We start from the raw sequence: 130143 nt of genomic DNA, 5'->3' as shown, positions 1-130143 counted from the left end.
TATCATCTGGAAACACATTTTGTCGTTTCTGTGCAATAACTATAATTCGGGGGGAAAGAAAAGAAATGGAAAACGCAGCGCAATCAAATGAAAATTCACTGAAACAGAAGAAGATGAGAAAACTGCAAAAAAAAAAAAGACAAGAAAGAACGATACATTACTAAGTTTTTGAGAACTTTTCTGTAGGTCTCGTGCAAAAAGGAGTGATTAAACTTAACGGCCGTCGTTCCCTTTAATTGTCCTCGTTTATTCCCTTTCAGTAAAAATCCTCGTATCGGCTGATGCACACTTACAGTACGCTTTCCCCTGAACACAGAAGCAAAGTGTGAGCGACGCGACGGAGCCAAATCTCCCCGGAATAGACGCGACACACCTGTGAAGCTGTCGGAGCAGATCAGGTGTGATGAGTGTCAAATCACCCGATGCATTGTGAACACGGTCTAAAAATAGCAACAACAGCCCCCGATGTTGGTGGGTAGACCCTGCAAATGATTTTACTGCTCTTAGTTTGAAGAGAGTAATAACAAAAGGGGGGATAATAGTCTATGTTAGACTGAGACTGAGACTTTCACAGTTCACAGACACATTCTTTAACACTGCTTGTATGTGTGAGTAGTGTGTTTAATCCATACAACTACACTCTTAGATATAAGGGTTCCAAAAGGGTCCTTCTACAAGGGCTGAGGTTCTACCTGGAAATAGTTTTTCAAGGGTTCTCTGGTAACACTAATGGTTCCAGTAAGATCCATTTTGATCCAGAGAACATTTTAAAACCCCTTTCCTGAATAAAGGGTTTTAAAAGGGTTCTTGGTGGAACCCTCCAAAAGGGTTCCAGGTGGAACCTTTTATAAAAAACTTCTACCTGGAGCCAAAAGGGTTCTCCTATGAGGACAAGCCGAATAACCTTATATGGTTCTACTTAGCACATTTCTAAGAGTGTAACATCTGAGTGTGTCGACTTAAACACCTGAAAATCTTTAAGTTTTACCCATTTTTTGTTGTTTAATTCACATTCTATGACAAAGTCAGATTAAATTTGACCCGTTTTTATTTATCGGACTATGAACCACATTATCCAGGTATGTTTGTCCGACTAAGACTACCTCGATACGAGTTGGACTTATTTGTTTACGTGACATTAAGAAAACCGAATGATTGGCTTAGTCTGACTAAAATCAGACTTTTAACACACCTGTAAAAGTACCGATTGTTCCGTAAGCTGAAGACTGAGGCCATTGTATTCTTAATGACTGCCTAGCCTGCTAAATGTTTGGATTTTTTAAACTTCTCGTCTTCTCTGCATCCGAGTTATCCGAGTTATGTCCCCCACGGGTGAGATAGCTGTGCTGGATGCTCGCGAATGCAAGTGTGAAGAAAGTCATCAAGACTAGAAAACAGGCCGTTTATTGTAGAAACTACATTTTCCCCACAGAGACATCGCAACTTCTGTCCGTGTTTGTTTTGGTTCTTTGGCATTTTTGGGCAGAACGATGTGAATGAGCGTCTCCAGAGCTCATTCATGGTGTTGTGTGTGTGTGTGTGTGTGAGGGAGGGAGTATAAGCAGACGACAAGGAAGAAGACAAATGGGTGAAAAGCAGACTTCACACATGATGTGTTGGAGTTGGAAGTGGAGGAAGAGAGTGTGTGAGTATGTGGGCTGTGACGAGGTGAAACGCTACGAAATCTTGAACTGTCACCAAACTGGGTTTGTAACTGACGTGTGGGATCACAGCACGGTGTTTTACTGTTATGACTCCATGTGTAAATCCTGGTTTAGTGATTAAACCACCTGGGAGTGAGTGTGTTTATCGATGACAGGATGAGGAGCACAAACCCGCTGAGTCATTCAAATCGGCAACACTTCTTTAGCGGGGCTTTATTTTACACAAAGACCCTGAAACTAAACCAGATTAACACCAGAAAGCTTTTCACAACAAGATCCTGCTACCACTGCTCTTATTAATAACACATTTGTTATCAGAGATGGGAAAAAGTCACACATACCAGTATGCAAATCTTAACCTTCACACCTCACGTGAAGAACCGAGCACATCAAGTCGAGTCTCTGCTTTAAATTAAAGTTACAAGTCAAGTCTTATAAATAAAGAAGATGATTTCCCAGATAATCCACATTTAAATATGCCTGAAAAACACAAAATGTATAATAAATGACTTAAAATGTAAAGAATACTGACATTAGGCCGTGGAGATGAATTTGATATTAGTCTAAAAAACATGTTTGTGCACTAATCATAACCAGCTTCTGACCCACCAACACGTTAACTAATGTTTAGATTAACATAGAAACCTTTATGGGATTAAATTTCACGTGGTGGTCGTGTTGGTGTCGCTCGGTTGCCAGGTTTGTACGCAAGGCTAAATATAGATATTCCATAGGTCATTTTGAGTAATTTTACACAAGTCAAGTCTTTTGCCAACGTTGGTCAAGCATAAGTCTGCTGACCGGTTCAGGAAACGATAAATAAGAGTGTGAAGTGCAAAAATGCAAAGCATGTAATAAAATGCAGAAATATGAAAACATACAATTTAAAGTATTCTCTGTTAAAGTCATAAACGAGACACGGTATCATCCTTTATCACCTAAACGTAGCTGGAAAAAGCTATAAATAATATAACCTACCTGGAAATAAGAATATACCCAATGGCCCCAAGTGGGCGACTCCTTAAATGTTTAAATGGAAGTCTATGGGAAAATGACTCTTCTTCTCGCTTGACATCATCTTCTATTGACAAAGACCTAAAACAAGGGATTTGGGCCATTAATTCACCAGGAAAATGTTGATTTCCATTCAAAAATAGACTTGTCCCCCCCTCCCCCTCCCGATGTCAATTCCGTGTATTGTTGCCTCCAGATGGCTGGAGGGAGAAAACTGAAATACTATACACACAAAAGGCGACAAAAACAGTTTTATTTTGAAGCACATAATCGGGTAAATAAACATATTTACTGTTTCACACTGGACTATTAATAAGATTGCTCATGTATTCCAAAAGTTATCTGGCTTATTATATACGATACAATTACCTGTTGCACAGAAATGTGTTTCAGCAGCTGAACACAGATCTAACCTCACCGTGCACGTGTCTATTATGTCTATATTTTGCTCCTTTTTCAAATAACTTGCCCTCGAGCGAGTGAAGTGTGCAGCACACACCGGACTGAAAATAATTCACCTCAGTCTGTGAGAACACGATGTTCGAAATGCACAGAAAACCTCAGTCTCAACTCTTTACTGCGGCACATTCTAACCTGATGAGATGAACAACACGCGCGTGTCCAGCTTTTATTTTGAAAAGCCCATCATCGCAGGTCTCCTCGCTGCATGTGGTTTCTATCTGATGTGAAATCAGCTCGTTAATTCTTCAAAAGGAGCGGCCTCCGTCACAGTTTGTGGGATTTATGTGATGAAATGAGTGACATCAAAGAGTTGTCTTTAAAAAAAAAAAAAAAGACTTTTAGATTAAGACAAAAGAGCGTCTAATTAACCTTTCTGAAAACGCTCCTGACATCCTGTGGGAGATGATGATGAGGTCTATTGAAGGGATTGCAGTCTTCACGCCGACATCCCCTCCTCTCTTTCATTCCACAAAAGAAGACGCTTTGCTTTGCCGTGCACGTCAACAGCGTTCATGACGTAACAGTCAACTAATGGTTGGAAAAAAAAAAGAGGATTTGTTCCATATTTGAAAGATAAAAGACTTGTTTCGTATTGAGCAGATATGGAATGCACTCTGTTCCTTATTATTGGTTATTGACGGAAGGCAGTGCAAAAGCGTGACAGGAAAATGACAGATTAGTCCACTAATGAAGATCTCCCCATCTGTCGTTCATTACTATCCAACGAATCATGGACACACACTGTGAGACCCGTGTGTCATTGCAATGGAGAAACTCTCTTTTGTTCATACATAGAAATACTATTGTAAAAACGGCAAAACTGCATCATTTACCATTGTCCAATGTGTGTAAAGCGCATTATTCCTTATTTTCTTAACAGGAAGTTGGCAACCCTACACTCTTAGAAATAAAAGTGCTAAGTAGAACCATATAAGGTTCTTTGGCTTGTCATCATAGGAGAACCCTTTTGGCTCCAGGTAGAACCTTTTAATAAAGGTTGGAACCATTAGTGTTACCAAGAACCCTTGAAAAACCCTTTCTTTGGGAAAGGGTTTTTCAGAAGCAAATGGTTCCAGGTAGAACCTCAGCCCTTGTAGAGGAACCCTTTTGGAACCCTTATTTGTATGGTGAACACATGACCATGATCCTTACGTTATTAAGCAGGTCTGGGATTTTTTTTTCTCGGATGATTTTGCTCCAAGATAAGTCCTTAAAACTACGTCTTATTGTGCGCACACAAACGGTAGCAACACGTCTACGGTTAAAAAGTAAACATTTGTGTATGACTGATTTACCAAATATCACGGAAGTTGGAAATCCAGGTTCTCCGGGTTTCCTCCCACAGTCCAAAAACATGCAGACTTGAGGATTATGTAAATTGGACACTCTAAAGTGGACACCCTAGTACACCTATACCCTACCCTACAAGTGTACCCCACCTTTTGCCCTATATACAAATGGATATATACGTTTTTAGATCCATTTATATCTGTACTCCCTTTTTAGCTCCAGCTCCAAACCAATCTGCAATATCACCGCACAGACTGACTGATGCACATCCCCCCCCGTCATAAAACCCAGCTCTTATCTCTCCTTCTGTTGTTGCATCTTAGAATAAATCCACACGGTTGACATGACGGCTGAAGTGTGGCAGAGTTGCAGATCTCACTCACATTCATTCTTTTCTTCTACGGCTTTGAAGCGCTTATGGATTATTGAAGAATAATATTTTACGCATCCAATTGGATTTTTCCTCATTATCTGATCCTGTGGATTTGGTCACAATGGCATTAATATATTTTTATTTCATGTGGCATAGAGGCTAAAGGGCAAACTTAACCACTTATCTACTCGCCCTGCATAGTTTTTGCTTGTGCTGCTGAATTGTGTTGACCTTTCTCAGCGATTTGTGTTTGTTCGTCGTTTCCTTACAGCCCAATAAAGTTCCGGTCCCTCGTCCAAACACTCTGACATTGAGGGATAACATGGTTCAAAGGGATGAGATTAAAAAAAAAAAAGGGACTTTTCAGTGTGGTGTAAAAAGCCAACAGAGATAAAATCACAATATAGTGGCACTGTGTGGTGATAAAAACTGTTCTGCGGTGACATCTTCTTTGGAGGCGAACTGTTTCCATGCGACGCGGTGGACTGAGATCAGCCAAATAAAGTTTCGTCTGAATGAATGATGTCACTGTCCCAGACATGTTGGCTATTAGATCAATGAGGCTGTTATAGATGATCGCTCACGCGGATCTGAATCCATAAGTGACTCTCATGTGTCCGCCTGAGGAGTTGGAAGTGCGTCTGCGGCATGATGAACGTTTTTCAGATGCACACTGGGCGAAATGATAACCGTCCTGTAATTGCCCCGGGGTGTGTCGTTTAGAGCACGTTTGTAAGGTCACTGGAGTTTCTGGAGGAGGAAGAGCGCTCATTAGCGGTCGCCTGTCACACTGATGACCATTAGTACCCTTGTACTCGCCGGGTGTCGCCTCTGCGAGGCCGAGAGGGCCGTTCTCTGGAGCATGAGGGGCCCCCGAAAGGTCTTGACAAAATATGAAGCCGGTGGTTGACATTGAATAATATAGTCCTTCACGCCCTGAATTATTGAACCTTGCTGTGTCTGCTTGACAGAAATAATAAGAATTCGTATCACGACAAATCGATAAACAACGAGTCGTTCAAGGGAGCAAAAACTCTGTGGTTTAATACATATGAATGCATTTAAAGATCCAGTCACTGAGGCATGCGTGCGTGAGAAGAATATTAGCATAATTATTGATGTTTTTTAATTTTTTTTTTCTCACTGACAAGACACTTGTCTATCTGTCTGGTTCTGACAGCATTCTAGATGAATTTTCTGCACAATTATTGTTTTTTTTTTTTCAAACAGCAGGTGATTTGCATGGGTTCCTGCCTGAAATTGATGTTAACAAGTCGATATCCTTTCAAGCGTCAGTCATCTGCATCCTCTGTTTGTGTCCGAAGATCACATCTCACCCAGGAATCGTGGTGTGTTTATTTAACGTGTGGCTGTTGTAGTAGGAAGTAGGAAGAAGAACTGACTATATGCACAGTCTCCTCCTGGTTTTCCATAAGCCTGAGTATTTGTGGTAGGCTGAACAAGAAAAGGCAATAATAACGTTCAACTGAAATGCTATAACAGTGTTTTTATTTACAGTGCATGTGTGCAAACGAACATAGGTTACATCAACGAGCAAATGACACACAATGACCAGCTATTTGTCTAAGGGCTTTCCTCAAAATCCACACGGGACTGAGGCAGAGAACAGTTTCAGACAGTTCCTGCAATCAAGCCCAGCAATGCTCTCGATTTGCTATTTAATTTTAGGCCATGAATCCCTCAGGGCCAACTAATATAACAACAACCGAAAGACAATGCAGACGTAGCATTACTTTAATGACAGCTGTATGGGGAGATATTGTAAGGGACGCTCCATGCATAAAGTCAATTGAAATGTCCTCTCGGGTCCGATTTACAACTCAAAGTTGGAGCAAACAAAGTCAAAAGTTACAGGTCATCCAGGACTTGAATAGACATGTGTGTCATCTGCATAACAATGGAAGTGCAAAATATTGTGCTTTCTAATAATGTTCCCAATATAAAAGCACGTACAGGGTAAAAAATTAGTGGCCCAAGCACGGAGCCCTGTGGAACTCCATAATTAACTTTCTCATTAAAGGTGACATATGTAAGAATGTGGCCAAAAACGGTTACTACACTCAAATTCAAAATACCGAGGTTTAGTTTTCTGACGTAACTGGCAACCCGTGGTTGCTCGGCAGGTGAGACTCTACTGACTGCAATGATTGGTAGACGGCGGTAGGTGGCGCCACATGCCAAAACATGATTTCAAAACATGAACATGATTTGCAGTCTGCAAAATATTTTTTTTAATGCAAATATTTTGGCTGTACTGTTGTTGTTGGTGAGTTCAGTTTGTTATATGAACATTATTCCTGAGTCTCTGTGACATATTAGGAGGATTTTATGGCCAGTTGCTTTAGATTTATTACATAAAGCACCTTTAACATGAACAAACCAAAGTCAGTCGCACACAAATTGCTGTTTAATTTATGTTGGTAGACGTGTCACTATGTTGTGTAGATCATTGTTATCAACGAGGTATTGCTAACAGCGGCTAGCCCGAGATACGATCCACCATGACACCCGCTCCCAGTTCTGACACCTGGCTTTTGATGAAAAATGGAATGCGCCGTCAGTGCAAACACAGTTGGCTCTCTCCACTCCGTCTCTCGGAGCGAGAGACAGAGTGCACAGCAGCTTTTTATTTTTGTTATAATGAAAAGAATATAAAACTGTCATAACATGAAATGATGCACAGAAATATGGAAAACATTTTCACATAAAAATGCATAGTCCAAAAAAAGTAAATTGAGGCACATTCCATTTCCACAAACACTGTTAGGGATTCAAAGTTGCCATGGTAATGACTCACATCAGGCTACAGAGTGATGTGGAGCTCAGGCCCGTTTGTGAATGTGAATGAGTTTGAAAAAGTCAGCTCAGTGTTCAGATTGAAGTCAAGTGAAGTTCAAGTGATGCAACAGTTTAAGTATCACAGGATCCTCAGTCCACCGCTCTTCCCTCCGGCGCTAATTAAGAGACACTTCCTTTCTTGAAGGACCATTCATTTTACCTCAGTGTTGGCGATAAAACCGGGCATCAGCCAGCGTGTTGACGCTCAAGGTAGACAGTTGTGTTGTTGTGTGATGGATGCACAGTGTTCCACGTCTTTGACAGGGCTTATTAGTAAGAGTAATGCCTGCTGTGTGGACGCCACCTCTGCTTGTGTGTGTGTGTCGCTGTATCGGTGCTGATTTGGTTTGTTTTTCCAAAGTGTGTGACGCCTGCTGGTAGATGTGTGAAGACCATCTGTTGCCCTCAATATAACAACTTTATTATTATCTTTTAATAATTACAGAGAAAGTATAGTAGTAGCATATTTTAAACTGAAGTTTTAAACAAAAGCAGCGTTTTTATTTTAGGCTCGAAAACACATTTGCTTTTTCCTTGCTGAAAAATAGCGATAAAATGTTTTATTGGCCGGGATATAAACCCCAACAAAATCACCTGAGATCTTTGAATAAGCCAGCCCATCTGGGCTTCTCTCTCTGTAATGAACTTGTGCTTAATTTCTCCCCCAAGGCAATACTATTTCCCCTGTTTTAAATCAACATTATAGAGTTGGGTCACATCCAAACTCATGTGACCTTGACTTGTAGCTGAATGTGCATAAATCCACCACTACTGAAACCTTATTAAACAGCTTTGGGTTTCATATTTACATAATATAAAGAAATTGGTTGAGTGTCAAAAGAACAAAGCAGTTCAAAAATGAGTGAAAATGCTTATAAAAAGCCAGAGAATAACATTTTATTGGATTAATAATTGTATTTCTGTATTCCCTGTAATAAAAGGAGTCCATAATAGCTATAGGAATAGGAAAATTCACAACCTGTAAAGAAGTATCCCATATTTTTTATTATATCTTTATTTCAAATATAAGAAGCACGAAAAATCCAGTCAATATTTTGATGTATTTTTTCACATTATAAGGTAATTGTGAGTGACATTTCATGTTGCTGTACAAATATGCGAGGACAAATGCATTAACGTTGATGTAAATTTGCCACCGCACGGTGAAATGCCCTGGAAAAAATATGACACCAAACTGACTTAAAAGCCACTTTTATGCAAATACGTTTTCGTCAGGTTGAAAGCTTCGGTACGAACCAATAATTTGACTTAACACGACTCCATCAAAGCTGAATAAAGATGAATTCCCACCTTTTATAACCCTGTCACGTATCAAGTGTACTTTTTTTTTATTTATTTTTTTACCTTAACTTTTAAACCAGGAAATAGTTTTGAAACATCTTCTTACAGGCTTTGCACCTGGTGGCTCTTCAGCTCAACACAAACACATTAATTGACAAAATAGATCACATTTTGATGCTTTCAGGTGTGATATCAGCGCTGAGGCGAACTCCAGGTGTGGCTTGTTGTTCTAATGAGCCACATCTGGAGTTTTGCTCAGCCTGATTCACTCTCACATCTACGCCCCGATGCTCAGAATCAACAAGTATAGGTGCAAATGTCCTTTTGTAACTGCTGTAATTCATTTTTCACAGACTTGCCATTTTAGTGCACTTTTGAGAGCCTTGTTATACAGGAAAACTAACATATTGTGTGCATCAGGAAAATCTGACAGCGCTAGTGCAAACTAATGACTTTTGCCAGAATTCTAGTAAAAATCCCAAAACACTTTTTATATACCATCACCACCCTCATGTTCCTTTGATCTCTATGTCGGTTACTGTGGATCATGGTAGTAAGTGTCCAAAAGCAAGCCCCGTCTACGCTCTTTTTTTCGTTTTCTTTTTGGTCCTCGACGATGACCTGATAAGGGGACCGTACCTATGTTCCCCGGGTCCTATGTTCCCCGGGTCCTATGTTCCTCGGGTGCTATGTTCCCCAGGTCCTATGTTCCCCGGGTCCTATGTTCCCCACTTTGTATGTGACCGGGGAACATAGGACCCTTTCTCTAACCCTAATCCTAACCCTACCCTTTTTCAAAATAAGGGTCCTATGTTCCCCTGTCACATACAAAGTGAACCTTTTTTGGGAAAAATGGGGAACATAGGACCCGGGGAACATAGGTACGACCCCCCTGATAAGCCAGTCGTTGTCGCTACCTACTGGAACACAGGAAGTACGCGTGTCCGCGTCGTCGTTGGCGCACAATGACGGAAATCAACGCAAAGTATGGCTCCGTCTTTTGCATAGAGCATAAACAGGCCTGAAAATAAAACATATATAAATATTTTGTTACTATAATTCTGACAAACGCCGTCAGATTGCACTAGGACAGTCAGATACAAAAAGTTAGGGGCGTTTTCGTGCATAACGAGCCATACCACCAGAAATCGGGGGGGCGGCGCTCGGCTTCACTCTCTTGGACACTTTTATTCGAGGGGCTATCCGCCAAAGCAAAATGTGAAAAATGTAAAATATCAAAAATACCCGCTCGCCATCGATCGCCTTGACTTATCCACTTCCACTTCCATTTCAGTCTATTTCGGATCAAGTAATACAATTCAGTGTTACGTGCTGCCTTAGTATTCATATTGTTCTATCTCCACTGAAAGTACATTCGTATAGGTACAGTAGAAGCAGAATATCCTCCTATAGATTTGAGATGGTAGCATTGGTAGTGTCGGTCATATTTTATTCAACAGCCTTCTCACTGCTTTAAGGGTAAAACTTTAAGCAGGATGGAATGTATATTTTTATGTAGATTTGAAGAAATGTGAGCATTGATGATTAAATAATGTGAAAGACTGGAGTTTCTATAATGGACAGAAACTGCATCACGGCGGTTTCCGTGTTTACGGATGTTCTCTCTCACGAGTCGGGAACATTTTTAACGGCGTTGATAAAGTCAACTGTTAAACCATTTTTGTTGATGACTAATGACAAAATGAGCACGAATCATTTTGTCCTCGCAGTTCCAGCGTTACTCGGATAATTGCCCAGACTCTCTCGCGGTCAAGTCAACGTGATCCTTTTGGATTGAAAAACAGAATAAAAGGCTTTTTACATTTACAGAATACGTAGAAAAACAACATGTTGATGTGTTGCTGTCATTTTTAATGTCAATCTGAGATAATATTTGTGATATTTTAAGGTTGACTCAAACCAAACTATTTGATTGTACACTTACACAAACATACTTTAAGGTAGGATATTCTGAACTATTACACTCTGGACCTTTAATTGACCTTTTCTCATATAAACACTGGTTAATTTATAGCACTGATAATTGGTCTCAATAATGAGGCTGTTTTACATAAGTCAAGCAGGAATTGATCCCTCAGAGGTGACCATTTAACACCACTTCATTGTGTTCAATCAATGTGTGTTCAATATTTGGTAATTCAGTGGTTGTTTATTTTTTTCTTAACAGCTTAATGATGATGAGGTTTTTTTTATCAGTGCAATCAAGCTCAGCAGGAGCGAGCGGGTCGATCTTTGGTGAGGTTTTCAACTGTGGCCTTAATTAGAAGTCACCAGCAGAGAGGCACGTGGAAGGGGTTGAAGGTCAAGTGTGTCCGAATTTGTAGGGGTGAGCTGGCAAAGTGGACCGGTCTGCTCACTTCTCTGTTTCCCTCAGTGCATCAGGGAAACTAGAGTGGCCTTCATGGTCAGGAGAAGATGCTGTTGCAAGGCGTCCAACCCTAAGGTTAGGGTTAGGGTATGCAAATAACTTTAGGCTACGGAAACCAAACCATTTTTATTTTAAAGTGATTCTATGATGAATCAGTGGTGTATTAAAGTTCTACCATTTAACCCTCCCTTAAATTTAATTAGAGACATTTTAGCCCCCCCCCCCCATCAGTGATTCCAGTCTTCTCATTATACCAAAATGGCTGAGAGGGAAGTGTTATTTCTGTCAGTGTGTGCCACGTTCAATGACCATGAAGTGTATTTTTAGTTGTTCGTGTAATCAGTCACATCGAGGCAGTTAATTAGTCAAGTTTTATGGAGCTTCGTCGCGGCGTTATCTCGAGGAACTTCACGAGATAACCTGTCAAAAAGCGTTTGTGAGCGTACAGCTGCGATATTGGGCTTGTAAAAACACAAACAGCAGGAGCCGGAGAGAAACTCGATACTGATTCACATCCAAGTCCTTCTGATGGATTTCATGCCTTGAAGTCTCGCAGTCCTTCAGCCGCACGCAGTGTGTTTGTGCGCCGCAGCGGCACAAAGTAAACCTGGCAAAATAAATAGAAACGGATTCCTTCACCTGCTGCTTCATTACAGTACAGGGGACACCTATACAGAATGTACCATCTGCTTCAAGGTTTGATGTGTTTGTGCAGTCACAGACCTCTGTAAACCTGGGTTGCATCGAGTGGTTATTTTAATATTTACTCAGTACATTTGTATGACGTTGGGAAAAAATATAGAATGCTAAAACAGACTTGTTCTTTCTCATAGTCAGACTAACATATCCACAGATGCTTAGTCTGAATCAACTGATCTGGGCCGTCTTTCCATCCCCACGGCTGTGACCCATAGGGGAAGTCAGTACATGAAAAAAAGCGTGGTCAAATCCAAAATTGTGCCTTTTTGCACAGATGGGTAAAACCACATTTTTGCTCCATCCCTTTAACACCGAGTGTATAACATACGATGTGTTTGCGCAAGTGCATTTTGCATTACCACAGTTCCGCGGCGGTTTGTGCTATCGGAAACATTCCAGCGGTTTCTGAAAGCTGAGAAGTTGCCCGTCAAAGCCATCGTGTGGTTATTACGGTAACTTCACTCGCGCTGTTGTAGGAAGCCAGCGAATCAGCGTCTTTGTCGCCAATTTTGTCAAATTTAACATGCAAAATCTGGTGATTCATGTCTGATGTACAACTATACAGTTTTTTTTTTCTTCATTTTAAATTGTTAATACACTATTTAGCATAAAGTAAATAGATATTGATAGTTATCTGGAAAAAATGGGCAAAAGCACTTAGTCACAGGACATTTTCTGGACACTTTATGGTTAAAATAAGTCTAAATAAGTCAATTTAAAGTTAATAGATGGTTGAATGACTTGAGAGAGACTTTTTTAGTCACCATGTAAAGTGCCTGGAAAACCAACTGTCCGAAAGGGGGCACGTCGCCACCTAGTGTAGCGGAGGTGGACGCACTTCAGTCGCCAAACTAATTTCCTGCTAATCCAATGACACACCTGTAGCTCGACTAAACTCTTTTTGTGAGTTTCTGTTGCTTTTCTCTGCCGCTCGATCGGTCCAATTCCATGTTTGCGTTGACGAGCGGTGAAAACATGGCGGGGGCATAAATGCCACAAATGGGTTTATAAATAACTGCCACAGCCACAAGACCAGCCTTTTAGACTTTGAACATTTTATCTCACATTTAGTTTTAAGGTCAAGTTTTAATGTCACGTTTGTCACATATACACCCCCCCTCCCCCCTTCACACACACACACACACACTAATGCATCAAGTCTTTTCTGCTCACACTCGCTCTGTATCCTGTCATTATTCCTCCTGAAGCACTCTGAGGCCATTTACAGCTCCCAGCAGCATTTTCAGACCAGCGCCAGGACTGTCGGAGCCAGAGTCCTCACTGCCGCGTGTCCGATGCAGCTGATGTGTCAAATCCGTGTTCAGATTTAATTGTCGGAGCAGCTGGGCTCTCAGAGAGACACATTGTGCAGGAAAATGACTCCAAATATTCCAGACTTGATTGCAAATGAGCGCCGCGCTGCCTCCAAATAGCCATTATGCCTGGAAGCGACGCGCACACAAAGGGGGGGGGGCCATGATGATCCCTCTGTTGGCCTTCACAGTGTGATTTATCATATCATGTGATCCATTATGATCTGATTTCATCTGTCAGGACCCAAAACGACACTTTAACTTCAAATCCTCGAGGCAACGCCGGGGTAAAAATAAGCATCATTGTGTAAAACTCTCACATCGCCCACTCTCTCTGACGAAATCCATGTGTAGGACAGTGTTGTGGAGGATCCCACGAGGCCTGTGCTTCATCCTTCTGTGGAAAGATCAAAGATTATTTTACAAGGCGATGATCATTTTCTTTTTTCTCCTCGTCGTCTCCCGACACCTGTCAGTTGACGAGGTTAATGCGCCACAGCCTTTAAATAATTCTGCACCTGTTTCCATATTTGAGCTGTTAAACAGGTGATGGAAAACAGATCATATAAGAATGTGTAAGAGTATGAGAATTATATATACTGTGTATATATATATGTGTATATATATTATATGTGTGTGTGTATATGTTTGTGTGTATATATGTATATATATGTATGTGTGTATATATGTATAAATATGTATGTGTATATATGTATATATATATTTATGTGTGTATATATGTATATGTGTATATATGTATGTGTGTATATATGTATGTGTGTATATATGTGTATATGTATGTGTGTATATATGTATATATGTATGTGTATATATATATATATATATATGTATGTGTGTATATATGTGTATATATGTATGTGTGTATATATGTGTATATATGTATGTGTGTATATATGTGTATATATATATGTGTGTATATATGTATATATATATATTTATGTGTGTATATATGTGTATGTGTGTATATATATATATATGTACTGTATATGTAGATTATATACCTATATGTATATATACACCCAACGCCTCTAAATGAACAGCTCATGTTTCTGTACCCCAATTATGTAGAAGTTTTCAAATTTACTGTATCACAAAACCCCCAGAAAAAACGGTTAGTAAAGCTTATTGATTGATTATTATTGATTAAAATGTCAAATAATAGTTATTTAGTTGAATTTTATGCTTGATTATTTCTGACCTGTGGGTCGGCTCAAATTTGAATATAAAAATGTTTTAGTTTTAAACACGTTTTTTAAAAGATTTCTAAAATATACGTTTAGGCTGCCTTTGTTTAGCCTCTAAGCGAGGCAATACTATCAGACCTGACTGAGTTTGTGTGTATACAGTGGCAGCGCAGGGACGGGTGGGGACATTTCGTCGACACATCTTTATGTTTTCAGTCAAACTCGAACTCTGCTTGCAGCTGCTTTGTTGCTGTTGCCTCCATGTCTGTCTCGACATACAGTAAATCACTTCCTGTGTGCAGCGCGGGAATGTCACCAGGCAACAGGAGATCTGACATTTGACGACAGTTTGAATGCAACACTGTTAAATCTCTCTATTGTGTTTCACTGTATGTGGTTCAAAACAGTTGAAATAAAGTGAGTAATTTTCCTCTGAAAACACTGATTTCATCCCTTGTGCGTAAACTGAACAAGCGTGGTAGGAAAAACACCGGATCTCTCTCCATCCTGACCCCGGGAAACCTGTTGTATGTCTTGTTGTATTTGCACAGTGGTGTGGTGTGAATAATTTAAGAGAAAAGTGCCCTGATGTTGTTTGTGCTGCACACTGTGCATCCTGCAGGTCATCAGTCATCTCGAAACCTTTGCCACGACAGTAATATTCGCTCTCTAATACATGACTTATGATCTAATCTTCTAAGTTTTGCTATATAAAAAGGAAAAAACACCTGTAGGGAATGTAAGATATGGCGAGCTGCACAAAGGGTATAATGAAGACAGATATTCACCTAATTTCACTGCTTGTAATTGAAGTGCTGGTGTCCTTGTCGGACTTTAGGTTAAGTGGCTGATCAGGTTGATCCACAGCGCTGAGGTCAGAGCATGTGATGACACCGTCGCCTTAATTTGTCTCTCTGTGACAGGAGCAGTTCACGTTGAGCTATCCGTTTCATATACGGAGCTCAGACGGAGGATTATGAGAATGTGAAGGGGGTTAAAAAAAAAAGAAAAAGAAAAAGGGCAGAAAAGGGCCTCAAATTGGGTTTTGGCTGGAACAGCCCCGCGGCGGAGGATTTGAAACGGCGCCGTGTTGAATCTTCTCTGTTCAGCTGTGATTCAAGTGCAGTTGATGTGAGACGTAAAACGGCCCAAAGGTCCTAGTGATGTTTTTTCTTCTACTGAGAACAAAACCAGCGTGTACATGATTTTCCCTTTTGTTGGCCTATATTTAAAGGTGCATTATGTAATAAATCTAAAGCAACTGGCCATAAAATCCTCCTAATATGTCACAGAGACTCAGAAATAATGCATTAAAAAAGAATCTTTTGCAGACTGCAAATCATGTTTATGTTTTGAAATCATGTTTTGGCATGTGGCGCCACCTACCGCCGTCTACCAATCATTGCAGTCAGTAGAGTCTCAGCTGCCGTCAGAAAACGAAACCTTAAAGGCCTCAGTATTTTGAATTTGAATGTAGTAACCGTTTTTGGCCACATTCTTACATATGGCACCTTTAATATATATATATATATATATATATATGTATATATATATATATATATATATATATATATATATATATATATTTGCACATTTTGTGTATGTATATTTAAATCTCCTCTGATCTAGATGTTTTTGAGAGGGGAAGTGGGGCTTTTTAGGTTTGGTAACATTTAGCACTGTTAAATTCAGAAAGAGGGATCCAAAACAAGAACATATTGCTCTATTTAAAAATATATATATATATATATTATTATTATAATAATGAAATTTAAAACAGCTTGTACCTAGTTTCTCCTGGTTAGTATTTTCTGGCCTTCATGTGCTGTGTTTTAATAATTAAAATAACCATTTGCAGACTTTTCAGGATCAAAGCTTTCAGGTCCTGGGGTGAGAAGTTTGTTCTCGTTCAAACTTAATATGACAACTCCACATTTACCAGCCTGTTTGTACTGTAAGTTACACTTTAATTGGTGAGAGTGATGTAAGCGCTTTATCCCACTTGCAGTTCTGTATATGGCTGTTACTGGCCATTCTTTTTCATTCATGTCACAATTTACATCTAATACAGTGCTTCCTCTCCTGCTGTGCCTCTTTCCATATGGAAAATCATTGAAGTCGTACTCCTGTGCTCTGATTTTAAATGACGCCTGGCTCTTTAGCTACATGATGCCAAACCGGCACTCACAGTTCTCCCCTGCCCAGTTTATGCTCTGGTAATTTGGATGCGACTGACGGGACTTAATAGAAATGCATTTCCTTTCTCTGAGCTGATAAATTTATCATCACGTGCCTGTTTATCAGTTTTTTCCTCAAATGCAGCTATAAGGATAATATTCAAAAATAACAGTTTGTCGTCCTATAGGAATGTAAAAAAAAAAGCCTGAAAAAAACTGAGTTGAGTTGAATCATTAGTGCTGAACATGAGGACGCGCGTCATTAGTTGTGCGTCATTATGTGTTTTAACTCGGAACGTTGATGGCGGTAAAAGCCAAGAGATCATTAACGTATGTTTGTGTCTGGAAAAAGAAACACAATTACATTTAAAGTTGGCTTTTAAACTTTGCAGTTTTACTACAAACTAAAACTTCTGCCCTGGATGGGAATCGGTATCAGTCAGTATTGGTCCGATACTGATCAAAATCACTGGATTGGATATTGGACAGATACAGATTTGCACAGACTGTAAACTTGCAATTAAAATCAGCAAAAGCAGTTTTGCTGAGTCATGTTTGAGCTGTTTATTTCTTCTTTTTTTGGGAGAACGATATTCGTGACACAGGTAGAGAATTATGTCTTTGCAGTGACTCGGCACAAATGTGTAGTTCAGAGCAAAGTTTTGTCTCAGTTAAGGGGCTGTGAGGTGATGTGTGATGTGGTTTGACGCGACATAAATAAATCCAGACTTGTTTTGGATCATTACAAACTGGAAAGTGCAATCAAATCGATGAAGTTCATTATTTTGTGTCTCTGCAAACTCCACTTGACACCTGATTTGTTGTATGCATGTGCAAAAGTGCGGCTACTTCTTGTTACCGCTATTGTTTTATGACAAAGAAAGAACCCTAACCCTCAATGTGTATTAAAATAAAGATCTTCTTATTTTGTCTTCTCCCTTTAGGGGTCGCCTTAGTTTTTAGTGTTTTTGTTGTTGTGGTGTTTGTCCTTTTTTTTTTTTTTTTTTTTTTTTTTAGTGGCAACCAGATACAGGACCGGCACGTTTCCATGGGAACGGCCTAACCATTATTAACCATACGTGACAACGCTATGCTAATTCTCTCCCTTGGAGCAACATATTAATAAAACATGCAAACTTCACCTGTTAATTGTCAAACGAGATAAAGCAATCATTCTTGTGCCTCAACTGTTGAGGGAGGACGACCTGAGAGAGAGAGAGAGAGAGAGAGAGAGAGAGAGAGAGAGAGAGAGAGAGAGGCCTCAGGTGGTGAGGACACCATGTGAATGTGTGTGTGCGTGTGTGTGTGTGGGGTGGGGGGGGGGGGGTTTACCTGTCTTCTCGCAGAAAGTCTTCCACGGTAAACTTCTCCACCACCGTCATATTGGTGATTTGACCAGAGGACTTTCACGTTGACCAAGCTGTTTTACATTTAAATTGCTTTATTAGCAGAAATTGGAACTATATTTGTAAAAGTGTGTGATTTCTTTAAAGTCGTTTTTTTTTGTTGTTTTTTTATGTGCATTTTCATGTGTTTCAGACAAGTCTTGCTTGAGTTGAGGTTTTCATCTCTCGTCCAAGAGGCTTCTTCATTTCTAACTAACGGGTGAGAAAAACCTTGTTTTTTCAGTAAAATACCGTTTCCTGTGCCCTAAAACATCCGTGTGGACGACCTCAGTGTCTGCTGTTGTCTCTGTGTTGGACTTGTTCTGTGGATTCTTGCAGGACAGGATTGTAGGCGGCTGATATTTGGCGTCTTATTAGTCCACGTCCTCCTGTTGAGTGATGGTTCCTCCAGGTTCACCTAGATGCTTCCTTCACTCCTCTTTCAATCCATCCAATCTGTCTTCTCTGGCCAAAATGCTAACATTCTCCTCCCCTTGTCCTTTTTTTAGATATCGGTGGACAGCGTCCAGAGTCCTGTCCAATGCTCTAAGTCAAGTCCAGTCGCCTACAGCAAACTACAGAAGAAGACTGAGAACCTTCACAGACACACAGAAGAGTCCATCACATGCCACCGTGTTTCTACAGCAGCCCAAACAGACGGACTTACGCAGACAAAGGAAAGCGGCGTCCATTCTGGTGTGTGAAGGCCACTGATGTGCTTGAGAAAGAGAAAGGTGAGTGAAGGATTTTTGTTGCCGTCTCAACATTCGATGTCACTAATTAGGTTAGAAATAGGGGAAAAGGTCAAACTTGGCATTGAAACCTGCTGACATTGTCAATATCTGCACCAAACGTCGTCCTTGGGTTCTGGAATGTGTCTGGACAGGTATTTAAATCACATAAATTAATTTGAAGGTAACTGACATTAAAACATTTTTTTAAAAATGCGAACATTAACATATTATGCTACACTCTCATTAATATGCGTCTTGAATAGCCCCCGGGGCGTCGGCGCATCAGCAGCGGTGTTGATTAAGCCACGTTAATAACGTTGCAGCACAAAAAGCTTTTCAGGCTAATCACGTATTCCCTTTGGCCTAATGCAGCGGCATTAGCCTCCGCGCCTCTATTATAAAATATAAAGTCGAATGAAATGAGTGTTACTCCAACCGTGTGTTATTATGTGCAGATTGGAGAAAACTTGGCCCGCAGCCTTTATAAAGCTCTGCATCGGAGGGTGATTTGTCACATTAACTCCACTGACGGGGGAATTTGTTTCGCGAGGGAACGACGACAGCAAACACGCAGTCACATTTAAAGCATGTGATCGAATGTTAATTATTCATAAAATGATAACTATGGCACAGCCTATGTAAACAAGGCGAGTCTCGTATTTCAGTCGCACTTGTTAAGGCCTGACCTGTTATTTTTGAGGGGGTTAACGTGCATAAAAACTCTTGAAATTTGGCACGGAGGTCAGGTCGGTGGCAAATGCGATAGTGGAATAGGGCATGAACCAGTTTGTAGCCCCAGGGCTCTATAGCGCCCCCAGAAGTCAGGTCATGGTCAGAAAAATTTCATCGAATCGGGAAATTTGGTTTCTTGAGGAATTTTTGGGGGGTTTTTTTGAAGCAAGAGGCCAAAATTGCATTAAATGCAACATTTTTTAATTTTTTCATTCATGTCTTAGTCGCACACAGATGTTCCGATTTTGACCAAACTTGGTACTTTTGTTGTTCTCATGATTCCAAACAAATTTCCAATATACTTCCATTAGCTCCGCCCACCCAGAAGTCAGCCATTTTGGAAAAACAATAATGGCTAGTCTACACAATTGAACCAACTTGTCCTAGCACGTTTGAGCTAGCCACGTCAAACTCAGTCCATATGTTCTAGACAAGTTAATGAGTAAAAGTCGTCAAAGGCTTTTCTCTTTGTCAAAAGCCGTGGCCTCAGCGCTCCGACAAAGTTGACGTTAAAATGGCAGGAACACTTTTTGAAATGAAATTTCTGTTTGCGTGGGGTGAGGGCCCTATCATGACTGAGTCCTACGAGCGGTCCTATCTCAGATTTGTTTTTGATTCATGAGGCTTGTTTTTGCTCCGCCCGTGTCTTTTACTTCTGCTCCTCTCCTTCACACATTCACACACGCTTCATTTACTCACATTCTCCCCCCCAAAATTTCGCTGCAACGAATGCGACGCACAAGTCCCACCGCGTAAAGGTCACCGCTCGCTCCAGTGTGACTTGCAGCCTGCGCGGTTGCTGTGGAGACGTGGGGACGCAACTGAGCGGCGGGTGATTCACTCCACGCTCGGCGGACCACATCACTGCCTCCATCTGTCTGCCGTGTCAGCGACTGAGTGCCCTTCGTCTGCAGACGAGGGAGGCCGCTGATCTGATGCAGACAGGCGTTCTGTAAAAAAGACATTGCCGTCTGACTGATAAACAAATTGGAAGGGTGGGGTGTGCACGAGTCCCTTCACTCCTAATCTGTCCATCCGTCCATCCATGTGGGACTTCGGCGTCCATACAAATGAGGGTGTCCACGATGAGTCGTCTTTTAAAAGACAATATAATCAACAGTTGTTGTTTTTTCTTTGTCTCTTTCTTTCTAATGTATTATATGGTCTATAGGTGTGTGTTGTCATACTGTCTGACTCCATCCACTCATCTCCTACCGCTTGATCCTCCACATGAGGGTAAATGGTGCCAATCCCAGGTAACATAGGGTTAGATGTTAGGTTTAGGTTGCAGACCATCCAGGACGGGTCACCAAACATTAATCCACTCACACCTACGGTCAATTTAGAGTGTCCAATTTTGTCTAATCTGGATGTTTTTGGACTGTGGGAGGAAACCGGAGAATCCGCAGAAAAAACACACACATGGGGAGAACATGCATAAAAGTTCCTAAAATGAGGATTTCTTGTCATGTGAAGTACTTTACAGCCCATGTTTGTTATGATCAGACTATCGATTAATGAGTTCATACCGATGCCGACAAACCACTCTTCCTGTGTCTCTCACTACAGTTTTGTCGTCTCACGGAAACATTCAGAAGCGACTTGAGTCCAGGTGGAGAAAGCACAGCAAACGTAGAGACGCGCCCCTGGTTGTTTCAGGCAGGTTCAAGATCACCACAGGCATACGGTAAGTAGACGCTCCGGCAGGGGGACAGATGTTTCCACACTGGAGCTTTGAAAATAAAAGATGTGATGGTTTGAAAAGCAGATGGTTGTCTTCAGCAACAACATGTGTTTGTTTCATCATTTCGTCGTCTAAATTATCGCTCGTTTTCAGCTGTTTTTAATTTAATCGCTATATAAAATGAAAGTGCCTTTTAATTTGATTCATAATCCTAGAGGCCACAACTCACTCCTGTCTTTTTTTAGTGCAGCAGTGTCTAATGATGTGTAATCGTATTAAAGCAATCACCGAAACAATTAACAGTCGCCAGTTGTGATTCGTGTCGAAATGATAGCAAAACTACTTCAGATTTAGCGACGGAAAGTTTCAGACGTGTGTTTGTCCAAGCGCACTGTCCTCGCTTTGATGTTCGTCCAAAACAATTACCCGACAAACAGGATTAATGCAAAAGAGGGTGAGTTCATTTCATTTCTCTGCAGAGTGGAGCCGGAAAACATCGTAACAAAACATGAAATAGAGGGTTTTTTTCTCTTGGTTCCACCATCTGCTCCTGTCAATGAGCTCTCAAACAAACATAACATATGCACGTGATGCAACATGGAAACTTCACATCATGCTTAACGGTTCATCACATCCTCCCACACACGTGTATATATATATATATTTATATATACATAAAATATAATTACATGTTTTTCTCTGCAGTGACATGATATGATTTTTGTGTTTGGTTATATATTACACTCTTAGAAATAAAAGTGCTAAGTAGAACCATATAAGGTTCTTCGGCTTGTCCTCATAGGAGAACCCTTTTTGGCTCCAGGTAGAACCTTTTTATAAAGGTTCCACCAAGAACCCTTTTAAAACTTTTTATTCAGAAAAGGGGTTTTAAAGGGTTCTGTGGATCAAAATGGAACCATTAGTGTTACCAAGAACCCATTTGCTTGGTTCCAGGTAGAACCTCAGCCCTTGTAGAAGGACCCTTTTGGAACCATTATTTCTAAGAGTGTAGAAACGACACACCATAATAATAATTCACACATTTTAATCCAACAAAATCACTAATTAAAAAAGAAAAAAGAAAAATGGCTGAACTCTATAGTTTATCACACAGAAAGACAATAATATATCCTTGTCATTATGAGAAACTGAAACGTGAACAGGGTGATGTTTAGAAAAGTCAATTTCTATATATTCCTTTGGTAACACTTTAGATTAGGGAACACATATTCACCAGTAACTCAGTGCTTACTAATGTCGCATACTAGTCCTTTATTAGTAATCATTAAGCATGCATTAACACCTTATTCTACCTCTATTACGACATGAATTAAGATTTTTCCTACGTACGGTGTTAATACGTGCTTAATATTTACTAATAAAGAGCTAGTATGCTACTTATATATTCCCTAATCTAAAGTGTTACCCTTCCTTTTATAAAACTCAGTCCTAACATGCAAGTAGCAGTTGAAACACCTGCTGGCAAACGTAGTTGCTTACATACTGTGTACGTCTGCCGCTGTGTTCTGTTTTGCAGTGGTCGAGGTCAGGACTCGTACATGTTAATGCGTGCATGCATGTGCACGTGGGCCGGCTTTGCTTCACAAGTCTGAATCTACTATAAAAAAAAATGCTTGCTTATTGATTCGGTCTATCGACGGCTCTCGGTTTGCAGGCGTCCGTCAAGAAAGTAAGCGGTTCCCCTGACGATGACTCTTGTGTGAGGAGCTTGTACTGCGTGTGTATTTATACTTATACCCATGGGGCGACATGCAGATGCAGGTGGGACACGTTGCACTTTATCAAACACAGAAACAATCTTTCACTCGCAGAACGGAATCAGACTTTAATCCGCGTGTGTGGATCTGTGATCTGCAGGGAGCTTCTGCTCAGGCCCGCTGACGCCTCGACGAGCTCAGAGCAGAAAGTACGTCTGACGCGCATGAGATGGAGAGAGATTTTCCACAGCGCCGGTGTTTGACTGCTGCGTCTAACATCGAGCTCCAGTGGCTCCGTGAGCTGCGTCTTGATTGGATTTTTATATAACGGCGTACCATATTGATATTACTTCTCGTTCGGCTTGATGAAAAGTCTATTTAAGTATTTCGAGGCGGCGAAAAAAACAAGAAAAGGTTGATTTTTGTGTCAGAAATGTTCTGGGTGCTTTGCATCTGAGAAAGCTGCTGCCCTCATTGTTTTAGCCTGCAGAGGTAAAAAAAAAAAAAGTACCTGAATGTAATGTATTTGAAATGTCTGACATGTTGAACTTCAAATCATATTCAACCCTTTAATACTGAATGTATTGCAGGACAGGTCCTTGACAGGTCACCGCCGGTCCTTTTCAGCCAATCACTCAGAAATATATACTGCTTATGGACTTTGAGGTCCTTGAAGGCCACCGTAGTTCCCTGGTGTGCTTGGGAAAGGGGGATCGACTGGATTTCACCAGTAGATGACACTAATCCTTATACACACTGGAATCTTTTAAGCCCGTTTTAGCTACTTATTCGTTGTGTGATGCAACGATGGAGTATACGTCTTCAAATCACAAGCCAAATATGAGCATTTTTCTTCTGTATTTGTATTTATTTGTCATTTATTTAACCAGGAAGTGTCCCACTGAGATACAAGATCTCTTCTTCCAGGGAGTCTCGCTCAAGATGGCAGCATAGATGATACAGATAGTTACAGAAATGAGACAAAACAGCATTATTATAATATGAAAGTTAAAAGGAGGTTCATTAAAAGAGAATAAACAAGATACCAACAACATCCTTTTAGCCGAAACCTCGAAAAGGCTAAACGTTGCTTTCATGCCGTCCATACAGCAACTTTGAATGTGTTTGAAGAAGGCAGCTTCTGCAGTGGAATATAAGGAGAAAGCAGTTTTACCAAATTCTGACTTTCTTGGAATATTTAGTTCATTCTGGGAATATTTTCCATTGGTTATATGTGTGCGAAATGTGGTAAAAGTCAATTAAAGTGTCAAATGTCTGATGTGAGGATATATATGTTATTAGTAAATGTGTATTTGGTTGTGTAGTAGTAGTTGTCGGCCTGCTCTGTAACTTATGTGTGTTCCAAACAAAGCCAAAGCCTTGTCCATGCGGGAAAAAAACAGAACTTTCCTATTAAAACCGTAGAAATATTGTAGTACAAAGTCCTGTATGTGGCGCTATAATTCCTGCCAAAAATGGAGGAGGAGATGTGGAGCATGCACATAAAATCATGAACGTTGTGTCAAAAATGTTTTTAATGAAGCTTTATTCTAATAAGTGTAGAAACAGAGATGTGTTAGGGGAAATAAGGAGTAGATTTTTACATAATAAAGATAGATAGATGTTGTAATGTGATGTTGTTATGCTGTAAGTGCAATCACAACAACTTAAATGTTGGCTCTTCTGGAAAAAACAGCCACATACTTTAATAGATAAGGACACATCTGTCAGGGAAAGACTTTTGTCCTCACCTGCCTCATCATTCCTGGCCTCTGTCCACATCGTCCATTACTTCTTGCCTCCTTCTCCCAACTTTTTCACAACACCGGCCCCATAAATTCCTATAAAACTTTCTCCATCTCCCGCTTTGATATAGCGGGTCCGTCGGTGCGCAGCCCCCATCCCCTCCACCATTGATTGTAAATGTCCCCGCTGTCTCGCTGTCCACATTCAGCATTTTCTGAGATGATCAGCTGTTCCTCTCGGGTCATAGATCAGAAAACGGGCTCCTCGCCTCAGGGAGGATCACATTATAGTAAACAACTGCGGTACGGATGAGTATCATGGGGGATCTTTCTTTTTTTTTCTATGTATGATTAGAAAAACGCCAAAATAATACAATTATAATGTATTAATATATACATATATATGTATATATTATATACATCATCAATATCCATTGAGAAATAATAATAAGTCACATTTTAGAGGTTGTGCCCCCACTCACTCCAGACTCCTATAATACGCTGAATTGTTTTCAGTTGACTTTATTTACTGAAAACTGTCTGCAAAGAGTACAAGAATACGTGTCTTTCAGATACAAATCTATCGGACTCGAGCGTTAGAAATAAAAGCGTCACATTATCTCCTCATGACCTGATCGTCACGGGTCTGTTTTTATTGATTCGTTTGAAAAGCTCTTTCTGCTTGAACGACAACGGACATGATTCGTCAATTATGAAAACACATTTTTGATTGATCTGTGTGTCGCCGCTTTTTCTTCTTCTTCTTAACAGAGCTTCAGTTACTTTGCCTCCTACGGTGGCCCAGAAGTGCAAAGTAGTATTGTCGAACGTGATCTTAAAGGATAAGAAATAGGTTTGTTTTGGGTTTTGTGTGAGTGTTCATGTTTTGTTAAATTGGTTTTCAAAAATGTCACATTTTTGTAATAATGGTCTGCACTTCCAGGGTTATTGCAAACCATAATATTGGCCACTGCTGTTAATATCGCTCCAAAAATGACCTTATATGTAGTTTTTAATTGTTTTTACATGTATAATTTGTGGGGTAAATGCACAATCCTATTGTGAGGATGATAATTGATCAGATTTCTTAGTGGTAACCAGGTGAAATCTCACTTTGAGGCCTCGAAATTCGCACGTTGACCTGCCTCTTGGATGAGAGCAGCTGTCAATCAAACTGGTGTCTACTCACATACTTTATCATCTATTTTCATATTTGCAAAATCGACACCAGGTTCGATAAGAGAAGATCTGAGAAGAGGAACTCCTCGGGAAAAGTGTTCACTGACTATTGTTCTAAATCAAGTGAGAAGCAGAAGCTCGTTTTCTCATCGAAATGACCACAGTGGCCCCCTGGTGGCTGTTTTGTGCTCCGTGGTTCTGCCTTAACGAGCAGACGCCGCCACGTTTTTATATGCGATGTATAGTTCAGACTTGGGAATGACGACAACACACATTTCCCATGGCGCTTCAGTCCACTTAATGACAAAACAGTGTCTTACATCCCCATAAAGATTCTCCCTGGTTCGTTTTATTTCAGCCTCAGTTACCATGTATTACTTTTTTTTTTTTTTTTTTTTAAACACAACAATGCATTACTTCTTTCTCCTCCGTTGTAGGAGAACAAGAAAAGGCAGAACAACAGTCAATATCCCACATAACAGTGAGTGTATCCAACAGGGAGCGCCTGCAGCTGCTCTCTCTGCTCTGAACCTACACATTTTCCTCATCTCCACCTTTCTACCTCCTGTTACACAGAGAGGTACTTACTCACACAGCACAGTACGTACGCCGCACAGCCATGTACACACAGAAAACTGATTTAGTGGTGCGTTACAGTCATGACCTCTGCTATGCTGCTCCTGGTCAGAAGACAAAATCAGCGTCTGCAGGTGCTGGCGCCCAAGGAGTTGTGTTCCCTTTATTTCAGCTGCTTCATCTATTATCTGCACTGTTTCCGTTGGGGGTTCCCCAGCAGCCAATCCCAACTGACTTTGGGGACTACACTGAGATCTCAGGGCCAAATACTTACATTCACATTCCGGCTAATCTAATCTCACAAGGAAGAGATGCATGCTGGACACAAAACTGCAGTTCAACAGGGAGGATTCAAAGCAGGCGAAAATACATCACAAATTCTGGTTAATTAAGGTGAAGTAGTTGTTTTTGCACACACACCAATTTGCTATAGTGAATTTGACATCTGCGTTTAACCCACAGGGGCAGAGGACAGCACTTGGCCCTTCCCAGGATTTGAATAGACGGGTCCAATTCCTTTCCTCTTGTCTGTGGGCTACCCCAGGTGTAGTTGGATGAGGTGGTTACATCGTCAGAGCCTGAGATATGTGCGACGGAGATTAAACTCAAAACATGACGAGATTAAACAAAAGAAAAATTGAGAATAATCATGTCTACGCTCTTAGATATAAGGGTTCCAAAAGGGTTCTTCTACAAGGGCTGAGGTTCTACCTGGAACCATTTGCTTCTGAAAAACCCTTTACCAAAGAAAGGGTTTTTCAAGGGTTCTTGGTAACACTAATGGTTCCAGTAAGAACCATTTTGATCCAGAGAACCCTTTAAAATCCCTTTCCTGAATAAAGGGTTTTAAAAGGGTTCTTGGTGGAATCCAATAGGGTTCTCCTGAGGACAAGCCGAAGAACCTTATATGGTTCAACAAAAGTTTGCACTTTTATTTCTAAGAGTGTAGATTTAAGTTGACATAGAGAGAGCAACCTTTTTAATAATGTATTCCCCTCCTCGCCTGAGGCGGCGCTGCGTCAATAATTACTGAAGGAGAAGACAAACGACGATCAAAAAAAATCTTGCTCATTTATTGGTTCTGTGGTGTACAGCAGAGTTCGGTTGTGCATTCACACCTAACCCTAAACGAACCAGACTTTCCAAGCAGGAGCTGGCGTGAATGCACCCTGAATCTGGACAGTCGGTCTCAGACGTGGTTGGAATGTGAATGTGAGTTTTTGACACAGGAAGCGCTAAAATATCAATAACGTAAAAGTCTCTCTCTCTCTCTTAAGTGACGTTACCGACCGCGCAGAAGGTTGTGCGGTTCCTCAGACTTAAAACTGGAGTCAGTATCTCAAACAACCTGAACTCTGTCTCTTTGTGGTCGTTGAGTTAGAGTTTGTGCTTCCATGTTTTTTTAACTCCAGTCTGACTCAGAAACGACGAGAAAGTCATCGCTCTGAAGAACTTGAATTAGATCAGACGTTCCTCTCTGACCAACTCGCAGGTGGTGAGTTGAACACGTGATGTCGTCCATCTGTCCTCTTCAGTTCAGACAAAGCCGGGGAAAGATATATATTCCATTCTGGGCCCTCCCACACATCTTTCAGAAAAGCTGCAAAGTATGAGCAAACCCGTGAATGTCATCATCGGTGCTGCGCGTTCGCGAACAAACAACATCAACCGAGCCCTTCTGTCAAAGGCCACTGCGTTTGTGATCACGTTAGAAAGACATTAGTAAAGGATCAATAATCCCGTTTTTATTCAGATATGACCTGTTGTTGTGTAGGATGCAGGCGCAGACACAGATTTTCAAAGTAAACTCTCTGGATATCTACACTGGAAACTCTTAGAGAAACACAGTGTGTGTCCACACGTTCTTAAAGCTCAGCAGAGTCGACATCAGTGGTCAGCAAGTGGTGGCAAAAATCCGATTTTGTTCAAATAATTTGCTTATCCAGAAATGACACAAAGTCTTGCAGAATTCAGTGCATTTTTATGATGAACCAACGCATACATTTGCCATTTATACATTTGGTTAGTAGTAAAAAATAAGATTTGCCCGATGAAATTTTTATTTATTTGTATAGTACGATGGCCCTCGTTGTTTTTTCAGCTTTTGGGGGTGTGTGTTTCAGTTAAAGGTGCATTATGTAATAAATCAAAAGCAACTGGCCGTAAAATCCTCCTAATATGTCACAGAGACTCAGGAATAATGTTCATATAACAAACTGAACTCACCAACAACAACAGTACAGACAAAATATTTGCATTAAAAAAAATATTTTGCAGACTGCAAATCATGTTTATGTTTTGAAATCATGTTTTGGCATGTGGCGCCACCTACCGCCATCTACCAATCATTGCAGTCAGTAGAGTCTCATCTGCAGAGCAACCACGGGTTGCCAGTTTTTTTAAAAAAAACTAAACCTAAAAGACCTTGGTATTTTGAATTTGAATGTAGTAACTGTTTTTGGCCACTTTCTTACATATAGCACCTTTAATGTCAGTTGCACTTCAGGGCCACCGTAGTACAGCACCAATTCTTAACATAAATTATGAAAATGCACCTTACAATTATTGTAGAGAAACCCGGTCAGGAACACAATAAGAAAGAACTCCCCTTTAACAGGAAGAAATCTCTGACAGAACTGTACAAACATCTGACTCGACTGATTGGCGTAAACGAGAGGAGGGGAAAGTTATCATGTTTTGGTCCAGCATTCAACCGCTTAGAATGGAAATTGGCCAAATTGACTTGCTGGCCCCTGGTCTACATGGTGTTTAAGAGGGGACATGATTACAATAGAAATTTGCCGTTGTATAGACGCCTGAAAAGAAGAGGTTTGCTCGTGTACATTAGAGGTCAGAGGTCAGGGCCAGTTTCCAGCTTGTAGAGGTGGTGGTGATTTAATGATGCGTTCAAGGACACTGTAGCGGGATGGTTTGGTCGCACTGGATTTTCTTTCTTGTCACCATCGCTTTGGTAAGTGGACAGATGTGCACAGAGGATTAGAGCAGATCTGAAGGAAAGACCTTTTTCCACAGCAACATTGAATCAATATCTTACATAAATGCACATGAATTTCTAGATAGATAGATAGATAATCAAAGGAGACACTCATTGGCCACTTTTTTAGTTGTACCAGCAGTTTCTGAAACACTCAGACCAGCACCAATAGCCAGATTCAAAGCCACTCAAATCTCCTTTCTTGTATTTTCTGCAGTAACTCAGCCAAAAATGTGCACACGAATGAAATGAGAAAATAAATAAATATGTATTTTGCATTTATTTCCCGTCTGTTATCGCACAGGTGCACAGTGCCTATTTCCAGCCCAGGCTGCCACAACAAACATGGAGTGCATCCATTTTGAGCCACAGGAGGAGTGATTTCAAGCCCACAGCTCATTCGTCTCTCTCACTGTGGTGATCGGGGACATTTTCAAACTTACACTTTCAGTGGATCTGAGGTGTGAAAGGCTCTGTGAAAGAGTGTGAAGTCTTCTGAGTCAGCACGAGTGACGAGATATTTATGCAACAGAGGGAAACTCGATGAAGGGAGCAGGAGGCTGAAAAAGCCTTTTGGGATGATTTCCAGGGCGACCGACTTTCTAGAGCTTTTAAATACCAAACCTCATACTGTCTTCAGGGTAATTTACTTAGCACTCTGAAAGTAACAAACCCCACCGCTGGATCAGGGAGGCCACTGAGATCTGGAAATGTGCCCCGAGAACCATCAACTGGGATGGCCAAGTCTGTGAGAGACATAGCGTGGCAACGACATTGAACGCAACACAATGGACAACAAAGGAGGTCATCCAGCAGCTCGATTTGTGTCCGTTTGTCCCGACAAGACGTCAGGTTTTGTATGAGAGTAAACTGCAGGCGTTGAAGAAACGCCGGTCGCAAGAGAGTGATGCTTTTCTGTCACCCAAATCAGCTGACTGTCATGGGGTCTGACTCCACCTATACCGTACCGTAGAGGAGGGTGCAAACAAATAGTTATTTTGGTTTTATTCCTAATGGAAACGCAAAAACAAGGCATAATACAATACCGGACAGTTCCACTTGGTAGAAACCTGCTACTACATCCTATCACACACCTGGGATGGTATCAGACAGCAGGGGGCGCAGTCACCCCCTGACAAACCTGTATAAAACAGGAAGCATGGCACGACACATGTAACGCCACGTGACCGTTCTGAGGAAGACCCCCCGGAAGTGGTCGACACATGTCGAGGTAATTAAAAAAACAACTTGCTTTTCTGTGTGACGGAGCGAAACTTAAGTATTTTGTATACAAAAGAACGTATTCGTTATTTTAATTCCCCGTCATGAAATTTCAAGGGTAATTTTAAACAATTTAAGGGCGTTTAGCCCTGAGCAGCAGCTATTTTCTAGTCAAACTACAGTGTGAGTAAATTTAGATGAAACATTCCTCTATAATAACATTTACTGCACAGTGACTTTTGGGATGTTTCCGTCCTTTTGACAGAAGCTTTTTTCATATGACCAGATCTCTGATTAGATTTTCTCTCTGCTTTCAGCCTGTCTGTCACTCTGTTTTTCATTCTTTCTTGTAGGAGGTTTTTTTTTTAGTTTGTTGTTGTCAGGAAAGATTGCATCTTCGCCTTAAGACAGTGCGGAGCGGTGCAGCGGGTGAACTTGTTACCCGAGGGCTAGAAATCACAGAGAAAGTCAGCGAGTTTGATAGAAAGCCAGTCGCTTTGTGGAGGACAAATGAAGTTTTGACTTATGGAGCCACGAGGGGGCAAATTCTGAACTGTCCCTTCTTTTAAAATGAAGTGCTGTCATAAAACATTCAGCACATTCTAGTGTAATCTCACAAGTTTGTAGCTCTGTGGATTTTTTTTTTTTCAATCCATATCTGCACACTTACCTGCTCAAAAACTTGATTTATCGTGGAGGAAATTATAGAATATATCCGCGAGCTCTTTTTCATATCTGAAATAACTTGACCTGAATGTTACCCAGAGAAACCCCCAACTGTGAAGACACTGGAGCACCAGAAATGAGCTCATTTAGTGTTTTAATACCTTTTTCCCCCTTTGTTTCGCTCTCTCTGCCATAATGAGTTATGATTTTTCATTTCTTTTCATCCTGATATTCGCCGTAATTACTGACGGAAAGCGCACAGATCCGTAGTTTCTCCGCTGCCTCCAGGACTCGACAAAAGGAGACCTTTTAATATCCTCAGACATTCGCCGCACTTAAGCAACATCGACTTGGTCGAATGATGACATGCTGGCTATGACTCACATCGTGACCCGCTGTAAATCACTGCTGCTTTATTATAACACTAAAAAAAAGCATTGCTTTAATTCTTCCCATGTAAAAATCTGTATGTATGTAGTAAAATGTATTGTTTCCATCCACTGGCAGAGATAAGCACAGTCGGTGATGCAGGAGTACAGGTCACCACAGAAGAGGGATAAGGAAGCGCTTGTTGATGAGGTAAATAAAAAGCACCAAGAAAGATCAAAAAGTACCTCAGGAAAAAACCTTTTTCATTGTTGTTTCTTTCACTTCTTGCAAAGTCGGAGTTATGTTTTCCTGTTCCTCTAACCTTAACCAGAGCCTCAGAAATGATGTTTCTGCCTCATTAGGATCAGGCTTTGATCTACATTTGGATTATTTGTGTATTTATACTCGAAAAAAACACACAGGCTTGTGCAAAAATGTTTTTATTAGGACTCTGCATTGACTTCAGTTTGTTTAGACAGTGTAAAAGCATGATAACTCACCTTAACCAGTTCCTCAGAAATGAGGTCCTGCCTCATTGGGACCAGGTTTCGAGTCCTGATGAGAGGTAACAAGAACACGCAAACCCTGCGACTCAATCGATCAATTTGTCAGCATTATGATGAAGAAATACTTTTCATTCAAATCACGGTAGCTCAGTGGTAGAGCGAGTCGTCTTTTTGTGGGTTCGATTCCCGCAACCTCCAACCTAGGGGCGAGACACTGAACCCCCACGTTGCTCCTTGATGGCTGTGCTGGCAGCTATGAATGACGTACTATAGATGGATGGGTGAATGCAGTGTAAAGCAGCCTTGAGTGGTCAAAAACACTATATAAATATAGACCATGTACATTAAAAAACATGATGAAGGCATGATGAGTATGGTTAAGGTTATATTTAGAGGGCCAGATCTGAATCATTCATTCGTTTTCAACTTCATAGCCCTTTAATGCAGTTTGTTCAAGACACATTTAATCTGCCTCTCGTGTATGCACTGTTTGGATCTAATTTACGCCTCATTATATTTCACTGTTATCTTTTCCACGCTGATCTGAGGTGGTTTGATTGTTCACGTTTGCTGTTCTCTCACCTCGCATTGGTCCTTTAACACACTCCCTGAGCTACTATAACACTTTAGTTCACAGGATCAAAACAGGGCTATTTGCATATTAATTACCCAGTAAAATCTTGTGTCAACTTTTGTGTTTTGTAGTGACTGAAAAATGGCTGTGTGTGTGTGTTGGACCTTGATATCGCCTCTCTCTCTCTTCTGTCCCTGAACTGCTTTTACTGTGTCTGCTGAGAAAATGAAATTCCCTCGAATGTGCGCTGCTGAGTTGGTTATGACCCTGTCACAGGGGGGGAAAAAACACCCGGGGCTGAATATCACCAGGATTATCTCTCCTATCTGTCATATCCCGCTCTGTCGAATATAAAATGGCAAAAAACGAGTACATTTTCTACAAATTCTCTTTTAAAAAAAGAAAAACAGCCATAAAAACAACAGCGGAGAGCTGCTGTGATGTGGACATACCATGTTTGTTTGGGGGGTGGACACGTTATTATTATACATGTCTCCGTCAATGATGCTGAACAATTTTTACTACAAAGTGACAAGAGACTGTGGGAAGCTCTGTGTCCGCCTGCAGGTAATTGTCATTGCTCTGTCGTCTCATATTCTGGCTGAGGCTTGGCAGGTGGGTGTGTGTATGTGTGTGTGTGTGTGTGTGTGTTCATGTATGTGTGGCTTTATGAGGACCAGCAATCAATATTTTGGCAAAGTGAGGCGATTTTGTTCACTTCTTTAAAGGGCTTTTAGGGGGTTAAAATCTTTTAGTGTTAGGGTAACGGTTATGTTGTGATGGTTAAGGTTAAGGTAAGAGGCTAGGGCATGCATTATGTCTATGATGGTCCTTGCTATGAATGCAGCACAGACGTGTGTGTGCGTGTGTGTGTGTGTGTGTGTGTGTGTGTGTGTGTGTGTGTGTGTGTGTGTGTGTGTGTGTGTGTGTGTGTGTGTGTGTGTGTGTGTGTGTGTGTGTGTGTGTGTGTGTGTGTGTGTGTGTCCTAAATGTCCTCAAATAGATAGGTTTATTTGGCTATTCATCCCTAGAACTTTAACAGGTTTTTAAAGATTAAGACCTGGTTTTAGGGTTAGAATCCTGTGTCCACATAAAGAATGCAAAACCAGAGTGTGTGTGTTTGTGTGTGTTAAAGGGCTTTTTCAGGGTTAAGACTTGGGTTTTAGGACTAGGATTAGAGCTGGGTTTTGAGTCCTCGTTAAGGGTTAAGTTTAGGCATTTATTTGTGATGGTTAAGGTTAAGGTAAAGGATCTTGCGAATGTATTGTGTCAATGAGGGTCCTCACTGAGATGCTGAAGAATGAATTTGTGTGAGTCTTTGTTCCTGTATGGGTATCTTTGTGAGGACCAACACATAAACCACAGGGACTGAGGACATTCTGTCACCCCTTAAAGTCGTTTTTTCAGGGTTTTAGTTTTGAGTGTTAAGGAATGCATTATGTCTGTGTGTGTCCTCACCAAGAATGCTGCGCAAAGTGTGTGTGCGTCTTATCTTTTCTTGCATAATCACATTTCTAGAGCAGAGACGTGGAGTGGTTGGGTTCAGGTTCGGGGGTCAAACAGTACATTTTCGGTCCAAATGAATGGAAATCAATGCAATAATAACAGCTGCGCAGGCGTGTGTGTGTGTGTGTGGCAGGCACCAGCCTGTTTGCGCGCCACCTCTCCATCAGTGCGGGTGCACGAGTGTCCGCAAAGCTGTTGACTTGACTGCTCTCCTCTCCAGGCGCGCAGCACCGTCCACGAACTTTGATGAGCTGAAATCTGAACACCGACAAAACAAAGCTGAAAATCGGCTCAACAAAAAACCAGGAGCGCACGGCGGGTTTATTTTCCTCTCCATCTGGAAACAAATACATCTTAAAGGGCGCGCTGACAAAGGTGAGTAACATGCGAGCGCGTGCTTTTCCATGTGAACTTTGTCTATTTTTACTCACACAAAATCATGATTATTCTTTTTTTTTTCTCCCCTGATTTTTACGCGCGCCACTGTGACTCCGACGCACCAGTGCCATCCATCCTGATCCTGTCCACGTTGTTGTCACCGCTGAATATCAAGTCATTTCACATTCTCCCCTTCTCCTCTTTTTTTTCATCCCACTTCCACGCAGCCCTGCACGGACACACGTGTGAAGATGGAGAACACCCCGGTTGAGATTTTCAAAGCAGATAATAAGTGCCTCTCTGCGCCGCCGCTGGAGGACTGTGCGTCCAATGCTTCAGCTTGGATGTCCGGATACTCCGAGAGCCGCAATGTGAGCCAGGACGTCAGCTGGGAGACGGAGGGCATGTCTCCCATCATCCCCATCATCACCGCCGTCTACTCTGTGGTGTTTGTGGTCGGTTTGCTGGGCAACTGCCTCGTCATGTATGTCATCATCAGGTGAGGTCGACATTTAAGTCAATGCCAATATTTTTTGGGGTGTTTTTTTCTGTGCGTAAACATGCAGATTCATTCATATCCTTGCTGTGGTTTTCAAGTAGAAAAGGCATTTAAAAAAACAGCTTGAGAGGAAATGCAAAATATATCAGTAGAGACATGCAAGGGGGGGCAGGGACTCACATCATAATTATTCATTGAAAAAATAAACAAATAAATAACGTTACAGTGACAACTTTAATTTGTCTTCATTTCAATAAACATAGACTTCACCAAAGGCAACGAAATCACCAGATTGAATTTATGAATAAAAATGGTCTTAATGGTCTTAATGTCCAAATGGGCCTCTACTGGGTCAGAGGGCAAAAGGGCAAGAGCTTGAGCACCGACTGGGCTCTACACTGTACTTGCAAATGCAAAAATATTGTAATATAATGCTGTTGCCTGTGGAGAAATTCATGAATGCACTTCCTTCACAGAAACGGGAGCTGCTGCTCTGATATCATCCTCTCCCGGGGAAAAACACTTAAAAGAACATCTGAAGTAAATAAACCTTGCCATTCTGACTCGAGGAAGGCTCCAGATTAATGCCACCATTCGTCATCCGACATTGAACTCGTCAAACGTCGCAGGATAGAATCGATTTCTGCCTCCTTTTGGTGGCTTAAAAAAAAGTGCCTGGAATCATCCAAGTTGCCAAATTTCCCTCAAGACCTCACAAATATTACGACAATACAGAGTAAATCAAGCTCACTCTCTGGCGGGAACGTGGTAGCCTATTTATTATGGTTAAAACCAGTAGTGTGTTTATCAAGCCAAAAGCCTGCTGCTCATTGGGTGTTATTTATGGTGCGTGAGAGCAACAAATCTCTGATGTGAGGTGAAATGCAGCAGTGCCAATGCACGACGCAGCGATCCACGGACAACAATTACCTCAAATCAGACAGATTGCGTCGTCTGTCGGCAGAAGCCAATTCTATTACTTAACTTCCAGGAATTACTGTAGGTTTGGCTGTCGAGTTGCTCCGCCGAGAGTCATTTAACTCGAGGAAGAAGATGGTTTCGTGTTGATTAAAGTGAAATTACTCTCAGCGACTATCACACTTACTCAAAACAGGCCGCGGAGTTCGCGCTGAAACGTCGAGCCATTACGGCCTGTCGTTATATTTTACCGGAAATGACACCAATTACCCTGCAATCGTTATGTAAAAATTGCTCCGAGCAATTTTATTGTCACCTGTAACAATAGAAATGACTTAGTGTATGGTAATAAATCTGTCCGCAGAGCATTTTAGCAACTTTCAGCTGCTAGTTTTGATTTAAGGACGGACTCTGATGCAAATGCTGTACCCACTGCAGCAGATTAACCCTTTAAGGTACAACTCAACCATTTGGTCGACCACACTTTAAGTCACTATATCGCATTGAAAAATGCATCAAGCTGAACTCTAACTCTAACACTAAATTAATGTGACTTTATGTGCTTTATGAATTATGCAAACCAGGTTCATTATCAACAGACGTCTCAACCGTTTGGTAGCGGCCTATATCTGAAATATTGTAGGGTCTAATAAAAAAAAAAAAAAAAATTGATTGTCATTATTGTTATCGTAAGTAAATAAAATGAAATAATAAAAAATGCAAAGAAATAATTTTTGCTTTGCTTTATTCTTAGTGCGTACCTTAAAGAGTTAACATATATATACCTGATGTAAAGAGTGGTGGAGACCCAAACAGACTTAACACTTTCAGTACTTTTACATAAACGTAAGAAAAACTGCAATTACTGATTATTTTCATAATCAATTCATTATCAGTCAATTCTTTTCTCAAAGAATCGAGTACTCCATCAGGAAATCTTGAAAGATATTGATTGGTGTTTACCAAACTTTGAAATTATGAAGTCAAACTTAAATGTCTTGTTTTGTCCACAATCCAATCCCCTAAAAACAACAACACAGTTGCCCAAAGTGCTGTTCAGTAACATTAAACATTAAAATAACATTAAATACTCAGTAAAACACAACATCTCACATTCACAAGGTTATTAAAAACAGACAAAACAGCAGTTTCTGCAAATAGCCAACAGCTCACACTGCATCAAAGGCCAAGGAAGTGACCGAAGAAACCAAAAGTGTTCCGTTTTAATGATTTATCTTTGGAGCAAAGAAAATATTCACATTAAAGGAGCTGTTGTTTTAATTATCTGGAAAAAAAGAGAACAAAACCGATGAATCGATGATCGAAATAGTTGACGATTCAGTTGGACTCGCCTCAGTCCCCGCCCCTGGCTAATACCTGGAAATGATAGAAAAGGCAACAAAAACATGGCTAAATTCAGGTCAATACATCTTTTTCTGGATTGATGAGGAGACCACTTTTATGCTCTATCAATTTTATGCTCTATTACGCTCTTTTTTTATCGCCCTCGACGTGCTAACAACTCCAGCTAAATGGGGGTGGAGGTGGAGGTGGACACACTTCATTCAGTAAAAACGATTCCCCGCTCGTGCTTGTATACTGGGACAAGAGGGAGTTGTCCAAATGAATTGACAACATAAAAATAACATCGTTCCATGTCTGTTGTTGTGGTTCCTCCAAGTGGCTAAATCAAAAGTTATTGACAAACTGCATCAGGAACAACAGAGCAACTTCTTTCCACATATTAAACATGTGAGATATTAGATTTTTATTAAAACAAACATTAGATGTGTCACATTTTGAAGTTTCTACTTTTATGTGCACTATGTTGTTTTTTATTGGAACCAGAAGAAACCATATTGGAAAAAGGTGCATCCATAGGCTCATTTTCTCATAGACTTAACATACAAATGGATTTTTGCAGCCAGTAGAGCGGCTTTCATGATGACCATTTAAGATAATGCAGGTTTCAGGCACTCCATTCTCGGAGACCAAGTCCATTTTTTTTTTTATACAGTTACTGCTTTTTTTCCCCTCCATTATGATAATTTAAGCTAATGGGCCGCTCGCTCGCTCGCTGCAGCTTCTATTTCAATGATTGAAAAGTTATTGTCAGCCTTCTGGAATTTTAGAAAAACGTGGAATCTGTAATGGAATAACTTCTCGCACAGAATTAAAGGTTTGGTGTGTGAGAATTAGTGACATCTAGTGGTGAGAAATGGAGGAATCCGACAGTCCCCGCTGCCTCATAACAAGAAACTGTGGAGGCCTTTGCGTACCAGAAAAGATGAAAACACTCGTACAACTTTTATAATCCCTCTGCCACTTCCTCATTCTTCTTTGATTAATATGGACATGGCCAAAACAACATCATTTCATCGTCCTCAATGCTATAAGCTGAACCTTTTCAGGGTTTTATCCGCGATTCTGTTCATACTAAAATAAAAGACATCACTTCCCGTGAGCCGTGACAGTTTTGTGTTCTTCTGTGAATCAGAACTACACATTTCTTTTAATACCCAATTCTATCTCGGCTGCTACAGATATCCCCCTCAAATTGCAACAATTAAAACTTCAAATTAAAACCTAAGACTCTGTGCAACTCATCTCTTGGAGCTTTAATGCTCCCTTAATGTAATGGAGTGAAAACAAGTTGATTACACATGGCCGGCAATCAGCAGCATACTGGCAAAAATTACATTACTTATTCAAGGAGGCAGTGATGGACAATGTTTAATTCATAACTAGTCAGGCAGAAAGTCTTTCTACAGCCAGTCAAGTAATGTGCGGCTGCCATGGCAGCAGCTGGGATGGATGGGCCGGCTCTGAACATTGTTCGATTTAAGGTGAACGACCGCGTGTTGTGCATGTTGAACAGGTACACCAAGATGAAGACGGCCACCAACATTTACATCTTCAACCTGGCGCTCGCCGACGCCCTCGTCACCACCACCATGCCCTTCCAGAGCACCGACTACCTGCTCAACACCTGGCCCTTCGGCGAGGTGGTCTGCAAGGTCTTCATCTCCATCGACTACTACAACATGTTCACCAGCATCTTCACGCTCACCATGATGAGCGTGGACCGCTACGTGGCCGTGTGCCACCCGGTAAAAGCCCTGGACTTCCGCACGCCGATCAAGGCCAAGATGATCAACGTGTGCATCTGGATCCTGTCGTCGGCCGCGGGGATTCCCGCTTTCGTCCTGGGCGGCACGCAGACAAACAGCGGTGAGGAAGCGGTGCTTTCACCGCCCCGGCCTTTAACGCTTAAATGATTCTGCCAATATTCATCACATTCAAGCATGTATTAATAGTAATAGGTTAAAAGCAGAGACGTATTCTGTCAAGTCCATCCATCAGTTTTCCATTAGTCACACTGCCATGCAAGAAAAATGTACTTTAGAGCACAATGTTCCCTCTGGAGCAGATTAGCTGCTCCATAACAGCTTGTTAAACAGATAACAAAAAAAGGCACAGAGTGGCGTTTCATTTATAATAAAGTACAAGTGCACTTCATCACTTTGTTCGCATTTTAATTTGTCTCTCTTTTTTCCTCCTGCAGGCATTACGGAGTGTGCCTTACAGTTCCCAGAGCCGTACGTGTACTGGGACACGCTGATGAAGGTATGTGTGTTTGTCTTTGCCTTCGTCGTGCCCGTGCTCATCATCACCGTGTGCTACTCCCTCATGGTCCTGAGGCTGAAGAGCGTCCGCATTTTGTCCGGCTCGCGCGAGAAGGACCGCAACCTGCGGCGGATCACCAGGCTGGTGGTGGTGGTGGTGGCCGTGTTCGTGGTCTGCTGGACGCCCATACACATCTTCATCCTGATCAAGGCGCTGGCGAGCGTGCCCGAGACCACCGCCATCATGGCCGCGTACTTCTTCTGCGTGGCCCTGGGCTACACCAACAGCAGCCTCAACCCCGTGCTCTACGCCTTTCTGGACGAGAACTTCAAACGGTGTTTCAAAGACTTCTGCCTCTCGGCCAAACTGAAAGGGGAGAAGGCGTCGGGGAGCAAAAAGGCCCCCAGCGCCGCGCGGGAGGCTGCTGTTCCACTGGAGAACCCAGACGGGACTAGTAAACCCACATGACTAGCAGTGGAACTGTCTTCAATCTCCCATATCGGAAAAGAAGACTCACACGACCTGGGCTTAACTCACGTCACATCGACAATGTAGACTCTACTGCAGAGGTTGACTGCAGAGGATTTATTGTTATCCTTTCAAGTTCTGGCAGTTTCATTTCAGAGATCAGATAAAAAAAATGACTCACCATAAATTGTATTCTTTATCGTAAATCCACACCGAATCAAAAACACCAGTGAGAATAATGTCATCCTCCGACTATCTGCTGTGGCTTCTGCTTCTCTGATCAACTGATTTTCCCCTGTGGAAGTTAAACGATTGTGTTGTTATCAGTTAAAGACCAAACGTGATTAAAGATATTTTCTTTCCCAAGTCCAAGTATATGGAGTGTAGAACTACCACACCGAGATGATTAATCAATTATTCAGTCAGTGGATCCGGTCTCTCAAACATTTTTAACCTTATCTTTATTAAGTCAGGCGGTCTCGTTGAGAACAGGATCTCTTTTTCGAGGGAACAATTATAAAGCTCAAGTAACTGAGACAGAGTTTAGAGAGTAAAACTTTAAAATAGTCCGTCACGTCATAGAATCAGTAGAAGCTGGATGAAAACCTGGATGAATGAGAGTCCGTACGTCTATATGTGAAGAGTTCACTACTGGAAACCAGTTCTACCAATATTTTTTTACACACATCCAGAACATCCATCCATCTTCTACCACTTTATCCTCCGCTGCTGGTGCCAGCCGGGGTCACGCCCTGAAAAGGTCATCAGACCAGAGACGAACATTCACTCACACTCACACCTACGGGGGCAACTGAGAGTGTCCACTTAACACGTGGGATGTGAGCCAGCAACCTTCTTGCTGTGAGGCAACAATGATAGCCATCCAGAACATATAACCCATACACTACCGTTCAAAAGTTTGGGGTCACCACCACAAATTTTTTGTGTTTTCCATTAAAAGTCACCCTTTTATTCATCAGAAGAGTTACAAAATGAATAGAAAATATAGTCAAGACATTGACAAGGTTAGAAATAATGATTTTTTATTCAAAATAAAGAACCAGCCGTTGCACACATCAGGGTTTTCAAGGGTTTTCTAATCATCCAATAGCCTTTTAACGCCATTAGCAAACACAATGTACCATTAGAACACTGGAAATGGGCCTCTATACACCTATGTACATATTCCATTAAAAACCAGACTTTGCAGCTAGAATAGTGGTTTACCACATTAACAATGTATAGAGTATATTTCTGATTCATTTAATGTTATATTCATTGAAAAAAAGTGAGTTTCCTTCAAAAATAAGGACATTTCTAAGTGACCCCAAACTTTTGAAAGGTATTGTAAATATATGAATTCTATGTCTTTATTAGTTTTGGACTGAGGGTTTAAAAAAAAGAAGAAAAAAATACTTATTTGAAGGCACACTTTTGTTTTGTTTTTCCTGAGAACAATAAACCAAGAATATTATCAAACCCACGTATGAGTGGTAAATTAACAACAACAAAAAAATTGATCCAAATGTCCAAAACTTATTACATAGAGTTTACTGAAATAGGAAATTGAAGGAGTCAATACTGTCTTCTTTTAACTGTGCTCTCTTTCATTTCCCAAGTCATTTCCCCTCTTGATTTCTCTTCCATTGCCACGTGTGCCTTTAATAGTCCAGGATGACACATGTTTGCAGCGGAGATGAAGAATACTTTGTTTGTTTTTTTTGTATCTGAGTGGTTGCTATATAAACCCCAGACGGCAAACGTGTGCTGAAAAGCATTTCCTTTCGGGTGATGAGTTTTGATTGTGCTTGATTGTGACATTTGCATCATTTTAGGTTTGAAAAAAAGCAACACTAATTTGCATCAAATTCAGTGTCATTGCGAGAAGTTAAAGTGTGAATCCTGGACTTGAATGTGCATTTAAAAATTGACAGAGGGCTCTTTATCAGCTTTGACTCTGGAGTTGTGTCCAGATTCGTAAGTTGTTAAATATATTGTATATAATGTATGCATCACGTGTGCTGTGTATAGCTTTGCATATTGTTCTATTGAAAAGCTCATGCTATTGTTGTATAGAAATACTCTGTCAGCGCAATCTGAAAAACATCGATTAAGCAGCTCATGGCATTGTGCACACGGTTAAATACGGTATATTCTGTCAAATGTACAGTGTTATATATGATGTATACGATACATTAAAAAGAACATATTTGCACATGTAGCATGTCGGTAACCATTGCTATGATAGTGAAACATCAGCAGTCGTTATGCTCGATGGACTGTGCTGTTATTTTTGAATGTACTACAAATAGATTATGTATTATATTAACATGATATTTAATCATGGAATAAACACATCTACATCATTAGAGGAGAAACTCATCCGAGCTTTGTGGTTTTAAAGCACAGAAGAGCAGGGCGTCATTATGAGGTTTTATTTTGATTAACTGGTTCAACCTGCTAATGTATAATAGTCTTTGCTGTCATCAACCAAGCAGAAAATGTATTGATCAAATCATCTTGTGTGTGAAGTGTTCCATATTAAAGCCAGTTCAGCGAATCCATGTCGGTTCTCTTCTCTGACGGTGACAAGCTCATCTTGATGTCGGTTTGAATTTCTAAACGTTCTGTAGCTGCTGCCACGTTTGCATTTCTTTTTTTCTTTTTTTTACACCTCTCATTTCAAAAAGAGCTTCTGTCTTTGTTTTGTTACATCATTTTCTGATATGTATTTGGAGAATGAGTTCTTCTGCAGGATTACATTTCAAACTGTTGGTCAGCAGCTCCCTCCAGTGGACAAAAAATGACATTACTACAAACATGTGAGATAATGTGATTAAGGCTGCATACCTTAACTTGCCACTTACATAAATATAATGTTAACTTGCTTACCATTATTTTATTTTTTTAATCACTAGGAAGGGAGTTTGGATTAAGTAGGAGTTTTTATTACACAATTACACAATATTGCTAATATTAATAATATTACGAAAATATTTCAAATCTCAAAAAATACAAATTACAAAATAATATTTTATATTTTAAATATGTATTTGAAATATTTATATTAAAACAGCCAATATAAATATGTTAGAAGTATTGCCCATCCCACTAAAATGTCACTTTTGTGACATAGTATAATCCTTTACACTGTGGTGTGTGTGTGTGATGTTTCCATTTTTAGTAAAATGTCAAAATGTCAAAACTTTTCTTTGTTTTGTTTGTCAGTAAGAGTTTAGAGGTAAAACATGTGGACCAAGATTTTTGAAAGACTCAGAGAACTGAAAACCGGAGGAACTCCAGCATAGTGCAGTCCGCGTACTCCCCTCTCTATAAATCTAATTGGAATCATCCACTTCCTGTTTGCCAGTGGGACCTCACACAAGGAGCCAGCAGCAGCAGCAGGAGGAGGACGTGGAGCAGCGGGGACAAACATGTGGTAACTGCTGCTTAAAAATGAGCCACACATTTCTTAGATGTTCTGTTGACGCTCTGTTCACATCTGTTGTTAACAACATCCGACCTGAGTGATCTGATCACAGGTGTTCAGATTAAACCTACTGCTAATGTGACTGCTCCACAGTAAACACACACCTTTCATTTAATTTGTCTTCACAAACAACACATTGTTGTTTTCTCTTTGTTACACAAAGACAAAGAATCCAGGAAATGTTAATGTTATTTATTATTTTCTTTGTTTGGTCCAAAAAAAATGTTGATCAGTGTTTCTCAAACCTGGAAATGATGATTCTCAATTGTCTTTTTTTATTTTTTTATTATTATTATTTATTTATTATAAGGAACAAAGAAACAAGAAAATGTTCAACATTAGTAATCATAAAAAATAAAAAACAACAAAAAACAATTAATAGATTATTTAAGTATTTGACAATTAATTTAGTAATGGTTTAATAATGCGGTAATTGTTGTATCCCTACTTGTTTTATATTTTTTAAAGAAAAATTATCATACGATTTATCACGATATTTGCAAAATCATATATTGCGATATATTGACAGCGCTAGTGAAAGTGAGCACTTGGCACCATCTAGTGGACTGAAATGTTCATTCATTTAGTTATTTTTTAATGCCAATTCATGTTTATTTGTAACAATAATTTATTAGTTAATTTAGTATTTGTACTTCACTAATGTTTCAGCCACTCCCACATTTGCACGAAACACAGACTAACAGCTGCAGTTAAAGGGATTGTTTGGGCTTCACAAAACCCAAAACTATCTCTTTAACTGCAGCTGTTAGTGGGTCTTTATTATAAATGTGGAAGTGGCTGAAACATTAGTGAAGTTGTGAAAAATATTTAGAAGGTGTAGTGACCTAGAAAGTTATAGTATAGTATGTCGTCCAAAAACGGTCCAAATTGGCCGAAAAAGTGATAGTTTAGTATGTCGTCCAAATATGGTCAAAAAAGACATTATAATATGTTGTTCAAATTTGTCAAAAAAGTCATAGTATAGTATGTCGACCAAAAATGGTAAAAAAAAGACATAATAGTATGTTGTCCAAATTGGTCAAAAAAATCATAGTATAGTATGTCGTCCAAAAATGGTCAATAAAGTCATACTATACTATGTCGTCCAAAATGTGACCATTTTTTGAAAAAAAAATTTGGTCCAAAATTTGACAAAAACGACATACTATACTATGTCGTCCAAAATCTGACCATTTTTTTGAAAAACCTTTTTTTGGTCCAAAACTTGACAAAATCGTCATACTATACTATGTAGTACGTCATACTATACTATGTCGTCCAAAATCTGACCATTTTTTTGAAAAACCTTTTTTTGGTCCAAAACTTGAAAAAATCGTCATACTATACTATGTAGTACGTCATACTATACTATGTCGTCCAAAATCTGACCATTTTTTTGAAAGACCTTTTTTTGGTCCAAAACTTGACAAAAACGCCATACTATACTATGTTGTACGTCATACTATACTATGTCGTCCAAAATGTGACAATTTTTTGAAAAAAACATTTGGTCCAAAATTTGAAAAAAACGACATACTATACTATGTCGTCCAAAATCTGACCATTTTTTTGAAAGACCTTTTTTTGGTCCAAAACTTGATTAAAACGTCATACTATACTATGTAGTACGTCATACTATACTATGTCGTCCAAAATGTGACCTTTTTTTGAAAAAATAATTTGGTCCAAAATTTGACAAAAATGACATACTATACTATGTCGTCCAAAATCTGACCATTTTTTTGAAAGACCTTTTTTTGGTCCAACACTTGACAAAAACGTCATACTATACTATGTAGTACGTCATGCAATACTATGTCGTCCAAATTTTGACCATTTTTTGAAAAAATAATTTAGTCCAAAATTTGCCAAAAACGACATACTATACTATGTCGTCCAAAATCTGACCATTTTATTGAAAGACCTTTTTTTGGTCCAAAACTTGACAAAAACGTCATACTATACGATGTAGTACGTCACGCTATACTATGTCGTCCAAAATGTGACAATTTTTTGAAAAAAACATTTGGTCCAAAATTTGACAAAAACGACATACTATACTATGTCGTCCAAAATCTGACCATTTTTTTTGAAAGACCTTTTTTTGGTCCAAAACTTGATAAAAACGTCATACTATACTATGTAGTACGTCATACTATACTATGTCGTCCAAATTTTGACCATTTTTGGAAAAAATAATTTATTCCAAAATTTGCCAAAAACGACATACTATACTATGTCGTCCAAAATCTGACCATTTTATTGAAAAACCTTTTTTTGGTCCAAAACTTGACAAAAACGTCATACTATACTATGTAGTACGTCATGCTATACTATGTCGTCCAAAATGTGACAATTTTTTGAAAAAAAATTTGGTCCAAAATTTGACAAAAACGACATACTATACTATGTCGTCCAAAATCTGACCATTTTTTTGAAAGACCTTTTTTTGGTCCAAAACTTGATAAAAACGTCATACTATACTATGTAGTACGTCATACTATACTATGTCGTCCAAAATGTGACCTTTTTTTGAAAAAATAATTTAGTCCAAAATTTGCCAAAAACGACATACTATACTATGTCGTCCAAAATCTGACCATTTTTTTGAAAGACCTTTTTTTGGTCCAAAACTTGACAAAAACGTCATACTATACTATGTAGTACGTCATACTATACTTTGTCGTCCAAAATGTGACAATTTTTTGAAAAAAACATTTGGTCCAAAATTTGACAAAAACGACAAACTATACTATGTCGTCCAAAATCTGACCATTTTTTTGAAAGACCTTTTTTTGTTCCAAAACTTGATAAAAACGTCATACTATACTATGTAGTACGTCATACTATACTATGTCGTCCAAAATGTGACCTTTTTTTGAAAAAATAATTTGGTCCAAAATTTGACAAAAATGGCATACTATACTATGTCGTCCAAAATCTGACCATTTTTTTGAAAGACCTTTTTTTGGTCCAAAACTTGATAAAAACGTCATACTATACTATGTAGTACGTCATACTATACTATGTCGTCCAAATTTTGACCATTTTTGGAAAAAATAATTTATTCCAAAATTTGCCAAAAACGACATACTATACTATGTCGTCCAAAATCTGACCATTTTATTGAAATACCTTTTTTTGGTCCAAAACTTGACAAAAACGTCATACTATACTATGTAGTACGTCATGCTATACTATGTCGTCCAAAATGTGACAATTTTTTGAAAAAAAATTTGGTCCAAAATTTGACAAAAACGACATACTATACTATGTCGTCCAAAATCTGACCATTTTTTTGAAAGACCTTTTTTTGGTCCAAAACTTGACAAAAACGTCATACTATACTATGTAGTACGTCATACTATACTATGTCGTCCAAAATGTGACCTTTTTTTGAAAAAATAATTTAGTCCAAAATTTGCCAAAAACGACATACTATACTATGTCGTCCAAAATCTGACCATTTTTTTGAAAGACCTTTTTTTGGTCCAAAACTTGACAAAAACGTCATACTATACTATGTAGTACGTCATACTATACTTTGTCGTCCAAAATGTGACAATTTTTTGAAAAAAACATTTGGTCCAAAATTTGACAAAAACGACATACTATACTATGTCGTCCAAAATCTGACCATTTTTTTGAAAGACCTTTTTTTGGTCCAAAACTTGATAAAAACGTCATACTATACTATGTAGTACGTCATACTATACTATGTCGTCCAAAATGTGACCTTTTTTTGAAAAAATAATTTGGTCCAAAATTTGACAAAAATGGCATACTATACTATGTCGTCCAAAATCTGACCATTTTTTTGAAAGACCTTTTTTTGGTCCAAAACTTGACAAAAACGTCATACTATACTATGTAGTACGTCATGCTATACTATGTCGTCCAAAATGTGACAATTTTTTGGAAAAAAAATTTGGTCCAAAATTTGACGAAAACGACATACTATACTTTGTCGTCCAAAATCTGACCATTTTTTTGAAAGACCTTTTTTTGGTCCAAAACTTGACAAAAACGTCATACTATACTATGTAGTACGTCATGCTATACTATGTCGTCCAAAATGTGACAATTTTTTGAAAAAAACATTTGGTCCAAAATTTGACAAAAACGACATACTATACTATGTCGTCCAAAATCTGACCATTTTTGGAAAAAATAATTTATTCCAAAATTTGCCAAAAACGACATACTATACTATGTCGTCCAAAATCTGACCATTTTATTGAAATACCTTTTTTTGGTCCAAAACTTGACAAAAACGTCATACTATACTATGTAGTACGTCATGCTATACTATGTCGTCCAAAATGTGACAATTTTTTGAAAAAAAATTTGGTCCAAAATTTGACAAAAACGACATACTATACTATGTCGTCCAAAATCTGACCATTTTTTTGAAAGACCTTTTTTGGTCCAAAACTTGACAAAAACGTCATACTATACTATGTAGTACGTCATACTATACTATGTCGTCCAAAATGTGACCTTTTTTTGAAAAAATAATTTAGTCCAAAATTTGCCAAAAACGACATACTATACTATGTCGTCCAAAATCTGACCATTTTTTTGAAAGACCTTTTTTTGGTCCAAAACTTGACAAAAACGTCATACTATACTATGTAGTACGTCATACTATACTTTGTCGTCCAAAATGTGACAATTTTTTGAAAAAAACATTTGGTCCAAAATTTGACAAAAACGACATACTATACTATGTCGTCCAAAATCTGACCATTTTTTTGAAAGACCTTTTTTTGGTCCAAAACTTGATAAAAACGTCATACTATACTATGTAGTACGTCATACTATACTATGTCGTCCAAAATGTGACCTTTTTTTGAAAAAATAATTTGGTCCAAAATTTGACAAAAATGGCATACTATACTATGTCGTCCAAAATCTGACCATTTTTTTGAAAGACCTTTTTTTGGTCCAAAACTTGACAAAAACGTCATACTATACTATGTAGTACGTCATGCTATACTATGTCGTCCAAAATGTGACAATTTTTTGGAAAAAAAATTTGGTCCAAAATTTGACGAAAACGACATACTATACTTTGTCGTCCAAAATCTGACCATTTTTTTGAAAGACCTTTTTTTGGTCCAAAACTTGACAAAAACGTCATACTATACTATGTAGTACGTCATGCTATACTATGTCGTCCAAAATGTGACAATTTTTTGAAAAAAACATTTGGTCCAAAATTTGACAAAAACGACATACTATACTATGTCGTCCAAAATCTGACCATTTTTTTGAAAGACCTTTTTTTGGTCCAAAACTTGACAAAAACGTCATACTATACTATGTAGTACGTCATGCTATACTATGTGTTCAAAATGTGATAATTTTTTGAAAAAAAAATTTGGTCCAAAATTTGCCAAAAACGACATACTATACTATGTCGTCCAAAATCTGACCATTTTTTTGAAAGACCTTTTTTTGGTCCAAAACTTGATAAAAACGTCATACTATACTATGTAGTACGTCATACTATACTATGTCGTCCAAATTTTGACCATTTTTGGAAAAAATAATTTATTCCAAAATTTGCCAAAAACGACATACTATACTATGTCGTCCAAAATCTGACCATTTTATTGAAATACCTTTTTTTGGTCCAAAACTTGACAAAAACGTCATACTATACTATGTAGTACGTCATGCTATACTATGTCGTCCAAAATGTGACAATTTTTTGAAAAAAAATTTGGTCCAAAATTTGACAAAAACGACATACTATACTATGTCGTCCAAAATCTGACCATTTTTTTGAAAGACCTTTTTTTGGTCCAAAACTTGATAAAAACGTCATACTATACTATGTAGTACGTCATACTATACTTTGTCGTCCAAAATGTGACAATTTTTTGAAAAAAACATTTGGTCCAAAATTTGACAAAAACGACATACTATACTATGTCGTCCAAAATCTGACCATTTTTTTGAAAGACCTTTTTTTGGTCCAAAACTTGATAAAAACGTCATACTATACTATGTAGTACGTCATACTATACTATGTCGTCCAAAATGTGACCTTTTTTTGAAAAAATAATTTGGTCCAAAATTTGACAAAAATGGCATACTATACTATGTCGTCCAAAATCTGACCATTTTTTTGAAAGACCTTTTTTTGGTCCAAAACTTGACAAAAACGTCATACTATACTATGTAGTACGTCATGCTATACTATGTCGTCCAAAATGTGACAATTTTTTGAAAAAAAAATTTGGTCCAAAATTTGACGAAGACGACATACTATATCGTCCAAAATCTGACCATTTTTTTGAAAGACCTTTTTTTGGTCCAAAACTTGACAAAAACGTCATACTATACTATGTAGTACGTCATGCTATACTATGTGTTCAAAATGTGACAATTTTTTGAAAAAAAAATTTGGTCCAAAATTTGCCAAAAACGACATACTATACTATGTCGTCCAAAATCTGACCATTTTTTTGAAAGACCTTTTTTTGGTCCAAAACTTGATAAAAACGTCATACTATACTATGTAGTACGTCATACTATACTATGTCGTCCAAAATCTGACCATTTTATTGAAAGACTTTTTTTTGGTCCAAAACTTGACAAAAACGTCATACTATACGATGTAGTACGTCATGCTATACTATGTCGTCCAAAATGTGACAATTTTTTGAAAAAAACATTTGGTCCAAAATTTGACAAAAACGACATACTATACTATGTCGTCCAAAATCTGACCATTTTTTTGAAAGACCTTTTTTTGGTCCAAAACTTGATAAAAACGTCATACTATACTATGTAGTACGTCATGCTATACTATGTTGTCCAAAATGTGACAATTTTTTGAAAAAAAATTTGGTCCAAAATTTGACAAAAACGACATACTATACTATGTCGTCCAAAATCTGACCATTTTTTTGAAAGACCTTTTTTTGGTCCAAAACTTGATAAAAACGTCATACTATACTATGTCGTCCAAAATGTGACCTTTTTTTTTTTAAAATAATTTGGTCCAAAATTTGACAAAAATGGCATACTATACTATGTCGTCCAAAATCTGACCATTTTTTTGAAAGACCTTTTTTTGGTCCAAAACTTGACAAAAACGTCATACTATACTATGTAGTACGTCATGCTATACTATGTCGTCCAAAATGTGACCATTTTTTGAAAAAAAACATTTGGTCCAAAATTTGACAAAAACGACATACTATACTATGTCGTCCAAAATCTGACCATTTTTATGAAAGACCTTTCTTTGGTCCAAAACTTGACAAAAACGTCATACTATACTATGTAGTACGTCATGCTATACTATGTCGTCCAAAATGTGACAATTTTTTGAAAAAAACATTTGGTCCAAAATTTGACAAAAACGACATACTATACTATGTCGTCCAAAATCCGACCATTTTTTTGAAAGACCTTTTTTTGGTCCAAAACTTGATAAAAACGTCATACTATAATATGTAGTACGTCATACTATACTATGTCATCCAAATCTCGACCATTTTTGGAAAAAATATTTTAGTCCAAAATTTGCAAAAAACGACATACTATACTATGTCGTCCAAAATCTGACCATTTTTTTGAAAGACCTTTTTTTGGTCCAAAACTTGACAAAAACGTCATACATACTATGTAGTACGTCATACTATACTTTGTCGTCCAAAATGTGACAATTTTTTGAAAAAAAAAATTTTTTTTGAAAGACCTTTTTTTGGTCCAAAACTTGATAAAAACGTCATACTATACTATGTAGTACGTCATACTATACTATGTCGTCCAAAATGTGACCTTTTTTTGAAAAAATAATTTGGTCCAAAATTTGACAAAAATGGCATACTCTACTATGTCGTCCAAAATCTGACCATTTTTTTGAAAGACCTTTTTTTGGTCCAAAACTTGACAAAAACGTCTTACTATACTATGTAGTACGTCATGCTATACTATGTCGTCCAAAATGTGACAATTTTTTGAAAAAAAATTTGGTCCAAAATTTGACAAAAATGGCATACTATACTGTGTCGTCCAAAATCTGACCATTTTTTTGAAAGACCTTTTTTTGGTCCAAAACTTGACAAAAACGTCATACTATACTATGTAGTACGTCATGCTATACTATGTCGTCCAAAATGTGACAATTTTTTGAAAAAAACATTTGGTCCAAAATTTGACAAAAACAACATACTATACTATGTCGTCCAAAATCTGACAATTTTATTGAAAGACCTTTTTTTGGTCCAATACTTGACAAAAACGACATACTATACGATGTAGTACGTCATACTATACTTTGTCGTCCAAAATGTGACAATTTTTTGAAAAAAACATTTGGTCCAAAATTTGACAAAAACGACATACTATACTATGTCGTCCAAAATCTGACCATTTTTTTGAAAGACCTTTTTTTGGTCCAAAACTTGACAAAAACGTCATACTTTACTATGTAGTATGTCATACTTTACTATGTCGTCCAAAATGTGACCTTTTTTTGAAAAAAACATTTGTTCCAAAATTTGACAAAAACGACATACTATACTATGTCGTCCAAAATCTGACCATTTTTTTGAAAGACCTTTTTTTGGTCCAAAACTTGATAAAAACGTTATACTATACTATGTAGTACGTCATATTATACTATGTCGTCCAAATTTTGACCATTTTTTGAAAAAATTATTTGGTCCAAAATTTGCCAAAAACGACATACTATACTATGTCGTCCAAAGTCTGACCATTTTTTTGAAAGACCTTTTTTTGGTCCAAAACTTGACAAAATCGTCATACTTTACTATGTAGTACGTCATACTTTACTATGTCGTCCAAAATGTGACAATTTTTTGAAAAAATAATTTGGTCCAAAATTTGACAAAAATGGCATACTATACTATGTCGTCCAAAATCTGACCATTTTTTTGAAAGACCTTTTTTTGGTCCAAAACTTGACAAAAACGTCATACTATACTATGTAGTACGTCATGCTATACTATGTCGTCCAAAATGTGACAATTTTTTGAAAAAAGTAATTTGGTCCAAAATTTGACAAAAATGGCATACTATACCATGTCGCCCAAAATCTGACCATTTTTTTGAAAGACCTTTTTTTGGTCCAAAACTTGATAAAAACGTTATACTATACTATGTAGTACGTCATATTATACTATGTCGTCCAAATTTTGACCATTTTTTAAAAAAATTATTTGGTCCAAAATTTGCCAAAAACGACATACTTATACTATGTCGTCCAAAATCTGACCATTTTTTTGAAAGACCTTTTTTGGTCCAAAACTTGACAAAAACGTCATACTATACTATGTAGTACGTCATACTATACTATGTCGTCCAAAATGTGACCTTTTTTTGAAAAAAACATTTGGTCCAAAATTTGACAAAAACGACATACTATATACTATGTCGTCCAAAATCTGACCATTTTTTTGAAAGACCTTTTTTTGGTCCAAAACTTGATAAAACGTTATACCATACTATGTAGTACGTCATATTATACTATGTCGTCCAAATTTTGACAATTTTTTGAAAAAATTATTTGGTCCAAAACTTGATAAAAACGTTATACTATACTATGTAGTACGTCATATTATACTATGTCGTCCAAATTATGTCGTCCAAAATCTGACCATTTTTTTGAAAGACCTTTTTTTGGTCCAAAACTTGACAAAATCGTCATACTTTACTATGTAGTACGTCATACTTTACTATGTCGTCCAAAATGTGACAATTTTTTGAAAAAATAATTTGGTCCAAAATTTGACAAAAATGGCATACTATACTATGTCGTCCAAAATCTGACCATTTTTTTGAAAGACCTTTTTTTGGTCCAAAACTTGACAAAAACGTCATACTATACTATGTAGTACATCATGCTATACTATGTCGTCCAAAATGTGACAATTTTTTGAAAAAAGTAATTTGGTCCAAAATTTGAAAAAAATGGCATACTATACTATGTCGTCCAAAATCTGACCATTTTTTGAAAGACCTTTTTTTGGTCCAAAACTTGTCAAAAACGTCATACTATACTATGTAGTACGTCATGCTATACTTTGTCGTCCAAAATGTGACAATTTTTTGAAAAAAACATTTGGTCCAAAATTTGACAAAAACGACATACTATACTATGTCGTCCAAAATCTGACCATTTTTTTGAAAGACCTTTTTTTGGTCCAAAACTTGATAAAAACGTTATACTATACTATGTAGTACGTCATATTATACTATGTCGTCCAAATTTTGACAATTTTTCGAAAAAATTATTTGGTCCAAAATTTGCCAAAAACGACATACTATACTATGTCGTCCAAAATCTGACCATTTTTTTGAAAGACCTTTTTTTGGTCCAAAACTTGACAAAAACGTCATACTATACTATGTAGTACGTCATACTATACTATGTCGTCCAAAATGTGACCTTTTTTTGAAAAAAACATTTGGTCCAAAATTTGACAAAAACGACATACTATAGACTATGTCGTCCAAAATCTGACCATTTTTTTGAAATACCTTTTTTTGGTCCAAAACTTGATAAAACGTTATACCATACTATGTAGTACGTCATATTATACTATGTCGTCCAAATTTTGACAATTTTTTGAAAAAAAACATTTGGTCCAAAATTTGACAAAAACGACATACTATACTATGTCGTCCAAAATCTGACCATTTTTTTGAAAGACCTTTTTTTGGTCCAAAACTTTGGTCCAAAACTTGATAAAACGTTATACCATACTATGTAGTACGTCATATTATACTATGATGTCCAAATTTTGACAATTTTTTGAAAAAAATAATTTGGTCCAAAATTTGACAAAAACGACATACTATACTATGTCGTCCAAAATCTGACCATTTTTTTGAAAGACCTTTTTTTGGTCCAAAACTTGACAAAATCGTCATACCATACTATGTAGTACGTCATATTATACTATGTCGTCCAAATTTTGACCATTTTTTGAAAAAATAATTTGGTCCAAATTTTGACAAAAATGGCGTACTATACTATGTCGTCCAAAATCTGACCATTTTTTTGAAAGACCTTTTTTTGGTCCAAAACTTGACAAAAACGTCATACTTTATTATGTAGTACGTCATGCTATACTATGTCGTCCAAAATGTGACCTTTTTTTGAAAAAAACATTTGGTCCAAAATTTGACAAAAACGACATACTATACTATGTCGTCCAAAATCTGACCATTTTTTTTGGAAGACCTTATTTTGGTCCAAAACTTGACAAAAACTCTGGGTCTGGTTCAAGTCGTCCTTCCTCCCCCAGTTCAGGGCACCAGCCCACAAACTAGTGAGTCCAGCACTACAGAGGAGACAGGGACTACTTTAAAGAGGCCGTACAGGAGAACAGTGGAGGCAAACACCTGTAAACAGTGTGCTCACTTCTGCTGACACTGGACACAGTCAGTACCGTGGCAGAGTGCATTGTCCTCTGGATGATTTTATCCAATCCTGATAAATAGTTATAGTATTTATAGTGTGTCTTTGCTGTGAATTGTTGTTTTTATGGTTGATAACTTGTGTTATTTTACTTGTATTACTCTCTATATTTATTGTAAATAGTTGATTTCATTGTAAAGTTTAGTTTAGTTGTTGCCCCAATGTCGTTTATTTGAGTATGTTTACTGTAAATAGTTGTGTGAAAACTCTATTTTTGTTCTATTTGTTGCACTTTTTGTGGTCTGTTCTAAATAAATCTTTAAAAATATATATATGTCTTTGTTTCTTTTGTCCATCAGTCAAACAAGTGGGTGTTTTAATGATGTGATCACAACATGAAATAACAGTAACGTGGAATACAAGAAAACTTTCTGCATTTATCAAAGAATAACAAAATTATCTTCATATGCAGATTGTAACTAAGAATTTCTGTTAAGTACAAATCTTCAAACCAGTTATTTGGATGATTTATTTGCATTTTGATTTATTGCCCAGTTACAGTGTGACTGCCCTCCACAGTTGACGGTTCGAATTCCGGCCTAGGCAAATCTAAAACACTTCAAAATATAAAAAAAATCCCAAATTGTCTTCAAACAGCTGGAAATACATCATATGTTGACGAGATGTTGATATTTTCCCTCTTTTTCTTCTCTTTTCCTCTTCCCCCTCTCACACGGACGATTGTTCCCCAGCTTGAACGCTATTACACCAACTGTTTGGCTGTCAGTGCTGAACTGACATTCCTAAATATTTCAATACTCTGAAGTCGTGTGTTCTAATATTAAAAGGCTTCCAAATTTCAGGAAAAAGCATGCAAGGACAAATAGCTCATGTGACTAAGAGAATGACTCTGGTCCCTGAGACTTCTGTGGGCTAGGGTTCGAATCTTGTAAGAAATCATTTCTTTAAGTATAATGCTCAACGAAAAATAGTAAATAGGTGTTCGAAATTTGACACAAGACCAAGGAGTTAGCTCAGCTGGTTAAAGAGCTGGCAGTTGTCGCAATGCCCGAATCCTGATATTGAGAGTTCAATTCCCTTATACTTCAAAATGTTACGGTTCCACATCCAAAGTGAACACTGAAAACCACCAAGAGTTCCAAAATCTTTCAGGGATGTGTGGCGTGGTGGATTAGTTCGCAACCGCAAGGTTGTTCCAGTCCGGTGGTGGCTGGTTCGATTCCACCTCGTGGTCCCAAGAGATTACCCATAGGTGCTGATGTTGCGAGTTCAATTGCTTTATACTTCAACAGTTAAGGTGCTAAAGTGAACAGTGAAAAGCACTAAGAGCTCTCCAATCTCTCAGGGATGTGTGGCGTGGTGGATTAGTTCGCAACCGCAAGGTTGTGCCAGTCCGGTGATGACTGGTTCGATTCCACCTCGTGGTCCCAAGAGATTACCCATAGGTGCTGGTGCTGATGTTGCGAGTTCAATTGCTTTATACTTCAACAGTTAGGGTGCTAAAGTGAACAGTGAAAAGCACTAAGAGCTCTCCAATCTCTCAGGGATGTGTGGCGCGGTGGATTAGTTCGCAACCGCAAGGTTGTGCCAGTCCGGTGATGACTGGTTCGATTCCACCTCGGAGTCCCAAGAGATTACTCACAGGTGGCGGTGCATGTGCATGTGGTGGTGTGTAGGTAGGAGAACGGGGCTGGGCTTGTGTCCCCCCGGACCCCCAGATACATAAAAGGGGGGGGTTATGACATTTTATTTCACAATTTTTGCACAAAAATTCATTAAAAAAAAAACAGAAAAAATGACAGGAAAGTCCACCAGACAGTTGGGGTCCAGGTGTCCAGTAACTGCTGCTTAAAAATCATCAGCACATTAATTAGACTTCTGGGTGATTAATGCGTGCACATAATTCTTCAATTGTTAACAGATGACTTTAGTGAAAAACACATTCACTCGTTTTTCATGCTGAAGCCAGTCCAACTCAACTGCAGCTGTTTGGAGCTCTTCAGTGTTGGGATGTTAACATAGAAACTTGAGAAACACTTATTTTTTACCAATAGACCATGTTTATCCATACATTTTTGGACGACATACTATACTGTGACTTTTTTAACCAATTTTGACCATTTTCGGACGACATACTATACTATGACTTTTTTTATTTTTTACCATTTTTGGACAACGTACTATACTATGACTTTTAAAAAAAAATTGATCATTTTTGGACGACTTACTATACTATGACTTTTTTGACCATTTTTGGACGACATGTTATACTATTACTTTTTTGCCCATTTTTGGACGGCATACTATACTATGACTTTTTTGACCATTTATGGACGACATACTAATCTATGACTTTTTTGACCAATTTTGCCCATTTTTGGACGACATACTATACGATGACATTTTTGCCCATTTTTGGACGACAAACTATACTGTGACTTTTTTGACCAATTTTGACCATTTTTGAATGACATACTATTCTATGACTTTAACCATTTTTGACCATTTTTGGACGACATACTATACTATGACTTTTTGGACGACATACTATACTATGACTTTTTTTTTTTTTACCATTTTTGGACAACGTACTATACTATGACTTTTAAAAAAAAATTTGATCATTTTTGGACGACTTACTATACTATGACTTTTTTGACCATTTGTGGACGACATACTATACTATGACTTTTTTGACCATTTTTGGACGACATGCTATACTATGACTTTTTTGACCACTTTTGGACGACTTACTATACTATGACTTTTTTGACCATTTTTGGACGACATACTATACTATGACTTTTTTGACCATTTTTGGACGACATGCTATACTATGTCTTTTTTGACCATTTTTGGACGACATATTATACTATGACTTTTTTGACCATTTTTGTACGACATGCTATACTATGTCTTTTTTGACCATTTTTGGACGACATATTATACTATGACGTTTTTGACCATTTTTGGACGACATACTATACTATGACTTTTTTGACCATTTATGGACGACATACTAATCTATGACTTTTTTGACCATTTTTGGACGACATATTATACTATGACTTTTTTGCCCAATTTTTTAGACGACATACTATACTATGACTTTTTTGACCATTTTTGGACGACATACTATACTATGACTTTTCTGACCATTTATGGACGACATAAATCTATGACTTTTTTTTACCATTTTTGGACGTCATACTATATTAAGACTTTTTTGACCATTTTTGGACGACATACTATACTATGACTTTTTTGATCATTTTTGGAGAACATACTATACTATGACTTTTTTGACCATTTTTGGAGGACATACTATACTATGACTTTTTTGACCATTTATGGACGACATACTAATCTATGACTTTTTTTTACCAATTTTGCCCATTTTTGGATGACATACTATACTATGACTTTTTTGACCATTTTTGGACGACGTACTATACTATGACTTTTAAAAAAAAATTGATCATTTTTGGACGACTTACTATACTATGACTTTTTTGACCATTTTTGGACGACATGTTATACTATTACTTTTTTGCCCATTTTTGGACGGCATACTATACTATGACTTTTTTGACCATTTATGGACGACATACTAATCTATGACTTTTTTGACCAATTTTGCCCATTTTTGGACGACATACTATACGATGACATTTTTGCCCATTTTTGGACGACATACTATACTGTGACTTTTTTGACCAATTTTGACCATTTTTGAATGACATACTATTCTATGACTTTAACCATTTTTGACCATTTTTGGACGACATACTATACTATGACTTTTTGGACGACATACTATACTATGACTTTTTCTTTTTTTTACCATTTTTGGACAACGTACTATACTATGACTTTTAAAAAAAAATTTGATCATTTTTGGACGACTTACTATACTATGACTTTTTTGACCATTTGTGGACGACATACTATACTATGACTTTTTTGACCATTTTTGGACGACATGCTATACTATGACTTTTTTGACCACTTTTGGACGACTTACTATACTATGACTTTTTTGACCATTTTTGGACGACATACTATACTATGACTTTTTTGACCATTTTTGGACGACATGCTATACTATGTCTTTTTTGACCATTTTTGGACGACATATTATACTATGACTTTTTTGACCATTTTTGTACGACATGCTATACTATGTCTTTTTTGACCATTTTTGGACGACATATTATACTATGACGTTTTTGACCATTTTTGGACGACATACTATACTATGACTTTTTTGACCATTTATGGACGACATACTAATCTATGACTTTTTTGACCATTTTTGGACGACATACTATACTTTGACTTTTTTGACCATTTTTGGACGACATATTATACTATGACTTTTTTGCCCAATTTTTTAGACGACATACTATACTATGACTTTTTTGACCATTTTTGGACGACATACTATACTATGACTTTTCTGACCATTTATGGACGACATACAAATCTATGACTTTTTTTTACCATTTTTGGACGTCATACTATATTAAGACTTTTTTGACCATTTTTGGACGACAAGCTATACTATGACTTTTTTGACCATTTTTGGACCACATATTATACTATGACTTTTTTGACCATTTTTGGACGACATACTATACTATGACTTTTTTGATCATTTTTGGAGAACATACTATACTATGACTTTTTTGACCATTTTTGGAGGACATACTATACTATGACTTTTTTGACCATTTATGGACGACATACTAATCTATGACTTTTTTTTACCAATTTTGCCCATTTTTGGATGACATACTATACTATGACTTTTTTGACCATTTTTGGACGACATGCTATACTATGACTTTTTTGACCATTTTTGGACGACATGCTATACTATGTCTTTTTGACCATTTTGGGACGACATATTATACTATGACGTTTTTGACCATTTTTGGACGACCTACTATACTATGACTTTTTTGACCATTTTTGGACGACATACTATACTATGACTTTTTTGACCATTTTTGGAGGACATATTATACTATGACTTTTTTGACCAATTTTGACCATTTTTGGACGACATACTATACTATGACTTTTTTGACCATTTATGGACGACATACTATACTATGACTTTTTTTACCAATTTTGCCCATTTTTGGATGACATACTACACTATGACTTTTTTGACCATTTTTGGACGACATGCTATACTATGACTTTTTCGACCATTTATGGACGACATACTAATCTATGACTTTTTTGACCAATTTTGCCCATTTTTGGACGACATACTATACGATGACATTTTTGCCCATTTTTGGACGACATACTATACTGTGACTTTTTTGACCAATTTTGACCATTTTTGAATGACATACTATTCTATGACTTTAACAATTTTTGACCATTTTTGGACGACATACTATACCATGACTTTTTGGACGACATACTATACTATGACTTTTTTTTTTTACCATTTTTGGACAACGTACTATACTATGACTTTTAAAAAAAAATTGATCATTTTTGGACGACTTACTATACTATGACTTTTTTGACCATTTTTGGACGACATGCTATACTATACTATGACTTTTTTGACCATTTTTGGACGACATACTATACTATGACTTTTTTGACCATTTTTGGACGACATGCTATACTATGACTTTTTTGACCATTTTTGTACGACATGCTATACTATGTCTTTTTTGACCATTTTTGGACGACATATTATACTATGACGTTTTTGACCATTTTTGGACGACATACTATACTATGACTTTTTTGACCATTTATGGACGACATACTAATCTATGACCTTTTTGGACGACATAATATACTATGACTTTTTTGACCATTTTTGGAGAACATGCTATACTATGACTTTTTTTACCATTTTTGGACCACATATTATACTATGACTTTTTTGACAATTTATGGACGACATACTAATCTATGACTTTTTTTACCAATTTTGCCCATCTTTGGATGACTTACTATACTATGACTTTTTTTTACCATTTTTGGAGGACATACTATACTATGACTTTTTTGACCATTTAAGAACCACATACTATACTATGACTTTTTTGACCATTTTTGGACGACATACTATACTATGACTTTTTTGACCATTTTTGGAGGACATACTATACTATGACTTTTTTGACCAATTTTGACCATTTTTGGAGGACATACTATACTATGACTTTTTTGACCATTTATGGACGACATACTAATCTATGACTTTTTTTACCAATTTTGCCCATCTTTGGATGACATACTATACTATGACTTTTTTGACCATTTTTGGACGACATGCTATACTATGACTTTTTTGACCATTTATGGACGACATACTAATCTATGACTTTTTTGACCAATTTTGCCCATTTTTAGACGACATACTATACGATGACCTTTTTGCCCATTTTTGGACGACATGCTATACTATGACTTTTTTGACCATTTTTGGACGACATGCTATACTATGACTTTATTGACCATTTTTGGACGACATGTTATACTATTACTTTTTTGACCATTTTTGGACGGCATACTATACTATGTCTTTTTTAACCATTTACGGACGACATACTATACTATGACTTTTTCGACCATTTTTGGACGACATACTATACTATGACTTTTTTGACCATTTATGGACGACATACTAATCTATGACTTTTTTGACCAATTTTGCCCATTTTTGGACGACATACTATACGATGACTTTTTTGCCCATTTTTGGACGACATACTATACTGTGACTTTTTTGACCAATTTTGACCATTTTTGAATGACATACTATACTATGACTTTTTTGACAATTTTTGGACGACATACTATACTATGACTTTTTGGACGACATACTATACGATGACTTTTTTGCCCATTTTTGGACGACATACTATACTGTGACTTTTTTGACCAATTTTGACCATTTTTGAATGACATACTATACTATGACTTTAACAATTTTTGACCATTTTTGGACGACATACTATACTATGACTTTTTGGACGACATACTATATTATAACTTTTTTGACCATTTTTGGACGACATGCTATACTATGTCTTTTTTGACAATTTTTGGACGACATATTATACTATGACGTTTTTGACCATTTTTGGACGACATACTATACTATGACTTTTTTGACAATTTTTGGACGACATACTATACTATGACTTTTTTGACCATTTATGGACGACATACTAATCTATGACTTTTTTGACCATTTATGGACGACATACTATACTATGACTTTTTTGACCATTTTTGGACGACATATTATACTATGACTTTTTTGACGACATACTATACTATGACTTTTTTGACCATTTACGGACGACATACTAATCTATGTCTTTTTTGAAAATTTTTGGACGACATATTATACTATGACGTTTTTGACCATTTTTGGACGACATACTATACTATGACTTTTTTGACCATTTTTGGACGACATACTATACTATGACTTTTTTGACCATTTATGGACGACATACTAATCTATGACTTTTTTGACCATTTTTGGAGGACATACTATACTATGACTTTTTTGACCAATTTTGACCATTTTTGGAGGACATACTATACTATGACTTTTTTGACCATTTATGGACGACATACTAATCTATGACTTTTTTTACCAATTTTGCCCATCTTTGGATGACATACTATACTATGACTTTTTTGACCATTTTTGGACGACATGCTATACTATGACTTTTTTGACCATTTATGGACGACATACTAATCTATGACTTTTTTGACCAATTTTGCCCATTTTTAGACGACATACTATACGATGACCTTTTTGCCCATTTTTGGACGACATGCTATACTATGACTTTTTTGACCATTTTTGGACGACATGCTATACTATGACTTTATTGACCATTTTTGGACGACATGTTATACTATTACTTTTTTGACCATTTTTGGACGGCATACTATACTATGTCTTTTTTAACCATTTACGGACGACATACTATACTATGACTTTTTCGACCATTTTTGGACGACATACTATACTATGACTTTTTTGACCATTTATGGACGACATACTAATCTATGACTTTTTTGACCAATTTTGCCCATTTTTGGACGACATACTATACGATGACTTTTTTGCCCATTTTTGGACGACATACTATACTGTGACTTTTTTGACCAATTTTGACCATTTTTGAATGACATACTATACTATGACTTTTTTGACAATTTTTGGACGACATACTATACTATGACTTTTTGGACGACATACTATACGATGACTTTTTTGCCCATTTTTGGACGACATACTATACTGTGACTTTTTTGACCAATTTTGACCATTTTTGAATGACATACTATACTATGACTTTAACAATTTTTGACCATTTTTGGACGACATACTATACTATGACTTTTTGGACGACATACTATATTATAACTTTTTTGACCATTTTTGGACGACATGCTATACTATGTCTTTTTGACAATTTTTGGACGACATATTATACTATGACGTTTTTGACCATTTTTGGACGACATACTATACTATGACTTTTTTGACAATTTTTGGACGACATACTATACTATGACTTTTTTGACCATTTATGGACGACATACTAATCTATGACTTTTTTGACCATTTATGGACGACATACTATACTATGACTTTTTTGACCATTTTTGGACGACATATTATACTATGACTTTTTTGACGACATACTATACTATGACTTTTTTGACCATTTATGGACGACATACTAATCTATGTCTTTTTTGAAAATTTTTGGACGACATATTATACTATGACGTTTTTGACCATTTTTGGACGACATACTATACTATGACTTTTTTGACCATTTTTGGACGACATACTATACTATGACTTTTTTGACCATTTATGGACGACATACTAATCTATGACTTTTTTGACCAATTTTGCCCATTTTTGGACGACATACTATACGATGACTTTTTTGCCCATTTTTGGACGACATACTATACTGTGACTTTTTTGACCAATTTTGACCTTTTTTGGACGACATACTATACTATGACTTTTTTGACCATTTATGGACGACATACTAATCTATGACTTTTTTGACCAATTTTGCCCATTTTTGGATGACATACTATACTATGACTTTTTTGACAATTTTTGGAGGACATACTATACTATGACTTTTTTGACCATTTAAGAACCACATACTATACTATGACTTTTTTGACCATTTTTGGATGACCTATTATACTATGACTTTTCTGACCATTTTTGGACGACATACTATACTATGACCTTTTTGGAAGACATAATATACTATGACTTTTTTGACCATTTTTGGACAACATGCTATACTATGACTTTTTTGACCATTTTTGGAGGACATACTTTACCATGACTTTTTTTTTTACAATTTTTTTGACCATTTTTGAACTGCACTGCACCTTTAACTAATGTTTCAGCCACTCCCACATTTATAATAAAGTCCCAATAACAGCTGCAGTTAAAGGGATAGTTTGGGGTTTGTGAAGCCCAAACTATTCCTATAACTGCAGCTGTTAGTCTGTGTTTCGTACAAATGTGGGAGTGGCTGAAACATTAGTGAAGTAGTGAACAATAACGGTATTTAGAAGGTGCAGTGAGCTAAACATGGATCATCTAAAGTTTGAATAAAGAAGGTTTATTGTCCAAAATGAGTGTTTCTGAAGTTTTTGTGTTAACATCCCAACACTGAGGAGCTCCAAACAGCTTTAGGTGAGTTGGACTGTCTGAATCATGAAAAATGAGCCAACAAGTGAATGTGGTTTTCACTAAAGTCACATGTTAACAATGAAAATCAATGCAGACACATTAAACAGAGGCTCTGTTGACAAGTGCTGTTAACGTCCGTCTGAGGTGATGAAATCACATGTGAATCCTACTTTACTGCTCGATAAACAAATACACATGTACACCATTTGTGTTTGTTCTGGGGCTACAACTAGCCATTGTTTTCATAATGGATTAAACTGTCCATTATTGTCTGGATTCATGGTTTGGTCCAGAAAATGTCAGAAAATGTTGATGAGGGTTCGTTAAACCTGGAAATGATAATGTTCTCATATCAACTTTACGTACAGCTAATGTTGTTGTGCTTGCTATGGTTGCACACAGTATGTGACGCTGTTTGAGTGTATTATTAGTCGTGGTGGTGGGGGGGAAAACAAATACAGTGAAATATGGCGATAGTTTATGTGACAAAATGATATCGCTTTTGAGACATTAAGTATTAATATTTTTTCTTTATATTTCTTTAACTGATGTTACAAATAAACGTCAAACTTTTTTGGATTGGCATTAAAAAATAACTAAATAAATTAACATTTCAGTCCACTAGATGGTGCCAAGTTCTCACTTTCACTAGCGCTGTCAGAATAGCGCAAAATATGATATTGCAAATATCGTGATTAATCGTATATGATAATTAATTTAAAAAAAATATAAAACCAAGTAGGGATACAATGATTACCGCATTATTAAACCATTACTAAATGAATAGTCAAATACTTAAATAATCTATTAATTGTTTTTTGTTGTTGTTTCTTTTTATGATTACTAATGTTGAACATTTTCTGATTTCTTTGTTCCTTATAACAAATAAATAATTAAAACTGAATAGTTTTTGGTTTGTGGATAAATAAATGAGAATCATCATTTCCAGGTTTGGGAAACACTGATCAAACATTCTTCAAACATTTTCTGGAACCAAACAAAGAAAAATAATTAAGAGATAAGAATATAAAAATAAAATAAGAGAAAACAACATCATGTGTTGTCTGTGAAGACAAATTAAATGAAAGGTGTGTGTTTACTGTGGAGCAGTCACATTAGCATTAGCATTAGCATTAGCAGCAGCAGCAGATGTAATCTGAACACCTGTGATCGGATCACTCAGGTCGGATGTTGTTAACAACAGCTGTGAACAGAGCATCAACAGAACATCTAAGAAATGTGTGGATCATTTTTAAGCAGCAGTTACCATGTTTGTCCCCGCTGCTCCTCGTCCTCCTCCTCCTCTTGCTGCTGCTGGCCTCGTGTGTGGAAGGTCGCACTGGCAAACGGGAAGTGGATGATTCCAATTAGATTTATCGAGAGGGGAGGGCGCGCAAAGAATAACAGACAAAGAATAATGTGTTAAAAGCAGAGGAAGCTCACTTATCACTGATGGTACATGTGCCACAATTTGAGAACTATGGATATAGTGTGAATAAAAATAGAAAATGTCTATTTTCCTCTAAATGGGAACATCGTTTACTAACTGGGGAACCTGCTTTTTAAATCACTGTACGTGGAGGGCGTGGCTGAACGACTCATGGTCATGTGATTGCACCGCGCTGACGTCATAGTAAAGGGCTTTTCCGGGTGCGTTCACTCTGTCGGACGTTGTCAGCGAGCGAAAGCGATTGTTTTTCCTTTCTTAGAGTTGTAATTCCGCCAAAATGAACCGCATATTCGGCAAAGGAAAACCCAAGGGTCCGCCACCGAACCTCACGGACTGCATAGGAAGTGTAAGTATAATGTTAGAACGAGTTCTGAACGCTGTCTTAAACAAAGTAAACAAAGATGGGTCCCTTCTTAGCTGGGTAAGCTAACTGTTAGCCGACTTTATGAGCAGAAACCAGGCCAAGTTTTACCTTCTTTTATCCGGCGTATTTGGATATTAAAACCAACTTTTATCACTCACAGTTAAATTAAGTTACATTATCAACAGCAGGCAGTGTGGTACAAGCTGGTGTTCATATTTAACATGCTGTTGTGACAACATTAGTGGACCATAACTCACCGTATTATCGTAAAACACCGAGTCTGTGTTCAGATATTTAATCGGCGTTATGTAAATTTGCGGAATTTGAGTCACGCAATGGAAACCATTTTATTTCTACAGTGAGAAAGCACTATTCAACCTGTTAAACAGGTTTTAGTCAGACTGCTGCTATTGTTAGCAGACTGAGAGGAAGTAGTATATTACATTTTCCGTTGTATTCCCAATGCAGTGGCAATAAAAGTCTTTTGTACTTTCAGATTAAAGTTATTCTGTCTGGTCTGTTACTAAATATTACATTATTTTCATAAACGAGCATCGGGCAAGTTATCATAAAAAAATTATCAATTACCAATCAGATTCATTTCTATAGCACATTTAAAATCAACAGAATTGAACAAAGTGCTTTCCATATCAACAATACATAAAATAGACAGGATAATCCAAATTGACAATGTCCACCATGTTTTTGGTCCTCAAATCAAAGATATTCACTTCACTGTTTCACATTCAAGGAGCTTGAATCAGAGAGCATGTTTTCGGTATCCGTCGCCTCTCAATAGCTGATGTCCTGTTGTCTGTTTCCTACTCTCAGGTTGACAATCGAGCGGAGTCCATTGACAAGAAGATTGCTCGACTAGATGCTGAACTTGTCAAGTACAAGGACCAGATGAAAAAAATGAGAGATGGACCTTCAAAGGTGAGTGTTTTATCTCCACAGCTGCTGTGAAACAAAGGACAGAATGGGCTCTGTCTTAAAAAAATATATATATATATAAGTCTTGATCTGTAGGTTTCAAACATGTTTTTTACTTTGCACGGTCATTCATTTGCTTCTTCTAGAACATGGTGAAGCAAAAGGCCTTGAGAGTCCTGAAGCAGAAGCGAATGTAAGTACTTTGAATCTCCTCTGTGTTTTTAAACTGTCCCAGTCACATTTCAACTATTATTAAAGCCTAATTTTACGTCATCTCCAGGTACGAGGGCCAGAGAGATAACCTGATGCAGCAGTCCTTTAATATGGAACAAACTAACTACACAATCCAGAACCTTAAAGACACTAAAACCACAGTAAGAGGGCATGACTTGAAGACATAAACAAAGAGTATGATGGGGGAAAAAAAATATGATTTTCCTCACACATTTGTTTTTCTTTTTTAGGTTGATGCCATGAAAGTCGGCCTGAAAGACATGAAGAAAGCATACAAGGATGTCAAAATCGATAAGATTGAGGTATTTTACTTTTTTTTAATTTTTGCAAATTACCCGAAGCTGGATGTAATTCTCATTGAGAGTGGGGAACACTAAACTTGTGCATTATTGTCCTACAATAATTTACGTAATGGACCTGTGCTTAAAGCAGACAATTTTTTAGTTCTTTGTCGATTGTTTTACAAGACAGCCAGATGGAGAATAACTCATCTCTTTGGTTCTCGATATTTAGGATATGCATGATCAACTTGAAGACATGATGGAGGACGCCAACGAAATCCAGGAGGCCATGAGCCGAAGTTATGGCACACCTGAAATTGATGATGACGACTTGGAAGCAGGTCAGGAAATTAGCACCGTTTTTACTTTAACTTTAACCCCATGAGTCCAAAATGTATACATTTAATAATATATATGTAGATATATATCATATGTTGCATATTTGTCCAGTGATACATACAATTTCATGGTAGCTTAAACTGCTGTGTCCACAGAGCTGGATGCTTTGGGAGATGAGTTCCTGATGGATGACGACAGCTCCTACCTGGATGAGGCCGCGACAGCTCCTTCCATCCCAGAGGGTCTCCCTGGCGACAAGTCAACCAACAGAGTACTTGTCCATTTTAAGACATTTCAGTTTAACATGAATGTCATCATTCATTTTCAGTAGCTTTATTAACATACATCTCTTCTTGTGTGTCACAGGACGGTGTTCTCGTGGACGAGTTCGGTCTCCCTCAGATTCCTGCTACATAAACATGTGCTTCTTTTCTGCACTCGTGCTAATTTTAGATAATTTTTTAACCGTTTTTTTTGTATTTATCCAAAATGACACTCCTTCTGCCTTAGCAAACCAAAGCTTCTACTGTCCAACAAATGATGGAAAACTATCACTTCTTATCAGGTTTTGTAATTAAAAGTTATGGTTATTCTATACGAGTGAGCTTTTTCATACATATCTTAGGGTGACTTGGGAGAATTGGGATTACCTTATCTTTGTACAGTCTTCTCAGCATTGCATTCGCCAAGAACAACAATAAATTATATTTTTCAAACAACACTTCACATGGTGTGATATACTAAAGTCATTATTTGTTCAAGAAAAGTGCATACTTGATAACTTAAAAACATTTATTTGGTACCGACATCTTAGCAAAAATAAATACTGATTTCTCCAAGTAAGAATATGCTCTAAAACAGGCAACATCTTCTGATGCGTCACATCTTATCATCACCAACTCAACCTGTACGTGTGAGGGAAGATTTTTTTGTGCAGATATTCTACGATGCTGCTCATGGTTTCCAGGTTTTCAAATTCATAGTAAGGAATCTAGAAGACAAAAAAATAAGAGAAAACACATTGATCAGTGACAGAACTCCCTCAGGAACATGAATGTTTCAAGTGTTCAGAGTGAACGTGAGGGGCGAACCTGAACAACTTCATATCCCAGAAGCCTCAGGTGTCGCTGCTTGATGGCCTCTTTCCCGAGCAGCTTCCTCACGTTTGTCGTGAACCTCTTTTGTCCATCAATGCAAAGAGCAATTCTGTAAATTAAAGGAAACATCAGTGAGATTTTACATCTGGTACAGAGAAATAGTATTTAAAAAAAAAAAAAAATCAAAACACGGCTTACCTCTTGTACACCTCATCATTTTGACTGGCAGGAAGCACAAATCCGTCTTCATCGAGTTTTATCTCCACATCTACAACAACAAAACAAAAACGATAAGCCATTTCCAGGCAAACCATAGGAAACATTAAAGAGCTGTTGTGAAGTCTGTTGTGAAGTCTGTTGTGAAGTCTGTTACCAAGCGTGTAGCAGTACGGTGTCAGAACTTTGGATCCAAAGTATAAACGAGCCCCGAGCAATTCAACCAGTCCGGTTTTCACAGCGTTGTACAGATGCCCGTCTGCCAGCGTCTCAATCGAGCGTCCAGGAATAAGGAAAGACTTGACGCGATACTTTGGAAGAAGTTTGGGACCCTGGTGGGGAGGGGGGACATACAAAGGAGGCAGGAGAAACTCATCAGTAGAGTACAGAGGGGTCTACAAGTCTGAGATACCTGACGTTGTGAAACATTTGGTGATTTTTATTGTTGCTGATGTTATTATTCTGCGTCTGTTTGGTCTTTGTGAACAGAAAAGATGTAACATTATTTTTATGCTGCATCTCATCTGAAAACTGGCTCGACAAGGAAAACCATCAGACGTGACTGAGTGATCATTCACTAACCTGTTTGCACACTTTACCACAATATACTGCTGTTGCTTCGCCATTTATAAGTTATGCAGTACAACTTTCACCCTTAGAGACTGTTGTGTGTCTCGTCTTTTAATAATTTTGGCTGTGTTCATGGATATGGCATGAATTTTGGCAAGACTGTATTTGTATTTGATCTTGTTATTTCCAGCTCGGCTCCTACATTAAGGCTAAAAAATACACCGGGTACAAAGAAGTGTTACACTGTACAATGTAATAGTATTTGTATAAATAAAAACAGCTCAATGAAAGTAGAATACATAATAATGTGTCATATTAGTTTGACACTGTGAAGGGTCATATGTCAAAGGTGTTGGTTTAATCTCAAATGTAAGAGAAATAAAACTAGGGTTTTGTAGGTTTTGAAAAATTTAATGAAGCAAAACTGAGTGTATTTTATCAGGTAAGTGAACTGATGTCATCTTAAATCAGAGTGTGTGACATCCAGCTTCTGTGTCATGTTTAACCTTCAGGGTAGTTATAAATATTTTACCTGATAGAAAGGACACTCCAGCTTCACCGTCATGTAGAGCTGAGTCAGCTGTGCCAGGACAACCCGATCCATTCTTGCGTCTTGCTCTTTAGTACAAACATAATCACAAACGTGCATGTCAACAAGAGACAATTATTACATCTTTTTTTTACATTCTTATATACTGCAGGTGTCTTGCCAGGGTAATTTACCTTGCAGCTGCTCGAGGAAGTAACTGCCAAAGACTTTGGAGACAAAATTGACAGGGAACCTCTCCACTAGTATGCAGGCGTGGAGCAGGTCGAGCAGCGTTCGAGGCTGGAACTGTGAAAAGCGCGTTTGCAGGATGCTTTCAACTTTCCTGAACACATGGGCTGCGTTAGGCGGGAGATATCCCAGCTTCCCGAAAGCCATGATCTGCCTGGCCACCTGGCTGGTGTTGTAGTTATCTGCTCGGTACACAAAGCTCTCAGCAACAGTGTCGAACACAGTTGGGGACAAAACATTCCTCCTGCCAAAGAACTGAATCACCTTGGTGACCGTCTCCGGGTGGGAAGTGAATGCCATAGTAGGGACGTACTTCTCCAGTGCCTCGACAAAGTAACGATCACTCTGCCCAAAGTGGATTAACGCCCCAACCACAAGGGTGAGCTCCTCATCAGTAAAGTGGGGTACATGCCGAACAGCCTGCTTACACAGGTTGATCACGAGAGGCATGGCCTGATTCTGTCTTAGTGTCACAAGAGCATGAAGCAGCACACTGACGGCAGTAGAATCCATGCGGGAGGTGACTGTCAGAGCGTGGGTGTGCATGGCATTCAGCAGATCACTGTACTTTCCATCCTCACCCACACCACCTTGCAGAAGCTTATAAACAGATATGAGATCTGAGAGGCTCCACTGGGCAGGGCCCTGCTTCTGGATGTCCTCCATCACCTGCTCCAGTATAACACAACCAGGACCCTCTATGGCTAGCATTGCATGGCCTAAGGTACACAGCTGCTGTATGCTCAGATTCCCACAGTCAAGCCTACCCTGGCTCTCAGACACCAGCCGCACTATCAGAGTGCTCCATGGATCCAAGAAAAGGCGTGTACAGGCCAGCAGGGCTGATACCAGCCCAGCATCTGTCAGACGTCCAGAGTCCTGCTCCAGCTGAAGGCACAAGGCCCTGATAGTGTCTTCCTCCAGCACTGTTGGGTCCTTCAGTGAGTGTCCATCCTGCTCCAGGTCGGCTACCCGATGAAGCGCCGCAGCAGCCATGGTGTCGGATAAAATCTCCACCGAGCGCAGCAATTTGAAGACCTCACGAGCGGAAGAGCAGCTCTCCATGCGCCGCTGGAACTCCTGCTCCTCTGCAGCTGTGGGTCGATGCAGCTGCGTCAAACGGAGGTGTGGAACAGAATCTTTGTGGAGTCCCACGGAGCTGCTGGCGACAAAGCACGGCTCCCTGGCGATGGTGGTGAGGCTCCTAACTCCATGGGCCGACTGGGGCTTCTTGCAGCCCTGTCTTCTGACGCATGAGGGCTCACCTGCGATGTTAGTTCTCAGGAGCCTGGCGAAGGGGCACACAGGTGTAACACGAGGGCCACGGTGAATCCCTATCTGCCAGAGCAGAGGGACCTTCTGGATCATCTTCAGGGCCATGACCCTTGCTCCAGGACTGCTCAGACCCAACTAAATCAAAACAAAATGAGGACGAACATATGTCAACATAGCATATAACAAAAATATCAGTGAAGACAGAACCTTCGGTGCTTCTCTCATCGCCGACCAGCCAACCTTGATGGGCTTGCTGTTAGCTAACATTAGCTATTTAGCCATTAGCGTACCAGGTAGTCCCGATAATTCGTGCTTATTTCCCGGTTATTATCGTCTGTTATGACTAACACAGTCAAGTATGAAACGCAAACAACACAAGAACAGGCAAAATTCAGACCTGGACTTTCCGGACATCGTGGAAAGGTCGCCACCAAACCGGTCCACTGACAGACGGGAAGTCGACCCAACGCGTTTCCGTACGCGACAGCGAGGCGTTCACGGACATCTCGTACATTTGTCAATCGATAGTTGCTAAGATATGCTAAAAATCAAACACTTCCTTGAATAATAATGCAAGTGGAAGTACATCAAAAATATCACTTGAAGAGGGGCGTAAAATATTTAACAAAAACCACTAAACAAACCACATATTTTACAGTTCTGGTTTCATGAGACACAAGGTTCAAGTAAGTATGTGTTGCCATCCCCTGACTGTTAGCGTCCTCGTCTGAACGTGAAGGCACCACACCACATGTAGAACATATACAGCTCCTTTCATAGGAAGCCATATTTTAATGTAATCTTATGTGTGTCCTTTTATTTATTGGTTAATACTATGGGGGTTTTATACAGTGTTTGTTTCAGTTTATACAGCCGTTTTTATCCACTATGTTCTTGTGTGTGGATTCATGTATGTTGACGATTTAATAGTATATTTACATCAATATTAAGAGCCATTTTATTTATTCAACAGGAGCTCCATGAATAAAAATTATCAATGGCATGTTTTCAACATAATTCTATTTACTCCCCTTGTGGATACTGATATATGACAACAGAGAAGTGTGTTTGCATAAAAGTTGTAATTGTTGAAAACTCTATTCTAACTTTTAAGCACTCGTAAATTTTTATTGATACTGTGAATAGATTGGGGATTTTCAGTGTCATGTTTACATTGACAATTCAGATAATCCAACTACGCTGTAATTCCAAAAAGAATACCTGAAGACTGTCCACCAGTTTACAAAACGTTAAGTGCCTGCACAGGCCAAGACCTAAAGATAAAACAACGCTGCTGATTAAAGATTTTATTACGCTACATGACATCTTCTAGGACATAATTAATGATGCACATAAAAAGCCATTAGCAGCAATTCCTTTTTAGGGACTTTATTCAACTTGGGTGTAACAATGCATCCCAAAGTCATTTTCACATCAACTGTGAACTTTCCTTTTTGAAGAAAGAATTCAGCTCGTGCCCGTCTGCACTCGCCCAAAGACATTTGGTGAGGAGGGAGAGCATACGTGTCAAGACTTGAAGCTCCTTAAATGGAGAAAACTTAAGCATCTAATAGTTAGACCCTCAAGGAAAAAGACAGGGTAATGCAATTCCTATTTCAGTTGGAGTTTATGGAAGGGAAACAGCACAATATACCTTGATAGAGGGCTTTATTTAAAAAGTTTATATTATAAAATGTAAAAATTCAGCTATACCCGATCACATGAATTGCAAAGACTCATCCCCCTAGAGTTTCCATGGTCCTGCCACTGTATACTTTTAAATGACAGGAAAAAAGCATTTCAAACAGTATTGGATTTATGTGTACATTTAGGTAAAGTGGAAGTTCACAACAAAGAGTGGATAGTTATTGCTTTGGCTTGTTTAAAAGGGTTGTATACTGGTGAGTTGAGACATGTAGCACGGTCATCTAGCTGATGGAACAGGCAAGGAGGGTGAAGACGACTTGTGTGCTGGTGTGGCTCTTTAATCGTCCTTATCCTTGGCGCCATGCTTTAGAATGCGCGTGAACTCCACATAGTTGAAGTTGCTTTTCTTGTCAATGGGCGCCTCCCTGAAAAGCTCGTCCACCTCCTCATCTGTAAACCGGTCGCCCATTGTTGTCAGCAGCTCTCTGAGGTAATCTTCCTGGATGGAACCTGGAGAGGGAAATTCATGAGAAAGAATATAATTTCCTGAAATAATTTTCTTTTGCTGGCATTGATATGATATCTACCTTTTTTTAAAAACCAAGCTGTTTTTATATAGCTAGATTATTTAAGATACAACAAGGTGTCTGCATAATGCATTTCAAAAATACAGCTTAATATCAACATCGACAGAAAATATTTAAAAAGTGGAGAAAATATAATAATACTAACATTTAAGGTTCCTACAATAATATTTCCTCTACATATGTTTAGTCACTTATGTATTAACACAAGACTAAAAAGTTTACAGATTAGTGATTTTTTTTTACCTGTGCCTTCCTCATCAAAGCAGGCAAATGCATTTCTGATCACATCCTCTGGGTCTGTGCCATTCAGTTTCTCTCCAAACATGGTAAGGAACATGGTGAAGTTAATGGGTCCAGGAGCTTCCATCATCATGGCCTCCAGGTAGTCATCATTTGGATTTTTACCTGAAAATGAATTATGGTGGAGATATTACGTTTCAGCAACACAATTACATACGTGTGATCTGACTGCATCTCATCCTTGAAGCTCCTCATCTTCAGAGCTTCTTCCACTCACCCAGAGAGGCCAGCATGTCGTGGAGGTCCTCTTTGTCCACAAACCCGTCACGGTTCTGGTCGATCATGTTGAAAGCCTCCTTGAACTCCTGAATCTGGGACTGGTCAAACATGGCGAAGACATTGGACGTGGCGCGCTGAGGGCGCTTCTTTGTGGTCTTTCCCTTTGCCCTTTTGCTAGACATGTTGACGGTTTGTTTGTTTTAACCTAAAAAAACAAAGAAAAATTCACAAACCTCAGACTATATTTCCTGGTGCAAACCGCCAGAGGCATACTCAGAGTACTACTACTACAACAACAACAGTAGTAGTGAGTGATATAGCAGATATAAATGCATCCGTTTAAGGAAAGAATTTGTGATACAGGTGTTGCCTAACCATCCAGTAAAAGGTAGTTCATATAATGTTTAAATAACCATGCAGTTTTACTGGGTCGATGGCTCGTCATATTGAGACATATTTCAAAGTATTATTCTAACAAAACAAGCGATTTGATGATGCAAATGTATAAATAGATAATTTAGCCATTGTCCCATTTAATCAGAGCTAACTTGTTCCTCATTGAAACAAGCATAACATGAGGAAAACCCCAGCATGTAAACCTGGCAACAGGAGACAGAATTATCAAATGCTCAATGGATCATGCAGTCACAGTCGTCCGTTCTGATAACTCAAGGTTTCATTCTCTGGCAGTGAATCCCCAGTGTGGTGTCCCACACTGAGCTATAAATGGGAATGACCCTCATCGTTCTAGGTTGTTCATCGCAGAGCCTTCACAGGAGGTCAGAAAAATTACTGATGTGAGGACAGATGCCCTTATTAGGCAATGTCTTCAATGCAGACTCAAACTATCCAACAGGCACTTCTTCATGTTGACACAGATACCTACATTGCTGCTCCTCTCACAGCAACAAGAGTCACGCCTTATGCCAATACAAATAAAAGGTCAATATTTTTAGGGACACTGACGATCAATGCATGTTGAAATATAAGTTAGGGCTACAATTGACCACTTTTAACTATACATTTATTGAAATGGATAATTATTCACCAAAGGAACTGTTCCCAAATTTAACCCACCTTTCTTTTTGTTGAACTATAATGTTCAAACCTATGACGTTTACACTGAAAAGCTAAAATTGTTATGCGTTTCCAATTATTTATTACATGAGCTATTGTTCTAACAGCTAAACACAATTATTAATTAAAATGTTTTTTGTTAAGTGCAAGATCAAATCTAATTTGAAAGTTTCAGGCTTCTCATAATTAAAAGGCATTTCATATTTGTTTTTGTTTTTTAATTTAAGTCATTTATAACATTCGGAATACGCTTACCCTTGTTATTTAATTTACAAACGTATCGATAACACAAAACCAATTTCTTCCAATGCTTATTTGTTGTATAATGTAGTCCAAACACAACAACGTTGTATTACGTAAAAGTACGCACTTTTTAGACCGGATGGTTCGCGGCCTACTTTAAGCAACATTAAATTATTCATGCGTATTACACTGTGCACAGCACACCGTGATAAAAGAAACGATATAAACCAGATTATAATAGCCAACAACTATATATACAATAATATACAACCTCAATGCGGTTTATAGTACCAAACGTCAGCTGTCGATATGTTAGCACCGCGGCTAACAGTTAGCCGTGTTTTATGGCTTTCAACCGAACAGTCAAAATGACTCGATAGCTCGTTATTAACATACACAGCTTTTACATGTTCAAGAGTAGTGATGTATCTTCGTAGCAGGTGGTTTAAAATACAGCTAACTGCTGTATAAACAGCGATGAAAGCACAAAAATAAAGTCTTACCTGACGAGAACCTGTAATGTTGGCTAGCCCGGTGCTGCTCTGCTTCTCAACCACCGCCCTTCACTTCCTCATAATAATGTTGGGTTCTGTCCAGAACACGAGAGCAAACCAATTGTGAAAAATGGGGGCGTTCGTCAACCAAACAACCAATATTACATGTTTTTAAAAAACACAAGTAATGGTTTGTGTGTATCTGGATACTATTCAACGACATATTCACAAAAATATTTTCGTAAACGCAACCAAGTATTTCAGCTTTGGATATAATAAAGCACCTAATTCAGGTTCACACCCCCGGTGAATTGCATGAAACTTCCACAATCGCTCCTTTGACATTCCTGGATATGCCCTTTTAAGGAGAGAAAGAACACATCCTCAGTGGCGTTGTACAATTAAGGGAAGGTAAATGGGAGCAAATAGGCGTTTAAGGAAAGCACATTTGAATATTTAATTATAATAATTATATTTTTCTACGGTTTCCCCACATTGTTTTTATTGTAATAAAACATCACAGTCACATACAAGTAATTATTAGACGTAGAATTCCCATTTGGGAATTCTAATACTCTAGGTTTTGCTTCTTATTAGAATTTTGTTGTAATTGATTTTTAAAAATTAGGCAAAAAAAAAGGCTTTATCAGCTCCATCAATATTTTTCAGACACATATAAAGTACTGCATTTGCCAAAAGTGTGACTCAATTAAATCCCTTTATAAACTAGTAGTTTGTAAATATATCAAGGCTGTCAAACCTTATCTTACCCAATTTATGCATTATAATTTGTTGGTTGGCTATACTATATATAAACATAGATACATTACATGTGTAAATCTAAAGCTATCAAATAAATGTTGTGTAGTAAAAGTAATTATTTGAGTATTACTTTTCACTTTGGTTTATCTGGGCATCACAGTATAGTAGCATGTGACTGCTGTATTAGCCTGTATTAGACAGAGAAAGAAAAATGAGAGTAACCTTATACACTAAACTAAAACAATAAAGGGGAAAATATGTTGATGGGATGGGTAATAATAGATACTGAGATTGCAGCGCGAGTCAGACAACAGTTGTTCAGGTCACTGCTGTAGAGGGAGGCTGACTGCTGCAGGGCTTTACCAGCAAGATGTAGAACTGTTGACTCACAGGTTAAAACAAGCCACATCTGTGTCTTTTTGTCCTGCTGTCCTATCACTTTCAAGGACAACAGAATAGCTGAACATGTGCCATGAGCTATTTATAGTTATTCTATACTGTATGTAACAGAACACATTTTTGATTTACGGTTTATAATATCGTCATTGTCATCCTTCCTTGTGCAATACAATAATCAATACACCATCTATACTTTAATGAAGTAAAGGTACACAGTTAATAAATACAATTGAAGTCTGACCGTTTAGAATAGAAAATAAAATATGTGTTATTAAAGGCTAAGATTCTATTTTAAAAGCTTTACAAACTGAAATAAAAACAAACCATTCATGAATCCCTCAATGAATTAACACAACAGCTGTTCCTAGAAATTGTAGTGTTGCTCTAAGCCACTAGAGTGTGCTAGTTTTATAGGAAAGGTTTCATTTATGCAGTGTTATTTGGAGCAATTCTTGAGGTTTGATAGTTTGTCTCAGCCTGTTACCTAATCTCTGTGAATTTCTTCATGTGTACAACTGTTGAAATTGAAAGTTCACATAACAACAGTGTAAGGAAATGACACAAAGCCAGATTTAAAATAGTCATAATTGGTCTCTTGAGACCTGAGTACAGGAGCTGGAATTCTTTTGGACAGCTGAACGTGGATACACACGGAAAACTTGGAAGAGACTGATTACATTCACTGAAGACCTTTAGGTGGGAACAAACCACTGCGGCCTGAATGGGGGGGGGGGGGGTGTTGAAACTGTCAGTGTCAACAAAACTGAGAGTTGCAGGCCTCATAGATTCATTACTACATTAGAGTATAGGTGTCAATATTCTAGATCTAAGGTGATATAATATAATTATATCTATAGTTTGCAGTCAATTATAGACTGCAAACTAAGAATAGTAAAGCACTGGTGGTAATGTAGATTTATGCAGCGTGTGACACTCCTGGATACAATGGGATGAAGTCATTAAGAGACTTTATTATTACATTACATTACATAATGGAAAGATGAACCTGCTTTTGTTTTCTAAAAGATAGAAAGAACAGATTAAAGACATAAACGTTCACACAAGCTTTATGGGGATAACATACACTCAACAAAAATATAAACGCACAAAGAAAACTTGTAGTTATTGTTATGTGACAAAACGGAGTAACTATCCAAAAATAACAGTACAACTTTTACAACTTTTGATCTGTGGCATATTGACAAGTGAAAAAAGTCCACATTTTGGTGTGCCCTTTTATTGAACAGACCATAAGGAGTGTCTGTGTACTGGTCACACATATTGACCACCACTCTGCCATGTTCCATGACTCTTGTGAGTTGAAATACTCAATCTCAGATTGTAGTCAATAGGAGTGGCCAAGTGACACTGGACTACTGGGTTTGAGCAAAACAAATCATTCCATAAACAAATGCATCAAGAATCTGAGCAAACATCAAGACATTCTTTTTTTGTTAACCATTTCAAGTTTGTGTATTCATATTTTTATTGAGTATAATTTCAAGTATATTATTTAAAGGTGCATTATGTAATAAATCTAAAGCAACTGGCCATAAAATCCTCCTAATATGTCACAGAGACTCAGGAATAATGTTCATATAACATACTTAACTCACTAATGACAACAGTACAGCCAAAATATTTGCATTAAAAAAAATATTTTACAGACTGCAAACCATGTTTTGGCATGTGGCGCCACCTACCGCCGTCTGCCAATCATTGCAGTCAGTAGAGTCTCAGCTGCCGAGCAACCACGGGTTGCCAGTTACGTCAGAAAACTACACCTAAAAGACCTTGGTATTTTGAATTTGAATGTAGTAACCACATTTTGGCCACATTCTTACATATGGCTCCTTTAAAACATATAGATATAGAACTGAACTTAAAGACTGGAAAGAATTCTGCTAATTTGACCCATCTGTGGGTCCCCAACCAGTCTTTGGGAATCACTGATCTAAACCTGGCTGCGACAGTGTCTCTGCTCTTTCTCTTCGTGTCATTCTTTGTTCCAGCGTGATCGTGTTGTGGCTTGTGACACTGACACATATTATCTTCAGTGGACTCCATGTGATATTAGACATCATGTAGCACTGTGACCTTAATGTCCCCTGCATTGTTGATCCCTTTTTATGGGCTTACGCTGCAGACTGCTGCCATAACCTCTCAGATATGTTGTCATGATGATCTGACTGTGGGGACCAAAAAGGCCTCTGAAGGGTTCAGGGACATATTTTGACCCCACGGAAACTTATCAGGTGTTTGAAAGGCTGTCAATTTCAAAACAATAGTTATATATAGTTTTTTCATCACTGTTTCATCCACAGCAGCTTTCACCCCCACACATTAAATAAAAAGTCTGCTACTGGATTATAATAATCGAGACTGAAAGAGAGAGTGACAAAGACATAGTGACCGGCATTCACTGAATGTGAAGCAAGTAACAATAGCATAGCTAAAGTTAGCCGCAGCCACAGCTGAGACTGTTGTTGTTAAACCTCAGCTTATAAGTCATCGAGGTCTTGATGGACATAAAAGAAAAAAAGTACATTTAAGTAAAAATAGCATTAAAACTAGCGCTTTGTAACATTTTGAGTCCTTTTGTGTGGTTGCGCTAACCACTAGCGCATCATGTAAGCCAAAACATGGTTAGCCAAACAATCAATGCTCGTCGTTTATAAGCTACGCAACCCCACAAAGCCTGGTTGTACAGCTGCTACTGCGTTATACATGGAGGAAATAGAAGCTACAGGGAACCTAATGGTGTCACAATTGAGTTGAGATGCAGAAATAAACTGGAGCTCAGTTAAACACATTAGTCCATTGGTTCTCAAAGTACGGCCCACGAGCCAATGGCGGCCCGCAGAAACATTTCTGGCGGCCCGCAATGAAATACAGTTGATAGTTTTAATCCAGGAGCTACTAAGCTTGCTGAAGGTTTATTGGACATTACTGGATACAAACCAATAAGTGTAAACGGTAGAACTGCAATCTGCTCATTAAAATGATTACAAATGGGATTTCTTTCTGTTATTTTTCCTTTGGTGGCCCTCAGTCCAATGTTGGGTTCCTAAATTGGCCCTCAGGTATCAACATTTTGAGAACCCCTGCAAAAATCTGTGTTAAAATAGGTCTATGCTGCTTTAAGGCGTGCGTTGACCATAAACTACATTTCCCACAATGCATGGCAATTGTGTTACCCTCAAAGTGACGGCACCGCCACTGGATAGCAGTGTATCATTGTATATGCGTCATGCGACGAGTGAAATTGAATAAGTAATAAATACAGAAAGTTATTTAGCAATATGTTACAGAGTAGTTACCTTTATTTGACATTATATTTGGTTACATTTAGTTACATTTATTCTGCAGTTTCATCCAGCCCTGTTACCCATCCAGGGTAACCATTATGCTGATGTGGCCCTCAGTGAAAATGAGTTTGACACCCCTGCTGTAGTATCTTATTAAGATATAGTTCTATTATACATGACAAATGCAAACAGTAATACTGTATATTATATACACATTATATACATTTCAGATGTGAAAATGACACTGAAAGATTTGTAGAAGACAAACATTGCAAACAAACAATGTTTACCAGCAGAGGCATAGGCAGAGACATGCACATGTAAATGCACTTCACTATCAGAGCTGCCTTGCCCCCCAGCTCTGCTCTCAGCTATATTTATCTCCACCCTCACCATAAAAGGTTGTAACTCCTGCTTGGACACTGTGGCAAGGGCCAATATTATTTTTGTTGTGTAGACCGCAGCCCTGTAAGCACCTACCTGTATAGGGTCTGCTGGGATATCGAGCTTTAAGGCTGGAGTTGGATCATATTTTGCCATAACGCTTTAAGTTTGAGGATTTTTTTTTGTTGCCTGGGGTAAGTGGCTACTGTCGTGCAAGGACGCGATGTGATAAGCCAGGTTGTACTTGTTTCATGTGTCTGTCCAAGCATGACGGGAATGTGTATTATTGCCTGAATCTTGTCTTGCTAGCTGATGTTGCAGGTTATTATATGCATTTGTGGCTGTTAGTATATTTTTTATTTACTCACACTGCCATCATGGGATTGTATTTTCTTATCCACATCTGTATTTAATGGTACAATTTAAAAAAAATTCAGATAAAGGGATATTCAGTATATGAAGATAATAATTCACCTGCTCTTGAACATCAACTAACCAGACAGAAAAACAGGTAGGAAGCAAAGAAACTCGGAAACTCAGGGCTCGTACAGAGAGCGGCCTGCAGCATGTCCGGATCTATACCGTTCTACCAGAAGCATCATCGCCACTATGACCGTGGCTACCGTAGCAAGGAGACGGAGTCTACGTTGAGCCAGTACCAGGCCAGCAGCAGATACATGGCTGGTAGCAGCTCCTCTGTCAGCAGTAGGAGCCGAGGGTAAGCAGGAGGGGGGGCAATGAAGAGGATGGAGGGATGTGTCTTACCTTCATCAATCTATGTCTTTGGAAACTGCCCTCCCACTCCGACCCCCCCTTAACCTCCTCCAATCCAACTGATCAAGTTCAGCATCATCACAGTCATGGGTTCATCTTCACTGCTTGATAATGACAACAAGTAACCATCCTGCTTCACTGTTTGTCTTTCACTTTGGTTGAAAACAGCCTTGAATCCTGCATGAAGGTTTTGGCATGTGGACTCAGAGATGCCCCTTGTGTGCTTCGATGCACGCCGACTAACTAATACAACAATAACTACACGGTTACTTGTAACAATAACGGTGCAACGTTGTTACGTAGGCTGTTATGTAATGGCTGAGTTGTAGTATATAGCACTGACTGAAATAGAATCTTGACCTGTGCATACCAGTGTTGGGGGTAGTTAATGAGAAGTGACAGTTCCTCAGACTTGAAGACTGAACGTTCATGATCACTGATCAGGGTTTCTCACTAATTGTCCTGGTGAGCCACTGTCCTGCATGTTTTAGGTGTTTTCCCTTCTCCAAAACGTCTGATTCAAATAAATGGGTCGTTGCTATGGGTCTCTAACCATCGAGTCAAGTGAGTTTGAGCAGGGAAACATCTAAAACACTAAAAACGTTATTGCTGCCTGCAAATACCCATGAGGACAGTTGTCAGTGGTTGGTTTTGAGATGTTTCTGGTTCTTGTTGAGGTGTTTACATACCTGAAATCATGCAGCAACAAAAATTCTCATATATAGACATAACAAAACAGCCATTTTCCTATTACAGTGTCCAGAAAGTCTTTAAATACGCTGGCTCGGACAGTGTGAACAGGGTCATAGGGCTTAGGTTTTAATAACACCATCTGATCTTTGCCTTTACGCCCTAGCCGACACATTTTGAATCTGTGCTGCAACAAGGTCTCCTCTGATCTGATGATTTAACAGGCAGGGTGGCTTTTATAATGCTCTTGTTAAATATATGACACAGACACTGTTCTGTGGGATAACCTGGTCTGGTTTTAAAACTCTGATCTTGTAAATGATCAGAGCTGAATGGACACTGACCCAGATAAATACGAGGAAAATGAGGGCAGCTGCCCTCTCACCCCTCTCATGCCCCTGGCTCCTTATCATGTTCTGGTTATCTCACACCCTGTGTGCTTCCACCCCCCAACTATCCACCAGTGTGTCAGATAGCATTTCCCATTCCTCTACAATAACAAGTGAGTGGCGTCTGAACTATCTTCTCCAATAGACAGTCTGGGAACAGGGGCATTGAAATATTACAGGCAAAGCAGGCAATTGCCCTTTGGCCCAAACTGATATGTGCCCCTAAGACTGGTTGATTAAGTTCATCTGTAGCAACAAATAGTGTGAGAATCCCCTATTAAATTTAACTTGAATAACTGTTTTGTCAATGGAATAACTTACGTTTGAACTATCCTGGTTTCAGTTTGGGGTGGTTTTGGTGGATTTGGTCGAGTTAGATGTGGGGTATCCAGGTTCCTTTTGCCAGAGATCCCCAAATTCCATGGAAAGGCCTCGGACTGGGAAACTACCATAGATTAAAATGTTGATTGAACAAAGACCTCCTGGTTTAGAATGATTTGATTATCTGAGCCTTTAAACCTTTCTATACTGGTGATACCTTTTTGCAATTTGTCTTGACGCGTTAGTTAGCTGTGAATACATGGTGTAACATGGCTTTGATTTGCTGCATATTATGTATTCATATTATATGTCATGTAACAAGAATCCAATGGGCTGTATTATCAGCGTCAGTTGCACTCTGGATGTAGAAACGCACATTGAACTAGACTATATAGAGGATCGTTTAGGTGCTTTAATGAGTCAGTAATGATTTGCTGATTTTGAAAAACAAAAGGTTTAAAAACACTATAATCAAAACTAAACCATCTACACCTCCTTCCTTCCCACTGAACCCTTGACAAGCACTCATCTACCCACGACCCTATCCCCACATGATAATGCTATCATTGCAGTATACCAGGCTGATTACATTCTGTATGTCTCAGACTTAAAGTGTCCTCACACTCTGGGCTTGAACTGAGCAGACTGAGTCCTTTACCAAAGAGAGCAAAGCCAACTTACCTGGCTGTGGACAGAGAGAACCAAATCATCGGTTACGTGGTGCCGATCTTCAGGGGCAGGTAATAAATACCTCACCCGTGGAAAAAAAAAAATGCTGTTCTCTTAAAGTCATCTCTATCTCTTAATCCCCACATTAATCCACATGGCTCTACTCTGCTCTGCTCTGCTGGATCCCAGTCAAGAGTTTGCTACAGGACTTTCAAATACAGAGGAAGCGAGGGTGAGGGACACTGCTGCGTACATGGCTCGCAGGGATTTGTTCACCAGTGGCGTGGAGATGGAGAGGTCACAGATCTCCAGGAAGGAGGCCATACGCGAATCAGCTGACCGCATCTCTCTGAACAAAAGGGTCAGTGAAGGTGTTACAAGCTTTCTCAAGGTCATAATTTATCAGACGGATTAGTTTCATATCACAATTTCAACATATTAGGTTGGTTATTTGTTGCTACTTAGGGTGTCACAGTATACACTGTCTGGAGTATGACTTAATTTCACATGTTATCAGCTATAAAACCAATTAGATCATCAGCATAGCTGTTTATTCCTGTGGGTAAGTGGGTGTTATTACTACTAATGTTTACACAAGGGAGATATTTATGTCTGAGTGATTATATGAAGTACCCAGCCATTCACTGAACGCCATTAAAAGCCACAGTGACCACCCTCACTGTATCTGTCGTACGTCTGCCAAAAAGTCTTATTACTGGGCGACAAATGCCTCAGGAGATCGTGTTTCTTGAGAACACAGGGAAGACGCGTCTCGGGAGTGTTGTCATGTTATGTGCTGAGTTACAGGACGCCCAACGAGACAGTCGGGGCCTCATCACCCCCCCCTAGCTATTCATAGGACACAATGAAAACACACTGTTACCGTAGCACGTGTCGCAATTGTAAAGTCCATACACGTTGCATGTGTACAACAAACAAATAAAGATCCTGTTTGTTGGGCTTAATATACATTGTGCATTGTGGATTCCTGTTGGGAGATATGTTTTTACATTTGCTGTTAATGTGGTATTTGAGGTTTTTGACGCGAGGTACAGAATACATGGCTGAAAAATCTGATTGAAAAGGGATAATTTAACCGAATCTATGCCTGTTTGAGCCTATGATATCCCCTACATCAAAGTCTATAGATAAAGTCAACGTTCGTAATTCGGAATCAACATGGATCAACAACTCCTGTATGCCGTGATTTAAAATCCCAGATTTTCTCTGTGGACTTTGATTCAAGGAGTGAATAGTGACGCAAACTTCAGTTTCCAGTCAGAAAAAGTTGTCTAATTGTGAGAAATAGAGGTGGAGATTAGAAATAAAAGTGCTACGTATAACCATATAAGGTTCTTCGGCTTGTCCTCATAGGAGAACCCTTTTTGGCTCCACCCTTTTGAAGGGTTCCACCAATAACCCTTTATTCAGGAAAGGGGTTTTAAAGGGTTCTCTGGATCAAAATGGTTCTTACTGGAACCATTAGTGTTACCAAGAACCCTTGAAAACCCCTTTCTTCAGGAAAGGGGTTTTTCAGAAGCAAATGGTTCCAGGTAGAACCTCAGCCCTTGTAGAAGAACCCTTTTGGAACCCTTGTTTCTACGAGTATAGTCTTTAGATCAGTGTTTCTCAATCCTGGTCCTATGGACCCACTGCCTGGCATGCTTAGACGTTTGCCTGCTCCAACACCTGATTCATATAAATGATTCGTTACCAAACTTTTGCAGAGCCTGGTAACGAACCATTTATATGAATCAGGTGTTGGAGCAGGCAAACATCTGAGTAGGAAAACATCTAAGCATGCCGGGCAGTGTGTCCTGAAGACCAGGAATGAGAAACACTGCTTTAGATGTCATAGAGTTGCGTAGATTTTAGGTGATAAACATTTGAGTCGCCAAGGATTACAATAGGGTTTCTGTTAACAGTGACAAACTGACTAGTGGTGTAGTGCGGTCTACTGCAGTGGGTAACTTCACACGATCAAAAAGCCTGAACTGTCACTGTGAAAGTACATTGTTTGGAATTAGAAAGTTGATGTTTTTACTCTGCAATCTTCAGCTCCATGAACACGAGGAACACTTCAAGCGCATGAACGAAGACAGCCTGATGCACGCCCCGGAGTTCGTGATTAAACCTCGCTCCCACACAGTGTGGGAGAAGCAGTGCGTGCGGCTGCATTGCACTGTTACCGGCTGGCCCGAGCCGCGGGTCGTCTGGTAGGTCACCAACACAAACCATGCTCATTTCTTGCTCCTTCATCTTTTTCCTCCCTTTCACTTTTCTTCTCCCTTTACCTTTTGCTTCCTTCTTCTGTGTTTTCTAATTCCAACAACAAGGTACAAAAACAATGTGCCAATTGAACCTCTTACCCACCCTGGCAAGTATAACCTTGAGAGCAAATACAGCGTGCATTCACTGGAGATCAACAAGTAAGTCTGACTTCCGCTAAAATTCCCATGTCTAACTTGCCTTTAAATAGACTAATGCTGCAGGACAATGGGCTGAAAATTGGCCGTTGCATACCAGGAAGTACGCATCTGCTGCGAAACACACACTCTGGCTAGATTGTTCATTCGCACATGGCAGTGCAAGATGGCGAGTACATAAGAACATAGAGAAGGACTATTCTAAGGCTGTGAAAATAAATAAATAAATAAATATATATTTTTAAAGTGAATTCTCACCTGTAAACAGCAATTATGGACTGTCTAGAAGAGGTACATCCTGACAGTTTGAAGTAGCATCAGACCTCAGTTTTCATTATTTTTGGGAAAAATCCTAGGGAATTGCTATCAGTTTGGCACAATTCAAGGGTCCGAAGTGAACGACGATTGCAATATAAAAACAGCTGGTTGTGTACTCCACAGTTGGACTGGTCACCAGGACAGCTGCATCTAATTGACTGTTTCAATGGAGGATTACAGGGATACTGCAAAGTGGCAATGTGTACCCAAGGGCACGGCACAACTCTAGGAAGAGTGCATGCAAAACCCTAATTTAATAGACCGATGCAGGGTTGAGAAGCAATGAAAACAATGGGCAGAAGGGTAAGGTCCAGAAACATGAGGGAATATGGCTGAAAATCCTGCAGGAACACAGCAAAGGTCATATCCCAGGACTAAGCTGCAGACTGTGTAGTTTAGATGACATCACCACTGGTGTCTATTTATTGCTGGAGTATTCCTGGCCAGGAATTATGGAAGACTTCACAGTCAGTCCTCACATCGTCGAGTATTATTTACATGCTTGAAAGGGCTGAGGTTGAAATGTGGGGGGGGGGGGGGGGGGAAACGGCTCAGTACTCATGAGTCCTGAGGAGAACATTCAGTGTGTGTCGTGGACACTGATCACCTGATCGTCTCGTCTTTCAGATGCGATTTCGATGACACGGCGCAGTATCGCGCCTCTGCCATGAACTCCAAAGGGGAGCTCTCTTCGTTTGCCTCTGTCGTTGTCAAACGTAGGTCCAACCTCACTCCCCAGTGTTGATTCTCAAACATTACGATATCTCAAATCACGAGAAAACAAACGACATTCTCCACCTGTGATGTCTCGTGATTTTCACACTTTGCAGTCCAACACTCGCTTTATAATATGTTCTTTAATTAACATACATAAAGAGAAGGTTTTTTCCCTTTCCACAGGGTTCAAAGGGGAAGTTGATGAGTACCTGCCATCACCGAGGCGTAAGTGTTTATTCACAGCGTTGTTTTACGTAAATATGCTGTTTAATTGTGTATTAAGTTGCTAACTAATGTCTCCTAGCTGCTAGCATGTTAGCAAATGAAGTTGCTGTGGACAGACACTGTGGTTCATAGTCCATTCTGCTTATAGCTTTAGCTTTATTCCTCATTGTTGGTCTTTATGAAAAAAGGATTTAAAAAAAATGTGTGTGCATTTAGTCTGCTCAACTTTCATCCACCGCTAAATGCTAACTCTGCTAGCTTTCCTGCTGCAGCAATCCTAACGGCAGTAGAATTAGCAGTGATAACGCTCGCTTTACAAGTTTTTAAGCTAACTCCAAGTTAAAGCAACGCTTTTGCTTTATTTGTAATGTACATTGTAAATAACTAACAATTATTTTAACCCATCTCGGGTTGTTTTATATCAGGGGTTCTCATCGTTTCTGGGGGCCGGGGGAATGCTTACATCGGAGAAAATCCTCCTCGCATAATTCTTACTCTGGTTAAGCATTAGTTTACTTGCCACAATTAAATAATCCAAATCCACTGTAATGCAACAAAACATAGATTGTCCTGGACAAGAGATTCAAGATCACAATCTCCTTATTAACTACAAGAAAAAAATAATAAATATAATGTACTGCAAATTTTTTTTCATGGATCCCCAAGCTATGGGCTTATGGACCCTATAGTGGTCCCTGGACCCTACTTTGAGAACCACTGGTTTAGTGGTGGGTGGTGGGGGATGCAGGGCTGGTGGAACAGCGGGTGCTTCTGCAACTAACAACTTTCTTGTCTCTTTGATTCCGTGGCGACAATGCAGGGGCCGTTTATCAAGGTAACAGGTTCACAGATCGAGATCTGGTTTGAAAACACTTGTGAACACACGTTTTGGTGAACTTGATGCTTCCACTGTGTGTTTGTGCATGGCCGCTCACAGTGAAGTTCACAGTGTTTCTCTTGTGTCTTTAGTCCTCCGTTAGAGAACGACCGTCTGTTATTCTCAACAATGTTACAAGTGTAGTGTATAAGTGTAACATTGTGTGCTTATGTTTTCATGTTATTTGTGTTGCAAGATCTTCAAGAACTGGTTTTCAGTCCTTTGCTACAGCTTTTGGTTATCTGCCTTTTTAGTGCCAGTTGATGGTTTTTATGCTTTAGGGCATAGAAGGCGTATAATATTTGTAATTTTAAAAATGGTTTATTTCTGTTTGTTGTGCTTCACTGTTCAATGCATGGACACACGTTATTTTACTGTGTGAGCACTGTTCTGTAGTCACAGTCACTTTGATTTCGTCTCTGTGTTTTTGCTTGATGTTTTTTCTGTGGCAAAACTCTGTTGTTCTCGTTCCGTTTTGATGTGATTTGTGAAATGATTTGATTTGCCCTTTATTGAAGACCGTAGTTTCGCCCCTTAACCAAACTGTATTTGCCAGATTTAATGTTGCACAATAACGCCACATTTCAAACGTTTGACTTTGTCGTAGATGGTCCAGTGTCTGAATATGGCATCAACTTCCAGACGCACATCGTCGATAGGTTTGGTGTGTCGTTTGGAAGAGAGGGGGAGACCATGAGTCTGGGGTGCACAGTCATCATCTACCCTACTCTGCATCGCTACCAGCCAGAGGTGCAGTGGTACAAAGATGGTTAGTTGACAATGCTTGACTTAAATAAGCTTTTATTTGCTGTCTTATTGTTTGTTAAATTGCTAATGTTGTTTTTTCTAGATGTTCTGCTGTCTCCATCCAAATGGTACAACATGCACTGGAGCGGAGACAGGGCCACACTGACGCTCACACACCTCAACAAGGAGGACGAGGGTCTTTACACTCTGCGCGTCACCACCAAGTCTGGATATGAAACCTACTCGGCCTATGTCTTTGTCAGAGGTGGGCCCTTCAATGTCCCAACAGGGACATAACTTTGTATGTTCTATGATATTAAAATGCAGCTTCAATTCACCGACATTTATGTACCGTGTACACATACACATGTGGGATTGCTTTCCCATGAAATTTAGATTTAAAAAAGTGTGAAAAGTGAAATAAACTTCATATTTTTCAGACTCATGTCGCAGCAGATAATTAAAAGTTGCACACTACAGTTTTAATTCATACAGTATTATTTAGGAACAAGTTCTGTACGAAGGTGCAACAATATAAATGTGACTTGCCTCCAAGCCTGAGACTCCTTTGAAGGCATCTAACCTCTCACTCGAACTCATCCAGTCATGCTATTGTTGTAAATCAACTTCATGCACGTATAGGAAAGATCTCAAGCCCCTTAATTCTTAATAATCCTATGTATGCCCACACAGCTGGTCTAAATGCACCCCCTCAGTCAACACAGTAGATAAATACCACCAGATGTCCCTGGCTTTGTTTGTGTAAAGTGATGCCATCACTCCGAGGTTGAAGTCAGCAGCACAACAGCACGTCCTCTGGCACCTAATGACCATACCACGTTTAATGGTCAAAGTGTTTCTTTAATGGGAGAGAGAGCGATGGGGCTTTAAATAGGATATCTCTAATAGAGACAAAACAAAGTGGCAACTCAGTGGCATTTGTTTTGAAAAGATTGTTGGTGATGCTTATATTTGCATTTAGAGACAATCTGCCCTTTGAGGCTCAGGCTTATACAGAGGAACCATGTTGATGGTTCATTGCTTGCCATATGTAAGAATGTGGCCAAAAACGGTTAATACATCCAAATTCAAAATACCGAGGTCTTTTAGGTTTCGTTTTCTGACATAACTGGCAACCCGTGGTTGCTCGGCAGCAGAGACTCTACTGACTGCAGTGATTGGTAGACGGCAGTAGGTGTCGCCACATGCCAAAACATGATTTCGAAACATAACCATGATTTGCAGTCTGCAAAATATATTTTTTAATGCAAATATTTTGTCTGTACTGTTGTTGTTGGTGAGTTCAGTTTGTTATATGAACATTATTCCTGAGTCTCTGTGACATATTAGGAGGATTTTATGACCAGTTGCTTTAGATTTATTACATAAAACACCTTTAAGCTATTATGTGATCCTGACTGCTATTTCAAGAGAGACACATAAGCACATAAGGAGAAACAACAGGAAGTCTTGTTCTTATGCTTATCTCAGGACGGATGGAGGCAACAGCAACATTGCGCTAGTAAAGTGAGACAGTAAAGTTTCAACTCTATTAAGAATTCTACTTCTAAAACAACATTGACAGGCTAAAACTGATACAAACACTTCCTGTCCCTACCTGCCCTTGTGCTACCACTGTATACACACACATGCTCCTTCAGTCAGGTCTGGTAGTTTTGCCTGACATAACCTGATTACAAATGAACACAACATACCAAAATTGTTATTTTTTGTTCATGAAAAGTCAAAAATAATATCAGCAACAAAAAAACAACAAAAGCTACACATTACAATTCAAACTAACCAAAGGACCCAAGACGTCAAACCCTGTAGCTACGCAGTTCAACACAGGGCATAACACACTCAAATCAATAGAAATAGACTCTGTGTGTACATGAATAACTGAGTTTTTAAATGCTTGTGTTAGATTCTGATGCTGAGATTGAAGGTGCACCGGGTGCTCCCTTGGATGTTCGCTGTCTGGACGTCAACAAGGACTACATTATTGTTACTTGGAAGCAACCAGCTGTCGATGGTGGAAACTCCATCCTGGGCTACTTTGTGGACAGGTCAGTGTCAATCCACCACGATGTTACCCATGGTGGATATGAGTTTAAAGCCTTGCATTTAACAGGTTGGGCCTAATTGAGAGCTCATCCACTGCATCCACTCGCCCAGTTTCATGGTGATATGTATTGTTGAATAATAATCATCTACATGTGATTGAAATGTCTGATATACGCACAGGTGTGAGGTTGGCACCACTCATTGGGTCCAGTGCAATGACACTCCAGTCAAGTTCGCCCGTTTCCCGGTGACCGGTCTGGTGGAGGGTCGCTCTTATACTTTCCGTGTGCGCGCCGTCAACAAGAGCGGCATGAGTCACCCGTCCAGAGTGTCTGAGCCTGTGGCTGCCATGGACCCTGCAGACCGAGCTCGCATGAGAGGTACAACTGAACTACTGTTTTTGTCTCAGTGGGCTTTATAATCTGTAGCTACATCCTCTGTACCTTTGGTTCCTTATTCAAAGCAAGGGTCTAAGGAACTCCACCCCACATAAAAACCTGGCAGTGTGGGTGCCTTTCCGTCTCACGTCCATATTTAACAAGCTTGATTATCAGAAGTAGAAAAACATGACTAGTTGACTGATTGGCTCCTTAAAGCCAGAGATAATCAGGGTACGAAAAACAGGGTCACAATCTGAGAGGTGCCACGAGAACTGTTGATTAAGATAGTTCATAGTAATAAAAATTTAATAAGAACATATTTTAATTCAAATATCATCTACATGTAGGAAACTGCAGCGACAATGCAGAGATGCATTCAAAGACCCTGGTAAATGTTATCTCTTCTGCAGGATCTATAGATTGATTTTAGAGGAGCAGCTTCAAGATGAATTCAAGAACCCATTTATTTGATCACTTTATGCAACACTCATGATTCCGCCATATGATAATGGATGCATAATGGAGTTGAAAGATTTGGTTTTATAAATGTTATCAGTGTTTTGTTACGTTTCAATGTATAACAAATAGTTACAACATTTTAATTTCCACTTAGTTTAATTTAACTTGATTGCTTTTAGGAACTTCTGCCCCCTGGACCGGACAAATCATCGTCACAGAGGAGGAACCTGCAGGTAGGAAGTTATCATTGTTATTTTACATCAGGGTTTCTCACTCCTGGTCCTTGGGAGCCACTGTCCTGCATATTTTAGATGTTTCTTGCTCAAACACACCTGATTCAAATGATCAGCTCGTCAGTAAGCTCTGCTGAAGCCTGATAACGACCAATTTATTTGAATCAGGTGTGTTGGAGCAGCTGAAACACTTAAAACATGCAGGAGAGTGGCTCGACACTCAGCTCAACTCTATGTCCTATTATACTATATTATCTTTTGGCCACTAGAGGGCGTTGTTCCCGGCAGACCCCTTGAACTACAGGTTACAGAAGCAACGAAGAACTATGTGGTGCTGAGCTGGAAGCCACCTGGAGAGAAAGGCCTGGAGGGAGTCATGTACTATGTGGAAAAGGTAAATCATATGTTTGTTTTTGGTCTTGGTGTCTTCCATTTCTTCTTCTGTGGTGTTTTACAGCAGGTGGCTTCTGCCATGTTGCATTACTGCCTCCTTCTCTTTCCCTCAAACTTAAAAACCCTCTGTAATAGTCCCATTTCTCATGTCTGTGTCCGCCTGACTCCAGTTTTTTGGTTTAAAAGCAGATGTTTTGGGTGTGGCCCCCTGGTGGGCTGTGAGGTCCCTGCAGGTGGGCAGTGAGAGTCTATGTACAAAGGTTCTTACCTTTTTAAATTGTGTAAATAAGCTTAAAATAAATGTAAAACATGAATACATGCTATTAAAAAGTCGCTTTACAAATTGTCACAAATGCCTTTATGATATTAATTTAGAGCACAGGCTCACGCGATGGAGAAGTGGCTTGCACTGTAGCCTCACAGCATTAAAGGTGCATTATGTAATAAAGCTAAAGCAACTGGCCATAAAATCCTCCTAATATGTCACAGAGACTAAAATATATTTTGCAGACTGCAAATCATGTTTATGTTTTGAAATCATGTTTTGTCATGTGGCGCCACATACCGCCGTCTACCAATCATTGCAGTCAGTAGAGTCTCATCTGCTGAGCAACCACGGGTTGCGAGTTATTTCTGAGCTACAATGGCGGTGAAAACAAAACCTAAAACACCTCTGTATTTTTGAATTTGAGTGTAGTAACTGTTTTTGGCCACATTCTTACATATGGCGACTTTAAGGTCATCGGTTCTAATCCCAGAAATTTCAAATGGTTTCAGAACATTCGTAAGTTTGGGTGTGATTGCTCGAAATCGTGACAGTTTGACCCCTGCTCTCGTCTTTTTGTCAGTGTGTCTCAGGCACAGACAGCTGGCAGAGGGTGAACACAGAGATCCCCGTCAAGTCTCCTCGCTTTGCACTGTTCGATCTCGCTGAAGGGAAGTCGTACAGTTTCCGCGTCAGGTGCTGCAACTCTGCCGGCGTCGGCGAACCCTCTAGCCCGACTGAGGCCTTCACAGTCGGTGACAAGCTTGGTGAGAATAAGTAGAGAATAGGTAGAAAAGCCTTTGTTTGTTTGTCCTTCCAAGTTCCTCTGATGCACGTTGTTCCCCGCCTGCAGATATCCCACCTGCCCCGGGCAAAGTGGTTCCCACGAGAAACACAGACACGTCAGTCGTCGTGTCTTGGGAGGCGTCCCGTGACGCCAAAGAGTTGGTGGGATACTACATCGAAGGCAGCATCGTGGGCAGCCACGTGTGGGAGCCGTGCAACAACAAGCCAGTGAATGCAACCAGGTAAAAATTCCACTTTTTTGGGCAGGATTTTATGGCAAATTATTTGTTCTTATGATAGTTAATTAAACATGACTTACAGGTTCATCTGCCACGGGCTGATGACAGGAGAGAAGTACGTGTTCAGGGTGAGGGCAGTGAACGCAGCAGGGATCAGTCAGTTCTCACCGGAGTCTGAGCCTGTGGAGGTGAAGGCAGCTATTGGTGAGTCAGACGAAGACGAATTACAGTTTGTTATATTTGTCTGCTCAGATTTTTTATCTTAAAAGGGAAATTCCACCACAAATGAATAATTTATGCAGCAAATCAAGTGTAAAACAAGTAAGTTATTAAACAAACAGCTGTTGATGGTGAAGTTTGCATTTCAAAGTCCATTTTGCTTTTATTAACATTATTGTAGCATATTTCTAAAATTATACAATAATAAACTTCTTTGTGATATTGGAAATAGTTCAGTTTTTCATATTTTGTTAATCTTTTGACTAATTCAGTTGCAACAGATCTTCACTGCCACGTTATAGAGTAGTCAAATTACCAATAGCATAATAATATTACTATTTAAATATCATATATAACTACATGGGACATTCCCATAGAAACATTTGCTGGAGTTTGCCAAAGTGTTTCCTGGAAAATACAGAAAAACATATTCTGAAGGAGCTAAAGAAGTTTAGGCAATGCGATTTTACTTGTTTTAAATTCAAAGTCAACTCAAATTTCAGCTTATTTCCAAACAAAATGACTCTTGAAATGGACTCAACATCACAAACTGCTGTTTCTGTCTTGACCTTTTAATGTATTAAGGAATCAGTTGTATTTTATTGATAGATGAATAGAGGATGTACTGTTGTTCTCCTGAGTCGACATGTCTTCAGCTGTGTCCATCATCAGCATCCACTGTGTGCACCCACACTCTCTCCACCGTGGTCCCACGTGTTCACCCTGTCACGTTATTCTGCACTGTTCTGTATCTCACCTGTCCACCACCTTTGTTCAGCCACACCTACCCACCTTCCACCCACCTCCTCCTCCTCTTCCTCCTGCCTGCTCAGCTTGAGACACACTCAGGCTTAGGGCTTGTAGTCTTCCTCTAATTTGGGTCAGTGCGATCCAATTCAGCGGTCGTTACAAACCAGTCACACACGTCACACCTTTTATCCCTCAACCTACTCCTGGACACAAAATGTGTGGTGCTAAAGGTATCGACACACCCCTCTCCCAACCCCTGTGGGTACTTCCTTTTTTTGTTCATACTAACCAGCTAACATGGCAGTTAGCAGAGTTTCAATCATTAAACTATATCAAAAAAATTAAAAGTGCCATATGTAAGAATGTGGCCAAAAACGATTACTACATTCACATTCAAAATACCGAGGTCTTTTAGGTTTCATTTTCTGACGTAACTGGCAACCCATGGTTGCTCGGCAGCTGAGACTCTACTGACTGCAATGATTGGTAGACGCCGGTAGGTGGCGCCACATGCCAAAACATGATTTGCAGTCTGCAAAATATTTTTTTAATGCAAATATTTTGTCTGTACTGTTGTTGTTGGTAAGTTCAGTTTGTTATATGAACATTATTCCTGAGTCTCTGTGACATATTAGGAGGATTTTATGGCCAGTTGCTTTAGATTTATTACATAATGCACCTTTAAAGATAATGCAGCCATACTAGTTTTAAATCTTATAAAACTGTTCAATCTGGGCAGTTTCCACATATGCAATATTACTGCATATTTATGCATTGTATTTACAATATCCACATTTAAAATGGCCTGTAAGTACACACACACATATTTAATACAAATGAAATGACTGGAATACAATTTGAAAACATGGATTAGGTTTAAAATTGCAGGTTTTCAAAAGTTAAACAGGAGTTTAATGAGGTTAATAGATATCTGCTTCCTTTTTAAGGCACAAAAAGAGGTTTGAGTTTTAGTTTTAACACCTTTTACATTTAAAAATATAAATCCTGGCCTATTATGTAATGATGTAATGCCATTGCATCACATTTTCTTAGCACAACATCTGTCAAACAAAGGGTAAATTATTTTGTGAGACATCAGAATTAAAAACTATACTTTCTCTATCTATGATTGTTACTTAAAGTGGATGAATGATATAGATTTGGAGTTCAAAACAGAACAAAGCTGCTGGTCTTGCTCATCTCATGCACGCGTTCCTGCAACAAACCTCTAACACATTTTTGGATGTCACTCATCCACTGACCAGCTTTGTGCCGAGCAGCACATGCTCTGTTTTCCTTATGAAACTAAACACATTAGTAAGAACGCCAATGTGATTAATTATGATATAAACTTCATACAAAGTGCATTAAAGAGGTAATATTTGTTATACCACTTCCATTTGCTTGCATCTTTTGAGTACAAAACATCCATCGGCGCTGTTACTAAAGTGATTTTTCATTAAGCGTTGGCACAAAGTCTGCACTCAGCATCTGTTTGACCTCACAAGTGCATGCTCTCATAATCGTCCTCACACGTGGATGTCACGTCCTGATCATCTTGTCTTCATTTTTCACTTCCAGTCAGATGAAGACATTTTATTTTTTTTTACTGAATCTTACAGGCTGATGTATAATCTAGCTTCATTTGTGTTGATGCCTGTTTTCTTCTCTATATTGTGAATGGATGGATCTGACGCTCGTTTTTTTTTTTTTTATTAAAAGCCTCTTCTGCTCTTCTCTGCTAACTCCTGTAGGGGGCGGCATCCCACATGGTGTGTTGCCGGAGATGGGGCCGGGGGGTAACGTGGGCTCACTAACTGAGCACAGGCCACGCTGGACGGACACGCATGAAACTGTCCAGTCCCTCCCTGACACTAAGCCTAAGTGCAGTAAAAAAGCTCAGGCTGACACTGAAGCCAGTGCGGGGGCCGGGGCTGCTGGGTCAGGCTGCACAGAGCCAGACCACGACCCCAACCCTGCACACAACAAAAGCAAAGGGTGCAAGAGAGGCAGTGTGTCCTGGGCCCCCGACCTGGCAAAAGACTCAGTTTCTAACTCATGCGCTGACGTAGTAGACACAGCTGCACACTCAGAGCCAGTCACTGCTGAGGTTCAGGATCAGGCTGTAGAGTCGGCTAACGGGCCTGAGTCCACACAGGCACGTGAGTTCACTGTAGTAGACACTGCTGCTAATGGGGACACAGCGAGGCCAAGGAGAGAGTCAACAGGTGAGCACCGGTCATGTGGAAACCCTTTTCATCAAGTCCAGAAACAAACCACGATTATACAACGGCATTCCCCTTAGTCGGATCCATTAAAATGGTAGTTAGGGATTTTAGAGTCAAAAAACTTGGACAAAAACAGATTTTACCCACTTAACAAAAGGCTCACAGATTAAAAATCTACCCCTGCTAAAGACTACAATATCAAGAATATGTTTGACACTTTATCTCTGCCTTTTTTGGCTGACAAGTGATGCTTGTGTCACCCACACCAAAGTCCATTTTAAAAATCAACAATTTTACATTGAGGCACAAAGGAGCTCTCAATCTTCGAACGCTTCGATCCATAAGTCGAAATATGTGATTATGTAACGTCAGCATTAGAAATCCTTTGTTCAGATTTACATAAGTGACGCAAACTTACCTAAAGAGTCAGTAGTAGAGCAGCAGCTCCTACGTCTTTGCGAGCTAAAAACACTGATTTTCTCTATGGACTTTGGTGCAGTAGATTGAGAGTTTGCAAACTTTGGTTTCTAGTCAGACAAGACTATTTAACTGTGATATGAAAGGCTTTATTAGTCAGATTTTATTAGGTGAGCCTTTTGTTAAGTCGATAAAATCTGACTAGTACATACTAGTCATACAACCACATTCTATCTCTTTCCTCCCTGCACAGTGGGAGATTATCTCATGTTCTATCAGTGCTGCTCCTCCTTTGATATTCAAGAGCATTTGAAATAAAACAATCACTGAACAGGTGATGAGGTGCTCTTCTGGTATTCTCCTCATAAAAGGTAAGTCACTATAAATAAAAAACTCAACACAGTCACGCTTTTCAGTGGTTTTTACCCAAACACCAACTCAACCCCGACATAAATGGTTGGGTGTCATCATGATACCCCACTCCCTCCTCCTCCACCACCACCACCAATCCTGAACCCCCCCCCGAGCACTTTAACACCCTCATGTGACAGTGGGGAAACTTTTGATCCAAGACCTCTGTGGCAGCAGATCATTCACGTTACGACACTTGAACCACGTCCTCGCCCATAAATTAAGGAGAGCGTCGAGTTCACATGACTCCTTGTGTGTGACAGCCCAATTTATTATCACTGCGACAAATGGGTCAGCATTTTCTCACAGTCCCACTCCAATCTGTAAATCATTGGAGGATGTATTTGGTTCCTTGCTGAGAATAAAATGATTTTAGTTATTTTAGTATTCAGGACAGTGAGCCAGCAACAATAGAAGTCAAACTGTGTGTTTTTCCCGACTGGTGTTACGTCAAAATAGCTATTGTGAAGCCTGTAGCATTGAAAATTTACCTTTTTGTACAAAGATTTGTAGTCAATATTTCTTAGATTAGCCAAATTTGGAGGTTTGTTATCCAATTTTCCCTCTTTTGATCTATTAAAATAATGTTTTCATTCATGTATTATCCCCTGAGCGCCATATTTTACACAACTGAAACACTGGCTCTTATATCATTTTTTTTTTGCTGTCCTAGATTGATGGTTTTTCACTCTTAGTGCTTGTGTAAATTGCAGTGGGAATAATATAATAACTCCTTATATGGACATCCTAGTGGTGTGTGTTTATAGGTCACATCTTCAGGCATTTTATGCGTTGTCAAAATCATGATTAATGTTATATCACATTTGTGATAATTAAATAAAAAAATGTGCAGAAGTCACAAAATGTACAGCTTTTCTTCTATTTTTGTTCATAAAAACATTTCAAAGGACCATTGAAATGTGACATATATCTGAATTTCACAAATTAAACCCTCTTAAACTCCCCTTTTCGCATTCTCCAATAGACAAGGAGTCTATCCAGGCTGTGTTTTCACACCTCTTTGTCTACTGTAGGTATTGGGCAGCCGACTCCCTGCGGATGTTGTGGGAAGATGCCAGTTCAGTCTAGACATCCTAATTACACAATATGCAATGCACAATACACAAAAGGACCTGGGATCTTGTGTTAGAAAAGGCTCTGAGACAAAGAAATTGAATTTGCCATTACACCAGTCAGAAAAGTCTGTCTGAATTTCACAAATTAAATCAAATTTCTCCTAAAATTTTAACACTTTTTGCTCAGTTGTATTTATGTAGTTGGTGAAAATGTAAACAAATATTAGATTGCCTATAGGTTGTACTGAAAAAAGGATATATTTGTACATTCTTATCGCCTGTGTATAAACATTTTAACATTTAACGTACTAATAGAAAAATGCAGCCTAAATGCTCTGTGTTCTAAGGGTTAAATAAGAACAACTGGGCAGAGGTGTTTAAAAGGAGTTTGGGATTAAAACGTACCGCCTCACATTAGCGCCCCACTTTCCCATGACATCAGTCCCGTTCCCTCATCGTGGTGTTAACTTGCGCTCTCTGCCATCTCAGCCTCGCCTGCTCCACCCTTTGGCATCACCGTGCTGGAGTGCGTTCGCGATTCCATGGTCCTTGGCTGGAAGCAGCCGACCTTCATCGGCGGCGCTGACATCACCGGCTACTTCGTGGATTACCGTGAGGTCATCGACGGCGTGCCAGGGAAGTGGCACGAGGCCAACATCAGGGGCATCAGTGAGCGGGCCTACAGAGTGAGTAGACATGACGCACGTGTGTGTGATTCTCAACTCAAAACTGGAGAAAGGTCTCGTCTTCATGCGTCTTTGTCTTCAGGTGTGCGACCTGAAGGAGAACATGAAGTACCAGTTCCAGGTGCGAGCGGCCAACATGGCAGGTGTTGGGATCCCGTCACTGGCGAGTGACACCTTCCTGTGTGAGGAGTGGACCATCGCAGTGCCAGGTTAGTTTGGATATCACATCATCCAAAATCAGGAAGCTCAAGTCATGTGAAGGGTCTACTCAGTCTTCTATGATGTGTTTGGCTTCCAAAACACACAATCAGAACTTTTAAATGTGCATTTCTGATGTTCTCTTACCCGCAGGACCTCCTCACGACCTGCAGGTCAGAGAGGTGCGAAGTGATTCTCTGTCGCTGCTATGGAGACCACCCGTGTACCAGGGCCGCGATCCAGTCAACGGCTTCTACATCGACATCAAGGAAGCTGAAGCCCCAGAGGAGGCATGGAGAGGCGTCAACAACAAGGCCACGGAGAAGACGTTCATGAAGGTCGACCATTGTCTGGACGCCTTTGACCAATCATTTACATATTTGCTGGTGTATAATGTGGATATTATTGTATATATTGTTTTAAATGTGTTCCACAGATTAAGAATCTGAAGGAAGGAGAGGTGTACGTGTTCCGCGTTCGTGCTCAGAACAAAGCGGGTGTTGGAAAAACCTCTGACGTCACAGAGCCAGTCCCAGCTGTGACCAAACCAGGTAAGTGAATGAGAAAATAAAACAGAAGAGCATCATTCCATCATATGACTAAAATCCCTCTCATCTTACGCGGTTCTTCAGGCACCAAAGAAATCGTCGTGGATGTCGACGACGACGGCGTCATCTCTCTGAACTTTGAATGCTGCGACCTGACCCCCGACTCCAAATTTGTTTGGTCCAAGAATTACGAGGATCTCACAGACGAATCTCGCCTGACTGTAGAGACCAAGGGAAACAAGTGAGTGAATAACTTACATTTCATTTGTTTTTTTATATATATATATCAACAGTATAGTAATGAGTATCCTTGCAGGTCTAAAGCTGTTTTCAACGCACCTGCAGAGGAGGACGTGGGCCTGTACTCCTGCCTCGTCACCCACACGGACGGTGCTTCATCCAGCTACGATCTCTCTGCAGAAGGTATGTTTGAAGATGTATCAAAGGGATAGTTCCAAATTTTACTAAAGACAATGTTTTGAAAACTGATCTTTTTAGCTCATGAGAACATGGTAGGCGCTGGTCCACTGCTGCCTTGTTTGGTAAGTTTCTGCCACTGCTGGTGAAGAATGAAATAGAGAAATTCTGCCTGCCGACAATTTTTATTTTCTTTGCAAGAAAAAGGTCAATCTTCACAGGAGTGATTCTAGCTGGAGAAACACCCTGAGCATAGTGGGCACTCCACATTTATACCTGAGAAACTCCCGTTTTGCATTCCTCCAATAGACAAAGGAGTCTGCCTTTCCAGGCTGTGTTTTCACACCTCTTTGTCTACTGTAGATATCGGGGAGCAGACTCCCTGCGGCTGTTGTAGGAAGGTGCCAGTTCAGTCTAGACATCCTAATTACACAATATACAATACACAAAAGGACCTGGTATCTTGTGTTAGAAAAGGCTCTAGCTTCTGAGACAAAGAAATTTAATTTGCCATGACACCAGTCAGAAAAGTCTGTCTAATGACAAGAAACCTGTCACTTTCATGTTTAAAAAAAATCAATCATGTCTGTTGATGAATCTCCCTCTCCTCAGAGCTGAAGAAGCTGCTGGTGATCAGTCACGAGCACAAATTTCCCAGTAAGTAAATCACTCTCACATCCCGTCACTGCTGTGTTTTTAAGTGTTTCATGTTTCATGTCTCTGACTCTTTCCTACTTTATTCCTCCTCTATAAATCAGTTATACCCCTGAAGTCAGAGTTGGCCGTGGAGATGCTGGAGAAAGGCAAAGTTCGCTTCTGGCTGCAGGCGGAGAAGATTTCAGCCGACGCCAAAGTGGAATACGTGTTCAATGACAACCTTATCTCTCAGGGGGAGGTCAGTAATAAAACAAAGGGAAATAAGTGTTTTACATGCTGTTGTGGGAAATGTTGCAAAGAGAGTGTTAACACAAGACAACAGCTCAGAGGCAAGTCCAAGATGGCTCTGAGGATCATGAGAAAGTGTTGCACAGTTATAGCGTTGTGGCGGGGTGTGTGTGCAGCTGGTGAAATTTTATTTTGGAGTTTTTTGTTGGTCTTGGCGATGTGCAATCTGAAGATTCAGAGTGGGTGTTTTTGCAGAAATACAAGATGAACTTTGACAAGAGCAGCGGCATCATCGAGCTGGTCATGGACTCGCTGACCCCGGCGGACGAGGGCACCTTCACTTTCCAGCTGAAAGATGGGAAAGCGACAAACCAGTCCAGCCTGGTTCTGATAGGAGACGGTATGTTCGGGCCAAATAAAGACGCACAAACAAGCCTCTGATTCAGTTATTCACTTTTTGCCACTCACAACCCCATGAGGCCTGTTAATGCACTAATGCAAAGCCCAACTGCTCTAAGTTCTGAACACTAGAGGGCAGTACACGTCCATGTTAAGTGAATAGTACGACCTGTTTAGTTTTGAACCATTAAATCTTGATTCCTTTTTATGTTTCTCTGCAGTTTTCAAGGAGCTACAGAAGGAGTCTGAGTTTCAGAGGAAAGAATGGTTCAGAAAACAAGGTATGGGAGTGAAAATGAGTGAAATCAGTGTAAATGAGGGCTGCAACTAAATGATTAGTTTTGTCTTCTGACATCTGTAATTGTTTTGCTACAGATATATATATATATATATATTTTTTTTTTATTATTATTTTGAACGCTTAAACTGCCAGGTTTAGTCATGATGCAGCTTATTTTATGTTTAAAAAAAAGACAAAAAATTAATTATTTTCAATATACTTCATGCAAACTTGATTATTATTGTTTTGGTTATTGCAGCCTGGTATATGTAAAAGATAAGCAGAAGCATTTTCTTTTTTGCATTATTATTTTTTGTGTAATGTCAAATGGCCTAAAATCCTAGCCCCTTGATTTTATGATCTAAAACACAAAGAATGAAATATTTTCAATATACTATACTATACTAATTGTTTGGATTGAAATAAAGACAAAAAGTGGACATTTTCATGCTGGAAATGGCAAATTAATAGCAGAAACAGGTAAATTAGTCAATCAAATGTCAACAATGTTAAATGTGATTAATAAACATGCATTTTTACATCCACACATGTGCAATATAGTGGATATTGACTATTGAGATTATTAAAAATAGAATACACTGCACAGTATATACATTAAGTAAGCAGCTTAATATTTACATACATTGCGTACATTCTCATATAACTGCCTTGTTTGTTCCAGGTCCTCACTTTATCGAGTATTTGAGTTATGAGTTGACACCAGAGTGTCATGTGGTGCTGAAATGCAAGGTGAGAGCAGACTTTAAGGAGTTTCTACGTTGTCCGAGTGTTGTTGTTTTTTTTTTTTGTTTTTTTTTAACATTTATCACATTATCTTGTTGTGTCGCGTTTCAGGTCGGAAACGTGAAGAAGGAGACGTCGGCTGTGTGGTACAAAGACGGACGCGAGATCAAGTCAGACGAGCATCTGAGCTTCACAGAGGGAGTGTTGAAGCTGGAAATAGCTCAGGTGAGAATATGAAGAGCAACACAGCTGCGTGACATGTGAACAGATATGAATATGTATCAAATATTTCTCCCAGCACAGCTCTGTTTAATGTCTGTGCTCCACAGCTAAATATTGAGTCTATTTTTTTTTTAATCAGAAAAGCAAGTTATTTTCTTGTTAAATTATTAAAAAAAAGAGCTTTTTAAAATGCTGAAAGAGCTACATTACAACCACACTTTCTTCCAAAAGACTGTATCCTGTTTACCTCTACATTTTCTGATGCTGTGATCATGTTCATCTTTTCTTTCACACTCCGGCGCCCTGTGGCTGTGTCGGCCGCTTCACGTCCAACACAACACTTAAACATGATGTCACGTGTGTCCCATTTCAGTGCGCCTGTCCTGCAGACACCGCTGTCGGCGAGAAAATCGGGAAAACCTTAAAAGTTGGGATCAGTATTCTGTTGTGATCTGGTTTTTTTTTTTATTATTGTGATTTTGCCCGGGAATGTTTTATTGTCGTTTGTTTGTTGATAAGTTGGTTTGCTTTTTTTGCCTCTGTGTCTTGCACAGTACGTGTTTTCTGCAGCATCACAGCAGAAGAGAAAAGCTTTGCTTTTTCTTGTGTATCCACCGTCCTCTGAATGTATATTTATTTGACTGATTCTTTATTGTACGTTCTATTCCGACTATTTTGTGATGTCATGTAAAGCACTTTGGGTAACTTGAGAGTGTGTTAAATGGTTTTCTATGTATGTATGGACGTATGTATTGGTTGATTTATGTGATTTATATGCAGTGTTGTTCAGAAACTCTATTTGACTTCATAAATTTCTTTGTCAGATTTCCAAGAAAGACGCTGGAGTGTATGAGGTTGTTCTGAAGGACGACAGAGGAAAGGACACGTCCACTTTGAATTTGACAGATCAAGGTAATCGTTAGCAGTTAAAACACCTGCATCAGTGTGACATCTGGGAGTAAAAAACAGCAGTCATTTTCTAAGATGTCATTATAAAACTCTTTTCATAGACTTTAACCCTTTAACACCGAGCGCATCACAGAAGTGCAGAATCGAAAACATTCCAACTGTTTCTGAAAGCTGAGAAGTTGTTTTTTTTCGGGTCATTTTACTCACGCTTTTGCATGAAACTGGGAGAATCAGTGTCTTTGTCATCAAAGAGGAGAGAGTTGGAAAAAAAGGCCTGTACATAGTTTGCATTCTTTGGCCTGTTTTTACTCATTGAGACAAAGACAAAAAAAAGAGTTAGGTTTTAAAGGGTAAATGATTGAAAAGAAAGCATAATATATTGTAAGCAACATATTGTAAAGCAAAGTTTTGACACTGAAATTATCTCATCTTTCTGTCTTTAAGGTTTCAAGGATTTAATGAATGAGGTTTTCAGTTTCATTGGTAAGGAGAAACATTTTTATTCACGATTGACTTTAAAATGTGGTCTTTTATTGTCAAAAAACCTTTCTGTATTTCTTTGTTTGTTTTGTTTTTGACTTGCAGCCAATTCGTCCACCCCACTGAAGATCACCAGCACAGAAAAGGGCATCAGACTCTACACCTTTGTCAACTTCTACACCGATTTACTCCAAGTGACATGGCACTACAAGTGAGCTACCCATACATTTAGATACTATATGAAAAAAAAATGAACAATAATGTTGAAACTGTTAAGTTGCTCTAACAATAATAGTAATATTCGCTCAGAAGTCACTCCTTCGAGGCCCTATGACAGTGTTTCTCACTCCTGGTCCTCAGGAGCCACTGTCCTGCATGTTTTAGATGTTTTCCCTGCTCCAACACACCTGATTCAAATAAATGGCTCGTTATCAGGCTTCTGCAGAGCTTATTGACGAGCTGATCATTTGAATCAGGTGTGTTTGAGCAGGGAAAACATCGAAAAAACATGCAGGACAGTGGGTCCTGAGGACCAGGATTTGTCTGAAAACAGTGAAGTATGTGTGTTTACTGTTTTTTTAAAAAGTCTCCGTCTGCGTTGACTCTGACAGGGACTCGGCCATCTCCTTCTCCGAGCGCATAAAGAGCGGCGTGGTGGGCGAGCAGCTGTGGCTGCAGATCACAGAGCCCACGGAGAAAGACACGGGCAAATACGCCATCGAGTTCTACGATGGAAAGGGCGGCCTGAGGAGAACCGTGGAGTTGTCTGGTCAAGGTCAGACTGTCGACGTATACTCTACTCTAACTAGAACTACTATATCATTTTGATTTCAACACATTGATACTTGACATGAGTCTTTTTTTTTGTTTTGCAGCATTCGATGATGCTTTCGCAGAACACCAGAGACTCAAGTAAGTCTCTAACTGCTTGACATTGGCACTAAATTAGCAGTTTATAGTCTAAACTTTCACTTATCATTGTCATTACCTTTTGATCTGATTTGTTGTTTCTTCTTTTTTCTTTTTTTATCTCCTCAGAGCTGCTGCTGTTGCAGAGAGAGGTAATTAAGTCACACCGTTTACAGTGCCTTACGTCATAAACTCCTGTCAATTATTATCACTTAGAGTCTAAAAAAGTGGGGATGTTATAGTTGTTTGTATTCTTTCCAGCTAATCTTAGCTTCCCTATTCTTATTGGCAGTGTTTGACTAATAAGGCGTCTGATTCCGAGAGACAAAACCTTAAAAAATGGTCTAAAAACAATCTTGTCCTGGTCATAGAAAACTCTGGATTTCAAGACCACAGTGGATTTATTTGTATGAATTATCTTTGTGTTTGGACGAAAAACATGAAGTAAAGTGCACTGGTCTTTGTCCCATATCGGTCTTGTTTTGGTCACAGCCCCAAATAGTATTGAATTGATTGGGACCTAAATGTCTTGTTCCTGTCTCAATCTCTGTCCCTAAAGGTCATGGTCCCAGTACATTGTGGTCTTGGTCTTGAACTCACTCCCTAAATGTCTTGGTCTTGAACTCACTCCCTAAATGTCTTGGTCTTGTTGTAGTCTGTGTCCCTAAAAACCTTGCTCACGGTACACTCTGAAGGTCTCGTCTTAGTCTCAGTAGCTAAAGGTCTCGGTCTTTGTATGGTCTGGTCTTGACCTTGACTTGATTTTGCTCCCTTCATGTCTTGGTCTTGCCCTAGTCTCAGTCTCTAAAAGTCTTGGTCTCGTCTTAGTTTTGGTTGTTATATATTCAGTCTCTAAAAGTCTTGGTCTTGTCTTAGTCTCGGTCTCTAAAAGTCTTGGTCTTGTCTTAGTCTCGGTCTCTAAAAGTCTTGCACTTGTCTTAGTCTCGGTCCCTAAAAGTCTTGGTCTTGTCTTAGTCTCGGTCTCTAAAAGTCTTGGTCTCGTCTTAGTCTCGGTCTCTAAAAGTCTTGGTCTTGTCTTAGTCACCGTCTCTAAAAGTCTTGGTCTTGTCTTAGTCTCGGTCTCTAAAAGTCTTGGTCTTGTTTTAGTCACCGTCTCTAAAAGTCTTGGTCTTGTCTTAGTCTCGGTCTCTAAAAGTCTTGGTCTTGTCTTAGTCTCGGTCTCTAAAAGTCTTGGTCTTGTCTTAGTCTCGGTCCCTAAAAGTCTTGGTCTCGTCTTAGTCTCGGTCCCTAAAAGTCTTGGTCTTGTCTTAGTCTCGGTCTCTAAAAGTCTTGGTCTTGTCTTAGTCTCGGTCCCTAAAAGTCTTGGTCTCGTCTTAGTCTCGGTCCCTAAAAGTCTTGGTCTTGTCCTAGTCTCGGTCTCTAAAAGTCTTGGTCTCGTCTTAGATTTGATTGTTATATATTCAGTCTCTAAAAGTCTTGGTCTTGTCTTAGTCTCGGTCTCTAAAAGTCTTGGTCTTGTCTTAGTCTCTGTCTCTAAAAGTCTTGGTCTCGTCTTAGTCTCAGTCTATAAAAGTCTCGGTCTATAAAGGTCTTGGCCTCGGTACTCTGAGTTTAATTGTCAAGATTACAAGAAGTTAATTTGTGGTAAACATTAAATGCCACGTTTCATTCAGGTCGCGCTCGAGTGGCAGGAGGTTTGCCTGACGTGGTCACCATCCAGGAGGGCAAGGTAAACCATTTTAGCTGTAATGTAGTATAATAACATGTCTTCTAAATTGACTACTTCTTCTTCTGATAAAGCCTTTGATTGTAATTTCTGCTTCCACCTCTCAGGCTCTCAATCTCACCTGCAACATTTCGGGCGACCCCTCGCCAGAGGTCACCTGGCTAAAGAACGACCGGGAGATCACATCGGACGATCACATCATCCTGAAGTTCGAGTCCGGCAAGTTTGCCAGCTTCACCATCACCGGCGTGAAGACGTCGGACTCCGGCAAATACAGCATCCTGGTGAAGAACAAGTACGGCACGGAGAGCGGAGACTTCACCATAAGTGTCTTCATCCCCGATGAGGTGGGCGCCAAGAAAAAATAAGAAGCGGTCCAAATCGTGTCGATATATATGTATAAAAATTAAAAACACTGGGAGAAAAAAAGAGGAGGAAAAAGGGGCTGGAGGACGTCGTTAGGTGTTTGTGTAGAATATAAAATATAAAACTTGAGGTGCTAAAACAAAACAGGTCAGAATGAAGCCGTTCAGAGGGAGAAGACGCCAGAGGATTTGTGCAATTTTAGTTGTTTTAGCTGTTTGCTTTAGAAGAGTAAATGAAACATAAGGTGATAAACGGAAGCCAAATGGTTTAAGACATGTTGTTGTGTGGGAGTCAAAGGGAGGGAAAAAATAACCATGAAGCCAGTGATGAATATTTATTGTTTACATGTTTTATTCTGTTTGCAACAAATGGCGTGTTAGTTCTCTGCTTCAGCACAATTCTGAGGGTTAGTTTTTGTTTATTTAGTCAAAAACTGATTGCTTAAATGAAGTCTTTAGGACTAAAACCTTCAGCTTAGTTTTTAAGAACAACTTTAAAATAATTGATCCAAGTGTTTGCAGTTTTCATTACTAGTTTTCGATCAGGTGTGGTCATTTTGTGAATTATGCAAATGAAAATTTGTCCCGTTTTAATGTGTTTTTTAGTTTTCAAATCTTATTCTTTGCTGTGACTGCACATAAACTGTGTTCATGAAAGGGTTTAGAAGCAGCGATCCAGCTTTATTGGGTCACACATTTTAATCTCAGTCCCTGAGTTGTGACCCAAATTATAACTGCTCAAGTTTAACAAAAAATATGCATGAAATAATTCAGAAAATGTGCCGTCAAAGCACCCAAAATTTACATTTCTCAGTTCTCATCAGACACAACATGCCTCTCTCTCCTCAGTGTAAGAACATCTATATCTGTGTTTTTTTAACTTTCTTGAAAGAAATTGAGCATGTGCATGAAGCGGACATGTACTCCAGTTCATGTCAAAATATGCCACGAACACAAAAGATAAATGAGATGAAATAATATTTCTATTAAATAACATTTCTTAAATCAGAAGTGAAACACACGATTAAACACCAACGTCGTGCTTGAGGAGAATAAAATCGGCAGACACATTTGTTCACATTTGTTGCAAACCAGAACTAAAAACGTGATCCTTTTCATGAATAATGTGACTTTTCATTTGCGTCCATGTCCCGTCTTTATCTTTTGTTTAATTTCACGGCGTCACTTCACTGTGTCTGTGTCTGTAGTGAAAACTGTCCGTCCTCTCTGTCCTCTCCTTGTTCTTCACTTCCCTGCACAGTCCTGTGATAATGATGATGATGATGTGAATGAGATTATTGCTTCACTTCCTGTTCCCCCTGTTTCTCTAATAAAAAAAACGAGCATGTACTTCCCCACTTCCTCCTCCTCCTTTTATGAGTTGTCTCACTTTGATTTGCAGCCTCTTTTTCTTCACTTTATCCACACTCTCTCTTGTTTCAGTTGCTTTTCCCCTCACATTTTCACTCCTGATTTCTGTAGACCTCGTCTCCCTGAAGATCAACCACGAGCATGGAGAGCAACAACCCCCTCAACTGTAATCCAACCCTGAACCACGTTTGTTTTTTATTGCTAAATAATCAATAATAATGATCATATTTACCAGAGCAGAGCTGTATCTCTATTAATGTTCAATGATTTTATAGGACACAAAGTGTTAAAGGGACAGTCTGCAAATTTGTGATGTCAAAGCCAGTGCAACTGTGGACATTTGTGGGACATTTCCTTGCTAAATGTTGGAGATTAACGCAGGTTTTTAGGATTTTTAAATCTTAAAATATCGACATTGTTCAGTTTCCTATAATTTCCATTATCAATTAATCTGATCTGATTACTTTTTGTAAGAAAATGGTGAAAAATTAGTGGTGGGCACGTTAGCGGCGGTTAAGGTTAACGCACAACGCCGTTTCCATGACGACTGACCGGAAAAAGATGCGTGTGACGTCATGTTTCCGTGACTCCGAATTGTTAAAATGAGTCTCTAAAGTAACGCTAAACTTTAAAAACAGAGGCACACATACACAGGTATACTGGTTATTTGTAGTGCTGCTCTTTTCCTTTAATAAACAGACTGCTCCAGTTCCACTGTAGGCGCGCTAACCGGCGCTAAGGGAGCTAATGGACGGTGCCTGGACTCCGGTGTCACAGCACGTCAGTCGTCATGGAAACATCGTAATGCGTTAACCTAGTGCCCACCTCTATAAAAAATATTATTTGTTCTCTACAACGTCTATAAAAACAAAGAAATCTAGTTTAATGTCATAGAGCAGAGCTGAAACCTATACATTCAATTTAATATGAACCTGTTTTTTAATGGAATAACTGATTTATTTAGGGGTCATTTGCAGCCTTACAGGATAGTAAGGTCAGGAATAGTCTTGAAACCAGTTATTTTATTTGTTTAGGTTAAAAATCTGTCTCATAGAGTTGTGTTTTTTAGTTCATAGAGCATCTGTACCCTGTTTTAGAAGATTTATTTGGATACAGGGGTATTTCTGAGGAGGCTTATATTACATTAATTTAAAAGTGGATTTGTTATTATATAAGTTAACATAGATAATTAATTGTTTTATAAAATAAGCATTAGCAGGAACAAAATACAACAAAGGACAAATAAGCTAAGATTATATTGGTTAAAAAAGATCACTTCATGTTTTTACTGAAGCGTATTACTCTGAAAATCACTGACAGGTGTGACCTCATTGCACTATTCTGGGTAAGTATGACTGGAGCATAATTCTTTTGCCGCTGGTCGAGTTTTCTGCTGACTCACGTTTGTCTCCTCTCAGCTGGAAAGCGCTGACCTCGGGGTCACGTCGTACTGGACGGACGCAGACGGGAACGTACAGTTTGGTCCAAACGCTGCGAAGGAAGAGATGAAAACGCTGATCACTGTGAGGGAGAAGCAAAGGAGGAAGGGTGAGTCGTTAAAAAACAATGTACTGTACGTAACATGTGAGGTGGTTTTGACTGAGATGATTCTTATTCTCCTGCAGGATCTGTTAAGTCGCCCACTGAGGGATCGGAGGAGATCAAAAAGACGAGGAGGAAGAGTAAGGAGCCAGAGGAGCAGAAACGTCAAACTCCTCCTCCTCCTCCTCCTCCTGCACCTCCTGCTGCTGCAGAAACAAAACCTTCAGATTCAGATCAAACTGAAGATGCAAAAGAAGATTTAACCGACAAATCAGAAACACATGAGTAGCCTGCAGACACACTGGCTGACATACAGTATATACTCATTAAAGTTTGATATAATCAATGTGTTTTCAGTTATAATAAGTCTTATAATTAGTCTTATAATAATCACACACAGCATAGACTGGTTGTGTCGCGTTTGACAATGGATATTTTGTTTGTTTGTTTTTTCATAATTTGTTTGAATAAAGACACTTTTAAAATCTTTATTAGTTTCAATTATCACATTTTCTGTGGTTAATAATAGCATTTAGCTTAGGGCCAGAGGCTTAAAGAGGCCGCACATACTTTCCCGTCAGAGGGAAGAACAAAGCAAACATGAAGAATTCTCCAGGTGCAACGAAGCAGAATGAATTAAATCAACAAGAAAGAGCGCAGGTTCCAGAGGTCAAATGAAGACGGTGGTCACGCTCATGAAGAAGTGCAAAGGCACACGTGTATTTATTTAATGTACTAATATTGTGTTTTAAGTTTTAAAACGTGAGTTCCCTGAAGCTGTCGTCGAGAATTCACTATCGCTTCATCTCCAGTGGATGGTACACTTTACACACTGTTGAGGTGAACTGTAGGCCACACCCCCTTCCAGCCCGAGTGCACCAGCTGAGGGTGATCTGCTTAATTAGCTGCACTTTTACTTCACTAAAACTTAAGTACATTTTGTATTTGTTTTCGGTTGTTTTCTGGTAACATACTTTTATTCAAGTATCACTTTAAGGTGCTTTAAAACTTTCAAATTAATGCTAATGAGCGACGAATAAATAACAAAAATCTGCTTTGCCGAAATATATATTTATATATATATCGTAAAAATACAATACACAATACATCTATGTTTTTTTATTGTTATATATACGTCCACAATAATTGTGGAAGCCCATTTTGGCCAGTGTAAAAAAAAGAAGATCCCACTATCACAAAATAATGAGATATTATCTCAATATATTGACTTAGTATCGCAAAATAATGACTTAGTATCTCAAAATGACTTTGTATCTCAATATATTGACTAAGTATCTCAATATATTGACCTCGTATCTCAAAATAATGACAGTATCTCAATATAATGACTTAGTATCTCATAATAATGAGATAGTATCTCAATATATTGACTTAGTATCTCAATATAATTATTTTAAGATACTAAGTCATTATTTTGAGATACTAAGTCTGCAGGTTTTCTTGCCTGACTTTATTTTAATATTTTATGATTATTATATTAACCATAATAGTAATTTTAACGATAAGTTAGCTTAATTTGTAAACCACCTCTACAATAACAGTTACGAATTTGAACTTTGACATTTAAACCAAAATACAAAGCATAGCAATTAGACACCCAAAAATCATGTTCATGGTTTTTTAATTGTCATAAATGTTGTCATTATTTTCTTGGACAATAATATATAAAATCCCTGAGTTCTGTGACAGCAACATTTTGTATTTTATAATTTTTTAGCATGGAATAAATAAACCATTCAATCACAAATCCATGGTTTAAAGCCCAAAGCCATCGGTATTCATGAATACGCTGGCGCACGTCAGTAGCGTACTCCCATCATGCCTTTCGCTGCCGAGCAAGTCAAGAACACATCCATAGGTTAAACCGGTGAACCCCTTCAAAAATGACCGGAACGGCACGGATATAATAATACGAACTTGTTGTGGACTTGGTCACGTGCAGCCCGAGTGGTGAACGGTCACGTGACGCGGTGGCTTCAAACAGCAGCAGTAGAAAAAAAAAGGCTCGAGGACAAGGTTTAGAAGCAGAGAGAAAGAAGGCGACGCTGCTGCGGCAGGTAAATCATCATTTACCCTCTAAAATAACAACTGTATTTACATCAGTGCTCGTCAATGTCCCTCCGCTGTCGTGTGTCCTCTGTCCTCCAGCTGGAGGACATGTCTTCTGGCTCATGTCTTCTGAATATGTCACGTATTTGAATGGCAGTGACACACTCGGACACATTTTTGACATTTTTGGCGAGAATAACCACTGTTAACGTGACACGTTTTAGCTGTTTTTTTCTCTGTTAAGTGTCCCTGAACGCATCATCATAGGATATATATGTTTTCACATTGACGTCATCTACAGGTGAATTTAAAACGCTATTCACGTCATCACCGGATGTTGTGGTTGTCTTTATGTAGGAATGTGACAGTTTAGACTAATTTATGGACCTACTGATGACTTAATCTAATAATAATCATCATAGTAATTGTTAATATTCTATCATTTCAGTTTCAATCTAAGTAAATGAATGCATGAATGAACTTTTAGTTTCATTTTCAATGGATTGTTTTCCATACAACTCACTGTATGTATCTGCAATGTTTTTTAATGCAATATATATATATTATTATACCCTATGTAAGGTATAATATAAAATATATGTATAAAATATTTTATATACTATATCATGGACTTCTACTCTTATTGGTGGACTTCCCCTCTCATTTATTTCTCATTTCTTGTCGCACATTTTTGTTTTTTAAGCTGCTGTCTTCTATTGACACTTCAAATATTAACTTATTTAAGCTGCTGTATCAGTAGCCCACAGTTTGCCCTCTTTTCTTTATACAGTATGACGTTAAATCAACATTGAATGCATAAATTATATAAATATAAGATGTGACGTGAGGTGAGGCAATTATTGTAATATAATGTTCCTCAAAAATTCAGTATAGTAATCTATATGCGAATAAATAATAACTTTACCTCAGATTATGTGAAATATTGAACTTGTTTTTTTGTCCATGAAGATTATAATATATATATATATATACTATGGCACAAACAACATATAGACTTATTTTATCGTTTTTAATCATGTAATAGCCTCAATATGAAGATACGCTGTGTCTGTCTGACACACTTGGACGCAGTGAGCAGGAGAAACGTGCAGAGACACAGTGAGAGCGAGATTATACTGCAGTCCTAATCCAGTGAACAGGATTAACACCTCCTTAAGATTCACTCATCCGGCACAGAGAGAGAGAGAGAGTGGTGTGGGTCACTGGATACTGAGAGCTGGTTGTGTTGGATTCGTCATCGTCATCATGCACCGGTAGATAGACTCGAGACTGTGTTTCCCCTTTAGCAGAGTAATAGTTCTGTATCCATGGAGACCACTAATGCTTATAGCTCTGTTTCTTTAGGCCAATTCTATATTCAGAATAAAGAGAAAGATCATCGGCAACTGATTTAATGACCGTTATGAATGATTAAATGATCATTATTGTAATTTCTGTAGTTGTAAATCAAAATTTGATTGAGCACTCATTCATTATGAATAAATAGATTTTTTTTTTGCAGGATTACCTAGTTTTTAAACACTGGCCTCACAGTTAACCCATAACTCAAGGGTTTTGGGTGAAGCCAGCATATTACATTTTGACAATTAAGCAAGGATTTCAAACTCCAAAGTCACAAAATAACACATTTGAACTCGCTGACAGAGGCAGCAGTAGATCAGCGACTCCTGTGAGCCGTGAGGTAAAAATTTGTTTTGTGCCATCCATGTCAAACGAGTTCACTGGATGCTGATTCAGCGATTCCGTTTCACACAACTCTCTCTCTCTGTGTTGCTCAGTAACGCGAGCGGTGTTTGGATCTCCTGTTGCCTTCATGAACACATCTTGTTCCCGTCCCATCCTGTGCTGCAGGTGTGCATGTACCTGATAGTTTTGCTCGACATAGTCTGTTTTCAGATGTCGAATGCAACAAGCAAATAATGCTCAATAATGTCTGTTCTGTAAAGCAGAGACACAGTAATAACAGCGACAAAAATGGCCAAAGATAGACACTGAAATCTGTTCTTGTTTCCAGTGAGGGTGAACCTCAGTATCTCAGGCTAGTTCTTTCAACTATCTCTTTAAGTCTTAAATGATAACATGAACAGATACATGTGCTAAGTCTCAGCATGAATCCTCAGCATCGAGGAAAAGTGAATGCACAGAACTCCTCGTATTTAATAGAGTTTTGTTTCAAACCTGTAATTCAAGGCTGTTTTATTATAATTTTCATTACCAAATGTCACTAAATATAAGCCAAATAGGAGAGAAATAAATTAAAATAATGGTGCCTTTCTTTCTCTCTTTTACTCCATCTGGAGTAATAACAACATAATACCATCATTTTCTGTCACCGTCCATTCCTAGCCATAAATAATATTTTATAAAACAAAAGCATAAAACGTGACTTTTGTTATTTTTTTGTTATTGATTTCAGCAGAACAGTATTTCTCATTTTCCTCAAAGGACCACCAAATGAAGCTTGAGTACCACTGGTGGTACACATACCACAGTTTGAGAACCCTGGGGTAAACACAAACTTGTCTGGCAATCACTCCATCGTCCCATTGGGTTGCAATGGTCACCAGACTCTGAGAGAGAGGTTATGTAAGGGGGTTAGTTTTCAGGGGTGAGCGGCTGCTGGTGTTTTCCCTAGCAGTGTTTGAACGTGGTGTTGTGAGGTTATAGAGAGGATCCAGGAACAGTGGGGATGAGAAGGACGCTGCTGCAGGAGCTGGGTCACCTGTTACTGTTAAATCCTGTTTTGGGGCAGACATGGAGGTCTGTGGGACGTTGGCTCTGGAGCAGCAGGGTCAACGGCTGCACCTCAAGTCCTCCTGGACTCTGGTGAGTAGAGAAGCTGGTACAGAGAGAGATTATACTGCAACAAATACTCCAGCATGACAACCTGGAGCAGGGAAATGCAACATTTTTTAGAGCTGAAACGGACAATATCGGCTGGTACAGACTTGGGCTTTGCAATTTTTCAATATTGGAATGAGTTGCAAACAAATTTTCTTTAATATTAACACATATTGATATTGATATTGATATATGTTGGTATAATGTCTATGAACTGCACAAACACATGCGGAGACACAGCTACACGGCTGCAACTAATCATTATTTTCATCATCGATTAATCGAGTAATTGTTTTGGCCATAAAATGTCATAAATGTCATAAAATGTCAAAAAAATAATCCAAACCTTGGCAAATGTCTTGTTCGGTCCTCAAACCAATAATTATTCAGTTTTAAAGATTTCTGTCTTTGAAAAATAATCAATTATCAATAGTATTAATGAGTTTAGTAATCAATTTTTAATTTGTGGTTGAAAAATATTGTGATTTTTAATGATTTCTTTGACAAATGGAGCAAAGAAACCAGGAAGTATTCCCATTTAAGAAGCCGAAAAATCAGAAAGCTTGGTTTAATTATTTAAAAAACTCTTCGAAAACTGAATAATCGATTAAAATAGTTGATGATTAATTTAGTGACTGATTAATAATTGATTAATTGAATCATCCTTGCATCCCAAAAACAGTTTTTTTTTTCATTATTAAAACAAGATTTTTCATGAAAACTGAAAAGTTTTTGGTTCCTTGACAAAACAAGACATTTGAGAACATCAGAATTCCCAGGATTACTCAATTTATCGAGAAAATAAGCAGCAGATTAATAGATTATGAAAAGAATTGTTAGCTGTGTCTCAATGCGTGTTTTGCGCAGTTCATACACTTTATATTAAACCTTTGTTTTATTAATATGGAAGAAAATTAGATTGCAACACATTCCAATATTGAAAAAGTGTCTTCTTGGTAAGGTTTAGAGAGGTTTTTCTGTCCACTGTTCTCTGGTCTGCAGACTCTTTTGTGGAAAATAGGACAGAGCTGCTGCGTTTAGGGACCAGACTGCAGACTATTCTGAACAAGAGGAGCAGATGTTGCAGGCGCTGGAAGGTTCTGCGTTGTTTTTATGTTGTTGTTGTTCATTTCCGGTGCACGTTCAGCAGCTGAATTTGATGATTTTTGTGTCTCCGTGGACAGGTGGACACCATGAACTACGTGGGGCAGCTGGCCGGTCAGGTGCTGGTGACGGTGAAGGAGCTGTACAAGGGGATCAATCAGGCCACGCTGTCGGGCTGCATCGATGTGATCGTGGTGAGGCAGCCCGACGGCACGTTCCAGTGCTCGCCGTTCCACGTACGCTTTGGAAAGCTCGGCGTCCTGCGCTCCAAGGAGAAAGTGGTGAGTGCTACACAGTATTGTTGACACGCAAGGTATAGGACCACAATAAGACAGATTCTTATCAGTTGTTTCAGCTTCTGAAATGTGAATATTTTCTGGTTTATTTGCTCCATGCGACAAGGAACTCATTAAAAGTGAATAATTTTGGTTTGAGAACATCGTAATTTCCTGGTTTGACAAACCCTGGTCAACAATAAAACAATCATTAATCTAAAAGTATAGTTTGACACACATTTGGCTTAAATAAATATTGTGCCGTGATGCCCAAGAGGGCACCCTCTCAAATTTGGAAAAAAAAAAATCATCACTGTGACCTCAAAAAAGGTGATCGTTGAGGAAAATCCTCTCAGATTTCACACAAACACTGACTTGGACTCAACAAATCTAGTGGTCAAAGGTCAAGGTTGCTGTGACTTCACAGACTTTTGTTTTTGTCCTGTTAAGCCATAATCTTCAGAACTTAAAGACAATCATCCAATCACCTGTGTAGCTTCGGGTCGTCAAAGGTCAAGGTCACATTGATCATGTTTTTTTAGCCGTTGACGACTGAAACTGCTGACCTGTGTTTCAGTAAACTACTTTCACCCATGCAGCTCATTTCAGAGTTCTGCTAAAAACCCAGATTGTGTCTAATACTGTGCTCAAAAGAACAAGTTGTTCACTGTTTTTTTTCTCTCCTGTGGCTTAGCTCTAATTCTTCAGGTAAATCTGTGGCACAGTTTATGTTTTTAATCCTCTCAGCGTATTGCAGACATGCATATGCTGATTTTTTTTTCTCCGCTTGTTGTTAATTCAGAAAGAACAGAAAAGAACACTTTGACCTGATGAGTTTGTATTGTCTGACTTTCTCTGCAGATCGACATAGAAATCAACGGCGAGCCCGTGGAGCTGCATATGAAGCTCGGAGACAACGGAGAAGCCTTTTTCGTTCAGGAGACCGAGCAGCACAATGTGAGTTTTTTTGTAATGTTCAATAATAATACAAAAAGAAGCTGCCCCTAGTGTTCAAAGTATGGTAAAGCATTTATTTACAGATGAATACAGATGACTCTGCAGCCATGGAAGGAGATTTTTGTCTTTTGTTGGATTTTTCCCACCTGATTTTATTGAAAATTAAGCTGGCAAAGACATAATAATAAAGTCTCACACATTTATTTACCTTGTATTAACAAATTATTTGTAGTTTATTTGTTAAATGTATTAAACTGTATAAATAAGATTATATCTAACAGTATAATTACACAGTTTGACATTCAATAATTAAACCGAGTGAAATATTGTCTTAATTAGGGCTGAAACAATTATTCCATTACTAAACGCTTTCTAAATTAATAGTCAACTATTTTTTAATAATGGATAAATCGGTTTTTTTTTTTCATTATTCAAACAAGTTTCATGATTTTTTCAGCTTCTTAAATATGAACATCATCTGGTGTCTTTGCTTCATATACATTTTTTTAATAATGTTTGGATTCTGGACAAAGGTCAACATTTGACATTTGATGGACCAAAGAAATACTTACTATTAATTGAGTGAACAATCGACAGATTAATCGATCATGAATACTATTGTTAGTTTTAGCCCAAAAGTTCATGTTGATGCTAACTTCCTGTTAAACAAAGTGCATAAGTCTGTCCAAAATTAGCAAAAGGTAAATTTTTTTGTAATGTGCATGAGAAAAATTTCAACAACAGCTTACAAATGAATACACTACTAGTCGATTTGCATGTAGATGCAGAGGTATTTTGTAGGTCATATCGATGTGTTTTTCCCCCGATACAGGAGGTCGTCCCTGCCCATCTGGTGACCTCACCTCTCCCCACACAAGAGGCTTTGTTCAGGAGCAGAGAGTCCAGATGTGGGGGATCTGCAGCAGAGACCAGTCTGCCACTGGGTCCAGACGACCTGGTCTCCGCTAACACTGCGCAGCCGTGCACCAGCTCGGCCAGCAAGAAGAAGAAGAGGCGCAGGAAGAAGCACAAAGCTGAGCCACGCAGGGAGGAGCAAACCAGCTCCCCTGCAGGTGTGGAGCTGGAGCTGTGCGATCTCAGTTCAGATGACGAGCACAATTCACACAGTGGATGGTGAGTTTGTTTTAAAATGTTTCCTTAAAGGTATTATTTTGTGATTTCTGTATTTGAAATCCTTTTATATCCATTTATATTGAATTGAGTAACACAAACTTAAATGAGGCAGTAGTAGACCAGCTCCTGTATCCATTAGCTAACAACGGTTATTTTCTCAATGGAGTCTGGTGCAGGATTGTGAATTGATTACAAACGGACACACACTTTATTTTCCTGTGGCAAAAGGCTCCATAACAACAAAGTAAAGGAGAATGTGTGTTCCAGAAAACCGAAACCAAACACCCCCCTAATGTCACTGTTTCCTCTCTACAGTGCGTCTTCGATCTCCATCATGACCAGCAGCATGGACAACAAACAACATTCCCCTCTCACTGCTCTCGAATGGGACAGCTACCCTTTCTCCGACTGCGACTATTCCCCCTGCACAGGGTACGGAACCCCACTCTTGTCTTTTTATCTACTTTATCAAAACAGACAAATGAAACAGACTCAAACTTGACACTGAAAGTGTGGCGTTTGCTTACAGCAGGGAGACGTCCGAGCCCAAGAGTGACTCCGAGCTGGTTGTGAAGCCGGCGGGGAATCCATTCAGGTCCGAGTCCCACATGCAGTGGACGTGGGGGGAGTTTCCAGAATCCACCAGGGTACGGCTCAATATATATCCAAGTTTTTGGAAAAGAATGTTTGTACATTTAAACTGTATATCTTTGTTGTGTTGTCTTGTATTTAGGTCAACAAAAAGGACAAAACGGAGCCAAAGTTGTTGACCATCACCCCGTCAGAGAACACACATTTTAGAGTCATCTTGAGCTCGGAAGCAATGGAGGAAGAGTTCAGGGAAGTAGAGCGGAGCACAGATCTGATATGCAGCGTTGTCAAACCGGAGCCTCGAACCTACAAACTCAATCAGTGCAGCTGCAAACCACTGGCCACCGAAGCCTCGTCGCATGATGCAAACATTAGTCAGGACAAACCGGACCTTTCTCTTTCACATTCAGTGTGCCATGAATGTTCATCAGAGCCATTTTCCAATAACGCGAAAACTGTGCGTAAAACCAGGTGGACGTCTTCTCCACCCAACCGCAGAGACGGCGGCGACACAGCAGGAGACGCCACAACAGGAGCCTCCTCCAAACCCACAGACTCCCCCTTCAAGAGGAGAGGTAACACCCCTTAAACCTCTAAAGGTGCTTAAACACCACATGGGAAGTTTTTAATTATTGCGTGTGAATAAAGTTGAGCAGGTCTAGGTGCCCGTACCATCACTCTGGTATCCCAAGGAGAAGGGGACCGGAAAATGGAATGTTTGGGGCCGTTCATTTTGGTACTTTTCCTGATGGAAATGCCAAACTGTTCCACTCGGCTCATCCACTGCAGCGGCACTGCTAACAGTGAGAGTTAGCAGCTAACATTCACAGGTTAAAAAAGCTACACACTTACGACAGGAACTTGTCAAGAACAAACACGATCTAAATGTGAAACTAAATCAGAAGATTGACTTGTATCTCTGAATCTTACAATGAAGTGAATTTCACACAGTTTTAAAACTTCAAATCAATAATTTGTGCTGTAAGAATAAGAATTCTATGTCTGAGGTTGTAAGTTCAAATCTCCTCTTTTTTAGATCAAGATTCAATGCAATTCAATGTAAGCTCAAATAAAACCAGAAGAACTGCAGGAACAGGTAGCTTAGTTGGTAACAACACTGATGTGAAGGTCCGATGTCATAGGTTGAATTCTTATAAAGAACAAAACAGTTTAAAGTTCAACATCTAAAGTGAAGATTGAAACAAAAAAAATTGTATATAACAAAAAAAACAAAAAAACAACAACATTTTCTGACCAAGATTGGAAACTTAGCATCCAATCCAAACAGAAACTAGCAGAGGTAAGTTAAAAAGACGACTTATATCCCAGAGGTTATAGGTTCAAATCTTACATTGAAGTGTCTTTTATATTTTAAGTGTCTTTTAAAAAGCAGTTTATATTTGGACCGTTTCTGTTGACGTATGAGGAAATTTTTGACATTTTCTAATAATACAGTTTTTGGAGACATACTATACTAGGACATTTTTGACACTATGAAGACGTTTTTTACGTCATAATATAGATTATATTATGATATAGCTTCAAATTTGATAGAATAATTAATCTAAATTTATATTGAAATCGCATTACAGCCTACTGAAATTTTCAATTGATATTTGTTAAAGCTAAAATGTGTCAAAATATAATTTTACATTCATTATTTTCATTACTTTTTTTGAAAACAGTTGCATTGACAACACACACTTACGCGGTTAGACGCCGATCGTGAGTTTACTATGGAGCAGTGACGTCACATTAGCAGCAGCAGGTGTAACCTGAACACCTGTGAGCGGATCGCTCAGGTCGGATGTTAGCAGCAGGTGTGAACGGAACGACAACAGAACATCTAAGACATGCGTGGATCATGTTAGGCAGGTAGTTACCGCATGTTTGTCCGCGCTGCTCCTCGTCCTCTTCCTGCTTCCGAAGAAGCTCCTACTGGTCAACACAGAGTGGAACAATCCAACTAAATCGACACAGAGGGGAGGAGTGGAATGAACCAAGTCATGTCATAGTCTTCAAATCTGTGTAGCTTTGCGCAGGAGCAGCTCCACCTCTAAATAATCAATGTTCATGAACAAATATTTTTTTTAAAATGGCGGCTGAAATTACAGTCACACAAACATTATATGCTAAAATAGCGGAAAAAACCCACCACTTTGGCAAATACTGCCCCCAGCTGGACATATTTTAAAAGCTGTTGAAAAGATCCAGTTTTCGCTCTTATCTTACTAGTATCAACATAGATAATTAAGTCAATTCCAATATAATATTTGACTTATCTTCAAAATACTTTACATCTTATTTTACTTTCTTAATAAACTGTTTTAAGTCACTTACAGTGGTGGGTACAGTGTACTTTTTCATAATAATATCATTAAAGCTAAAAATCTGCAATATTCTGATGGTTGCCGTGGCAACGCCATTTTAAATCCACGCAAGAAAAAAACAAATCTTGTTAGTGAACTTTTAATTTGTAGGGACAGAAAAAAAAGGTTCCTACATTTCCTGCAGGAAAAAAAAACTAAGCAAGAAAACTTGCAAAAATGCACCTAATTAACAATGCATACAATTGTAGCATCTACTACAGTACAGTTTCTTTCGTATGGAGGTTGTCGACAGTGAGTTACCGTGAGAGAATGTGAAGAGGAAGGATGTGGTTTTTGGGGCCTGAGTTCATATTTGATGTTTGGGTTCTTACATTTCATGTAAAAAAGGAAGTGAACGATAACACACTGAGAAAACGCTCACTGTCTTTGTTTCATTCAGATGTGAGGAAGAGGAGCCAGCATCTGGGACCTGAAGACATTTACCTGGACGACCTGAAAGCCCTCGACCCTGATGTCGCCGCTCTGTACTTCCCAAAAAGGTACAAAGCCCTGAAGTAAAAAAAAACAACAACCCACTAATGAGTTGAGTTACATACTTCACTTTATACATCTCCAATTGTCCAGTTGCCACAAAGGTTAAATATCATGGTCCTGGTATGTTTTTCTAGAGTCTGTAGGGGCCCTAAGCAAAAATTCCCAGGGGGCCCTTCAGACCAGTTCAAAATAAAAAAAAATAAAAATGAATGAAATAACACGGAGAAACCTTGTAATTAAAAAGTATGTGAAAATATAAATATAAATAATAAAATACTGTAAATAGCTTTTAAAAAACTATATGAACTTAGTAAAAGGGCCCCCTATCGGCTCGGGGCCCCAAGCAGTTGCCTGCCTTGCCTGTTCACAAGCTGCGCCTCTGGTTCTGCTTCTTGGATTTGAGATTGCACGACCAGTGGCGGCTCCTGAAGCACTTTTTTCTGATAATGATTAAGGAGACACATTCAATAGGTGCATAAAGAAAGACGGTATCAATCTGTTGTTAGGTGATTAACAGTCCTTCTTGTGTCCACTAGATGGCAACTTCATAAACAAATATTATTTACATGAGTCTAATGTATTATGTAAAATAGCTAAACGGGACACAAGATGTGTCCAGCAACCACATAAAGACAGGGGCAGCATATCAAGTCAAGTATTTATTAAGTGAGCGAGAGGATCAAGAGCTTTCACAACCTTTACCATACATACAACAAACGTAACAGGATAATGCAGTCAAATTATTCATTAAGTGTAAAGGAAAGTGCATAATTGGATCTTTAGATGTGTTGCTAAACACATCTTACAATACTAAGCTTAAGCTATTATTATTAAGAACCAAAACTGGCGCGCTCACTCTCAGCCACAGAGACGCAATTAAAAAATAACCAAAAAAACGGATTCAAGCCACTTCACAAAAGGCTCACATCATAAACTATGACTTCTTTAACTTAACTTTAACTGGAAACTAAAGTGTGTAAGTTGCTCACTCTTCCACCAAAGTCCAGAGAGAAATTTAGTGTTTTAGCTCATAACTACTGCCTCGTCTGGTCAGTTTGTGTCAGGTAAATGCAAACACTGAAGCTGCAGTATCACACATCAGCAATGCAAACTTCACTTTCCATTTAGTGAAATTCTATCCAATTGCATGAAAAAAGCAGCAAACCCATTGCAGGTATAGATTTAATTGGCTAAATTCAGTTTTACGCTGGCGAACACACAGCCTCATACAGACAGAACCTGAACTAAAACTGGACTGTGTGTGTGTTCAGTGAGTCTGAGCAGGGTCCCAAACACTGGCTGGTGAAGTCAGGACAGTGCTCTGGATCCCAGTCGCCTCAGTCGGTGAGCAGCGGCGCTGCAGACAGCGGCACAGAGTGTCTGTCCGACTCTGCCGGTGACCTCCCCGACGTCACACTGTCGCTGTGCGGAGGCGTCGGGGAGAACTCCGAGATCCCCAAAGGTAATCCATCGCTCTGTCTTTTTTGTCACCTATTTATAAAATGAAAAGTCTTGTGTAAGATGCTCAGATTTGATGTTTCCACTTGTTGCAGAAAAATTCATGGAGCACATCGTCAACTACAACGACTTTGCAGACAACCCCGCGATTATCGACAACCCCAACCTCGTGGTCAGGATTGCAAACAGGTGACTCATCCTCCTCCAATAATGACAATATTATTCATCCAATATTCATTTTCATTACATTACTGCTCAAAAACAACATTTCCCCTCTCAGGTATTACAACTGGACACTTGCTGCACCGTTGATACTCAGCATGCAGGCGTTTCAGAAGAACTTGCCGAAGGTATTTTCTGGTTTTGCTGTGAGTTTTATTTATTTTATCATGCATCTATACAGTATATCTCCATGTTACGTTATATATGCTGCATCTGCAGGCTACAGAGGAGGCCTGGGTGAAGGAGAAAATGCCAAAGAGGTCCGGACGCTGGTGGTTCTGGAGGAAGAGCAGCGTGAAGCAGGTACATGACGACCAACCGACAACTTCCACAGCATTTAACAACTCCAGCCACCACAGCCAATCAGAGAGTAGGACCAGGTGACGGGGTGGAAACCTAAAAAGAGAAATATAGTACAAAAGTGGTGCTGGATGCCTCTGATTTGAAAGTATTTTCATGCAAATTATAAGCAGTCAATGTCCCAAAACGCAAATTGAATAAAAATAAACGGAAAGTGTGGAAATCCTTGTACCTCGAGTCGGTCGTTAGCGAGAATTTGCCTCGTAAATGAGACGCAAATATGGATTTACATCATGACATTAAACTCCTCTAATATTTCATCTTCTCCTCAGTCTTCAACAGAGTCCAAGTTAGAGCGACAGGAGTCCCAGAGCGAGGAGAGTCCTGTCCCCCACCACGCTCCAGAAACACAGTGAGTCAGCAACAAACCTCTGATTTACACACACTCACTTGTTATCTAACCACAAGCTCTAAACAGAACCAGTTCCTCAGTAATGAGGTTCTGTTCTCATTAGGACCAGGTTTTGCTCCCATTAGGACTCCCTGGAAATTAAAAAACAAATGTCGCTCTGCAATAGTTATAGAAGCAGCTCCTGGTGTAAACGGTGTGATAATGATCTTCAAGGAGGTCTTTAATAAAATACAGTTAAACTAAAACATGTTTCATTGTCTAAAAGTAGTAGAGCTGAGAAAGTCTGCTGCCCTCTGGTGGCTGTGAATAAATCTGCAGGGTTTTGGCTGACCATGAATCACATTCTTTGCATCGCGATATCGTTCATCTTCATCTTCTTTTCTCCCGCAGGCACAAAACATCAGAGTGGTCCAGCGACGACGAGACTAAAGAGTTCAAGGCCGTCACATCTGCTCTGAAGCCGACTGAGCGCGTGCAGACTGAAGCCCCAGCAGCAACAATAGCTCTCGGTCTCTCCTACAAGAAATCCCTGCGTCTGTCGTCCGAGCAGATCGTAAGAACAAATCATTAGAACCGGATGTTCTACCTTCTTTCTCGTATATATCAGAATCCCCGTGTCTCACAGGCCAGCCTGAAGCTGCGCGAGGGGCCCAACGACGTCACCTTCAGCATCACCACTCAATACCAGGGGACGTGTCGCTGCGTCGGCACCATCTACCTGTGGAACTGGGACGACCGAGTTATAATCTCGGACATCGACGGCACCATCACCAAGTAAGGGACAGTTAAAGGTGCATTATGTAATAAATCTATAGCAACTGGCCATAAAATCCTCCTAATATGTCACAGAGACTCAGGAATAATGTTCATATAACAAACTGAACTCACTAACAACAACAGTACAGCCAAAGTATTTGCACTAAAAAAAACATTTTGCAGACTGCAAATCATGTTTATGTTTTGACATCATGTGTTGGCATGTGGCGCCACCTACAGCAGTCTACCAATCATTGCAGTCAGTAGAGTCTCAGCTGCCGAGCAACCACGGGTTGCCAGTTACGTCAGAAAACGAAACCTAAAAGACCTCGGTATTTTGAATTTGAATGTAGTAACTGTTTTTGGCCACATTCTTACATATGGCACCTTTAACAATTTTAACTACACAATTGTTTTTGATGCATTAGCGGCATGACTTCAAACATTTGCATTTACACCCCTTAACCAGCTCATTAAGGTGACCTAAAATGTCAAACAAAACCCAGTTACAGCTCAGAAAACAGGCAAAAACTCACCATCTGCTTCTTCCGTGTTTAAAAACAAGCTTTATTCTGCACAAAGTCGTTTTTGGATCCTCAGTCCTTGTCCACTCTCAAACTGTTTGCTCTGCAGTGAATCTGTGAGTGTGTGAGTGCAGATCTCCCTCAGCTGGTGCACTCAGGCTGGATGTGGGTGTGGCCTACAGGTCACCTCAACAGTGTGAGGTCTAAACACGGTCGAATCGTCTTTGTGATTTCACTTAACTGCCATAAGGGGGAGCCAACGTCTGTCCAGTTATTGCTGATTAAAATAATATTGTTAGTTAGTTTTGAGTGTAAAACCATCCTGGATTTCTTGAATATTTTAACACCCAGATTTGTTTTTCTTCTGACAGATCAGATGTGTTTGGTCAGATTCTGCCTCAGCTTGGTAAAGACTGGACCCACCAAGGGATCGCTAAGCTTTACCACTCTGTGCACGAGTAAGACCAATAACTACCAACACTTCGTTACCCAAAAAAAACCCCACAACAACACCTTTTTTTAAAACTTTAACCTTTGCGTTTTTCAGGAACGGCTACAAGTTCCTGTACTGTTCGGCGCGGGCGATCGGCATGGCCGACATGACGCGAGGATACCTGCACTGGGTGAACGACAGAGGGACGCTCCTGCCTCAGGGACCTCTCATGTTGTCTCCGAGCAGCCTCTTCTCTGCCTTCCACAGGTGATGAAGCACCTTATTCTCATGCAACATCATCAGAATTCAGAATGAAACTAATCAACCGTCTATTTGTCTATTTAACCCAATTTAAGTCTTTTTTTTTCCCTTACAAATCGTCATAAAAGTTAGGCCAAACAAAGGTCAGAGGTCAAGTTTTTATTTGTTTTTAATTATTTGTCATTTCCTTGTTAGAGAGATCATAGAAAAGAAGCCTGAGAAGTTTAAGATCGAATGTCTCGCAGACATCAAGAACCTCTTCCTGCCAAACACGTGTCCCTTCTACGCAGCCTTTGGAAACAGAGAAAGTGTAAGTGCAACAATTATTTGTTGACCACATAATGTCATAAGATCATGAAATCATTTGAATTTTTTTTCTTCCTGTGTTCAAGGACGTCTTCGCCTACAAGCAAGTGGGCGTGTCCGAGTGCCGGATATTCACGGTGAACCCCAAAGGAGAGTTGATCCTCGAGAAAGCCAGAGGCAATAAAACATCGTAAGCTCCGAACCATCACTGTTTTTGTCATTAACTCACACAAAACACTTAATGTTCCCTCTACTGTTTTCTTTTCTTATTCTTGTTTTTTTTTAAAGTTACAGTCGGCTGAGTGAGCTGGTGGAGCACGTCTTCCCTTTGCGGAGCGCGCAGCACAGCGCCACCTTCAGCTGCCCGGAGTTCAGCTCCTTCTGTTTCTGGAGACAGCCCATCGCTGAGGTTTGCTTTGAGGAGCTGCTTTAACTTTAAGAGCGGTAATTTGTATGTAAACACACTGGCTCAATACTCCAATACTTCCTCTTATATACATTCTACAACTGCAGTATAAAACAGTTTACGAGTTTAGTGAACTTTTGGGATATAAATGTCTATTTCAGGGTTTATTCCCTGCTGGATTTTCTTTGTGCTTTGAACTGTGCCAGTAAATGTATAGTTCAGGTTTTTTAAAGTGTGTTTTATGAGGTCCTGAGCGTTCCCCCGCTGTCTTTCAACCGGCAAAGTCTCATCAAAAACACACACAAACAAGATGTTGAACCACTTTGCAAAAGGTAATTTAACCGAAGTCTAAACTGCCAAACTCTCCCAGCACCAAGGTCCATAGAGAAAATGGTCAATTTTACATCCAGACACACAGGAGGTGTTGATTAACAGCTACCTCGAATAATTACTACTTCAAATGTTGTTTTGTGACCTAAGGGTTAGAAATTCTTCATTCATGTTTACTTTAGTGACACAAACTTGCCAAATCACAGAAGTAGAGCAGCAGGTCCTGTTTCCATTCAAGCTAAAAATTCATGCTGATTTTCCTCATGGACTTTGGTGTGGGAGAATGCGGTTGACGTAAAGAAAATGGCTGTGAAGATGAATCAGAAACTCATAAACACACTTTAAGAGGACTTAAAAGTAGTACATAGGATATAAAGACTGGTGTTTCTTCAGTCTTTTACACACTCTTAGAAATAAGGGTTCCAAAAGGGTCCTTCTACAAGGGCTGAGGTTCTACCTGGAACCATTTCTGCAACCAAGAAAGGTTTTTCAAGGGTTCTTGGTGACACTAATGGTTCCAGTAAGAACCATTTTGATCCAGAGAATCCTTTAAAACCCCTTTCCTGAATAAAGGGTTTTAAAAAGTTTCTTGGCAGAACCCTCCAAAAGGGTTCCAGGTGGAACCTTTATGGAGACAAAAAGGGTTCTCCTATGAGGACAAGCCGAAGAACCTTATATGGTTCTACTGAGCTCTTTTATTTCTAAGAGTGTAGATGCCTAAGCTCTTATGTACTGTACTGCACTTAAACTGAGGATCGTACATGACGTTTTTGGACTTTTAAAGGCCTTATTTGCTCTGTGTATAACAGTCTTATTTAATGTAAAGGTAAACAAGTATCTTTGCTCCAAAGCTGAAGGATTTTGCACAGTGACGCGTTTGCTCAGAGCTCATAATTACATGTGTGCAATGTGGGGGGGGGGGACGAAAAGGCACGTTCTGAACTGCAGCCGACGCAGGACGACTTTTTTGGACATTCTCCCGTCAGATTTTCTTTCTATGAAAGTGACGAGAACACACAGTCATGAGTCATCGATCATTAGAGCGTTACAGCTGCTGCTATGAAGCGTTTTCTGCACGCTGTTGTCATTACCTCATGGTAATCCAGTTGACGTTATGATGTAAGAATGTAAGCACAAATAATCAGATTTTTGTTTGTTAGAGATGTTGCGTGAGAGCTCGGCTCTGTAAAGGACTTTTGTACGGGCATTTTAACCTTAATGTACATAAAGATATATACTGAATATGTACTGTAAACGGTAAAAGTGTTCAATCGAATGCTGGACGATGCGTTAATAAAACCGAAACGTGA

At 39.1% G+C, this 130143-nt stretch overlaps 6 protein-coding genes across 8 annotated transcripts; 4 read left to right on the top strand and 2 right to left on the bottom strand.

Moving 5' to 3' along the window:
• Positions 1–34966: 34966 nt before the first annotated feature.
• Positions 34967–40227, top strand: LOC310937432 (delta-type opioid receptor-like; the record flags this gene model as incomplete). The annotated part of the gene is made up of 3 exons (XM_083901705.1): positions 34967–35214; positions 39011–39363; positions 39698–40227. The coding sequence occupies 3 exons, from the start codon at positions 34967–34969 to the stop codon at positions 40225–40227; spliced, it is 1131 nt and encodes a 376-aa protein (XP_083757831.1).
• Positions 40228–66547: 26320 nt separating this feature from the next.
• Positions 66548–69215, top strand: chmp5b (charged multivesicular body protein 5b). Its single transcript, XM_083901945.1, has 8 exons — positions 66548–66689; positions 67539–67643; positions 67787–67833; positions 67921–68014; positions 68105–68176; positions 68388–68496; positions 68650–68765; positions 68861–69215. The coding sequence occupies exons 1-8, from the start codon at positions 66621–66623 to the stop codon at positions 68909–68911; spliced, it is 663 nt and encodes a 220-aa protein (XP_083758071.1). The 5' UTR covers positions 66548–66620; the 3' UTR covers positions 68912–69215.
• An 80-nt stretch (positions 69216–69295) lies between these two features.
• Positions 69296–72903, bottom strand: fastkd3 (FAST kinase domains 3). The gene is made up of 7 exons (XM_083901853.1): positions 72828–72903; positions 71101–72565; positions 70910–70995; positions 69965–70139; positions 69790–69859; positions 69586–69700; positions 69296–69485 (listed from the first exon to the last, which is right to left on the bottom strand). Exons 2-7 carry the CDS (start codon positions 72533–72535, stop codon positions 69387–69389), a joined length of 1980 nt encoding a protein of 659 aa, XP_083757979.1. The 5' UTR covers positions 72536–72565; positions 72828–72903; the 3' UTR covers positions 69296–69386.
• Positions 72904–73722: 819 nt separating this feature from the next.
• On the bottom strand, positions 73723–77092 carry myl12.1 (myosin, light chain 12-1). Its single transcript, XM_083901445.1, has 4 exons — positions 77007–77092; positions 75182–75388; positions 74908–75069; positions 73723–74587 (listed from the first exon to the last, which is right to left on the bottom strand). Exons 2-4 carry the CDS (start codon positions 75363–75365, stop codon positions 74415–74417), a joined length of 519 nt encoding a protein of 172 aa, XP_083757571.1. The 5' UTR covers positions 75366–75388; positions 77007–77092; the 3' UTR covers positions 73723–74414.
• Positions 77093–81905: 4813 nt separating this feature from the next.
• On the top strand, positions 81906–110023 carry myom1b (myomesin 1b). 3 transcript variants are annotated; one of them, XM_083901442.1, is made up of 38 exons: positions 81906–82044; positions 84630–84764; positions 84883–85054; positions 86752–86909; positions 87030–87122; positions 88065–88153; positions 88338–88379; positions 89200–89214; positions 89864–90025; positions 90107–90268; positions 91931–92072; positions 92251–92450; positions 93089–93142; positions 93412–93536; positions 94384–94567; positions 94654–94828; positions 94908–95029; positions 100416–100612; positions 100695–100821; positions 100964–101148; positions 101247–101361; positions 101443–101599; positions 101675–101781; positions 102388–102432; positions 102534–102670; positions 102916–103060; positions 103281–103340; positions 104022–104089; positions 104195–104308; positions 104679–104732; positions 105130–105217; positions 105659–105697; positions 105800–105905; positions 106306–106469; positions 106570–106606; positions 106733–106755; positions 108238–108293; positions 108398–110023. In XM_083901442.1, the coding sequence occupies exons 3-38, from the start codon at positions 84947–84949 to the stop codon at positions 108656–108658; spliced, it is 4116 nt and encodes a 1371-aa protein (XP_083757568.1). In that variant the 5' UTR covers positions 81906–82044; positions 84630–84764; positions 84883–84946; the 3' UTR covers positions 108659–110023. The 3 variants fall into 3 exon arrangements, with proteins under 3 accessions (XP_083757568.1, XP_083757569.1, XP_083757570.1); XM_083901443.1 differs by lacking the exon at positions 89200–89214; XM_083901444.1 differs by lacking the exon at positions 104679–104732.
• A 6450-nt stretch (positions 110024–116473) lies between these two features.
• On the top strand, positions 116474–128966 carry LOC310937741 (phosphatidate phosphatase LPIN2-like). Its single transcript, XM_083902081.1, has 20 exons — positions 116474–116485; positions 117685–117885; positions 118741–118836; positions 119669–119970; positions 120286–120402; positions 120500–120617; positions 120704–121136; positions 123331–123430; positions 124697–124887; positions 124979–125072; positions 125164–125233; positions 125325–125408; positions 125738–125817; positions 126208–126370; positions 126443–126591; positions 127469–127555; positions 127645–127797; positions 127987–128101; positions 128184–128287; positions 128386–128966. Exons 2-20 carry the CDS (start codon positions 117694–117696, stop codon positions 128528–128530), a joined length of 2793 nt encoding a protein of 930 aa, XP_083758207.1. The 5' UTR covers positions 116474–116485; positions 117685–117693; the 3' UTR covers positions 128531–128966.
• The last annotated feature ends 1177 nt before the right edge of the window (positions 128967–130143 follow it).

Source organism: Microchirus variegatus, assembly GCF_963457635.1.
Source record: "Microchirus variegatus genome assembly, chromosome: 15".
Taxonomy (NCBI): Eukaryota; Metazoa; Chordata; class Actinopteri; order Pleuronectiformes; family Soleidae; genus Microchirus; species Microchirus variegatus.
The sequence above is the reverse complement of the archived record's forward strand: the minus strand, read 5'-3'. Positions and strand labels throughout refer to the sequence as shown.

Bases quoted from the DNA above. Each gene is read 5' to 3' on its own strand.
- chmp5b (XM_083901945.1), top strand. From the start codon at position 66,621: ATGAACCGCATATTCGGCAAAGGAAAACCCAAGGGTCCGCCACCGAAC. The intron at 68,177-68,387 runs GTATTTTACTTT...CTCGATATTTAG, and splicing joins TCAAAATCGATAAGATTGAG to GATATGCATGATCAACTTGA. The intron at 68,497-68,649 runs GTCAGGAAATTA...CTGTGTCCACAG, and splicing joins TGATGACGACTTGGAAGCAG to AGCTGGATGCTTTGGGAGAT.
- fastkd3 (XM_083901853.1), bottom strand. From the start codon at position 72,535: ATGGCCCTGAAGATGATCCAGAAGGTCCCTCTGCTCTGGCAGATAGGG. The intron at 70,996-71,100 runs GTAAATTACCCT...TTTGTACTAAAG, and splicing joins CTTCCTCGAGCAGCTGCAAG to AGCAAGACGCAAGAATGGAT. The intron at 69,860-69,964 runs GTAACAGACTTC...TTGTTGTTGTAG, and splicing joins ACCGTACTGCTACACGCTTG to ATGTGGAGATAAAACTCGAT.
- myl12.1 (XM_083901445.1), bottom strand. From the start codon at position 75,365: ATGTCTAGCAAAAGGGCAAAGGGAAAGACCACAAAGAAGCGCCCTCAG. The intron at 75,070-75,181 runs GTGAGTGGAAGA...ATTCATTTTCAG, and splicing joins CGACATGCTGGCCTCTCTGG to GTAAAAATCCAAATGATGAC. The intron at 74,588-74,907 runs GTAAAAAAAAAT...TTCCCTCTCCAG, and splicing joins CTTTGATGAGGAAGGCACAG to GTTCCATCCAGGAAGATTAC.
- myom1b (XM_083901442.1), top strand. From the start codon at position 84,947: ATGGCTCGCAGGGATTTGTTCACCAGTGGCGTGGAGATGGAGAGGTCA. The intron at 93,537-94,383 runs GTAAATCATATG...TCTTTTTGTCAG, and splicing joins TCATGTACTATGTGGAAAAG to TGTGTCTCAGGCACAGACAG. The intron at 102,433-102,533 runs GTAAGTAAATCA...TCTATAAATCAG, and splicing joins TCACGAGCACAAATTTCCCA to TTATACCCCTGAAGTCAGAG.
- LOC310937741 (XM_083902081.1), top strand. From the start codon at position 117,694: ATGAACTACGTGGGGCAGCTGGCCGGTCAGGTGCTGGTGACGGTGAAG. The intron at 117,886-118,740 runs GTGAGTGCTACA...CTTTCTCTGCAG, and splicing joins TGCGCTCCAAGGAGAAAGTG to ATCGACATAGAAATCAACGG. The intron at 126,592-127,468 runs GTAAGGGACAGT...TTCTTCTGACAG, and splicing joins ATCGACGGCACCATCACCAA to ATCAGATGTGTTTGGTCAGA.